At 36.2% G+C, this 125,136-nt stretch overlaps 3 protein-coding genes across 5 annotated transcripts; 1 reads left to right on the top strand and 2 right to left on the bottom strand.

Moving 5' to 3' along the window:
- Nucleotides 1–7,167: 7,167 nt before the first annotated feature.
- Nucleotides 7,168–26,893, bottom strand: HAT1 (histone acetyltransferase 1). Of its 2 annotated transcripts, XM_084288798.1 has the most exons (12): nt 26,805–26,846; nt 25,436–25,473; nt 24,396–24,467; nt 22,388–22,463; nt 20,567–20,687; nt 14,997–15,176; nt 14,650–14,771; nt 14,045–14,149; nt 13,590–13,696; nt 11,799–11,950; nt 10,409–10,525; nt 7,168–7,476 (listed from the first exon to the last, which is right to left on the bottom strand). In XM_084288798.1, exons 3-12 carry the CDS (start codon nt 24,454–24,456, stop codon nt 7,309–7,311), a joined length of 1,209 nt encoding a protein of 402 aa, XP_084144924.1. In that variant the 5' UTR covers nt 24,457–24,467; nt 25,436–25,473; nt 26,805–26,846; the 3' UTR covers nt 7,168–7,308. The 2 variants fall into 2 exon arrangements, with proteins under 2 accessions (XP_084144924.1, XP_084144923.1); XM_084288797.1 differs by lacking the exon at nt 25,436–25,473 and having other exon boundaries at nt 26,805–26,893.
- Nucleotides 26,894–27,131: 238 nt separating this feature from the next.
- On the top strand, nt 27,132–77,637 carry SLC25A12 (solute carrier family 25 member 12). Its single transcript, XM_084289026.1, has 18 exons — nt 27,132–27,265; nt 27,681–27,734; nt 33,365–33,507; nt 38,164–38,279; nt 47,689–47,828; nt 50,129–50,275; nt 51,506–51,644; nt 53,044–53,137; nt 53,801–53,885; nt 59,435–59,519; nt 59,998–60,156; nt 63,373–63,425; nt 63,618–63,698; nt 71,510–71,650; nt 73,664–73,802; nt 76,096–76,254; nt 76,450–76,540; nt 77,016–77,637. Exons 1-18 carry the CDS (start codon nt 27,254–27,256, stop codon nt 77,206–77,208), a joined length of 2,031 nt encoding a protein of 676 aa, XP_084145152.1. The 5' UTR covers nt 27,132–27,253; the 3' UTR covers nt 77,209–77,637.
- A 3,168-nt stretch (nt 77,638–80,805) lies between these two features.
- DYNC1I2 (dynein cytoplasmic 1 intermediate chain 2) lies at nt 80,806–108,722 on the bottom strand. 2 transcript variants are annotated; one of them, XM_084289161.1, is made up of 16 exons: nt 108,588–108,722; nt 106,850–106,967; nt 105,268–105,382; nt 101,794–101,884; nt 96,025–96,140; nt 89,013–89,102; nt 88,596–88,758; nt 88,405–88,504; nt 87,752–87,877; nt 86,643–86,789; nt 86,205–86,318; nt 85,740–85,873; nt 84,560–84,704; nt 83,783–83,923; nt 82,653–82,778; nt 80,806–81,562 (listed from the first exon to the last, which is right to left on the bottom strand). In XM_084289161.1, exons 2-16 carry the CDS (start codon nt 106,955–106,957, stop codon nt 81,449–81,451), a joined length of 1,830 nt encoding a protein of 609 aa, XP_084145287.1. In that variant the 5' UTR covers nt 106,958–106,967; nt 108,588–108,722; the 3' UTR covers nt 80,806–81,448. The 2 variants fall into 2 exon arrangements, with proteins under 2 accessions (XP_084145287.1, XP_084145286.1); XM_084289160.1 differs by lacking the exon at nt 108,588–108,722 and adding an exon at nt 108,456–108,582.
- Between the last annotated feature and the right edge of the window lie 16,414 nt (nt 108,723–125,136).

Consider the following 125,136-nt stretch of genomic DNA (forward strand, 5'->3'; position numbering starts at 1 on the left):
ACGCAGTCCAGAATGCTGAAGTAAGTTTTTGCTGTTAAGTTTGCTGTAGAGGCATATGCAGAATATGAAAACTTGAACCATAAAAGTAGAAACGGCAATTAACAAGAATAGACTCAAAGCCCAAGGCAGATAGGAATGGTGATGTTATTTACCCCTGTTATTTACTCCGAAAAAAAAGCTTGAAAAATATATGAACTTAAAAGTTACACTATAAGAATTTTTGCCTTTAAGGAGCAAATTCCAAGAGTTCTCTGATCACAAAAAAAAAGGTGCTGCAGTCATCTCAGTGGTCCTGCATGGACATCACTAGCACAAGTGCATCGGCTGATTAGCTGCCACGGCACGATAGGCGGCCTATCATGTAGCTTATATCCAGACCACATAGCAGTTTAAAGATCAATACAATATCTTGCACTGCCTCCAAAAATGAAACAACTCGCTTTGTACAGCCACATTCCGCACCAACTGACACGTTTCATGATAGTTACTCAGTGAGGGCACTATGATAGGATTTTAACAGAAGAAAAATAGAGCTAGAAATAAGTCAAGAAACAGCATTCCTAAGCTGCCTAGTTACACCTTATGAGCATCATTACCAGCTACTCCCTGGTGAGAGGTATGTACACATCTAATTCGCAGAGCAAGTCTTTTCCTTGTTGCTAGTTCAACAACACAGTATGGTGTTTCAGGAGTTTGAATTTCATCAGGCACCACCTTACCTTATTTTTCCTCCTGGCAAGGCTTTAGGAATGCAGATACCCAACCACTGGTTCTATGACAATGATGTACAGCGTAAAGCAGTCACACGTTATGGCTGCTTCGCATACGTAACTACATGTCTGCTGGAGTGGGAGTGCTTATATGTGCCTGTAGAGAACAGCGTACTTCAGATAAAAGTAGCCATGGATGATGAGTAATTCACTATCATCTTTTCCTGAACTGTCACTGAAGGAGAGAAACAAAATGCCCCAAGTTAACCTAGTCTCACCTATCTTACGTGAGTCATATATTTCCTACTTGGGGGAATCAAAGGCCACTGTGAGAGAAAATAATGCAAACATTTGGCTTTTGTCTGTTGCTATAAGGCTGTAATTCCATATTGTAACAGCCTGAAAATGGGTTGATGGCATAAGAAAATGCAAGAATTGGATACAATGCTAGAATCGTGGTGCTGCCACCCTTGTAATTACCATGTCCTTTAGCATTATGTTGTTTCACAAATACTTGCAGATATCTGTTAGTGGTTAGGCTGGACCAGTTCCTTTTGTAGATCAGACAACAGTCATTATTTGGTAGTCTTTAATTTGTACTTAGATTTGGATTTTCTCCTTTTACTAAGGAATACAAATAACAGATTTAGGTTTGTTAGGAAGTTTATACAAATAAAACAAGAATGAATATCTCAGAAAAAGGAGAGACACTCTATATCCTAACACAGTAAACCCAAAGAATCATACTCTGCTGTTTTCAAGTCCTGTTACCAAAATAAAATGTCACTTTTTCCTCATGTATATAACTATCTTTTGTTCACATTTGGAAAATCCTCTGAAATGTTTGAGGTGACCAGTGGTGCCTTGACTTGTCCTGAGCTTTATGTTGGAAAGCAACTTCAGAGAAATCACTTTTCAGCTGGGCTCCAAAACAAAGCAAAAGACACGCTAAGGAAGCCATAACATTCATTATGCTTTTAATCGGAAGGGTGAAAGCAGCCTGTAACAGTCTATAAAACATCAGAGGTATGGTTCATTAATACATGAAACCTTATCTAGAGCAATATAGAAATATGCTTCTAGTTAAAGTATAGCAACTGGATACTTTGGGTTTAGGCTCAAACTCCTTAGACTTCCCTATTTGAGATTTTCTTAAGAGATGATTTTGTTTACAGCATTTTTTGCTGGTCAGGCTGGTACTGTTTGGGTCCTGGTCTAGTCACAAGTAGGCGTCCTTTTTTCAGCACTTGTGTTTATCTGGTCCATGGTGAGATAACTTGAAGACACAACAATAAAAAAAAAACACAAATCACTAGCTCTACAGGGGGAAAATAGTAATAATAGTTTTGTGCTAGTTTAATTCAGTGGAACAGTTTATGGTGAGACCAAATGAATGCCAATGCTGATGCCCAAGAAAGTGGAAGCGCACTTATGTGTGGCTGGGAGACTGCAGTGTGGCCACTCTGATTTAGGGTGGCTTTATGTGCTGTAGAGAACTGAATTCTTAATCATTACCACTTGCTCACTAATCCAGCAAATTCAGTGATTCTTATTTCCCTTTATGATCCTGGATCCTGGCTTATTGATCCCGTGTACTTGTGTGCTGGTCCTGGAATGCATCTGGTATCTCAGTGAGACAGCCCAGCATCCTAAAGCCAGTTAGTTTTTTTGTTTGTTTTAATCAAAGACAAAGGAAGTGGAGGAGCATGTAACTAGGAGTAGGGGCCACTTCTTGCAACAGGAGCTAAGTTATGAGGTTGCCTCAGGTAGTCTTGCTGAAACATGTCCTTAGACAAAAACAGGAGAGTGTGTAGCTTAGGTCCCATCTGTATGATTATGCCTTCTAGTGATACCTGAAGTTCTGAAACTTTGATATATATTGTCATTTGTCAGTGAGCAGCACACATTTAGAAGCTGCTCCTACATCAGTGATACAAAATGTATACAATCAGGCAAAGCTACACCAAACTGTTACAGCTCTAAGGAAAGCAAAGGCATGCTCACAGTCACTATCATATTAAACTTACTCTAGGGAAAAAATGTATCATCTTTTCCATGAAACTATGAAAGTCTCAAAAATATGAAAACTCCATCCAATTTTGAGGAAGGCTTCACTGGAAGAAAAGCATCTAAAAATAGCAGATATTGAACATGGAACACCTCCCTTATTGTCACACCATTTAGAAACAACAACAACAACAAAAACCAACCTGGAAGTCAAGCTCTTCCCATTGATATAGATTTCCTTTATGGTTGATCTCTTCTGCTCAAACTGTAAAACAACCTTAAATGGAGCACATACCCCCTACCTGAGGAATGCTTACAGCATTATGTGCTCTTTATTTGCCGAAGAAAGAAGCTAGTGCTACTTTAGGAAAAAAACAAAGCGCAGTTCTGCTCTTGCTGTATAGATTTTTTGCAATGGCAAAGAGGGAATTCTGAAACACTACTCCCAAGGCCATGCCTTCATTATGTCATTACCTGAGATTCCTTCAATTTGAGTGGGAGTCTTGTATCTGCAATGAGCTTTGAAGAACGGAAGGATTTTTTTTCCCCTTTATTCTATTTGCTTCTCTACACTGGAGAAGTGAAACTATCTTGAACATGGAAATCTGGGAATTGTTATATCAATGATCCTTTTCACACTTACTTGTACCGTTATAGGTCTAAAAGGAGGCTCCTACAGCGTCTGTAGTCTCATTTCTAGCAATGCCTGTTATGGCACAACTAACAAAGAGTGGGGTAAACAATTATTTGAATGAGTAGTTCTGAGTGCTGGTATTTGTATTATTTTTCTTTTTACACTGTAGGAAGATTTGAGTGGGACCAGCCCATTCCTACAATTTTCCCTCCAGAGATACAAGCCACTATGATGGCAGCTAGTATACCCTGCATGAGTGGGGTGGGGGCTTGCATCTATTTGTATCGCTTTGGGCAATAGCCTTCTATTTTTACTAGTTGCGCTACATTTCTAGCCTCACCGTTCCAAAAACTTCCAACTGTGTGGCTAATAGCCATTTGTATATGGAACATTTTAATAGAAAGAACTCATGGTTTGATTGAAATCTTTCTGATCCTTGGAGGAAGAACTAGCAGAGTAAAATTACTGCAAATATCGATGGCATGGGGAAAAATGCTCCATGACTTTTAGTTGATTTTTTTTTTTTTTTTTTAGAAAACAAATGTCTGCAATAGATATTTGCTTATCAGATTTTAATATTTTACCATGCTGTCTTTTTGTCAAGTTCAAATTATCTTAGCAAGCAACATCTCACAAAGCAGTAGCATTAGAAAATAATGTTATTTTCAATTTCAAAGCTGAGATTCCAAGTTTCTAGGTGATAGGCTTACAAATATAACATGTATTTCTAGTTCTAACAGTTTGACACTGATGAAATCAGGTCAGAACTGACACTGTGAGAAAAAGTAAAATGGCAAAATACACAACATCAGATTTGCAAGCCTTCTGGTGTCTGACGGTCATACAGTATGATAAAGGAGAAGCATAAAGAGCAACAAAGTCTCAGTGAGAGACAAAAAGGAATTGAAAAAATGACCTATATAAGCAGACGTAAATCCTTCGTATAGACATTATGGGCTGCTTACCCTCCTGCCGACATTGCAGAGAGAGACAATAGGTCAGTTTTGAATTGCCTAAACTGCCACATAGCAGCTTTGTGTGTTTGCTCAGAGGAGGCACGGACATTTACTGCCCAAGATACTGCCTCAGTTATATAGACCTTTATTCCCACTACTGTGGTAGTTAAACTGTCCTTCAAATCCTATAACTTCAGAAGAACTTCCTCAGTTCTGAAACTATAGGTATTTTGTTGTATTTCAAGTTATTAGCTGTTGAACTAGAAGTTTCATGGTATATGAAGTTTGTAACATTTATTTTTCAAAATACATGAGAGGGAACAGTTTGACCAAGGTTGTCAAACAAACAGTTTTTCACATCTTCATTTAACTCCTAGGATAAAGCTGGAGTTGCTCAATGTTATTCTGTATTTCTGCTCTTCACATGCATTATGTTTATGTATGTTTATTTGCAGTACATCTGTTCCTTCTGTCAATAGGAATGAATTTGGCTGGCCAGTAATTTTGTGGGAGCTAAGAGAAGCAGAGTTATGAATAACTCCTGGAATCTGTGATCCCTTGATGACTACTAAGAGAAAGCTATGGAAGAGAGGCAAGTTGTCTACCTGTATAATGACATAGGAATACAAAATTAACCAGGGAAATTTAGTTCTCTGAATTCCCAAACAGAACCTAAAGGAAGACAGGTTAAAAACACAGATGGACTCAGGAAGAGCTGGGTTGCAAAATGCATATGTACTGGTGCCTTATGGAGCATGGCAAATGGTGTAGCCATTGCAGGCAGCTGGGTACAGTAAGCCCTGCAAACTTTGAGCAGAGTTTATTTCTGGCTTTAGGAAAGAAGGACAAAGCAATTGCATAAAACTTTAAAGGACTCACCCAACATCTCTGTCACTACCTGAGACACGCACAGGGGAATAGAATTGAATGCCTTTTGCTTTGGCTAGTCCCTCATAAGGCCTTGTGTATGTGGGGCTGGCAGAAAGGCAATGTTGTTCTGCAAGGCAACATTGTCTCAGAGTGAAACCTATTTAGTTGGCCACCAGAGTTATGATGTAGCTTTTGACTTGTGATAAAGGGGAGCACTGTTATATTATCAGGCATTACAATTAGAATAAAGTTTCGTCACCAGAACTATGAAGTTTTTGAGAAGTATTCCTTTCCCATTCTTAGTGAGTTATGACATCCTCCATTCTTGCAGAGGAAACCTAGAACTATGTTTGGAACTTTAGTGCTTGGTCTCCCTGTTTGAATGTTAGTTCAAGCAGACTCACCCAGAAAGCATACAGAACTAAACTGACACATGCTACCCAAGCAGAAGTGTCAGAGGAACCACTACTGTTCTTTAGCTGTTACGTAAGAGATTACCTCTATCTGTCTGCCAAGGGAAAGGACAGTCCAGACACTTCTTTGATCACTTCAGGCAAAGTCATCATCAGGGCTAGTTTAATTTGGCGATGAATGTTTTTTCAGATAATTGGCTTAACTAACTGTAATGGATTATGGAGTATCATGCAGTCTTTCCTGGCAGCAGCACTGCAGAAGCGGTAATCTGCTGCAGGATAGCAGGATTCAAAGTTTCCATATACCAAAGTAGCTGCTTATTCATTGTCTTGGTGCCAAGAGTTATAAGATAGTTCCCAAACAGTTCAGAATATTCCCAGACCATGAAGAAACCATGCTCAGGCTAAGACAGCACTTTTACCACAAAAAAAGACCTGGACTCACTATCTCACTAACTTTCAGCAGTATCAACAACAACAACAAAAAAATCCAATAGGTTATGAAAAGATGAGTTTACCCCAAGAGGTTTCACAGCATGTCTAAGAAAAACGATTTTGTGCGTCTTTCTCAGTAGCTTCTTTTGTATCTATCCTCCACCATCAATGGAATATTAGTGTTCACCATCTCTATGATTTCATTACATTGTTCAGCCTTTTTAGGATATCCATATACCCTGTGGGTTACAACAGACAAACCTTCCCCACAACAGGTGCTAAAAAGCAGAAGCAGACCTACAAGACTCTTCTGCCTTTCTATTCTCCCCCCCATAGGGATAACAATTTATAAAGAGGGAAGCAACATTCAAACAATATAAAGGGGCAAACAGCCATCAAGTGTTTTTTTCCTTGTTAGTCCTACAGTTTCATAAGTCTTAAACTTCTTCCATCTACCTCATGAATGACTTATATGAGCTTCTGTAACACGAAAGGTGAGGCGATGTTATTATAACATCTTCAGTAGACTTACTGAGAGACACAAGTTCAGAAAACTGAATTAAAACACAGTTCTTACACTCAACTTTCCTTTTTGGCTTAACATCAACACCTGAACATGCTCAATGAAAAAAAAAAATGAAAAAACTCAAACAGCATCACTCTTCCCCTTCTACATTCAGGGATTACTACTAAACTCAGGAGAGACCTTTCATTATCATCATTAATGATTATACTAGTTTCTGATACTGCTGTAGGTGAACTACATCCTACAGACAAGATATCTTGGTAAGTAGCTTGTACTCAGGAAGTATGCTGGACAGACCAAAGAACCAGCCTTGTTACCTGTTCATGTAGCATTCAACTAAAGAGTGCGCAGGCCTACATGGATTGTAAGACCCAAGCAAAACAGCCTGAGGAAGATAAAGTTAGGAGAAATAAGACAATTACAATGTAAGTATCACATATCTTGCTATTCAGATATCTGTTAACCCTTGAGGCAAAACAGAAGGGTAAAAGAAAATTCAAACAATTGAAGTGTTACTGTATCTGAGAATCTACATTGTTTATTTCAGCAATAAGTGCTCCCAAACCTAAAGTACATTTTAAAATCTACAACACAAAAATAGAAAATATTCAAAATGCACAGAAACACAAATCACCTTTAATGTGATTAAAACGTCACATGAGTTTTTTTTTTTTTTTTTTTCCAGTTAAGTGGCAATTAAAGATGTGCTTCACAACACTGTATAGAAATTTGCAAGTTTCCTGTACAGGTAGGATCCTCATGCTTGTGCAAGTCGTTCCAGAACTCTTCGATAATCTGAAACAAGTTGTTGGAAGCTCTCTTCTAACTGTTCATGTTGCATGTTTAGGTCTATTTGGTTCAACTGATTTGTCAGCTCCTCTGGTCTTAGGCACCTTCTCATCTTGGCAAGTTCTCTCTGCTTTTTCTGAACAAAGAAACAAACAGTAGTTTGAACATAACCAGCAATTAAAAATACAGTATTTCATTGTAACTATTCCATTTCATTATTTAGTTAAGATGTCCCTAATAATAAAGAACATGCCTACTGATTAGGTCTAATGTTACATTACTAGAATTTATGGCATGAAAAACTAGATTGTAGAAAACATGACCACAATATTCAGTTCTGTGTTGTCATTAATCAAGCAATTAAAAAAATATATGCATTATGTATGCCTGGTATCTCATCAGTAAGTATTTCCCATGCTCACGGAATCATCAAGTTTGTTAAAAGAAAATTCCCTCAATTTTGGTTTTCCCATCAGTCTCAAGATCAAAGCCCCTCTATACTCTATTTAACTTCACACTTCTCTCTCAAAGGAAAATTTGTTCGATTTTGATGACTGATGCTGAGGGTCAGGAAGTGGGAGCTGAAACCATGGTAAATTATAAGTGGGTAAGATCTGAGAAACTTTGGTATTCTCCCACAGATCCCATAGATATATAAACTTCAGTTCAGAAAAGGAGAAGGTTCTGTACGGGAGTCCTGATGAGGCCTCCAAGTACATCTTTGGCCAACATTCAAGAAACATTTCCTTGTAGAAAGGATGACAAAAGCAACATAATTGCTTGAGTTTTAGATTTATATTTGCTCTATCCAGTCAACATCTAGTTATATTTGAAAGCAATTATGGCTAACAATGAGTAAGATACTCAAAATGTGAGAGTCACCCAAGTAAAATTAGACATGAGAACCCTTCTGAGCAACAAGTTTGTCAGTAGAAAAACTAAAACCTCTCTATTCTAGAACTAACTGCAAGTCTGCTTAATTAACAGAAATATCTAGGTATATTATAATCTAATTTAAATTTGAGACATCTAGAAGTTTCATATCCCAGTAGTTGGTACATGGAGTATAGCAAGAACAATTCTGCTAATAATGTATAAGAAAAAGCAGAACTTCTACTTGCTATTTATTGAATGCTCTGCATTGGCTTTGTAGGACAAATAGAGAACTCTAACCCCAGGTAAGCACATTTTGTTTTTGAATAAAGATACTCTTCACTAAATAGATTTTACACTGTCACATACAGCAATGGCTTTACAGAGCAGAAGAAAAAGTCCCCTGTTCTACAGAAACTAGCTCCCTACTACTTGACTAATCAAAGCTTAAAAAACATTTGTCGAAGCATAAAATATTTAGGCTGTAGCCTTTTCTGTGTAGAATATTTGATAACACCAAATTTCACAAGCTGTTCACTCTCTTGATTACCAGGAAGAAGGTGTAAAATACAAGTACCACTACTACTAAATTAAGGTAGTGGAAACTTATTCTACATTTGGACAGCACCATCCAAATGAAGTTATCAAGGGCTTTATACAAAAAAGTAGCATTAAGAATGCTGTAATATTGCCAATTATTTACGAAAAGCTACTTTCCTCCTCCAAATTACCACATATTGACAGTTTAGTTGCAGTTCTGGAAAGGCTTTTTAATTTTTTTTTTTTTTTAAACAAGAACATGATTAAACAGTGCTTCCAAAAAAGTTTAAAGTCAGTGTACTAACCTAAGAGTCAGCCAACACCCCTTCCTTGATTACATTCTTTTGAAAAGAACTACTGGTGAAAAATTAAATGGAATACTCTTAAATTAAAAAAGAATATTCTAAAATTTTAGAGGACCAATACTATGTATCTTGCAATACAAAAATCTGTATAACTTTTTGTTCTTCATGTATTTATTACATGCAAAGATTCAAGTTGAAATGATTGTTAGAAGCAATAGAACTGAAGATGCCTACGGAATTTTGGATTTACCCCACAGGACTTCAGTGCTGAATGAATGAATTGGAACCAGTCCTGTTAGATGGAAAATCATGGCCTTCTCTGTAGTGGACACTGAGTGAAATTTAGCAAATGAGACAAGACACTCATGAAAGAATAGAAAGTGTTTTGATTAAGATCCTGTCACTCAGCATGACATGGCGTTATCTCCAGATCAGCGAAGTGTTTAATGCAGTGCTGGGTTCTCATTTCTGCTAACAGCCTCCCTAAGTCCAACATGAGTACAATCAGAGTTCTGCTATTTTGATATAACAGGGCAAGTGCTGCTTTAGGAAGGCTTGCAAGCTAATCAAGATAATTCTGATACTTCGCCAAACTTTTCCAACCAGGTTTTGGTTTGCTCAGTGAGTATGTAATTGCAGAGAAGCTAACAAGCTAGTCACAGCAATAAACCTAGGTTCATCTGTGGTCTTTTATCTCTTAATACAGATACTGATGTGATTAGCAATGACAATATATACATATATGTGTCTCAGATGGTTAGTTAATGCAACACAGGCCACCTATATTGAAGGTCCTTAGAAGCATATTTAGTAGGAGCTATGAAAGTTACTTCACACTAAGCTCAATAGTTGCTTGAACTTAACTTCTGAGATTACTTTATATTCATCTGCATGGAGTCTTATGTTGACATGGACATTTTACTTATAACTAGGTGCTTTGTTAGACCTTGTTAACAAGTAAAACAAGCATCTAAACTATATCTCATCTTCTGTGTAAATGTGCTATGACATTTACCTCCAACTTCGTGGTTTAAGATGTTCTTAACCTTTTCAAGAAATTCACTTTTTTTTTCACCCTTAAGTCTATCTGAACGTAATGTCACCTTTAGAGCTAGATACCATAAGCTCAACAACAACTTAATGCTGGAATTGAGCAAGAAGCAGGAGACAAACAAGACCTTTAGCAGAGTCATGAACAAATGTTCTCTGCATCTGTGTACATGTCAGTTGATCACTGCATAACTAATAGTAGTTGATTGGCAACATAATTAGCATCAGCCACATTTATGGAAATTAAAGTAAAATCAAGTATAATTAGCCTTGAAATTATGATACTTAAGTCATATGCACCTTATAGGGGCCAATCAGTCTTCTTTTAACGTCCAACCGATAGCTTCTGGACTGTTCTGCATCACCCATATCTGTTGCACGCAACCGTAGAATTTCATAAACTCGTCTTGTGTGTTGCTAATGAACAGAAAGAATAGAGATGTCCAAATAAAAAGGTCAGTTAACAGAACTCTAATATGACAGTATTTATCCACTTTGAGTAACTCCTCAGCTTATCGGACACCAGTCAGAGGCACTGATGAAGCCTATCAGCCTGATCCTCCTCACCAGTGGGTTAGATGAATAAATATTAGTTATTTCCCTGTTTCTTCCACACAGCCAGTGTCTGATCTCTCAAAATGCTGTACCAGCCACCGAGATGCTTCACTGACCTGCAGCAAATGAGCAGCAAAAAGTCCAGAGGCCATAGTCCAAAATGGCTTCAAAGAACTGAGAACTAGATTGCCATTAAGCAATTTATTACTACACAGTATCTCCTGTACTGATCTTAATAATCTTGACATACCTACTACTCTTCACAAAGCTATCTGGAAGTTCTAAACATGAGAAAGAAACAATATTTAAGTTTCCTGTTTCCTAGGAAGAGAATGGAAGACTAATTGTTTCTAATAGAAATTTGAAGTGATTCTGGAACACTGATCAGCTAAGGTCACATTTGGGAAGGAAACAAGATTTGTGTTGCTACTATATTACTACTAACTGCTGCAATATTAAAACTGAATTCAAGATCAAGCATTCCTTTGCTGAGCAACAGAATAAGACAGTTTTCTACATGTGTAGAGATACCATTAAAAAAATAAAAAATTATTTATTCTCTAAGGTTTAAGATCTCATACACAGAAGGCTGCAGATGTACTTCCCTTACCCAGGACATACGATTTTTCTGAATGTGAATACAGCTTGTCCCCGTTGCATGCTGTAACACTCATTCAATGTTTTCACAAAACTATACTCAAATATTTGAGTTAAGCAACTCTGCCTCTTCACTAGTATACTCAGCAATCACTCACTGTGAAGATTACCAGTGAATTTAATTGTTAAATTTAACTATTTAGATCTCTAAATGTTTAGAGCTGCCTTAGGAGTTGCTTGCTACTTTAGTGTTCCGCATTCCCAAAACAATGGCTCTTTGTATAGATATACTTGCAAAAAAATGGAAGCTGATACCTGAAAAATCGGCAACTTTCTAATTCTATTACATCAACAACGTCAGTAGGAAAAAAAAAGGCATTTCAAACCATGAGCTATGTACCTCTCTTTGAGATAGATCCTAGAAATCTGTTAAAATATGCTGGAATATGCAAATTCCAAGTCTCCACATCTATGTTTAAATTGCCCTTCTACTAGCTTCATAAGAATAAGTCCAACTACAACAGTTCTTATTTAATACCTTATTTATTTTCAACTTCTGTTGAGCTTCCATCACCATTTCTTGACTGAAGCCTTGCATTAAGTTTCCTGGTGAAAAGCAAAGCAAGTCTTGACAGAGTTTTACAAGAACAAAGTCCCTTAGCTTTATGTAGTTTTCAGATGGATCTTCAGCTAGAAAGAATGCACATAAGAGCACATCATTAATATAGACATTATTTGTTGCTACACCTCCGGTATGTAGTTACAAGGACTGTGAAAGACAAAACCAGATACAGTATTCATCACTATATAAACAACCGTGCTTAATTGTAAGAACTGCTATTAAAGTTATAGGTGTATGACGTTTATTCTGCAAAAGAAATTGGAGAAGCTGTACTGAAATTAATTTATTCCATTCCTTTTCACCCAAATTAGTTAAAAGTTGAGATCATTTCTATACAGAAATAGAAATTATATAGATAATTTCTAGCAATATATATTTCACTTGTCAGCTAGGATGACATGTTATAACCAGGACAAAATATTCATTGCAAAAGTGAAACTCTGAAATATTTTAAAGCATTATTTCCTCCAGGAAATTTAAATTTTAACTTTTCTGAAAAGAGGAAAAGGCTTTACTTAATTTTACTAAGTATTCTGGCCACATATCACAGTTGTGGAGCCAGACTTTCTCATAAAAATGACAATATATAATTTTGTAAAATATTCCATAATTTGAGTGCCAAAGAGAATATTTCTTTATGGAAAAAAGCAGGACAAAGCCTACAATTAAAAGTTACTTTAGAACAAATTTATACTGTTTGCTACAACTCCGCATTTAAGGCACTGAGCCATGAAACATGTCAAATGATTTATTCAGTGTTAAGAATTTGTTTATCCTCAGTTATAAAAGCTACGTACAGCTTTATAGTATTAGCAGGAAAAGAGATAATAAAAATACCACTCTATGAACAAGACTTTGTGTTGCACAGAGGAAGTTGTGCTACCCTAGGTTCCTATTAACTGGATTCAAATTACCAGGTGGATTACTTTGTGTTAGGATTATCCTGCAGTGGTACATGAAGAAAGCAAATATTCTGTTGCGTTTTAATTATTTTTTTGGGGAGGTGGAGGACTATTTTTTAAACTAAGACCTAAAATGAGTTCTGAGATGCACCTACAGTTGGATAGCCGATTCGAGTTTGAACTGTGTTTCTTCCTACACTGGTCTTGAAACCACAAGACAGATATCATATTTGTAGCCAATTTTCATGCTATATTTTTTCAGGTGTATATACCCATTATATTTATCTTCCATAAAAATTTTATTTTTATGTATGATGCACACACCTCTGACACGATGGATGCATTCAGCTACCAATACATGCTTCTGAAGCACAAGTCCTGTACAAATTTTTAGTCTGTTAAACTTTTACCTGCACAAATATTAATATGCTATTTTAGATTTTTGTCAGTTTTGAGTTTTGGCTAATAGGAGTAAATTGAACAAGAAATTTGACAAAGCTTGATCTCCTGGCAAATTCAGCTGCGTATCTCACAATAAAATGGCTAATTAGCTGGTAATCCGTGCATGCTAGGGATTGAATTTTCCTGGTGTGCTGTTCTCTAAGTAAAGGATTTAGGGAGCTACATTATATACAGTTCTATAAAACAGGGTACTATTAATCCTGAACTGAGCTAAAGCTAAATCTTCAAAAGGCCATTTAATTCTGACAAGTGAACATGAAAGTTGGTTTGTGGGCTAGCAATCTGTGAATGCTACAAGTTGTGTTATTGAACAGGTGAACTTAGTTAAAAATTTAACACAGACCTGTTATATCAAGTACTGTAGGAGAAGACATATAGTATCTATGAACTGTTTCAAGAAGCTGAGCACCATGGCCTTCTCCTTGGAATGGTGGCAAGATCAGCATCTGGCTATAGACAAAGGAATGCATTGATATTTCAGTTCAAATGCATGCATTTGCAAACATTATATTATAAAGACTTAAAAACTAAGTGGTATTTCATTTTTCATTGAAGTACATGTAGCAATCTTAATTTTAAACCATAATTCTTATGGAGTCTTAGAATTGCTAAATATTCAAGAACTTGTTTGAGATTCCCTCTGCTTCAAGAAGGGAACAATGAAATAAATCAGTGCATAGCCAGCTAATAATGGGGATTTTTTTAAACAAATCAACACCATTATAAACAAGTATTGGGAACTTCAGCAGTTCCCTCTTCTGAAATAAAAGGCAAGGCACGAGTTACGCCGCCAATTACCTTACACGTGGCCGGGTTTTGTCTGGGTACACATAGTAATTATAGACTGTCATGTAGCCTACGGTCGCAAAGAGCGTAGCTCCATCCTTATTATACTTCTCAAATCTGCAGATAAAACAGAAAGCCAAGCAGGTCAATTACAGTCGCGCTCCCATGCAGTGTCCATTTTCTTTTCCATTCTCCAACTGAATTTTCAGTGTCAGCAAGCTACTCTGTGAGGGCCCAATGGGTACACCTGCTATGTTCTGAATGTACAATTCACTTAATTGGTGTGCAGCAACTTGGATAAATCAGACCTCTTTGCAGCACTTCAGTGCACTTGCCTATTATAAAGATGAATAGGTGGCAAGTAAAAGAAAACACAGGCAAAGCTCATTTTACTGTTTAAGCCTACATTCAGGGCTCTAACGGACAACAGCATTTAATTCAGCTCTATTCTCAAGGTTTCCCAAAGCATAATGGAGCAAAACTCAAGCCTGATAAACAATGGTTTTTCTTTCCTGGGAAAAATATCATTATACTGCTCCAATAATTGGCCAGCCACAATTAAAATGCAGGCTTTGTGGAGGTAATAAGGTCCACTGTTGCTTTAGAACTGTACTTACACTAGAAAGTAGTTCCATCTTTCATCATCTACATCAATAAAGCTAGCAGTTTCAATAAACCACATCAAGAACGTCTGAAGCCTTTCATGATATTCTCGAAAGCCTGGACATGTCATGTCAGCCTAGGGAAAAAGCCAGGAGAAGTCAGGTGAAGCCTATCACAGATGTAAGAGGAAAGAAAATCTGCAAAACCTAATTAAATTCTCCAGTACAAAAAGAACATGATCGTAATTAATAAACTGGTCAAATGATAGCATTTATATACTACAGTTGAAACATTACACAAAGTTCCTCACTTCAAAATAAACTAAGCTGTCAGCCTGAGATGTTTCACTTATTTTTCATACCTTATATATCTGATAAGTTATGTCTTCACCAGCTTCCTCGTTATGAACAGAATACGTGTGTAGCAGCATTCCAAAGGGCTTGAAGTTGACCTCCTTTTCCAGCAGAGAGACAAAGTCATCTGTGTTTGTACAAAAACCAGGAGGAATGATTTCTCTAATTTTACTTTCAACATCATCTGCCTGGGGAATACAAAAGGGGTCAGGATCAGAGGAAGATTAAAAAAAGACCAAGTTATCACTGTGCTAATAGAGATGAATATAAAAAGAGGTGCTATGGCCTATCAGCAATTTCAAAGAAAAAAAAGGCAAGGAAGCGCTCCTGTTGTTCAACAGTGACCTCCCAGCAGACAAAGGACTGAAGAGATACAGGAAGGTCACAGTCCAGCCCCCATCAGTATCCAAAAACTAGTAGTTACATCATAAGTTTCTGAACATTTTTATGGACAGTTAAGGGACTGTTACATTTATCCAAGAAAAATCCAAGAGCATTGATAGCTATTCTAATAAAAGCATTGTGTGAAGGAATACCACAAATGGCAAGACAAGGAAGGAGGCTATAAATTCAGTCACATGGAAAGAACACTTCTCTTGTTTTTCCTACTTTGTTGGATGCAACACATTTATTTCTGAAAGAGCAGTAAAATCAGAAGCCAAGACTTTTCATCCCACAAGTCTCTAAGTCCGCGGCACATAGCCTTATGGAGCTGGGGCTCCCAAACAAGCAGCTTAAGAGGTATTAGGTGGTGCTGAACTGAGTGGAGAAAAAAGGAACAAAGACTAAAACCAGTAGCCCCCAAACAAGAAAGTGACAGCTAGCACACACTTGCATTCTTATGTCTCGCTGCTTGAAATGCCTGTCTATAGTCAGCTGCAAACTACATTACAAACTCAGAAGACAAACATCCTGCATCCTAGTCAAAGAACACTTTGAAAACAAAGTTGATAAAATAATAAAATATTATTTAGGGATCCTGACAGCATATCCAACCTGTAAAATCTAACACCGGGGAGGAAAGAAATATTCTAACACCAAAACTAAATTCAGAGATTAAAATTACGCTTTTCAGTTAACCAAACTGAAAGTTAGAGACTATCAGCTGAGCAGACTTCATAATCCTTTTCAGATCCCAAAAAGACCACTTGATTGAATACATTTACTACTTCTTTTTAACCATGAATATTTGATGAAGTTTCACAATAACGTATTACTGCTTCTCACCAGGCAATAAAACTTAATGAATTGGTCTCAACTTAACAAAACCGTACTCCTCAATACAACCCCTAAAAGCCTGACATTACATTCAACAAAATGAGCTTACATTCAATTCAAACTTTGCTCTGGACAATGAATCCAGGTTTTTACTTAATGGAGTTTGCCGTGAGTTCAGCTGTAATGTTTGTATTGTATCTATTTCCACAAGGACTTACACAAGAACACTTTGTGTTAACTTACTAAGCAGCTCTTTCACACCGTTTACATGCATGATGGGTATTAGTTCAAAACCAAGACCCTTGCTACTTAGCATTCAAAACAGGGAAATTAAGATGCTTAGAACAAAATACACTACAAAAGGCTAATACAACATGCTACTAATTCCTGTCCTTTCAACCATCCTCCCTTAAGTAGAAGCAATGCACCTGCAAATGAATAGCACTTTATCATTCAGTTACATTTTTAGTGTAGAGAAAGATGGATGTGGTTCAGCACAAACAAGTTTTATTCTTAATGGTTTGGTACTACCAACATTTATATTTATATTTGTAGAGAGCTCTATTAAGCAATTAAGATATAGCGCTACAGTACTCGGTGTAACAACCCAGTTAAAACATCTACAGTCTTTACATCTATTTCATTCTCAAAACAAAAGACCTTTTCTGTTCATCCTAAAGTAATACTGGTTTAACATATTTTCTTTACATTTGCTAATGTAAATGCATAACACAGAATTAACTGTGTTTTGCAGAATCATGGAATTATAGGCATTAACAAGAATGAGTATTTGTATGAGCACAATATTTCAGAAACACTCATTTCTTGTCAAACTGTGTAAGTGCATTATTTACACAGATCTTAAGTATACACTGGTGATAAACTTGTAGGAATCCTCACCTAAGAATCTCTACTGGCTTTCATTTTGCACATCTGCAAAAAACATGTAAAAACCCTCTAGAATTAAAACAGGAATTCCAAGTGTTAGATCAATAACAGACCATGTGGATGATACATAAAAAGGGACAAACATGCAGTAAGAAGTTTGATATGTCACGTTTAAAAAAAACTGCTCCCCTCACTTTCATAAGATTCATCTATCATTGACAGAAGAGAAACCTTCACCTGCTGAAAGCACATAAGATAACGCATCTTAAATCTACATGACCACAATATATTTTTACCTATTGCTTCCCTAAGGTTCTCTCCACTTGAAACGAAGCCTGACTATCTGAGAAATGAAAGAAACTATATCATCTGTTACTTTTAGGGTTAATATCATCTCCATTTCTTACAGAAGGAAATCCCAGTATCCTCAGTTTGAGTGGTGACATACATGTAAGTTTAAGTGTTCCAATTTTCAGTTAGTGAGTCCTGAGTTATTGGAGTCTGGAAATACCAATAGCATACAAAAAATTTGATTTATTAATACCTGTAGCTGTTTAGAGATGTACCCATTACATAATAGGCACTTTAAAAAAAACTTCTCAGAAGTTTTATCAAGTAGTTACTGAGGTTTGTTTACTGCCTTTCCCTTGTGTATTTATTTGACATTGGTGAGAGGCTTCTTTTATCGAAGCAAGGCACTTTTATCTTACCAATTTGCAAGGATTTACACAGAACAATTTCTGTAAGGAAAAACAATCCTGTTGGCTACTGTAGCAATGTTAAGCACAGACAAATCATTTCAGAGTGCAAAAACCCTTGCTGACTTACAAGACTCGTTGAGCTTATGGTTCACGCAAGTGCTACCTGTAATGTATTGCCTTCATATGCAAACCCTGTGAGATGATGGGGAATACAGTATGGACTTTGTAACTAGACTTGATTTGTAGTAGGACTACTTAAGTGGGCAATGTAGTTAAGCGTACATTATATTCAACTCTGAATACTTCTTAAAAAAGAAATTACAGTTGTACTAATAGACAATTATAACGTTTGTGTATCACTTTGATGTTATTTCGAAGTGTCTTCACTTAAAATAATTACAGAAATGTATTTGAAAGCCAAATTTTTCTATCAGTTATAAATATTAATTCTAGCAGGGAGCAATAGAGTGATCTGTTGTATTAACTAAAAAAGTATGTCTAATATTAAAATTGCACTCATTAACTTGTGTTAAAGCAAATATATTAGACTAGCTGCAAAGCTAGATAATATATTGATAGTAAGACTGTTTTACAAGTTAGTGAAATACTTTCCTTCACTCCATCATGAAATCCAAAAGAAAAGGAGGTTCCTTCAACAGCTACAAATCTGAAAGCTACTAGCAATTCAGAAGTCAATGCTATTCATATTTACCCTAGAAGAAAGCAGCCTCTGTTCAAGTATTTAAAAGAATCAACTCCACCCAAGGAATAAATTTTGTTCATTATCATTAAATGAAGCGCTAACCAAGAACATACTTCTATTCAAAATATGATTATACTTTGCTGAGCCTTCCTCACTAACATTGGATATATAGGTCCATCTTCAGGGAAACAATATTAAGATGCATAAATATACTTGAAGTTCTGGCTACTGGCATTTCAGGATCTTTTACCTAATGTTTAAAGATGTTGGAGAAACAGCAAACTGTATTCAGGCAAATATTTCAGTCAGTCCCTAGCAGGCAGAGATAGTAGCAGCTGCTGAAGCAATAACAGTAACAAACTTCCTATCAGAGAATAAAGTCACCTGCTGTTGAAAGGGCTTGTGTGTGGATAACATGTAAATAACTTGACACCGCATTAAAGCTCACTTTTAACCAGTTTGTTCAAGGCACAGACTGCTGTCCTTTCCAGAAGGCTATTTGCAGCAGAAAGATTAGCAATCATGCATAGTATATGGTTCATATCTTAATATTAGTATCCCAAATGAGCTAAGCAACTAGTTTACTTAAATACACGGTAATATGCATGTAAATTAACAACCTCCTTATTTTCAAATATGAACATGTTTTCAGAGATTAATGTAGTGTTACTAATGCTAAATAAATGGCAGAACGAGACTGTTGACCACCACGTCTTTTTTCCTTACTAAGGTTTAGATATAGCCATATGAGCAGTTTATTAGGACACAATGTGTTAATACCAAAGGAAGCACAGCGAAAATGCTTCAGTCAAAGTCTGTAAGCATTCTAGGAAAAGAGTATATGGAAGTCTAGCTCAAACAGATAGTATTTTGTCCCCACCTCAGTCCCTTAAACAACTGGAAGAATAATTCAGTAGAGGCAATGCTGGGCTTGAAAAAAGCCAGGATTCTGAGTGATCAGAAAAGCTGCAGTGTTAGCCTAAGGCATGAGATACATGTACCTTTTTTACTTTGCTTGTACTTCTAGAAAAGTAAAGCAGCTTTGTTACTTGCACAGAAAACAGCATGTGAGTAAAAGAGGTATTGTGGTTGGGATTCCCACTGTGACACGATTGTGAAATTATATTAGTGAAAGGCTGGACAGAGAGGTGGTCTGTTTGATTTTAATATGGCTATTACTTAGCCAACAGGCTTTCCTTTTTTTATTTATTTCTAAAAACTTATGAAGATTGAAGGATATGACCTTTCACTTCTAAGATATATTGCCCTAGCCTCAGAAATATTTCAAAATACAAAAGTATATTTCCAGGGACTTAGCCTGCTGAACTTCGTATATTTAACACAAGTGCAGAGCAAGGAAGGACATATCTATAGAACTTGCATTCCACTATCTTTTTCTTTAGAAAAACAGGCTTTCCCTTGAAAGCACTGAAATAAGTTCTGATGAATTTGAAAATTTAAAATACATTTTATAAAATAATTTAAATACAGCTTCAAATCAGAAAGATGCTTACTCTTAGAAAAGAGAACAGCTTTTCTCAGGCAGAGTAATTTGAAGTCAGTGCAAATGTATAACCACACCACAGAATATTATGAAGATTCACCTATAACCTCATCAGTAGCTCTTCTCAAAAGAGAATTTTTTCTTCCCTATAACTAAGCAAAACTCAGATGATATGAAGTTTTCTTGATGCATTAAAATCCACTCTGAAAAAAATCAGTTCTTCTTACTGGATTCTCTTCAATATGAAGAAAACCACTAGTCCTCCTGGAGGCGTCTAACATAAAAATTGACTTGCCTTTTTTTTTTTTTGTGGAATTAGGCTTGGCATTAGTACCTCATGTTTGACTAATGTTTGGCACATTTTTGATGGCAGTACTGAAGTCAAAGGAAGAGCAATAAGAAAACGTACAGCAAACATTAGTTTTTTTTATTTTAGGTTAGTATAATAGGAAGCTTTTTTTTTTTTAATGTAACTCATGTTTGGGTGGGTAATTACTAAACCTTGAATTTTGTCCATATCCCATTAAACCTTCCCAATAAATACAGGTTTGGCTCTGTCTTTACCTCCACACAGTCAAACTTCTCATTAACTTTAGATGTATATTCGATGCGGAAGAGTGTTGATAGGTTACCAGCAATATAGTACAAGAGGATCTTCAGTCCCTTGTAGCCAAAGGCAACTTCACTGAGGAAGGAAAAAAAACACATTCAGGAGATCTAAATTAATTTCATAGCAGAATAATCACAATACAGCACTTTCACTTATCACATTAAATTCACATCCTCTTTCCCAGCGAGGTATTCTGAAGACTCCTTATAGGAAAATAGGAATCAAACTGCATGTATCTCTCTCTAGAGAAAGAATGCCTTACACTACTTTTATTAGTTATTTTGCTCCTCTAGTGCAGAAATAGAACATGTCCTTGGACTCAGTAAGACAGTGCCTATACATTTACTGGGATAGCTCACAAAAGAATACCTGAGATAACTAATATTGTATCTATGTTTCTAAATGTTAACGTCATTAGCATTTATTTATTAATACCAACTAATATCATTTACTAAAACTTAAGCTTGCAGTGTAGCAGTCTAACATTTTGGAACACTACTGCAAGTTACTGTATAAAACACAAATAGATAATGGATCATAACAATAAGTGTTTCCGGTTGAAAGTTGCTATATACTGATCTGACTTAATTAGAATCAAGTAAATACAAAAAGGTATGAACTAGAGATGCTTTTTTTTAATACACTTTAAAACAATGTGAGTTGTCTGAATATAAATACTACATTGTTTTAAATCTAGAGAATTTATTTTCAGACAAAAAAAAAAAAAGGAATGCAGAAAATTGTTATGTTCACAGAGAAACATTAGCATCTTTCCTTGGTTATTTTAACTGAGCTTTTTCCTTTATGGTAGTACATTTCTAATTTAAAGTTTGAATTGCCAGAACAATAATTTGTATGTTAGCTATACTGACAGGTCGGAGAGTTCTCCCATTACTAAAAGCACAATTATTTACAGTGATCGCTGCAGTAGATGTGCAATAGTGCAACTAATTTTACTACAATTACTATAGGTAGCACGTAGTACTTAGAACGCTCTTTAAAGGAACTGAAAGTTAAAACAAATTGTTTTAAGTAGACAACAGATATGTGCATATATTTTCCTTTAACATTTTTTTTTTTAGAAGCTTTAACTTTTTTTTTTTTTTTTTTTTTAAAGCTACAGCCAGACTGTTCACTATTGCTCTTCTGATATTAAATGACATTCTAGCACTAGGGACATAGTGGCTAGCTTCCCTACTCAAGTTAGAATACTTGAAAAACAATTAAATGCCATTTTAAAACAGTTTCTGTATCTCCTGAATATTTAACTGCTTAGATGTATACATATTATGGAAAACAAACACCTGAGTTCAACAGTTATCAATGATCTATAACAGCCAAGAATGTGAGTTTAAGTTAATACTTGGGTCTTTTTCACTAAAAATTGCTACATTGTAGTAAAAAATAAACTGGTACACTGTTGACAGATACCTTTTTGGCATTCATTACTGTGAAAGTTTTAACGAAGAATTATTAATTCTTGCAAATTCTACAGATTACCTGAATGCAATAACCACTGAAACAAGAAATTCTGTCTGCACAGTCAGGCATTTTGTCCCCTGCTAGTATCTTAGGAGTAGCACATAAAATGACTACAAGGCCCTAACTCCACATGCTAAACACGAAGGCCATTATTTAACTATACAGTCATAAAACTGAAGTACTGTGTGTCATTTTAAATAGTTTGGTATAGTAGTATTTCCTGTTCTCTAGCAATTAGGAAACAACCTCCCCCTTACAGACCTACTAATTTTACTCTGAATACTTCAACTTACTCATCTCCAAATACTTGATGGCTATACTCTGGATTAAATGTTGTGTTGTCATCTTCCAAATCCTCAGGAAAGCGAACTGAGAAGAAAAAATGCGCATGACCAAGTCATCAGTTTGTTCATACAGAGATGCCGTGCTAGATGTTTATGTATTCTTTCACTATAAACAGCTTTATTTATGAGCCTATGTTAAGCTGACATACAAATGAAATAAATACATCTTGTGAAAATTAGATGCACATTATTTCCTCAAATCAGTAAGCACAATAAAATGGAGAAATTACTGCAGATATATGCACATTCAGACATATATACATACAGTTTCATACACATATATATCCTGACTGTTACTGCCTTTTACCCCCTCTTGAACACTGAGTACACTAGCCAGATGGATATTCCTACACTAAACAAGACCAATCATGTAATCAAAGCTGCCTTCTCATTTTGCTGTTCTTCTCTCATATGTAGTTCAGAACATTGTAAGGAGGTCTTCAGAGAGTGGTGAATGGAAGAAAATGTTCACGTGCATTAACGTTGATGTTAAAATTTTTAAGAATCAACACGGATACATTCAAAACAATTGCACTAATACAATAGTGGTATTTGCATCAAAATTACAAAAATAACTAGTGATCATCTCCCCATGACTTTTTTCCAGAGAGCTAAACAGTTGAGATAAAGTAGCAAAACAAAATAAAAAGCAAAAATAGAGCAATTCTGAAATATCACCATGGATCAAATGAAGACCTAAAAGATGACAGTGTGCTTTTATTTGCACATGAGAAACGCATGATTTTTTTCCTCTTCCCAAATGGTATTAGCTTGTAAAGTCTCATCTTTTCTCTTAATATAGTTTGCATATGGGACATCTACACTCACCAACACAAAAAAGGCAACTGAATATATTAGGAGAGATAAGGCTATGAGTAACAATTAAAAAGCCTCTAGCAGTCTCCCTGAAAACTCATAAGTAACTCCTCAGATTTCTAGACCAAATTCACTCAGATAGTTCTTGTTATTTCTCATCCTTTCCTTGGGTTTTAGAAAGACAGAAGAGGAAATGTAAAACATTATATACAGTCCCAAAATGATTATTTCAAATACTGTTTAAGTGCAAGAGAAACGTTTTAAAATTATAGTGGCCTAAAGAATTAAGTACGTGGGTTAGAATGACATTGTGGCTCACAAGGCTAAACTTATTATGCATTAAAAATAATATTAAACTTTATGGAACAGACTGTTAGTGGTAGCTCTAAAGAGTGCTTAACAGGTTCAATATTTTTATTTTCTTAATAAGTGATGCTATTTATTCTGTTCAATGAAACAAAATGACCTATTCTCTTCTTAAGAAATTACTGCTACAAGTAAGACAGTTTCAGATATAAGTGAATCTATCAAGATTTCAGTAATTCTGCTTCTATTATGGATGTCCTAGTATAGTAAGTTAGATATATAAAGCTACTAGCAGTCCACTTCATTAAAAATGGCTTGTGTAATCTAGATGAGGGGGCAACAAAAAACACAACAACACAGCACTTTTTAGCTTTCTTTCCTTTGTTTACAATTTCCTCCAAAAAAATACGAAGGGGAAAGATGTAAAATAAAAATACTTAATTAGAAATTTGTAACTCTTAACAAGATGAGCTCTGCTGCTAAGGTCACCATTAAAACAACAGACACTGAGGACTACATCATAGCATATGGATTGGAGAAGAAGAAACTGAAAGAACATACTGAATACTTAAAGAAAAATAAGGTAGGAAAACTCCAACGCACTCTAGTAATACGTTAAGAAATTGCAGATAACATTATGATGCAGGGACAGGCCTGAGTTTCTATAGCTGTACTTAACTGCACTAGACTCAGCAAAATTAGGCTAGTATTAGACCGTGTTCCTATTCTTGTGTTTGTATATTTACATTAACAGGTACATATATAAAAACTGTGTGGATTTCATTATAAGAAAGTTTCTTAATTCAAATGCACAGGACTTAAAAACAGACATTACCTAGTTTTAGCTGAATCGCTTCATTTGTGTTACATTTGTATTCAGCCAGCTTCTTCTCCATAGCAGTAAGTCCTGAAGAAAAAGATTTTAAAAATGGTTTAGATGTGCACAATCTGCATCACTATTATTCAACAAATATGTTTAGAGAAAGGTTCTCAAGCACGGAAAGAACCACAATACAAAAACACCAAAGATACTGAACAAGTAGAAAAATCCCCAAACAGTACGCACTCCAAATGTAAAAGGAATGTCGAGGTTTCTAAAACACTTTTCTGGAACTACAAACAAGAACTAGAAAACAGACCAGAAGTATCTTTCTCTTTAGTTTCTGAGAACGAAGGGGACAATATAACATAAATATGTTGAATATAAAGTATTTAAAAGTCACCACTAATAGAACACATTACAAAGCAACAGGTAAAAAGCTTAAGAATTCAGTCTGACAAATGTTTCTTTTCAAGAACACATGCATGCGCACATCAGTATTTCAAGACACCTAGTTCATCCCAATTCTAATTTCTTATTACAGCTCTGGAGAGCAGGTGTGCGCTGAAGCCTCATACCAGAGTAAAGCTCTATTGGACATGCATTGCTAAGCTCATCATTGCAGCTCTCTAAGAGATAGCGCCTCTTGTCATCTATCTATGTGAGTTGTAGTCAAATGTAATGCCCTGCCAGAGGACTTAAAGTGTACTTTTATGGGAGAACACCTTATTTCCTGTAAACATTGCCACTTCCTTTAAGAGGCAAAACAAATCTGTTCTCATAATAATCACACCTTTCAAAAAAATTCATGTCACCTCCTATAAGCATGCTTTGGTTTACAGATATTTAACTATTCAAAAACTACACAAAACACAGTGAGTAAGTGCAGAGTATGGTTGACTGTTACAAGTTTCACATCCCCATCAACCTCTACCCCAAGCAGTAGAACCATATTGGAACACACAAATGTCAAACACATAAACAAGAAACACTGCAGAGACTGTTGGCTCAACCACTGAAACAGAAGCAAGAAACATTCACCATTCACACCCTACCTGCCAGTTTTCTTATTGGGACTTAAGGAAACATTCTTCTGCAAATGGATAAAGAGGAGCCAAGTTCTGTGCCTGAGATCTTAAAAGAGTATTTTCCCCCCTAAACATCAGAGCTCCCAGCTGGCTAAAGAGTCTTTGCTAACACAGGATTTTGATGCAAATCCATTTACTGAAAGCTTCAAATGGCACTAACAAAGATTCCTGCATTTCATCCAGTAAAAGATCACTTAAAAAGTGATTATGGAAAGAACATTTTTGGTAAGCTCTTTTCCCCCAAAAAAACAGAATTTGAACAAACAAGTACTATCATGTAGAGATGTGCAGACGTGCCTCTAAATGTTACATTACAGACCTGTCTTGATATCTGTATAAAACCAGAAAAATGAATTTCCTTCTTACAGGCTGAGGACTCAACAAGGATTTCAAAATAAGTAAGTCACATGGAAGGAATACTTTTTCACCCAACAACGTAATTAGAGACAGGTGGTCTCAAAATAAAAGAACAGACCTAAAGCTGAAAAGCACACATTGGCTGCTTTGGAAAAGTAAAGTTTGTAACATTAAGACTTCATTTCAGAACACAACACCCCTCTCGTACATGTTAGTTTTTTATTGTTCCTACTTTTTAAAGGCTTTGTTGTTTTTTGCCTTAAGACTAGCAAACCTGTTCTCTTTTCCGCACTAAGAAGTGTTTTCCAAATGACAGGCAGACACTGTATTTGAACAGCAGTAAACAGACTGAAAAACAAAGCTGGTGACAGACTGTCAGCCAGGAAGAACAAAGTTACAATACACTCCTTTCAGCTTCTCAGTTTTTTTCAGAAGTGTTTGCATACACGGGTGTAGAACATACCACCCCCAAGCCCCACGCGTTATGTCACGCGGCCAGTTGTTTACCCAGCAGCTATAGGTGCTACAGGGGAAGATGACACCCCAAAACCTCCAGCACACCCACGACGCACCTCTCTCAGCTACCCTTCTGTACCTCAGCACACCTTCTGGCTCCTATTCTCTACCTCACTTCTGCGCCTTTTCATTATCCCCCAAACAGCTGCTCTTGGGCTGGGGCAGCTACACCCAGCAACGCCCCAGCCGCCCCCTGTCCCAGCGGGGCCGAGGACGGCGAGGCGAGGGCAGCCGCAGCCCCCGGCAGCGCGCAGAGCGCCGCGTCCCCTGCTGCCGCCAGCGCCATCACGGCGCTCCCCTGCAGCCCCGAGCTCCCCGCGGGCGGCTTACAGCGCAACGGCGGCTCCGCGACGAGCCGCCCGCCCTCCCACCCTCCCTAACGGCCGGCCCGTACCGGCCATCCCTAACGGCCATCCCTACCGGCCAGCCGCTGTCCCCCCCGCTGCCCCCCGCCGCGCCTCACCCGCCATTTCGGAGCGGGACAGGACGAACCAGCCCGCGCGCCCACCCGCCGGAAGTGAGAACACGCGCCCCCGCTCCTTCTTCCGCTTCCGGCCGCAAGCACAGCTGGTGCAGGCAGAGGCGCGGGGCTCGCGCGCATGCCCGCTGGCCACACCCCGCGGCGGCAGCCTTTGGGAAGGGCGTGCGCGCCGCGTCTCATTTGCATAGACCCGCCCCCTGCCGGCCCGGCGCGGGCTGCACGGGCCGGGCGGGCGCACGCTCAGTGCTGCTGGGCTCGCGCCTGCCCCGTCAGCGTCCGCGGCGCCCTGAAGGCGCTGAGAATAGGGCGGGGCGGGGCGGGGCGCCCGGTAGCACAGCACAGCGCTGCGCTGGGGCGGGGCGCGGCGGCCCCCCTTGCTCTCGCCCCTCCTCCTCTCGCCGCTGTCGCTGCTGCAGGCGGCCGGGCGCAGCATGGCGGTCAAGGTGACTCTCTGACTCTGCCCCCCCGCCGCTCGGCTCCTGAGGAGGCGCGGGGCGGCTGGGGGGCGCCGGGCGGGGAGGGGAGGGGGCGGCCGCCGCCATGACGGGGCAGCCCCGCGGGGGCCGGGGGAAGGGGCGAGCGCAGCCCGGGCAGCCTCCGCCTCCTGAGGGGAGCCGCGGGGTGGCGGCTGGGCACCCTCCGGGGCGGTCGTGGCACCGGGGAGCCGCCGGGCTTCGGCAGCGGCACTGGGGATGCGGGAGCGCGCGGCGGTGACCGCGGGGGGTTCACCTCGGAGAGTGTCCTTATCGCCTGGATAAGGGAGCTGATAGCGCAGCCCTTATCGGTGTCAATTGCAGGGGTTTTCGCGGCTGTGTCGGTAGCTCAGCTGGTGAAGCATTAACTTGCTTTTGTTTGCAGGTGCCCTCCACCAAGAGAGCAGATCCTGCCGAGCTGCGAAGTATTTTTTTGCAGGTAAACGGGCCTGTCAGACGCTGTGCGATGGGCAGAGCTGTGTTTGGGCCTTCCCAGCTGTGTGCCACAGCGTCGTGTGTGTGGCTGGGTCACGGAGCGCTCAGAAGCGCGTTTCTGGTGCACTGTGCGGTGAGGGGTCCTCATGCGTTGAGGTGAAACTGCTCCTGGCACAAGTGGTGGTCAACCACCCCAAAGTCTGATCTTAAATAATTCTCTGAAGCATTTTTTAACTTTCTATAACAAATAATTTCATCCAGAGCTGTTATTTTTAAATACACCTTTGCATGATTCTAAAAAAATATCTTATAGCTTTCATGCGATCCTCTTATAAATGGATAGATTTCTGGTGATATTTTTAGAATTTAAACTTATTTTTTTTAAGATTAATGTATTTCATAATATTATCTCTTGCAGGGCGTTAAAATTACCATGCTTAAATAATAATGTGAAACTATCCATTCCGCTTAGTTACAGTGAAGCATGATCTGAAAGAAAAATCCAGTCTTAAAACTTTGATGATGAGGTTTGAAGGTCCTATGTTTTAGGTCCACAATTAGTCCATGGACATTTCCAAAATCACTATAATATCTTTTTTCTTTCCTGATGAGTATTACACAGTATATTCAAGAAGCTTAACTCTATGAGGAAGGGAAAAATGTAAATATTAGGGCTAATACTGTAAATGATGTGCTCTATTATGACATCTCTGATGTGCAGCTTTTGGACCTACCTTGTTATCTAACATGTTAGAATTAGATGAAGAAAGCTTTTTGCCCAAGAGAGAGACATGATACCTCAACTATTATTTGGGGGGGATTTTTGATTTTGTATAACAGATTACTCTGATAATGTCACCTGAGTGTTAAAATTTAGAACTTTAGAATCAAATCATGGAAGCCCAGCTGTAAATTTCTAGTGAAAATTATATTATCACAAATTCATTTATTGTTGACGTGACATTCAGCTTTGGTACGTAAGGGATACAATAGAGTATATTAATCAAACAGGAATCATGAAAATACGAATTTTCACTTGTAGTGCAAAATTGTGTGGTTTTAGAATATCGCACAACTCTTTTCCAACTCTTGCAAGACACTTCTACGTGCTTCCAAAAAAAACCCAAGCCTGATGTGAAAATATTCAGTTTGTAAATGGGAACTTTGCATGATTCTTGACTTCTAGTCACTAGAAGTACTTGCTTCTGCAATAAGTAAATTGTTTGAAGTCCTTGATTTTGGTGATACAGGGGAAAGTGGAGAGGAAGGACATTGGCCTACAGACAATTTAGAGATTAAGTTGTACAATATATCCTTTATTCACCTAAAAAGCAAACAAACTACAGGCTTAAAAGAGTTTTTTGTTTTTCTCCATACAACTTAATGTACATGTTTCTTTGAAAGTTACAGAATATTTCATGCCCTCAGAAATCAAAAATACGAAAGCTCTCGTGTATCCCCTTGGGTACGTGAGATTTGTCATAAAAAAGACATAACACAGGCACTGCTTCAAATAGGAAGAGTTTATATATTTGGGGAGGGTTATTTGATTCTGATCGAAGGTGAAATTATCTTCTTTCTTTGATAGGTAGTAAGCAAACTTATTTGCAAATATTAAAAACAAAAATCTAAAGAGAACACAGTCTTTCTAAGACTAAGTTATATGTAGAGTCTTGTTATGAAATAGTGTTGCACACATCACGGGTCAGATATGTTGTGCTCTTTGCTGAGGGTGCAGGCCTGTTGTGTGAGCTTCAGTTAAAGGGCGTGCATTCCTTCCTAAATTTGGCTTCACTTGGAAATGGATGCAAGGGAAGATGTGAACTCTAGGCCTCCTTGTCAGCCACCGTATTCATAGAGAGTGTGCTTAAGTTTCCTTCTATTCGTACGTATTCTCTAATGGGATAACACTGACTCCTCTGCCAGTCTAAGTTGTATCTTAACCGATAAAACATTTGCCTTTCTTTTAGAATTTCTAAAGCTTGCTAAATTTTAAATTTATTTTAAACCATTAAAAATTAATGGTTTAATTAATTCACTTTAATACTACACTTGCATAAAGTAGATATTGTGCTATTATTTCCAGGTAATCCTTTAACTGTGGAATGCAGGCATTAAAACCTTGCATGTGTACACCATCAAATAAGTTACCTCTCAGATGTTTGTTAGCCTCTGACTTCAGTGACAACCTTAAAAGAATAAAACAGAAATCCACAGAAGGATTAAATACATGCATAGAACAACAATTATCAGTTTTCTTAGTGAGACTTCATTATTTTTTCTTAGGCAAGATACAGTAAACCCTGGGGAAAGATAACTGAATTATTCCCCATCTGCTAAATGCAAATGAAGCCTATTTAGCAAGGTGGAGAAAGAAGCCCAAAGACTTTCAAATATTTGTATGTGAAACTTCCCCCTACCCCCTTTAAAAATGTCTAGGGTCTCCTGCTCATATCTGAGACTTTAAAACAAATAGATAATGTAAAATGTTGAGAGTATCCATAGGTCTCTTGTTTTGGAAATTCTTATCTGCCCAGATAAAATCATTGTGATAGAAAGCCCCACTTTAAACTGAAAACTAAGCAATTTTTCAAACAGTGCGTCACTTCTAAAAGCACGGTGCTACCTAACACGACATTGTACAAATAGCATAGATTTTTTGTGTGCTCATATTTTGTGATGAAGCTTAAAAAAGTCATATGCAAATTCATGAAGTGCCTTTCTGGGAGAGGCTATACATGTATTCTAAGTTTTAAAATATATCGTACCATAATTCAAGACAGGGAAATACATATTTGATTGTTATATTTTATCTGCAAAGTAAAGCATAATTAACAATTGGTTGTCTTGTTGCAAAAGATACTTAGGTTGTATGGTGAAAAGATCACTTAAGGACAGAAGCTGTAAATACATGCCAGAAGGGAATAGCCTAGCTACTTTGTCAGACATTAATTTATTGGCTCATGGCCAAGCTCATGACCTTCTCATATGGAGCTGAATGTATCTGTCCTTTAATTATTTTAGTCTCAAAATTTTTTTTTAACAAAACTTCCTCTATGCAGTTTTTATTGTAAAAGAATTCACTATTTGTAATAAACTCAGGTAAGTTGGTGTGGTGTCTGAATTAAAAAAAAAAAAAAAAAAGACATTTAGATTTTTGATTCTTTCATAGCCCTTCCATTGTCATGGAGTTGAATTCTGTTGTTCTTAAGGATATGCTCAATGCTCGTCATGTTTGATGGTCCTTTGTATAGAAAACCTCATTTAGATTACATGCATTGCAACAGAGCTGTGCTTCACAGTGCATTTTTTTAAGTTACATCTATAGATGGCTGAGAAGAGAACCTTTATGAGTTGATTCAGCAAAGCCACAGTTTCATCGTATCTCATGTCAGCAGCACTGCTGAATTGAAGGATTCCCATCCGTTGCTTTGTGTTCCTGTTTTTGTGGAAATCCTCCATTAATTATGGATAAGTTCAGTAGTCTGGTGTACAGTCAGTCTTGCAAACAGCTGTCATCACAACTATAAGGTGGTAGAGGGAGATGTGATGTGAGGAGCTGGTGTTGTGGAAGAGAGGTGGGATGCTAAGGGAGATGCTTAAGGAGACAATAATGCTGATGCAAGCTCTTTTATGGTGAAACTGGGTTTCATAACAGCTGAAAAAACCACGAGACCTGTAAATGTTCTCCTTTATCATAGTGGAGTGTTACATCTTAACAGGTTTGTTGTGTAGGTGGTGGTGTTAGCATTCTAATTCCTGTGGAGCCCTGGCTGTGTGAGGACCTGTTTTGTTCCTCTTTCACAAAAAAAGCTGTCAACTGCAGTGTATAGTGGAACAGCTGAAAAATTACATGTAAGGTTACTAATTGAAGTTTGGATTTCCAAACATAGATGTTGCATAGATAGTTCTTGGAGATGTGGGGGGCATTGCCTTTTCTTTTTCTGCAGAGAACACTTACATTGATGACTTTCAATGACTAGAATCTAGGAAGGTGAATTGCCTTTTCAAAAATGAATTAAAAGTCCCTACTTTAATTGCACATCAACATTCTCATGAAACAGATGTGGAATTTTGCGACTTCCATATCTCAGAAGGAAGACAGTTATACATGTATGTATATGTGAAGATTTGCATCAAAATCTTTGTATCTACAAGTGGAGAAAGTGAACAGAAGAGATGGATTTAAAGCTATTTAGTAAGTTTCTTACAGGTTTTCTGAACAAAAATGCAGAGAAAAACTCAGACATCAAAGTGGACTGGATCACAGTAGGTTAGTGAACTAGAAATCTTTTGTGAGCTTTTATCCTCTGTTACAGGATGCAAACATAATTTAATCTTCCAATCTGAAAATTTAGGTTTTATTTCTAAGATTACTGTCATGTCATAAATGAGAAAAAAATTCTGCAACAGTGCTGCCATCTTGAAACAAGGCCTGAGGGGTAGGAACTTTCATAATACAATTCCCCTTTATTAATTTTCCTACATGATGATGACTTCAAATATTATAAGCTACTTAATGTTCAGTGATGGCTATGGATAGCAAGGAAGTAATTCATCCAGTGTAGATAGCAAGAAAGTAAGTCTTGTGCTTCTGTATCAAGGCACATAAAAAGAGGGCTGATAGTATTGGTTATTGACAGGAATGACCGATAACCATCTAGTTCCGGTAACTCAGAAGTAGACTTGATTTGTAAGATGAACTTGTGATGCTTTCTACTCCTTCATCCTCACATTCTAAGTCCTAAATTGGTATTATCCAGCCTACCTGGACAGTTAAGGGTACGGAATTAATGTTAGATTGAAAAGTACACTTTAAATTAAAAGTTAATAACAGTCAGAGATTAATGATCTGACAAAGAAAAGTAACAGAATACTTGTACAAACACATGGCAGTTGTCTTGGTGTACAAATAAGAAAGATGTACTTGATAATTTTATTCTTAATTAGTTTTGTTAATATTTATTACTTACACAATTGTAAAATTTGTATGTGCTTTTTTTATTTGAAAATGTGTTAATAAAATCAAATCTCAAACCCAAAACATTTCAGTTGACCTTGTTGGGAGTACATGTGAGTGAGAGAGTGTGTGTGTGAATTTTTACTTAAAAGAGAAATGTGAAAGCCATTAGTTTCACGAAAAACAAATCTAAGAAGTTACTTCTCACAAAAAGAAAAAACTAATACGCGTTTTTCAAAATGTTATTATGAGAGATTAGGAACAATTAATTAGAAGGTATCTACCACTTGAAATTCAAAGGAAGAATTTGTGCTGTGTTTTCGCAGTGTAGCTGCAAATGAAAAGCTATAGCATGGTTGTAATTTCTGCAAATTTATGCAATTACCTGACAGTTTCTGAAAGTGTTTAACCATCTTTTTATTAGAAGATATTGGTTAGTTTGTGTACACATCTATTCCACAGGGATAGATGTTGTTCTGGTTGGTGGTGGTATGCTACTGGTTGGTGGTATGCTATTAGTTGAACCGTACACTTCAGTTTCAGAGCAGTTGCATACAGTTGTGTGCTGTTTTGAGCGATACTTGGTAAAGATAATAGTTTGGTAATCACTAACAATTAACGTCTAAATCGATTCACTTTTGTTTGTGTGGTTTTGTTTTTTGTTTCTATTCTAGTATGCCAGTGTTGAGAAAGATGGAGAGCATTACATGACCCCAGAAGACTTTGTGCAGAAATACCTAGGACTTTATACAGATCCACGTTACAATCCTAAAACAGTGCAGCTGTTGGCTGGAGTGGCAGATCAAACTAAAGATGGGTGAGAATTTTGCTTTCCATTAGAAGCCTGTAATTTATTGGTAAATGAGTGAGTTTCTTTGGTAATTTCATCTTCTAAAATGCATTATTGATTTTATTATACTTCAAGCTTAATTGGACAATAAGCTTTTTCTCAAGTACAATAGACTATACATTTGTGGAACTTGGGGAAAAATACAATGTTTAACAGTGCAGAGTTCAAGGCATTTTTAAAAAGAATCTTTGTTTTGAAGGCATTTTGACAATTAGTACAAATGCAGAGGGAGTTAGTTAAACTACAAATAAGCTTAATACAGTATGATTGCCAGATAAAGTTATTTTCTGTGTACTCACATCTGTGACACAACATTTCATAAATGTCCATTCCACTGAGGTACTATCCTCTAACTTGCTCTTCAGAAGAGCCTTCTTTCTTGTATGTAGGCCTCTAGCTTTGGCCTTGAATTCGGCCTCTAGCTTTGGCCTTGAATTTGGGTAGGAAACATGGGCATGTTAAAGTGAAGAGGTTAAGATAGACCACAGTAGAGGTCAAGCATGCAGAGAGGAGTGGGTGTGTTGTAGAGAAGAGATAGAAAGTTGCTGTTAAAATAGGATATGTAAACAGATAGATGTAACTTACTTTAAATGGAAAGTCCCTTAACTTACTTGGTTTTGTGAGTCTGAATCTGACCATTGACATCACTTCAATGTTTTTGTTTTCCTATATCTTGTTTTAGACTATTTTACTAGTTTGCACAGTATTCTGAGCAACTTGCAGTGTCTGTGCTTTACAAATAAAATTGTATATGCTGCCTACATTTTATACTAAATGACAAATACAGATCTCCCATTTGACATAATATTATATGATGCCTTTTAAAAAATAAATCTGCAGCATTTCGATAATACATTTGGTATATACATACGTTTTGATAAATCCAAATAACCTGTCTCACTGCTCGCAATACATGCTGTACTTTTTTGTGTTGTTACAGATTGAAATAAGTCTAACTGATGACTACTAAACCAACATGTTGAGTGTCTTGTTTCTCTGAAAGCTGTTGGTTATCTTTTAGGGTGTTCGTTTCTTCAGAATTTTTTTTTATAAAAGGACCTTTTTTACAGTAAGAAGTCAATCTATTTTATTGCTACAACAGAACTCGACAATGAGGCATCGCTTTTTTGTTGTTTACTCTGTGAATATAAGTATTTTTGTTTTGTTTTTTAATCTGAGTAATGTTGGAAGTGAGGTAAACAAATATGGGTAAGTGTACTTTATCTAATTTTGTATGGAAACATTGAAATAAAGAGAAGTATTATTGTATAGTCTGCAATACAAAATGTTTATGTCTGAATACCCGTTTTCTAATCAGTAATTCATTTGAAGATTGTTATACCTGTATCATCATAATTGCTTTACTTCTGCATTTGTAATATTCCTTTTATAGTGAGCCGTAATATACCAAAATCCAGACTCTTATATCATCTCTACAGAGAGTTTAATATGTAGCATGAATAAATATTGTAATCTTCTACTGATTTCCATTAATTACATCTTTCCAAGGACTTAAATTTGCTTTACAAAGTCCAAGGAAGTATCACCAGTCCTATTCCGTACAGGCCTTTGTAAATTAAATGACAGGCCAAGGTCACAGAGCAAGTCACTGAGAAGCTTTGGTTCTGTTATGAAATTAAATTCCTGTATCTGTTGTCATAATCCATTAGTCTTGCTTGCCCTTCAAATAAGTACTCAAAATGTTCTTTGTAACTTTTCTTTGTTAATATCTGTTGACTTCATTTAGGCTTAACTTTGTTGCTTTAAGAAAAAAAAAAAAAAGCACACTTTGGAACTGTCTTTATGCAAATATATTTAGATTTATTTTTATTTTTTATCTTTTACTTCTGCTTGTAATTTAATACTTACTTAACTGTTCCAACTGTTGCCTTCTCCAATTACTACAGTGTACGACTAGTTTGCTTTAGTAGAATTCCCTACGGCAGTTCTTATAACAAGAGATTCTTCATTTTCGAAGCATTTCTTCCACACTGCTACAAATGCATGTTCTGATAAATTAATACGATGAGGTCTAAATTAGTGTTTGGCCTTAAATGACTGCTTACTCTGGCATCTATTTAATACTGTAGGATTTCATTGATGCTGCACTTAAGCATTCCTATGCCATCAGACTACTGGCACTGCTTTTAAAATTAAGATTTAGGGTACATGTCCTTTCTCATACATAGAGTGTGCCAGAACCAGCTTCTTCGTTACATAAGTCTAATCTGATGTTAGCTGGTATTCAAGTTGTAAAATCAAAGATTTTCTTCTCCCTCCAAACTTGCAAAATTTGACAGTACTCATTCTAGATTCTTCATTTTAATTGCTTATTTCTGGCTATTCTGCTTATCAGTATATTGTTCTTTAAATTTGCAAGTGTGTTCCTAAGTGAATTCCTGAAGAGAGAGCTGATGGTTCACATAATGGACAGTCACAATAGGGTTATACATTATATCTAAAAGCTATATTGTATGTGTAAAGAGCAAAAAGTTGTATATGAAACAAAGAGTAGAATTTAACCATGTGGCTTACTTTGAAGAATAACAGTACAGAAGAAATAAGTTAGTTTTTTTAAAAAATGTTACCAGTAAAATGAGAGGTAAGTGATTTGATGTTGTTATGGACTCTACAATACAGCAGCTTCACTGAACGATACTTGAATAGTGATTGGATGGGAAACTTCATTGTTTCATGTAATCCACCTCCTGTTACCTCCACCCTGATAATGGAGGGTTAAAGGATCCTTGCTCTTAGGCATTGCAAGTTGAACGTATGGAAAGGAAATTGAATGTGTCTATCTCCTTTTGCTGTAGGCCCTGTTAAAGGGAGACCTCTGAAGAATGGCTTCTTTCAGGTTCAGGCTTCTACGAATGCATTCTACAGAGATCATCACTTGATTCTGTCTGTTATAAAGCTTCCTGGTTAGGAATTAATGCCAGGTGTACGCCTTTGTGAGATATGTTTGGAAATTATAGTATTTACAGTTATTTTAAGGGATATTCTGTTTCTTTGATACTAAGCCCTTATCTATCAAAATAGTAATTTGGATGAAGTTGACTTCACATCTGAAGAACCATTTTCTCATCTTTGATTTGATGGCTAAAGTGTGACAAATTAGTATCATAATTCTATAGTTGTTATATCTTAATTCCTTTCAAAATCACTATGTTTTCTGTATTTTTCTGTGTGATACATTTATGCAAGAATGTTAAAATATGTGATCTTGTTTAAAGTATCTTGATTCTGCATATACTTTGTCAGAGAAAGACTAGATAAACTAATGAAGTGTGGTTTGATTTTTTTTTTTTAGAGGAACAGAATTTATATGTATATCTTCAACAATAAGTGGCATATGTGTGAAGTAATCACTATGAGCTAATGATCTTCTATGAAGAGTACATTTAGTACTCATACTAAGATATGTTCTAAAGAGTACATTTATAAATTCAGATCAATTGTGTACACTTGGAACTGGATGGAATATTCTAAGTTGTCAGTCTAAGTCCCCTGTTTTTACACGGGTGAAATCACACAGTAGTTTTAAGAAACCATATTTGCTGTTAAAACCTAGGGATTTTGTTTGCAGCATTTTGGAAGGGCCACTGTATATGCCCACTCTGAATATCTTTACAGATAACGCAATGCAATTTTGTTCTTGTGCCAGTTATCCTTCATCTTCCAGCTTGAGGCTCATCTTTCTGTAGCTTTTCTTATATAGAGCATTTCTATATATAGAAGAATATAGTGCCCTTATATAAAGCCCTTGTAGATGTTTTTTTTGTTGTTGTTGTTTTTTTTCCTGCTTGTCAGAATAAGCTGAGTTCCTCTAGAGAAATTCTTTATGATTTTCATAATAAGCTACTTGTGCATCCATTCAAGTCTGAGTTTATATGTGTTGAACACAAGGACTTTGATTTGTATGCAGCGTTCCAGAGATGTCGTGAGAGCCCTATCTGGTGATACTGCTGCTTCCTCATCTCGCACAGAAAAGCACCCCTGATGCATCCTGAGTTGCATTTTTCTGTATGGTGAATGTCTTACATGCACAACTCGTAGTCTTGTGATCAATTGTTACACTTCAATCCTTAGCTTCCTTGGTCATGTCCAACTGTCCAAATGTTCTTATAGTTTCTTTCTTTCTTGTCTTTTCTTTCTTGTACACGACTTTGCAGTTCATGTTATATTTGAAGTGTAATATTTTTTTCTATATGCATACTAAAGTATAACTTTTTTTTTTGACTTTTTAAATGAACGTTATGCACTGTTTTAAGAATATGTTTATTGTATAGTGTTGTATTTACATTAAACTTCCTTTTCTTTCTCAGTAGAAATACTGAGAAGTAGTAAAATTAGTAATGTAATGACAGGTCTGTAAATTTCATGCTGATAGAATTTGTCTCAGTTTTTAAGTTCTGTCTGCCTAAATATATAATTGCAAGTTAATAAATAATAGATACTCACTGAGAATTAGTTATATTTTGTTGTTGATGGATAGGAATAATTCAGTCCTTTTCTATAATAATTGGGTTGTAACACTTTCTAGAGCATCAAACACAAAATACCAGAGATATTCTGAACAATCTTTTGACATTTTTATAACTTCTATATTTTCCTTTGTAGGTTGATTTCCTATCAAGAATTTTTGGCATTTGAATCTGTTTTGTGTACTCCAGATGCAATATTCATTGTTGCTTTTCAGTTATTTGACAAGACTGGCAATGGAGAAGTAACATTTGGTAAGAATATCTAAAGAAAAACAGTTTAAGAAAGCAATAATAATAGTATAGATTATAAGAACAGCTCATCACAACTAGAAATGCATATTGTGTAGTACTATACTGACTTTCTAAAAGAGTTTGCATGAGTATTTTTTTTTTCTTCCAAGTGATAAGAAATAAACGAAACATTTTGCTCTGTCTTTTTGAATCAAGATTTTTCATGTTCTTTAAAGTAGTTAATACAATGCTACTTTGTTCAGCATCATCCTAAGTAAAATTTTCCTGTCACGGACTTTGAGCTCCTTCATTGTTGAGGGATTTTTAAAACTTGATTTGGATCTCCTGATATCTTTGGAGAATTGTCATTTCATATAGTAAGAGTTCAAAATAGAAATGAAGGAGGTCTGATCTTTTGAGTTCCTAGAGCTTTTACTATTGAGGAACAAGTCTTACTTCAATATGATGAGTCTAACTTCTAGCTAGATCATGTATTTTCAAAAAAAAATTAGGAAGAAACTATGGCCTTTTGAGTGTTTTTTTTTTTTTTTTTTTTCTTCTAACACATATTAGCAATTGGGCAAGTTTCTTTAGGCTAACCATATTGCTTTCTGATGATGCAAAATAACTGTTATTAACATTGCAGTTTAGGGAGTACTAGATTATATTTAAAAAAAATTGTACTTTTATTAAAATTAGATAAATCATTGCTAAGAATTTTAATAAAATGGAATGAGAAATAAATGTTATTTCTATACAAAAGAATAAACTTCTTAATAAAGAAAATACAAACTATGCTTGGATTTGTAACCACTTACTGCTTGTACTACTTTGTTTTTTATGAAAACTGTTGCAGCTTTGGAAAAAAAAATGAAATAATGCATGGGTCTTTGTATGAAACAAACTGCTTGAATTATGACATCTATTAAGTTATGTGATTAACTGAATGGTCAAATACTCAACAATTTAGACACAACATCTTGAAAAGAAAATCTCTTAGAACTTAAGTAAAGGTGAAGTCAGTAAATGTAGTCATTAGAATGTAGACAAACTATCGCAAGCAGTGTAACCTTATTAATCGTGGTATGTTTAATTTCACAAAAGGGGGTATGCATTTTGTAGCTCATATGAACACACTTGAAATAGCTGGTTCTGTAAAACAACAAAAAGCAATTTAGGTTATATACAGATTCCTCAATCAGACTGAGAATCATTATTTGTATGAGCACATCATTACGCTGAAAACACAACACAAGCAAGAGAAACAGCAAAACAAATATTTTTTCAATATCTTTCTCATTTTTTTCAAAAAGCTGATAAAAATTAGATAGCAAACTTTAGGGAATTTAAAACTTACTATTGGTCTCATGTTTTTGAAAAATACATTTTATTGCAGTTATGACTATATGTAATTGTAAGCTGTAACCAATGCTACTGCTGCTTTGATTTTTTTTTTTTCATTTTTATGTAGTTTGTAAAATGGGCTACTTACTTTTAGTTGGTTTTTATGCAAATAAATGTATGTGGGGAAAAATGCGAATGATGATATATGATATTTTCAGAATTTGGTAACTGCAGTCAGTTTTCAAGTCAGTCTTGTTGCCTGTGAAGGCTGTCTTGTAAATGAGACCTGTATTCTTTCATTTTCATACCACATGAACAGAAAGGCACAGAGTTCAGTTTCATGTAAAGACAAGAGAATATATAAAACTAGGATTTTCCAAGGTCTTTAGAGGAAGGTGTTCATGGTGCAACATGACACTTTCTCTGCTGCTTTTTCTTCAAAGAATCCTTCCAAATAGCTATTGAGAAGAAAGGAAAGACAAGGTCTCTTCAGTTAGTAGAGAGAATTTTCTTCTTTGACTGAAGTAGAAAAAGTAAATGGTGTTATATTGTGAAACATAACATGTACAATATATACATTTCTGTAAACTAAATGCTCTACATACTAACAGCTGAAAGTTGTAGTAAATTATTAGAAATACATAGAATATATATATAGAATATAGAATAATGGAATAAGCTTAACCAATTAGTGTGAGAATTGCTATTAAACAAGTCAGCTCTCTTTTATTAGCGGGTAATTTATCCAGTCAGCAGATAAACCATATGGACATACTGATTATGGAAGCAAACGTGTCAAGCTTTTCTAGCTCAGATGCAACACTGTGAATGTGATTGTACTGATTCCAAAGCTACCTCAAGCCAGTAAGTCTTGCTAGAATTGAAAGTAATTTATTGAGATTTTCCTGCACTGTGTTTTTGGAGCAAGGGATGGAGGTGCTGGAGAGTGGAACACAGGATCAAATTGTGTCTGTTAGGCCAGTAACTTGAACCAACACTGCTCTTGCTGGATGTGAGATAATGTTGGTATGTATTCAAGCTGGGCTTAAACCATAAAAGTAGAGGAAAGCTGTGCTGGCTCTGAATTTGATATTAAGAAGTACATCCGCACCATATTAAGAACTACACCTGCACCCAAGTTAGCCATATCCTCAGATCATCTGGGTATGACTGTATGGCATTTTCAAAAATTATCCTGATATAGTCAAATATTTCACTTATATGGAGAGAATTTGCTGATTCTTTAGACCCATCACTGTGCTTGAAAGCAAGTTTTTCCAGGTGTTTTCACATCATCTGCTTTTTAGGATTTATTTACTGACATAGACCATACATGAACACTTAAGCTTCTTGCAGTTCTCTTTACCTTCCATATGACACTTGACTCTGCGAAAGTTTAGCTTCCAACTTTTCAGTTAGGAAACTATTAATTAAATTGCATTACAGAACAAACTCTTTCTTTTGAATTGACAAACAGAAAAGGGCAAGCAATTTTTGATCCTTTAGAAACTATTTGGTAGAAGCGTTGGCTATGCTGCACTAATCAATGTCTTTGTCTATGCAATATGTGTTAATTCAAACTGTTGAAGCAGGAAGCCTTCTGTATGCTGACTTTGTCACTTTAATGTCATCTACTTTCTTATTGCTTTGGGATATTTTTCCAGGAGTTCTGGACATCCTGAAATCCCGTATGAATGACTGCTATAGATATGCAGAGAGTATGCTGCAATATGTGTATAGCAGCTCTATTGCAAGAAAAATGAATTGGACCTACTTTGTTTGAGCAAACTGGTTGCACAACATGTTTGTATTCTTTACATGTGTCAGCTGCACTGGACTACTTGTCAGCTTGCTGAATAAAAAGCAGTAATATGACTAACCCATTAATGCAAGCAGTGGTGTAATTTAAATTACCTTTTTAATCATGAAGAAATAGAAAAAAATCTTTCATACTTAAATGTTTGTATGTCTTCATAAAAGATTGCTAGGTTACTATTTTCTGAGAAATGTGTTGCTGATGATCCCTTACAATATTGCTTTAACCATGAAATATTTAAATGGTAACAGCCAAGGCAGATAAGGAAAGGCTATTTTTTTTTTCCATGCTTTATCTTTCTTGTTCTGGGTTGCTATCTGTAGCCAGAAAAGATAAGAACCATTCTGCTCTTTTGATCACAGGATGTAACTGACCAAGCTACTTAACATGAGTGAATATTTAAAGACAGACCATGAATTTAATGCTGTTGCACAAAGGAAATTTATTTTTATTGGTATTCTGCAAAGGACTTTTGACCTGAATTCAGGTTAAAGCAAACTTATATATAAAATCTGCTCAAGCTACTTGGTGTGCTCTATTCTAAAACAGGTGGTCCTTACTGTGGTTAAAAGGTGAAGTCTGTGACCATCACTGAAACTTCTCTCAAAAAATAGGTTGTCTAACTGGAAGTAAAAGGATTCTTTATAATTCTTCCCTTCAACAAAACATACATCTGGACTGTATCAATTTTAATTGGAATGTACAATTGCAAGGCTTTTCCAGCTGTTCTTCCTTGCAGAGTTACCACAAAGAAAGCTATTCTTTTGTAAACTAGCATTTCAGAGATTTCTTTTAGTCAAATACCCGTGCTAATGTGTATAGAAATACAGATCTAAAACAATGAGATTTTGAAACAATTTTACTGCCTTTGTGATTCTTCTGAGTTCTTGAATTATTTTTGAGATTATGGGAAAACATAAATGAAACTAAACATAAGGTTTTCAAAACATCCTTCAGCTCGACATCTCACTAAAAATATTATGCAGAGTATAGTGGCCTCTTCTTTCAAGACATTCTGGGTTGTAAAGGGATTGGATACCTATTAATGCAACTATATTAAACGTTACAATGATATTGGTGAATTGAAATAATAAATATCAATCTAACAAAATAGTTCCAGAAATGGAGTGTACTGTGATCTTGTCCCGTCTATTTTCTTAAACAAAATAATTATTTTGTAATATGTTTTAATGTGAGAAAGAATGTTCAGATTTCCCTTAAACATGGTAGACTTTGAAAATACTTGAAGAAGGCGAGTGACAAGAATAAGAGAAAGGAGTTGAATATATGTTGTTATAATTCTTTGCTTTTGAGTATTATTTTTCAGGAAATGCAGATCATTGCTAGTACTCACTCCTCCGCCATTTCTAAAAGAGTAATAGGATTGAAAATGCAAGGATTTGGAGATAAGAGTTATGATTTATGAAATATTATTTGTAAGCTTTAAAAGAAAACAGAAAAATCTCATAATTGCACAACTGTGGATCTGAGGATGTAAGAAAAACACTATGTTCATACCAAGTGTGCAGTAAACTAAACCTACCATTTTTCTTGGCTTTCTGTTTGCCATATGTTAGTTGCCTGTTTTCAAGGTGTCTGTTGCCTAATGCATGCAGATAATATAGAAAATGACTATAACTTTCTTTTGTTGTCATGTTGTTTGGTTATTGTTTTTACTTCTTTTCCGGTGTAAGATTCTGGTTTAAGCCACAGATTTAAATATTTGTGAGCAGCGTAAGATGGGAGCCCATTCTTATTTATTATAATAGCTTAAGAACATAAAGAGATCTCAAATGTTCTCTATAGTATTAAGTTCAAAATCATAGTTCAGCAGGAGGGAACAGAAAGGAGAACTCCACATTAAAGTTATATATATTGACAGTTCATTATTATGCCTATTATGTCGCTAATCTTGATCTTAATCAGAATCACTGATTAAATCTTTTAAAATAAGAGAAATACAAGGCAATTATTTCTAGTTTAGCTTTCTCACTTTTCCTGCTACTTGTCTTTTTGCTCTCACCTCAAAGTAATTATTGTATTTATATTTGGATCACTGTTAGTATACTTCTGTTGCAACAGACATTGTGATTTTTCATTTTGTGCTGAAAGTGAAAATACATGAAATTTTCTTTTAGCAGAAATAGTTAAAAAAAAAAAAAGCATAGAAAACATTAAATGCCTTATGTGCATTGAGGCTGAAATATATACGAATGAGGCCTTAAATGACTGAGTAGACACATTAAAACACCCTCTTAAACAACAAACCTCTGGTATACTTATGCTAGTACTTCAAACTATTGCATTTCTTTTTTTTTTTTTTGTCACTAAGAAGCATGATTGATGTTGCGTCACTTGTGAGAGGGAATGGCAAACTCTCTTTACAGTCTGATTGCACTGGAAATTTGTGAGGTTTTCACTCTGCATTTTGGGGAGCTTTTAGTAAAAATAAATGATAGATATCGCATCAAAGCCCACATGGTTTCGTGAGCTCATCTCCACCATGAGGGGGGCCAAAAATGTTTGTTCAAAGATACAAACTCTAGCAGTATCCTCTGTGGATTTAGATGTGTAATGCTCTGTTCAGTTGTGTTGGTGTTCTGTTACATCTCATCCTCATCAACAAAATATCTTGGTGTTTATAACTTGAAGTTGTCTTCCCCTTTCTCTGAAATTCAGTATTTTCCAGAAAAAAAACCCTTGTTTTTCTTGTATCATTTTTCTGAGCCTGCTAGGTAATGGTGTTGATGGAGGTTGAGCCAGTCATGTGTATGCTGCTTGCAGATAGCTGCTCCAGGCATCTGTAATTTGTTTAAAATGATTGGGTGGGGAAATTCTGAAGCAATCTTGAGAGAATGCATGTCGCCTTGGAGGTAATGTACTAGTGCACTAGAGTAGTAGGTTTATTGTTCCTGGGGCTGATGGTAAGTTGAGTGTGTCATCAGGATGCTGACTTGTATGCCTATCTGAGAAGAAAATGCTTTGCTATAAGCTCAGAAAGAAAGTTATCACTCAGTAGGAAGAATTCCACAGCAGAAAGGTGAGCAAAGAGTAAGAGAAGACATTAGTAAATGAGCAACGTGTATTGACAGGGACAATGAATGCATTCTGTAAAATGTCATACTAAAATGAAAGGGTTTAAAAATAATTTGCTGTTTGCCCCCTGCAGAATAGCTCTGTTGGAAATTCCTGTAGTTTATTTTAATTCAGAAGCATTACTGGGTTTTGACTGAGAGAGAATAAAAAATAAAATAAAAAAGAAATACCTTTACTGTAACACTTAAGTTTTCTTTGTTATCATTGCTTTGCTTATGCTGTGAAAAAAAATAAATTGAAAGTCAAACGTGGTCACAATTCAAAGTGGTCAAAGTGCAGATCATGACCACACTGCATTTCTGAAATCTGATTGTCCATTTGCATCTTTTCTCATCATGGAGTTGTTTGTAGTAGTGGTGGTTATTTCCTTTGAAATAAGAGAAAAGCCAACAAAATTGGATTAAAGAAGCTATTCTTGTTATATTGGAGAAAGCATTGCTAATCTTGGGTAGAGAAGTAGTACATTTTAGTGCTTACTGGAGATGTTTGAGAATCCCAGACCACTTTGGAAAAGTAGAGTTTCAGTGGTCTTAACTATGTCAGTTATTTACAACTGTTTTTATTTACAACTCATACACAGTTTTGGTCCTGCACCCCAAATGTTTCATAAACAAAGCCAACATGGCATTAAGCTTTAGATACAATAGTACATCTTAAAACACAGACTGTAACAAATGCAGTATATGTTGGTGATTGTCAGATACTGCTGATTGAAGAAAAATGAATAAGGAGTCTGAATTTTCAGAGAAGCAACAGTCTAATTTGGATACTATTTTTTAAAGCTAGCTAGCCAGTATTGGGATTCTTCAAGTACCAATACACTCAACTATTGAATGTAAATTTATTATTTCATTTACCAGTATTATTTTTATGTGCTGAAAAATATCAACCTATCATGTTTTGATGACTAGTTATAAGTTTCTTTAGGAAGGAAAATCAATACTGTGGGAAAATAATCCTCAGTGGTTTAAGTCATACACATTTAAATGCTTGAGTGAGAGTAAGGAAAATTCCAGTGGCTTCAGTCTCCTTAAAACTTATTGGAAGATTTGTCTATATGAACATGTATGAATAATTTCATATAAGAAAAAGGTGAAACTTTTTTTAAACCTTCCTCTGCCATTGTGAAATAATTGTTGGAAACAATTGAAATACAATTTAAAGTTTTTGGCTGCTTCAGTGAGTTTTTTCCTAAGTTTGCGTTAGAAGAATTCAGGATTTTAAAAGCAGTCAGTGTTACAGATGTTTAATCACTAGCTGATGCCCTGGTTGTACCTAGTAGCCAAGCCAATAGATGCAATTAAGCAGGCCGGTTTTCTGTTCCATTCACAGTTCAGTGCCATTTTGCAAGTTCAACAGAGGGCTGCATTGATCTGTTTGTAGTACATGCAGACTCAAGGTAGTTTGGTCAGAATCCACAGTGAATCAGTAGGAGGTGGGGAATTTAAATTTACCTCTCCTGGCTCCTTGATCTCTAGCAGTGGTGAATAAACCTATTACAGACAAAACTTTCAGAGGAAGTGTAGCAAAATAAAGCAGTTTAGTGCCATGTATTTGACGTTCCGTCTCATTTTCCTAGCTCTCACTTTGTGTATTAGTGAGTAGATATGAATGAACAGTTGCAAGTGGTCAAGGTTTTTAAGGTTCCTGCTTATCTGAACACCTCATTTAGCCTACCTTGCATTGGAAACTATGGTTTAAGTAGCAGTTCTTTGTTGTCTGTGTTCAACCTGTAAGGGCTAAAATACAGTTAAGTCACTCACTAGTCATAGTCTTTAAATATGCATAGCTCTTTAAATATGCAATCTCAAACTATCTGTGGAGCAAGTGATCTAGCCAAAGATCCTACTGTGTGTGTTCCTGTTCTGAAACATACTTGTTCTGAATATTTCCCTTACTTTCTTCACTGAAAATATAAAACCATATAGTGATTTACCCACTGCTAGAATAGCTATAGAATTGAAAGGATGAATTGAGTAGTCTCTTAGCATAGAGATTCACTTGAAATAAACACATGCATTTGAAATAAATAGTTCTTAATGGCAAATAATATCAAAGTTCTTCTGATTACATTCTGTCGTCTTTTAAAAGAACTGTTTAATAGTTCCGTGGCATGCCTTTAATGCAGCTGATACTCATGCCACTCCAGTGTTGAGCAAATTATCTAAACATATTACAAAAGAGGTGTGTTTTCAGCTAAATTAATATTTATTTTGTTTTAAATTTGAGCTGTATGCCATATTTTATTTTGGTTGTTAACAGGTTCAAGATTAGCTGATGAATGCTAAAATCAGTTCAGGTACTTTTGAGGTAGATTTCAAAAAGGGTTCACAATGCATTCATAGATGTCCAGTTAAACTATTTATTTGGTCAGATAATCTGCACAAAAAACAGGCTTGTATTGCAGAGTGGTAATGCTATATATGATAAAGCAAGCCTTTTTTCTCAGATGAGGCTTTTGATTGAATTCAGATACGGTAGGCGCTGGTATTGCAGTTGTACAGTATGCATATGGAGAATTCCATATTCTGAAATGACAGGATTTTTTTCTTCATTTAAAAGAGGACATCTCTGTCTTCACTTACCTTACAACATTTTAATAACTGAGACTACAAATTATGTTTTATAGGATTCGATTTTTGTGCTAAGGCCTTATCAAAAGCTTTTAATAAGGTGCTTTCTGCTGAGTTAATGATATGTTTTAGATGGCATTTCTTATACCTATCTTCAATAGACATATTCAGACAGTGTGATTGTAATAATCAAGTTTCAATCAAACCATACTTACTATGACAAATATTGCATGAGATTGTAATGCAGGTATTTGTGCTCTTGATAAAGGGCTTAATTTGACTCCTGGCAGAGATGGAGAACCACTATTGATTTTTGTATCAGAATGCAAAATAGCTCTTATTTGTCATGTACAAGGGAAATTGCTTCTTAATTAAAACTAAATAAAACACTCCAAGGTTTTATGGAGTAATACAGAAAGTATCACATTGCGTAGCAAATGTGTTCTTTCAAAAGTCTGTAAAGGCTCTGTTAGCGATTCTTAACAAACTAAAGCATTTCTTAAACAGCTGCTTAAAACTTAATTTGTTTGTATCCTTCCTAGAATGTTTGTAGATTTACTATACCCCAAAGCTTACTTCTTGTTTTTTCCCTCCCACAAAGCAAATGTCAAAGAAATATTTGAACAAAGTACTATACATCTTCAAATCCCCTTCAACTGGGACTGTGAATTCATTCGACTGCATTTTGGACATAACAGGAAGAAGCATCTTAACTATTCAGAGTTCACTCAGTTCTTGCAGGTCAGTTATTAACCTTCTTTTAAAGCACAATTGAAATTCATTTTCATCTCTAATAATACATTTATACCATTATAAATTTTTAGCTTATTCTGGTAATGATTGTCATTATCTGATACTAATCCTAACAGTTACAATGAACTATTATTTCTCTATACCAGTTCTGTAAGCAGTATTTACTCATTGTACTTTAACTTGAATATCATCCTATAAATACATGGAATTAAATATACTTTTTAGGAAATTGACCGTTTCATTGATTGTTAAACTGGATTGAGCAGTCTACTTTTTCTGTCATAGGAATATAATAGCAAAACTAACTTCAACCAGAGAAAGATTACATTCTTGTTATAATTGTTCTGTTAACCATGTAGTCTTCCAGGTAAAGTTATTAGATTGTTGAACATTTCTTTTAGTTCTGTAAATATCATCCTAATACTTACCCTTTTTTTTCCCTCTCACTATCCTGCATGCTACTACACGTATATTGGGAGTTTAGTCTTAAATGCAGCCAACTTTGCAGGAGGCAAATCTGATTTTCTGAGATGTTGCTGAAGCACCATCTATGGATAAGGCATTAAAAGATCTCACTCTTAGAACTGGACTTTGTTCTAAGCCGCAAAGTTACAGGAAAAACACATTATGAATTAATCATTATACTAGAAGGAAGTAAAGGAAGACATCAATTATAGAGGAAGGTGGAAGAGTAAAGTAGGAGAAATGTACGTTATAATTCAAGAGAAGGAAGTTCACAAAATTGTAGGTAATCACACTGAATTCTGTAAGTTAAGATGCAGTGATCGCCTGATGATGTTACTTCTAGTTTTCTCTCTGGTAGACCTGAGGAAAAATAGATGATGTACTTCCAGAGCTGACCCTTTACAAAATAACTTCAACATACTGTCTTAAAAGTAGGGAGTGATAGATGTGCTCTGGTTTACACTGCAATTATTGTCCAGAATTAAAGTAGATCTAGAGTTGATTCTAGAGAATTGTGACTTGATAGAATCTGAAATCTATATTGTAAATTGAGATGCTGGAGTTAGGCATAGTCTTCTAAGGGCGTAGCGTAAGTTGGTGTTACTTTAAAGGAATAAACTGTGTCCTGCCTTTGATGCTACATATTTTAAGTGATCCCAGACACAAACGGGACACAAGTGCACAAACAACAACAAAACCAAAACCAAACAGATTTCTAGTAAGAAGCATCTTTTTGCTGTTGAACCCAGATCAAAATGATAAATATCTGATTTTATGTTTGTTTTACCAAAAAGATGTCTTGTAAGATACAATAACCTTGCTCTCACCGTATAGTAAAAAAAAAAAAAAAAAAAAAAGACTCTTAGTACATACACATAGTATGGACTGCAGTATTTAAAAGATGTACATGCGTTTGATATTCCTGTCCCTCCCTTTAGATTCCTCTTCATAGTCTTGTCTTATGGGGCTTGGGGTTTAGGGTGCAGAAAGCCTGCTGTGATCTGATTGAGAAAACCTTAATCTTGAGGTTACAAGACTTGAGAAATTACTGTAAAGGTGATATAGGCTCAGTAGTTTGCCCTCTTACTGGCTGTCACAACATGGTTATTATTTTAGCTGCTTCTAAAGGTCTAAATGACAGCTGAATGTGCTTTATTGTTTGCTTGAATAGACGGAAACAAGTTTTTCTGGACATAGAATTTACAACCATCATTATTATATTAAGGTTAGGTTACTGCATTGTGCTTTATATGAAGATTTTTTTACAGATTGTATAGGAGTGTTAAATTGCCTGAAATGAGTGACCATTTCTGACAATGTGGGAGGTATCTGTTGGGCAATCTGAAACTATATTATATATCTTCACTGTCCTCCTGTTCATTTTCAAATACTTTTTGGTTATTTAATTTGTAATACCCCAATCATATTTAATATTGGACATGAAAGAGATCAGTTCCCTTTGAGTCTTTAAGATCAGTATTAGAAGTTTCTCTACCAGGTACGTATTTAATAAAGGAATATGTAGCAGCCAGGACATGGGTATGTGAAAGTTACTTCTCAAATCATTTAGTGTTAAGTGCAAATTTCTTTACAGTTGAATAGGGGCTTTTCTATGACAGAGGAAAGAATCTGTGCATGGAATGAATCATTGTGCAGACTTCTTATTTTATTTGGGCTGGATTGTAAGTTTAAACTGCAGTCTTTTTGTGGTATATATGCACAAATATATTCAGGCATGCTGTAAGAATACAAAACGAGCAACAGTTGTGTGAACAGTGAGTTACAGAATTTGCTAATATGCTATTTCTAAATACTGATTCTAGGAGCTGCAGTCAGAACATGCAAGACAAGCCTTTGCAATGAAGGACAAAAATAAAAGTGGTATGATTACTGGGCTGGACTTCAATGAAATCATGGTTACCCTTCGCTCACATATGCTAACTCCATTTGTGGAAGAAAATTTAGTTTCAGTAAGTCTGAAGAAAAGTGCCTTGAGTTCAGGGTTTAATAGCTGAAATGTCTTAAAATGTTACTGATTCTCTCCCACTTTGTCTCTTCCTACTTGCTTATTGCTTCCTCAGTGCTAGAGATTATTCCCTTCATAACAGAGCGGGCAGAGCATGGAAGTACTCCTTGGATGCAGTATCGGAAAAGTTTGGCAGTGTAGTTCACACGCTTAAAGTGCTATTGGAAGCAGTTTGAGTTAGTCTACTATGCTTTCCCCTAAAGCAGGGCGAACTATACTTTGCACGGAAAGAATATTAATTTGGGGCAAAAGCCTGACTGATATGACATACCATCTCTCTGTAGGATTTATATTATGTACTAACTGTAGGCTTTGAAATAAATGGTTGTTGCTGTACCTGATACGAGAAGCCAGTCACTGCCTTTATCTAAAGCAGTGGTTACATGCATATCTCTATTAGAAAAATAGTCAGTTACCCATTTAGAGTGTGTATCAGATGTATTGAATAATAGTACAAGGAAGATGTGGACCTTATAGAACAAGTTCAGAGAAGGGACACAAAAATGATCAGAGGACTGGAACACTTCTGTGTAAAGATGCTGGGAGAGTTTCTTGCCTATAGAAGGGAAGTCTGAGGAGACCTCTTTGTGACCTTTCAATATATAAAGAGTGCTTATAAGGAATACAGTGAAAAACTTTTTACCAGGGCCTGTATTAACAGGACGAAAAGAAATGTTTTTAAACTGAATTTTTTAAACCATGAGGGTGGTCAAACCGTGAAACAGGTTGCCCAGGGAAGCTGTGGATGCCACATCACTGAAATTGTTCAAAGTCAGATTGGACAGGGCTTTGAGCAACCTGATTTAGTAGAAGATATCCCTGATCGTGCTAGGGGAGTTGACCTTTGAAGGCCATCTAGTCCCTTTCTAACCCAAACCATTCTATAATTCTATATGAGTATTTCCTGATCATTTCATAATATTCAGTTTGTACAAAGAAAAAAAAAAAGCATCCTGTCTAATAATTTCCCCCTTATATTTCTATTAAAAATAGCTTAAAATTACTTTTGTCCATAGGTTCATGCCCGGTGCACCCTGCCAATACATGGAATTACAGGAATAGAAAGATATCTTTAATACTGTCCTTATTTGCCCAAATGGATGTTTCTGTAATTTGTAATAAGATGTTGTTAAAAGCCTTAAGGTACTTAACCACATTCATTTAACTTTTAAAGGTAGCTGGTGGAACTGTTTCACATCAGGTCAGCTTCTCCTACTTCAATGCATTTAATGCCCTTTTGAATAACATGGATCTCGTTAGGAAGATATACAGCAATATAGCAGGTATAAGAAAAGATGTTGAAGTCACAAAAGGTAAAGTATATTTCCTGCACTTTATTAATTTCTTAGTTGTCTCCGATCTGTAATCCAGTAGTGCATATATGGTAAGGCAAGTCAGGGACTGCGTAGACTTAGCACTTAGCACAAGGTTAGCACTATTGTATAGGTGTTTAAAGGGTGATTTTCATCCTGCCAGGTTAGGAAGGATTTTCAACCAGATCATTAAGGGAGAAGAACTGGGACTCTGGCAGAAACCTTGTTGGCCTTACTAGTTTGAATGGATATCTGCAAGACAATATATTATTGAGGATTTTACCACCCCATGAAAGATATGCATGGTTTCTTAGAGATGAGGTACCTAGGAAATAAGATAGAATGGATTAAGATTGAAAATCCATTATCAGTAATCTCCATATTGTTTAGCTCTAGTTACTTTATCTGTGATTAAATCTTTTTTAGAAAAATGGTTATAGTAAATAATTCCTTAGTGTTTATGGACCTGAGTGGTTTTACATGAAGTTTATGTCTATATTTAGGACATAGTTAATACCTGTACATACAAAAGGTGGCCATGTGTCAGTCTTGATGCAGGCATGAGTGGATTGATTTTGTAGTGATTTTATGACAGATTTTGTCATTGATTTTATTACATGTATGGATGGGACCAACCAAATCTGAGTGTGATAAAAAGCATGCCAAGTTCCTTCTTTGCTTGGCTTAAGTTCATATGGTCTGCATACCTTTCATCCCTAAAGAAAAGCATAAAATCCCTGTCCTCATACTCCAAATTTTGCTAACAAATTACCTAGCTTATTTATTTATTTATTTTTGATTCAGATGCATAAATATATCTTGGCTGGATTTGTGTTTTTGAAAATTGCTACTGTGTTTCCAGTGCTAAAACTTGTTTATTGTAGCTTGGCAATTATGTCATGAACATGTCATGTAATTTGGCTAGATAAACATCTAAATTTGGTATCATTGAGAGCTAGCAGTTAAAAGAAACGTGGATGTGATGGCAATAAATGAGTCAGTTGCCCTTAAAGCTGTGAATATCACTATTCTGTTCTGTTTTGCAGAACTTCAGAAAAAAGAATCACAAATAGTGTGTGTGGTGTTATTAACCTTACTAGAATGAGGATTTTTGTTGACTTTGATGATGAATTCTTGCCATGAATCAGAGTTGTGCAGTCAGATTTCCTCTATGTCTCTAGAGGCCTGATTCAAGATAGATATCCTCCTGAAAATATTTTTTCCATTTGCATTATGGATTTTGCTCCTTGGTGATAGGTCTCTCCCTTTCTCTCTCTCTTTTTTTTTTTTTCTTTTTTTTTTTTTTTTTAAATGTTAATGAAGTTATTTGTGAAAGTTGTGTATAAAGAAGAAATTTGACAAATAACACAATTGCTTTGTCTTTCCCTTTTAAATCCAGAGGAATTTACCCACTCTGCAATCCGATTTGGACAAGTTACACCACTGGAAATAGATATTCTCTACCAACTTACAGATTTATACAGTGTTACTGGGTAACTTATAATAATTAATTTTACCATTTAATAATCATATTGCTGTTCTCTATGCAAAAAAACCCTACTCATTTTCATCTTAATTTAAAAAAATTGAGTGTTTTGTTGTATTTCTTTACAATAATTTATTTAATGTAAAATGAGTTTGGTGTATGCATGGATTTTCTAATTGAATTGTGTACATCAAGCATAGTTATTAATTTTCATATTATAGGTATACATTTAAAATAGCAAAACAAATTACTGTAATCCCCAAAGGCTATAATACACTGGTATTTTTAACTTTATTGATGTTTCAGGAAGGTGTTTGCATGTGGACTCTTGGATAGGAATACCTACCTATTGTTTAATTGTGATTGGCAAAATTGTTTAATTTGTGAATTATATCCTTTATTACCCTTTATTACTAGTAATCAAGGACTCCTGAATAATCCGAGGTCCCTTTATGTCCACTTAACAGCTCTAAGAAGAGAATGCCCTTCAAACTCCCAAGAATTCTTTATGGCAGTGTAGCAGAATTCTTAGATATGTGTTCAAATATGACAAGTGTTTTTTTTTTTTTAAACTCAGGATGTATTCTGTGAGGTGTGGCCAGGAATACTGTATTGAATATGTTTGTTATTTTATCTAACAGTAATTTACTTTCCTCTGTCTTGTGTTAAGGCGCTTAACTTTGGCAGATATTGAGAGAATAGCACCGCTGGCTGAAGGTGCGTTACCTTACAACTTGGCAGAACTACAGAAGCAGGTAGGTAGAAGTGACATATATATACAAATAAAATTGCTGAAAATAAGTGCATGTTTATGTACATGCATATGAAAAGTTTAAAAAAACAATACCAAAAACAATGTACTTGAACAGGTACCAAAGATGTGGAATGTGCTATGTGTATTGCTATAGGGATAGAATTAGGACACAATATTGAGTGTGTTTCTAAACAAGATACTAGGTGTCATATTGAATGGTGGCCTGTTCAGATAAAAGAATGTATAGAAACTTGGATTCACTTCACTTCACAATCTAACATTGTAATTATACAATTAATTAAAAATAGTAAAATATATGAGTATTAAATGCAAAGCTTATAAATGTCGTCTTTTTTTGAAAAATGTGATGAAACAATTGGCTTAACCATTTATTTAAACAGATCATTGAATTTTACTCTACTTCCTGGCTCTCTGAGCTAGACAGTGGAAGGGGAATTCAGCTTTATTGAGATTGATGAAAAGGGTAGAATTAGAAGATGGAAAATAACAGTAGTAGAAAGTTAACCCGCTGTTTTACCAGACCTTTACAGTTATCGCTCTATTTTAATACACGCATGTATAGTACAGCATAAGAGTCCTAGACTGTCCATTAGGATTTTTAATATAAATTGTTTCACACTTCTATGGTTATTTGTACAACTGTAAAAACTAAAGAATTAGGACCAAACATTGTGCAGGTCTTTAGCTTATTGTTTAGACTTTCCATTATAGTTACTGGGTACCATACTGCCCACTATCAGGAGTATTGTTAGCAAGTTTACATGATAAGGATGTCTAGATTTGGAGGCTGTATCTTCTGTATGTTTTTGGTTCAATATGTAATTGAGAAGTTGTCTTTTGCAAGCAGGTATGTCTAATGCTAGTTAAGCTGTGATTTAAATTTTACCTTAACCTTCTTCTAAGGTTGAATCCAAGTACTACTGATACCAAAACTAGCAACTTGATGGGAAGTCTCTTATGCTGTGCATAGAAATACTCCGTTCTGTTCTTTTTTATTTTGGGTATATGCTAGGGGATTCCTTCTTCCGAAGCATTTTGTAGGTGATTGTTCTCAGTAGGGTTACTCAGAGGGGGAATTAACTCAAGTGTTAATAATATAAAGCTAATTATGCAGTCAAGAAGATCCTTGAAACAGGTACACAGCAGATTCAGAAAGGAAGACATACGTACATGTTGAGTTACATGGTTACATAATTATTCAATACAAAGATCATTTACACATTGGTATTTATTATGCAAAACAACAAAAAAGGTAGGATATGATCTTAGAAGTTTCTGATGCACTATCATTTGTTTATTTTTACTGTTAGAACTTCATAAGGAAGTACAATTCCACATAGAGCTGTACATTCCCAAGTAAGCTTTACAAGAGAATACAATAATGTCCAGTGTTCATCTGAACCAGGGCATTTTGCTCCAAGGATGTCTCCATATCCTTTTTCTCTCCGTAATATATGAAGAAGGGTAGGATATCTAATTCTTAACATCTTGTATGAGTGAATGTCATAATTCTGACTAAACACATATTTGTGTACTCAGGAGAGAAATATAGTTTTTCATTGTGAAGGTTTTTCCTACAGTGTCTGAACAACTCCAGTTCTCTCAGTCAGTGTTAGAAGTTTGTGGTGCCCATGAAGACACCCAAGGGCTCTGATTCCCAAGTAGGCGAAGCCTGGTGGAGGCTGAATTCTGCTCACAGCTTCCTTGATTGATACACGGACAGTTGAGCTTCTAATGAATCAACTGCTGTACTGCCACATCCAGCAGCTCAGCCTGTATGGTGAACTGAAGCTGGTGATGACGTGCATTATAATACTGCTCCTAAATTGCAGTGATTCAGCAACTGATTCCCAAGTAGCTCAGTCATCTGGGTTGTTGGGGCAGGAGGGCAGACAGCTGCCAGTAGTGACCTGGCAAATCCAAGCTACACCATCTCCCAAAAGGTGAAATTCAGATCCCCTACCCTGTACAGATAGTACTGCAGTAAGGTGTTCTGAGTTAAAGCAGGCAGCACAGTGCGGTGACAAAACCACCTATGCCTTGTTCACCATGTGAGAGTCCTGTATTTGCCAGCGGATGAGGGTCCCAGGACTCCATCTGAGAATAAAAGCTTGTATATACAAAGCCTGTCCTTTTTCAGCTCACTTTGTGTACATACTACAACAAGGTTCCTCTAAGTAGGAACCTTTCTATCCACTAGAAAATCTAGGATACATCTCAATGACAGGAAAATCTTGAATTAATTCAACTGCTATGGTGAAAACATTCTTCTACATAAAGTATAGGTAGTATGTGGGACTTGGGATTTATTCTGTTTACTCTTGTGACAGCTTGGTCATCCAGTTGTCTTTCAAACAAACTGATCTGAAACACAGTGTCTGATCTGTTCTTAATGTTACCGTTCTGTTGTCCTTAAGGAATTAGACATATCTGAGGCAATGAAATACATGTATGTGTCCCAACCCTACTTAGCGGTAATGGTCTTCCTATGGATTCCTAAAGACAAGAATGATGGAATTAATTGATGCAGAGATGTGTATACAATGTTTGTCCAGACTAAGGAGAAGTATTTTTGATGAAGTTTCATAACTGCATTCTTAACTGGCAGCTTTAGTTTTAATCGGTGCTTTTGTGGCATTCACCTTCCTGAGTAGATTATTAGGAAATAAAATACTTGTCTCGTTGTATTTTACACATCAGAATTACCTGTGTAGCTCGACAGTGTTATGAAATAAGCTCGCTGAAAAAAGTGTCACTCCTCACTAGAACATATTCTTCTTATGCTCTTGGAGTAATACATTATGCTTTCATCCTGCTCTATGTTCTGTGTTAACAGCGCACAGCAAAAGGAAAGTTCTTTCATTTTCTTCATTTTATAAGGAGCTGTGTTTTACTGGGCCTTATCCTAAGTTAATCTTTTATTACCTGATGTTGTGGTTTAACCTGGCAGGCAACTAAGCACCATGAAGCCATTCGCTCACTCCTCTTCCCCATAGTGGGATACGGGAGAGAATCAGGGGGAAAAAAAAAAAAAAAAAAAAAAAAAGGTAAAACTTGTGTGTTGAGATAAAGACAATTTAATAGGACAGAAAATGTGTCCAGCCAGGGCTCAAGCAGGGCACCACAAGAAGCTGAAAAGTCCTTGGCTCTGTGTGAGCACTGCTCTGCAACAACTAAAACATTGGTGTGTTATCAACATTGTTCTCATACAAAATCCAAAACACAGCACCATACCAGCTACCAGGAAGGAAGTTAACTCTATCCCAGCCGAAACCAGGGTATTTAATTTAACTGTATTGATACAATGAAAGATACCCATTTGTGAAAGAGAGAATATCATTCCAGTGAGGTTCAGCTGTCACTAGAAAATGAAAACAAGTCTCTAATCACTTCTATATGGTTTTAAGATCCCTTCTAAAAGGAAAATTAGATTTTTACATGAACTCACTCCATCTTTGTAGATTTGGTGGAAATGGAAATTAGTTTGCTTTCAACCATGTTTACTTTATTGTCAGTTTTTTTCATTGTGTAAGATTTTCTTAAAGCCTGGCAGCTGAATATCCTATGGGGATGACAGCTACAGTAATTTTCTGTTTATAAATATTCATGATTTGAAAGCTATAGCATTAATTACATTCATTTGCATATCCATCTGAACACACAAGTAAACTGCAAACTTTGTGAACGCTTATCTAATAATATAAAAGTGACATTTCCTTCACAAAGAATTTGATTTTTAACATCCAGTGATGTATTCATTAAGATTTATGTCTGAATGTAGTGACTGGATTTTGATGAGAACTCTGGAGCTTCGTAGAAAAAGAATAACCTTAAAACAGCTAAAAGGAAGCAGGTGTGCTAATGTACCAGAAGATTTTTGTGGAATGAAGAACCAGTCCTGTTTCATTTCTAAGTCTTTTAGGGGTATTATTATTGCACGAATCTTTCAATTACATGAATCAAAAGATACCCCTGTATTTTGGAATTTATTTTTGTGACTATTTTGTTGTGATTTTTTTTTTAAATCAGGAAAATTTAGTGTTTTGGATAGTAAATTTTTCAGATCTGTTGTTTTTCTTTGCATTTCATTTGATTCATGCTTTTTATTTTTTTAATAAACTGTTCCACATGTACAATTTATAATTTTGGTGCTATCCAGATTTTTTCTGTTTTCTCTGTTAATCTATATTGTTGGGGAGGAAAATGTCTTGTCGAAGAAAATGGTAAACGCTGTATCTTTTTCTTCTGTGGAAAAACTATATATTTTTCACTAGTAAGGAATGCATCTTAATCTTACAGGCCTTTGTCCTACATTGTGTACACACAGTGTAACATTATACAATAAAGGCACATTTTCGCACATCCAGTGTAATACCAGCACAAACAGGGTTGCTGACACTGCAGTACGTGCTGTCTTTCTGTGGATGTTCCACTTTTCAGAGCCTCAGTAAGCTGAACATAAATGAGTTAAGAAGCCTTGGTGAATTAGCTGTGAAATATTTGTGTGAAATAATCTTTGTGGAGAATTCAAAACATGCATCGGGGCAAAGCTCTCTGTAGCTTCTGAGGTCCATATCAATCCCAGCTGTGCTGTCTGAAATGCATCTGCAAATGATACAGGTTGCTATTAAGGACAAAAAGGTGGTTGTGTTTGGGAGGTGGACTTTTTGTTTGCTTTAATATGGGTTTTAACTTTTAGTATTTTGGCTAGTTATATAACTGAGAGAAGTTGTACTACATAGTATAAATTCTTCTCTAATGCCCTTATGTATGCTCAGAAGAAAACTTGGCTCATTTTGTGTACTTTACTGTGCAAGTTACATCTTGTTTATCAGCTATTATATCTAATAAACATCTAATAATATGATTGTGAATCTCTATAAATATTTTCTGTAGAGATTTGTATTTATTTTAAACCCTAACATATTTATAATAGTGTATGTGATTGAAGTGAGTGAGGTCATCATTATGTCTGTAAGTCATCAACTGTTTGAAAAAGTCTTGCGGACAATGCTTTGGGGAATAATTGACTTTTTTTTTTTTTTTTGCTTGTTTTGAAGGTATTAAATGTCATGTTTATGTTATGTGGCAATGTATATGTGATCTTAAAATATTTTACCATGATGATGGATGGCGCCTGTGAGATACTGCATTCTTTTTGAGATACTGAGTTTTATTTGAGACAAAGGGGGTTTCCAGGCCTTGCAAATTAAAAAGCAACAGAATAAAAAGTAGCAAACTTGATTTCTATATCTATCTACTTTGTCTTGACCACAGTTTGTTGTTGTTGTTGTTATTTTACCAGGAATGTGTAAGGAAGAACATGTTATGAAAGGCGTGTTTGAAAAATATGCTTTACTCATTAGGGATCATGGAAGTTAGATGAGAATGACTTTTTGTCTCCTTAACATAAAGCTACGAATTTTTATCACATTCTTTCCTTAACTTCACAAAAGCCAATTCATAGGCATCTTTATTTTCCCATGCAGGTTTTGAAGCATAATTTTTTCTTTTCTTTTCTTTACATAGCAATCTTATGGAGAGTTAGGCAGGCCTATCTGGCTCCAGGTAGCTGAGTCAGCTTACAGGTTCACTTTGGGCTCAATTGCTGGAGGTGAGTAATTTGTCTGGTTCCTATTTTCAAACCTGGGTTAGTAGTCTGTCATGCCAGACTACATGGGATCATCTCAAGTGCATTTCTTGGTTATATACATGAAGAATTGGAGGGCGGAACTACTTCTGGTTATGCCATTCCTTTATTGCTTCTGTTCTAGTATTCCTCCACAAACAGCTGAAACCCTTCAGTAACAAATTTCTTTACTGATAGTTCTCATTGCTTCTTTTCCTGATTTAGTTGTCTTTGTTCTGGACACATGGTTTTATACAATATATAATAAATCCATATATAATAAATCTATTCTCATTGAGACTGTTTTCTGGATTTTCAGTATTGGCCTTTCTTACTTCCAAGATACCAGAGACCTTACCACCTTATATGTTCTTTGTGTTTAAATAAATGTAGAAAATAATCATAATTATATACAAACCAACAATGATGTTGCAGAAATAATACTTCAAATACTTTCTCATAGCTGTTGGTGCTACGGCAGTATACCCCATAGACCTGGTGAAGACTCGTATGCAGAATCAGCGTTCCACCGGTTCAGTTGTAGGAGAGTTGATGTATAAAAACAGCTTTGACTGCTTTAAAAAGGTTTTGCGTTTTGAAGGCTTTTTTGGTCTTTACAGAGGTAAGTGAATAAAATACATGTATCAAGTTAGGGATTTTCTACTTTTTTTTTTTTTTTTTTTTTTTTAATACTTCAGGAACTAGTCTTACGGGAAAACTAGGAAACTTGATACCATATGCAATTTTGCTTCTGTTTCATAGAGCTGAATATGTAACTTCCCTTGAGCACTGTTCATCATAATTGCTGGGAAAAAACGTGCCTTTCTTGTTGTTACTGATTTGCTCCTTGGTGCTTAGATTGTTTAAAGTCCTAATCTCTGTGGTGTGAGTGTTGTGGACATGATTGTCTCACAAACTGAGGATTGTGGCTTTTCGCTGGAGGCGAACATCAGGAGTAGATTAGCCTGTGAGGAATAAAGATCAATTTTATGGCAAATATTTCTTTATTAAAAGAGAAGAAATACAGTCATTTTGAAAGGTACTTGTTAAATCAGATGTCAGTCTACTTATGCCTCATACCTTTGCAGGTAGCGGGACTACTGTGAGCTAGAAATCGCAGCCTGCAATTCATGTTGCAGTTTATGTATCATATTGTTCTAATTTACTTTAAAAAGTAAATAACTTATATTAAAAAAAACGCTCTTCTAAAGTACAGATGAAGAATTCAAAGCAACTACTTATCAGATCAGTTAGAAAAGGTATCTTAGTTATCTTGTTTTAGTTTAGGAGAAGGTTTTGAAGTAATTTTTATTGCACCAATAAGGTGACTTATGTGAAGGCACATACTAGTCAGTCTTATATTGTTATTTAGTTGAATTCTCTTATTAATTGCCATTTCATACAGAAAGCACAATTTTCGTAAGGATCTGTACATCTTTAGTTTATTTATTAATTGGAGAAAAGTAACTTCTGTGATGGTCACAGCCTTTTTTTCTGCATTGCAATGTGCTCTGTCCATGAAGACACTGGTCAGTGCTAGTGTCCTTTAAGGACAGTATCTGAGAAGTCTTTGCATGTCTATGAACGCTGAGGAGTTTTTGGTGATCTTACAGGATTTTGCAATGCAAGCAAGTAGAGGGAGGAATAGGTCAGTGAATATGTTAATGAAATAGCTGCGATCTCTGTAAATTATGATTTACTAGTAAATTTCTTTCCGTTTTTGTTGCCAAATTTTTCATTAAATACTCCTTGAAGTTGCATTTATGACTCTATTTCGCACTTTGATTTCTACAGTGCTTTTCTGTAGTACTGATTGCTTTCTCCCTCCTGCACCCCGACATGGTTTTGCATAGCAGCTCCTAAAGCTGCTTACATGTTATTTTTATTTTGGTTTTCTAACCTTTGGCAAATGCTTTTCATTGATAAGTTAAAAACAATGCCTCTCACTTGAGGAAAAATGTGCTTGTTTTATGGAATGTCAGCTTGTTTAATTTTTTAATAATATGTTTAATAACTGTCTTTAAGATTGTTTAGCATAAAAGGTTTGTGTGGTTCTTTTGAAAATATTACGTGTAATGGTCAGCGTGTTTCTAAGGTCTTTGATTCAGTATTGGAGAGTACTAAGCTGAAGCAGCAGAAATGTTTATAGAGTTGACTCTCTGTAACTGTGTTCTTATATTCCTACACTGAATTATCCTAATAGTATTCCTATATAATGGCACAATATACTTATTTACTGCAGTTTAAAAGATAGATTTGAATGGATATTGCAAAGTTTGTATTTTTAAATACGAACTTTAAATTTTTGGTCAAGAAAATCATGACACTTGAATCCTGGCATCCAACTTCAGAACTAATTACAAAATATTTTCTAAGCTCCCTTGCTAGTCTATGGTAGAATACAGAGTGCATGTGTCTGGGATGTTCAGCTGCATGTAAAGGGAGGAGGCAGGCTGGAGGGGAAGTTGTCTTGTGGTGGTTTGTCTGGTAGTTTTTTGTTTTTTGTTTTTTTTTTAAAGAGTAGGCACTGCAGAACTGGATTTTCTTTTCATGGTAGATCAGAGATTCAGGCTGGGAGGGCAGCATTTCTTTTTGTTATTGTCAACCTTTCTTTGTATTTAATAACTACCTTTCCTCAGCATAGTAAGTCTGTAAATCGCACGGAAAGTACTGTGTTGGAAGAAAACACTACAGTGCATATATTAACTGCTGCTCTTTCAGCTTCAGCTCTGAGCTTCCTTTTAAGGAAGTACTAAAAAAAAATCTACAGGCTAAGAACTTCTGGGAATTTTGAATACTTTTCATGAATTTTTAGCTGTTACTCTTTTCACTTAATGGATAGTGGAAAGCTGCATCATTATAGTTTTGTTGATGTTGTTTGATATTCGATATAATTAGCCTGGGATTTTTTGTTTGTTAATTGGCAGACATTTCTGACAAATTGATATTCCCAAAGCACGGAATAACACTAAGAAATGAACACTTTTAATAAAGATAAGCTCTTTAAGTTTTATAATCTTATACATATGCCAAGATGAGTATGGAGAAAATGGATTTTAAAATAACAGATGCTGCTATAATATTGTATGTTAGGAAGTTAAGACTGCCATCTACTGATTTTTTTCTTAAACCTATTAGTTCCTAGAAAGGTGTATGTGCTTTTGTCAAAAGGCAGTTCATTTTGATAGCAGCTATTTTCCAGGAGCAAGAGCCTTTCAAAATTGGTATCTGCCAACTAATGCTTCCCCTTGGCAAGATAAAAAAAAATATGTAATAGTAAGTGAGTTTAAAGAATTCCATTTTGGACTGAACTAATGAAAATCCTTCATTTTCTTTGTTGACAGAAGCCTTCAGAAATCTCAGGTTTAGTGAGCCAAATAGACAATAGTTGATAATGTGTATATATATCATAATTAATCTCCTGTTTTGAAAAGTAATTCAGAGCTTTATGGGAAAATTACATCAAGGGGCTAAAAAACTCTAACTAAAACTTAGATTAACTCTTATGTGAGTAGACATGTATAAGGTGTTTGTTCAGTCCTTTACCTTTTTACCTCTACAGCAACAGCATCAGGCTCGACTTGGTTGTAGAAAGTGGCTCTGCTCACCCTTTTCATTACAAATTTCAAAAAAAAATCTTAGCATAAAATCATATAGGTATGAATATGCAGTGCTCTAGCATCCTCGCTTGCATAAATGACATCTACCTCAAAGGGTAACTGCCATATACTTAAAAGGGTATCCCATGTGCAGGAAGGCATTTCTGTAGAGCTCTTGTAAAATACTAGTTTCTTTATTAGGAAGATAATGTTGCCTTATGATGTCTTTGTTTCTATAGGCTTGTTACCACAGCTGATAGGTGTTGCTCCAGAAAAGGCTATTAAGCTAACTGTACGTATCTTTTTTATTTTATTTTCTGGCATCTTTTCGTTTGTTAACATGCACAGGATTTATTTCCTAAAATATGTGAAAGATGCCCACTTAAAAGCACTCTAATAAATATGGTTACACATGTACTTGATAGAGGTTAATAATGAGGAGGAATAACTTTAAACTGTGTGTAATTTATTGTATCTTCATTAGGTTAATGACTTTGTCAGAGACAAATTCACGAAGAAAGATGGTTCCATTCCACTCCCCGCAGAGATCCTTGCTGGAGGCTGTGTAAGTATCCATCCTGTACTGTTTGTTCCTAGGAAAAATTGATTCTCAGTCATGTGCAGTACAGTTGGAGTGGCAGTTAATGCATGTGCTTTGGTGATTTGAACAGAACTTTTTTTTCCCATTCACAAGAACTGAGGAAGTACTTTAAGTTACTTCATGAAAATGTGTTCAGTGAAAACTGAACAATATAGTCTTATCTTTCAGATAACAGGTCTGAATGAAAATTCAGTTTAAATTACTTTATATAAAATGTACCTACATTACTCCAGACCCTAACTACATCCCTCATCTAAATAGTTCAAAAACAAATTGTGATTTCATTGAGATGGAGAACTCTATTTCAGCGGATCTCTAAGCAAGATCTAAGTGGTTGGAATTGATATTGATGATAGATTTTTTTTTTTGTTTTTTGCACATTGGATAATTTTGTTTGTGGGATTCCCCAACAGTTGTTAACCCTATAAAATGTTTAAGGCTTGAGTTAGTTTTCTTTTGTAGCAGAGAACACTAATAACTTCCAGTTGAGTAGGCTGACAGACTGGTATAAAACCTCCTCAGCTTACAACAAAACCTGGGGCAGAAAGGTTGTTGACCTCTGCAAACTTTTAATTCAAAGAAGCAGCCCTGAAGGGAGGCTGCTTATAGTTCTGCCTGATTGAATTTGGCAGCCTGGTACATGCTTGAGTCTTCACCTGTCAGTGTACAAAGTTTATTTTCTGAGAAATGTGAGAAAGCAGCTGTGATGTATAGCTAGCAAAAGACTAACCTTTCTTTTTGGAAAGCTCAATAACACAGAAAGCACATACAAATCATTTGTAACAGAAGTGAATATAATTCATTAGTGTTTTTCTCTGTGTTGCAGTTAAATTCACAGTTTAAATTGAACAACTGATAATTATATTATTTTTACGTTCTTTTGTACTGAAATGTGTAATATTAAGTACAAACTACATTAAGGGTGTTTTCTCTTCCTGATAGGTACTCCTTTTTGAAAATAACTTCTTATTGTCGTACTGTAGTGAACATACAAAAATCAGGGAGAAATTTTAGTTTCAGATAAGCTTTTGGAAATTCATATGCTTTTGTGAATCTAAGCAGATCTATAATCTGTCCAAACACAACCCTTTCTTCTAGCTGATTCTATTAGCTGATATTATCCTCAAAAAGGAGAAACATTTTTCACTCCATTTGGGAGAATTTTAGATTAAGTTAGCCTTTGTAGGAGAGGTGTTGGTCACAGTTTAGCAACTTCAGGGATGCTTTTAATTTCTTTGCTGCCTTCTCTGAATCAGCTGGTAATCTTACCAGTTTTTGACTTTTCTGTCTGCACTGATGCTTAATTCCTTTTTAGCTATTTCATTTTTTCCTAGGTACCAAATTTTTTATTAGTAAGCCTACAGAGTTTATTCAAAAGGTTTGAAAGGAACAATTGACTAAGGCAGTATCAAGTTAATATGTTTGTCTCTCATGTCCTTTTCATCCATTGTGATAGCTCTCTTATTTGTTGATTTGCTTGGAATTAGTGTTGTTCATTGTATGCTTCTTGTTTGTTTGACAAAATACTATATGAGACATAACCAGCAGTTATACTCAAGGATGTAACTCGTGTTACAGGGGCTTTGTGTATGCAGGGGCAGAAAAGATTTTCTGTTTGGGAAATACTACCTTTCTTCTCCATCTTTCCTTAATTCCGTTCCTCCTCTATTTGTTAGTATAAATTATGGGTTACTGTGGCACTGTTTGGCTTTTGTCTGTGCCAAAATCACTTTCAGTATCTGCATTTGGGTAGCTTTTTATTTGTATTTGTGTGGCATTTTATAAATTATTTAATACTTAAATGTTTTGCAAATAGTAGATTATAAATAGACTGAATTCAAAACATGCTTTTCACCACATTATAGCATCAGAAGAAACTGCATTATATCTGTATGTAGTTCTGAGAGGTGTGCTTCCTAATATCTCTGCCCCTCACTTACCTGTGCTTAGCATTGAGCCTTCTCTTGATTAACAGCAATAATACAGTTCATCATATGAAAAACATAGTGGGACTGGTAGTGGATGAGCTAGCCATATTTTTAGCAGTTTTATAGAGAGGCCTTCCTCGCCTTTGAAAGTCTGCCTCCTTTCAAGCAGTACACATTGTATACACCACTGTCCTCAACCTGGAATCAACAAAATTCTTGTGAGGAAGTGGTGGCAGTTTGGGAAATACTGCAGCAGACCTAGCAAATTCTCCTCTCTGGATGGCAGTGCTGTATCAAAGGCTGTGTAGGGTGTTACAGCCCTCTAAGATTCACAAACAGGTAAAACCTTTGACATTAAAACAGTAGTGATTCAGGACAACCTGCACACAGCTCTGGATATCCTCAGCTCTGGAGCGTTCGCAAGAAGTGCCGTAGCAGCCAGCAAAGGGACGACTCACAGAAATGTGCTTCCTCCAGAAACAGCAACTCCAAGAAGACTGCATTAAGAAGATGCTATTTCTGTCTCAGTTGCTGTAAGATTTTGGAAAAACCTTGTGTCCCCAGTAAAAGCACAAGTCTCCGTTCTCATAGCTGTTAACAGAGACATCCACCCAGGCACTGGCCTGTTTGTACGGTCAGCTGCCTGTCAGTTGTCTTCCTTCCTTACTGCAGGGCAGGGACCTCCCGCAGTCAGCCAGTGCTCTGTGTTTCTTGAAACTTACCTGCTAGCCGCTGGGCAATGTAAATGTCATTGGGAAGTGTAGGGTCCGCTCTGTCAAAGCCCAAATATTCCCAGCTGCTCCCAAGTTGTGGCTGTATTTGAAATACGCAAAACAGCTTGTGGGGCGGCTCAGTTACATCGGTCAGGTCATACCTGTCAAGGAAAGGGTTTCTGGTCACTGATGGAGGAAACTGATATCCTATCTTCCTACCTTCCTGTGAGTTTACTGGTTTGTTAATCATCAACAGCACTACCCATGCTTAGACATGTTCTGAGAAAATGATTTCTTTCCCTACTGTTACTGTAATTAATTAAATTACATTTCATTGTAATTCAGTGATTAGCCTGCATTTCTGCATTCGAAATTTTCAGCTACCATTAGCTTTGAGTTGCAGGGAGACTGAGTGAGGCTTTGGCAATGCTTTCCCGTATCCTGACAGCAGCTGGGGAAGCAGAGAGCTCATAGCTGATATGGACAGTGCTGCCCAAAGGAACTTACACACATGACGCATGTGAGTACGTCATGAAGGGCAGGGTGCTGTGGGGTAGCTGTTCCTCCTCAGCTGGGCAGGGAGGCTGAAGTCAACATCTAATGCTGTATAAATGATACATAAGTACTGTTACAGCAGACAAAGATGCTGTGAAGTTACACTGTAGTTCCTATGAGTTACGTAGGAAAAAATGTATTCTTCCCATCAATGCGCCTGGTATTTCGAATGGATGAATGGATCCCTTTTCATCTGAAAGACTTTTCTGGTTTGTGCTGCAGAAGGTGGGTGCCAGAAGGAAAGGGTCTAAGAACCCTTCCTGAAGGTGTAGGCAGTGCATCTGTTGACAATTAGGAGTGGGAGGTGTGTGTCTCTGTGTTTGCATATATATACACAGAGGTCTACTAAAATGTACCATTGATTAGAACCTGTTATGTATTTAAACATTAAATCTAACATCTAGTCTAACTAATTTGGTATATTTGTAGATAAATAAAAATTGTCTATTTGTATATACATGCATACAGACAGACGTGTACATGATTTATTTACAAGGCAAATAGAATGTCATAATTTAAAATATTAGTTTTTTATTTAACATGCACAAATGCAGAATTTTAGCTGCCATACTACTACTCTTTAAAATCTTGAGGATAATCTACCCCTTTTGATATACTTTAAACAGATAAAGTTAGAAGCAAAATTCAACTTTACTGCTTTATCTTGATCTCAGTGGCAGGCATTTAAAGTCAGGGAGAAATTTCTTGTTCAGTAAAAGAGGCATAAGCTTGCTGCAGGTACGTGAACAATGAAAGCTTTGCCTTGAGAAAGAACTGCAAGTCCTTTTGATGTTTTTAGAATAGACTGCTTCAAGTAACATCTTATTTTAGCTGCTTGTATGGGACGTAGTTGTGGTCCAGGATGTGGTAGTTTCAAAAAGGAAGGAAGGAAGGGCTCGAAATAGGCCTCTCCCCCTTTGTAGCATATGCCTCTCGGGTGGAATTGGAAAGGGCAAGAGGTCTCATGTTGCGGGGTCATTTGTGTATTTCCTTCAGCCTTTGGCATGTCATGAGGCGTTTGCTGTGGGATCTCAAACTACATCTTTTCTCTTATAACCTTTGCTGTCAGATTTAGTTCCTTTATTTGCTCCTTGTAGAGTTATTTTACATGACATTAAGGTTAAGTAGAAGCTTTTATTACTGGTATTTTTGATGTGTATGAATAACCTCCATTCAGAAACAAATTTGTCAACCTTTTTTAAAGTGTCTGTTGTAATTTATGTGTGAAGGGAGGTTTTCTGGGGGGGAAATCTAGGTTTAGTGCACCTTCTCCAAAAGAAATTGAAGGACTGCAGCATATACCTCAGTGAGTATATACTCACGTGCACGTGTATTTAAAAAACATAGCTGACAGCTGAAGTAAGGTATTTTGAAAAAGAATGATGATGATTGCCCGTGATTTGCACAGAAGCATAGAGATTTGTACTGTGACCCTGCACACTGCCAATTCATTTTTATTTGGAGATGCTTTGTGTCCTTCTCTTCTGCATCCTCTTCTGGAGCACTTCCTCTGCTGCTGGAGAGCCCAGGCAGAACATGCCCTCCACTTCATTTATCTTCAGATAGGCAAAGATCTTCTTAAAAACAAAACAAAACGAACCAACCAAATAAAACAGAGCTCTTGCTCATTTGTTAAAGAGCACTCAATGAAAAAGCAAGTTTTCTTGTTACATGTTCTGTGTTAAAGTTCATGCTTGTCTTGCCTGTCCTTGTACTATGGCTAAGGACCTAACTCATTCAAGCAGCTCCACTGAATTCAGGGCAACTCTTCATGTGAATCAAATTACTCCTGTGCAAAACGTTTGCTGAGCTCCAGACATAACTGTATCAAAAATCAAGACTTGGACCGGAGCATTTGTTTGTAATATGGATTGTTTAATTGGGTATCTTAACAGTTACAGCTCTTTTAAGAAAGCTGCTTATTAAGAAGTTTGTCAACAAATGGGCATATGGGAAGAGTTATTTTGGCTGCTCTTCAGGATGTGCAGATTAAAAATAAAACAACTATTAAATAAAAAATTAAAATATATCACATTAAAAAATAAAAATGGATTTTCACATACATATGTAAAGAAATAATGTATATTAAATAGGTAGGTAGCAGATTATTGTCTGGAAGGAGTGAATTCCTAGCTTAGTGTCTAGATTTTAAGTTATTTGAATTTGTTTTATTTTTTGTAGTGCATCATATAATGTAGTAAGAGCATTGTGCTTAATGTTTTATTTACCAGGATTTTAAAAAATATTAATGTGGGAAAATTGTAAACATCTGAAATTGTTATTTTCTGGTTAATGCAAGATCACAGAATCACAGAATTTCTAGGTTGGAAGAGACTTCAAGATCATCAAGTCCAACCTCTGACCTAACACTAACGGTCCCCACTAAACCATATCCCTAAGCTCTACATCTAAACGTCTTTTAAAGACTTCAAGGGATGGTGACTCCACCACTTCCCTGGGCAGCCTGTTCCAATGCCTAACAACCCTCTCAGTAAAGAAGTTCTTCCTAAGATCCAACCTAAAACTCCCCTGGCGCAACTTAAGGCCGTTCCCCCTTGTCCTGTCACCAGGCACGTGGGAGAAATAGGGTTATTGCTTAACAGAACTTGCCAGATAAGATTTTTAAAATTTTTTTTTTTAGATTGAAACTTGTCCAAGCAGGACAGTCATTTCATCTTGCATGCATAGGTGTGTATAAATGATAGGAAAGGGTAAGTTGAGAAGTAAATAGTGTCTGAAGAACAGCTTTGGACATGAGTGCTGTCAGGGAACCCAGAATACTCAGAGCATTAAGTCCAAGAAACAGAAGAGGGGATCATTTTGCCTGTTCTGGGAATCCCAGTGATCCCAGTTGCAATAACGTCCACAAAAATGTAGGCTTTGATTTTTTTTTTCAGAGGGGTGAAGAAGTGAGAGAATAAAATCAAGACTAACAACATAGATTGGTTATTTGAGCAGAACTGCCAGAGATATTAATCCCCACTGCAGTAATCACTCAAAAGCAGGGGTTGATCTGCCACTGTTTGGATCAAGGTGTGTTAGTAAGTCCATAACAAAGATTTTTTAAAATGTCAATAGCGAGTGAAGTAATAAACAGGGTTTGCAGGATGCCAGTACACTCAGCAGAGGTTCAGTGAAATGTCTGATGCTTGGTCAATGAAAATTTTTAGATTTCATGCTCCTACATTCCGTAGACACTACCTGAGTGCTTAATCGTTCTTGGTAAGAGCTGTTGAAGTCCTGTTCTCAAGTCTAAAATAAACTTTTAAGGCATGTTCCAGGGCTAGTCTCAGTTTATTGTGCCTGTTGCTGGAGGGAGGAAGATTGTGCTATAGCCAGAGACATAACAGAAAGGATTAGTGTTCATTAGTCCTGAATCAATTAGCAGAGAATGCCAGGAGGTGTTAGTGCAGACTAGTGATATTTTTTTGCATACACACACACACAGCATCACAAAGAGAGTTTATTTCCTGGGCAATCTAGAAGTGAGGAAAAAAAAAAGCATTAATTGCAGATGTTCTGCATCTTTTTTCTTCGTTAGTGTTTGATGGGTTAGAGGAAAAGATCAGGCATTCATATGGAAGAAATGCTGCTTAAAGTTGGTTGTATTCAAGTGGCTGTATACCATACATTTTAAGGAAATGGTCTCAATTTTTAAATCAACAGAGATGGCCTAGAAAAAAGGGAAAAAAGCAAGTTAGTAACATTTATTTGTTTTGTGATGAACCACACACTTCTCCAGAGGTGAATGATAGGTACCTACAGCATGCCAAAGAGAAATCTCTGTCATTTTAAATAGGTGTACGCATGTACCTATCATATGGAAACTGAAACATAGCTCTTTGGTTAGTTAAAGTGTAGAATCTGAAGCTGCTGTGCAGCACTATTGCTAGGAACAAATAAGTAAGGCAGTCCGTCAGCACTGTGTAAAATATCATGCTCAGAGAAAGACATGACTCCCATTTTTATTCAGTATCATATTTTGAAATGTTACTCTCCCTATTTAAATTTTATATTTTGTTTCCAATTAGAACAATTAGTCTGCTAAACAAAACTCCAAACACCTTTTCTAATAGTTTAAAATTAGACCATTAAATGCAAATTTACCTTTTAAACAGCATCACCACTAAATGCTAATAGCATGTCTACACATTGGTGATGGATTATTATTGAATAAACATAAGGTCTTCTTTGTAAGTGTTTGATGCTTTAGTAGCATGAGTGTAATGACAATTTTAGTCTAGTATTTAGTATTTAGTCTAGTATTTAGTATTTATCTGATAGACTTTTACACAGTTTCAGGACTTGTAGAAAGGAGAATAGCAGAGACAAACCACATTAATCACCTTAGTGGAACGTAAACATATAAACGTACATGAATCAGGATTTTGTACAAAACCATGATTTCTGATTTGGGCCTTTAACTTCCAGACAAGTGCTTTATTAACTGTCATAGATTTTTATATGAGAATATGAGCCAATGCAGCAAGAAGTGAAGGCACTCAGCACCTTGAAGAAACCAGCGTGTTGCCACATGCTCTAGTAACGCAATTTACTTTCTTTTTCTTTGGGTTTGCAGGCAGGAGCTTCTCAGGTCATCTTCACTAATCCACTGGAGATTGTAAAGATTCGGTTGCAGGTAGCAGGAGAAATTACTACAGGACCCAGAGTCAGTGCCCTCTCTGTTATTAAAGATTTAGGTCTTCTTGGTCTTTATAAGGTACGTGTTTCTGCTTTGAGTGACTTCATTATAGCTCTGTTAACCTGTTTTATGCTAAACCTTTACAGTGTTGAAACAAAAACTGCGTTAAAAACAAAGAAACCTTTTGAATTTAAAACCGATTTCTTCCTGCAGGGCAGCCCCACAGTGGAAAACTGAAGAAAACCCACTTCTATATTAATGGCAGTGGGATACATAAAAGTACTCCCCCATTCTATCCTCTAGGCTTTTATACCAAGCTACGGGGAGTCCTGTATTGCAGACCTGCTGGCTTCTGGCACTGATAATTTCATTTGGTGGGGTTTTGTGAAAAGTTTCTTGAGCTTTCCCTGTGTGTTTTTCTCACATGTATTTTGAATCTGTTATCTCTATTGTTATCTTTGCAGCAGGATATTCTCTTTGTCTTAATAATTTGATGGTAGTGAAACAGTAGTAGAGTTTAGTAGGATTCAGATTTTTAAGAAGTTAAATGGTGGGATTTGTCAATAACGAATTCCACTTAAAAAAGCCTGCACTGTACTGTACTTCAGCAGAATGCCAGTCAACAGATTCCTTCCCTGCAGGTATACTTACTACCATCATTACAGATCAGGTGTAATGGAGCAGAAGCTATTAGTTTTCTTAAACAAGGAAGAGTTCTTCCTTTATCTTCTGTCAGTGCAAGGGGTAATACGTAAATTCAGCAGTTCTGTTAGCTGTGCACTTACAAAGCATTGTTTTACCTGATTTGTCCATAGACCTGTAATAATACTATAAAAACATAAAATTTACTTCTAGAGCTGAAGCTTTTGTTTAGAGTTCAATAAAGCTGATTCATGACCATCTCATTTCCTAAAGATCACAGGTGTTTCGGTACATGGGGCAAAATTGCTATTTCTATTTGCAGTAATTAAATAACTGAGCTCACTAAAAAATGTGCTGTTCTTCAGAATTGCATTATCACTTGTGAATAACTGCACAAACTCATTTTAGAGCATGAAAAATCTGCATGAGAAGGCATAAATTTTGTTTTACCAATGTCTCCTAATTAAGCCACCAAGCTTTGTAACATGTGCTGTCTGTTCCACTTAATCTAACCACAAAGGGTGACTGGCCTCAGGTGGGTGCCCTGTGTGGAGGCTGCTGTCTTGGAGCATTGTTCTACCTGTATGCTAGTTTGGAGTTCAGGCAAAGACTGCTGGTTTTGTAACGTGCGCTTGCAAGGTACGCATATAAGATCTTCAGATACCTAAGTGATCATTTAAGCCATGTACGGAAGGAGTTATTTTAGTTGGTAAAAGACTGATGATTGAAGTTACTAAAGGAAGAATACTAAGTATGTTTGATTAGGAGCATTCCACTGTTTTTATAGCATATGTAGTTCTTTTAAGGAACTCTTTCATATCAGCTTTTGGCTGGGAGCTCCTACTCAGTGTTGTCACAGGCCTAAAGGCTTGTCTTCCTGTATCTTCCCTTTATTGAAAAACTTCCATTTTGTAACTGCTTACCTCTTTTTGCTAGCCTTTTGGCACAGCATCTTCAGTCAACTAGATGATGATCAGTCGAGATTAGTATGAGGTCTTAACAAACCTAACTGATACTTCAGTAATGCTTTCAGGGTTGGTGGAAAAAAAGGCATGCAAGGGCTTGTCTTGCTGCTCCCATGGTTGTGGGCTGTTGTCAGAAAGACATCAGGACAGACCTTTGTCACTTTCTTTATTGCGTTTGGACTCATCGCACCTAAAAGGTATTTATCCTTGGTACTGATGTCAAAATTGATGTTGCTTATTGCTTAATGAACTTAGATATGAACCTTGAGGCTTCCTTATTCTAGAAACTTGCATGAGGATATACTTTAGACTTTTCTTTTCCAAGTTCAATTCTGCATCTTCTGTTTCCTGAAACGTTTTATTTTCTGTTATTTAACCAGTGGATCAAGAGAGCTGATACTTCCTGGGCTCAGGCTGCTTGCTGGATATCAATTTTAACCATATTTACAAAATTTACTTGTATTATATCTCTTCTCTGTGACAGGGTGCCAAAGCGTGTTTCCTCAGAGACATTCCCTTTTCTGCAATCTACTTTCCTGTTTATGCTCATAGTAAACTGATGCTTGCTGATGAAAACGGCCATGTGGGAGGGCTTAATCTCCTTGCAGCTGGAGCCATTGCAGGTAATTCTGTGAATGTTTTCTAGAAGCAATTTTTTTCTTTTAGTAAGTAATATTTAATATTCATTCGGTAGCCCCGTATAAAGGAAGGGTATGGTACTATTGTATCTGATTTAATCTAAATTTGATCACTGTTATCCTTAGTGGGAGGCAATGTAATTTTGATGAGAACTAATTACATTTGCATAATGTGGATAAACAGCGTAATGCAGCTCAGCAACTTGTAGTCAAATTTGATCTGTCTGTCTCAATGGGGTTTTACTTGTTACAGTGCTCTCTGAGTTGAAGGCTAATTTGAATCTTTGATGAACATAAAATGAGATATCATAAGAGCTAAGAAAAAAAATGACTTATCTAGTTTTGGATTCTTGAGTAACTTAGTCCAAAGGCAATTGCCAAAAATAGGGCATTACTTTGTAAAGAAGCTGAGGTGAAAATATTGCAATGGGAAATTTAAAATACTTTAAAGACTTCCCAAAAACGTTCAGTATGAACAGAGTAAGCAGCCGTGATAAAAAGTTATTTTTACTAAATGGCAAGTGGTATAAAAACTGAATGTAGGAAGTGTAGTGATGGGTATTTAATATCGTGGATATAGAGATGGCCAGATTCTGCTCTGTTAGGTATAAGTTTTCTAGGGTGAAAAACAGGTAACTGCAGCATCTTGATCACGAACCATTTGGTTTTGACTTCTGCATGGTTTAGAAACACCCTTGGGCTAAACAGACCTTTTGTTACTGGTTACAGTCATGAGGAATAGCTATATATATATGTGTGTGTGTGTGTATATACATATAATCATACCAATCATGGGCAGTCTGGGTGTAAGCAGCTTCCCATACTGGACTTGATGCAGAGCTTGACTATACCTGCTTTGCCAGTTGTCTATGTTGCTTGTGTCAGGGTGGAGAGAGAGAGAGACCAGCTAGGAAATCAGTAAAAGCAGTTAAAGCACTGTTTACTCTCAAGTAACACAGAGCTGTAAGATAGGCGGAAAGTTCTGAGTACACGTTAGTATTATTAACATATATCTTAAAATACAGACTCGCTTTTTATTTTTAGATTCCAAACTTCACAGTTTCTCTTTGCTTGATTAGTGTTTCTGGGTCATTCAGATACTAAGTGATGAACCGTATTATAGAGGTGTTTAAATCTTGTAGGCCAGTTTTTTATATCCTGTACAAGAATCTGCGTTCCTGAACTGCAAATTTCAAATTCCTGATTGCTTGATCTATTCATGTTTTGCATGCACAGCAGGGAGGAGTACAGTCTGAACATATCTGCCTGCGAGGGAAGATCTGCATATGGCTGCTCTTAGCATGTGCTTTGCAGGCTTAACTAACTTGCTCCTGTTCTCTGAACTGATCAGCAAAGCTTGTGAGAATTCATGATCACCTGTGAAAATCAGGGACTTGTTAAACTTTTAATTCATTATTAACTGATAGTAAAAGTTCAACAAAAAGCAAAAATGAGTTTGAAATTCTAAGTCAGTTAGAGTATGTTCTTTTAAGAGATAGATAATTCTGAATACTGTAAAGTTTCACAGATATCACAGTTAAATACTGTGGAGTACACTTCTGAAAACTTTTTCCTTTCCTTTAACTAGAAAGCTGAGAGTGGTGCCTTTGAAGTGGAGATACGTTCTTTCATCACTGTTGGCTAATATCACACTGCTGGTACTAAGCAGACTTGTCTAAAATCTTCATTGTCCTCAGTCTTTTTATTGCTTGCCTAATTGAATTAAGCAGCATCTATTCTCCTGCAGAACAGCCCAAACAGCAGTACAGAAATAATTATGTAGAATACTCCTGGAGAATAGCTAGTTTCCTTACTAACACTTCTAACAAATGGATGTGTAAGATTCAAGTTCCCCTATCATCCTTATATAATTCACAGAGTATTTTGTACACTGCACAAATACAGCAAGATTGCAAAACTAATGATTTGTCATGGATCTCTGATTGCATGTAGGGCATGTGGGGGGGTGGTTAAAAATGCTTTATTTAATAATATATCAAATTACCAATGAGATGGTGAGAAAATACCAATGAGATGGTGAGAGAATTGCTGTTAATTTTTTTTTTCTTTACTCTTATCTATAGCCTTTAAATTTAGAAGAAATGCAAAGGATCATACCAAGAACAAGTTTATATTAGCATCAAGTAAAAAAACTTGTATTTTAGTAATCACCTGTTCTTGCAAAAAAAAGTGAAGTTTGCAGTTTTATTTTTCAGTTAGAAGTGTTTCATCTTTACAAGAGTCTTTGTGCAAATTAAATGTGGTTTTCTTCTAAAAGGTGTGCCTGCTGCTTCTTTGGTAACCCCTGCTGATGTCATCAAGACAAGACTGCAAGTGGCAGCTCGCGCTGGTCAGACAACATACAGTGGAGTTATTGACTGTTTTGGAAAGATTCTAAGGGAAGAAGGCCCTTCAGCTTTTTGGAAGGGTGCTGGAGGTGAGAAGTGCACACTGAGTTTTGAATTACAACTGACCCCAGTTCTCTAAATTAGCACGTGTGTTATTAAGGACTCTAGAACAGTATTTACAAGGTCTGATTTTGAGAAATGTAACTTACCATTTATTTAAAAAGATATTTAGCTTCCCCCAAGAAACTCCCTTGTTTGATTCTATGATTTGTAATATTTAACAGCTCGTGTGTTCAGATCGTCGCCCCAGTTCGGTGTTACTTTGGTCACATACGAGCTTCTGCAGAGATGGTTTTATGTCGATTTTGGAGGCCTGTAAGTCATTAGTTTGCTTTTTAACTTGCACAAAAATATCTGCAAGGTTCAAAAATCTTACTTTTTTTCATGCATGGGACCACTTAAACTTGGGGACTTTGAGCAGCTAGTCTTAAGAGTTGTAGTACACAGAAAACAGATTAAGAGATTAAGAACAATTTCATGTGTATTTTAATACACTACATAAAATTTGTTTCTTCGCTGTAACAAGACACTTTGTCCTTACCTGTGTCACAGGAAGTTATAAGGATTTACAAAAGCTATCAGTAAAAATGTAACTTCAGTTTTGGCCTCAGTTGCCCATTAAGTAGTGCTCTGAAACCACCCTCAGTTGACTATAGAAGTGAATTAAGGTCATCTTTAACAATCCTGCATGCTTAGGCAAAATCTTTAAGTACTTACTCTGTATTTTGTAAAATTATTTAGGCTTACCTTTAAATAACAAAAAGGCTTTCTTTCTTCTGTCTTCAAACAGCAAACCTTCTGGATCAGAACCTACACCAAAAACTCGAATTTCAGATCTTCCCCCTGTTAACCCTGAGCACATAGGTGGATACAGACTTGCTACAGCTACATTTGCTGGTATAGAAAATAAATTTGGTTTATATCTTCCAAAGTTTCGGTCTCCTAGCACTGCCTCAATCAAAAAGCCAGCAGCTGAATCCTGAAGACATCTTTCAGCCTAACAAAGTGATGCAGTGCTAAAAATTCCCAGGAGTAGTACTGTATTTTTTCCAGTCAGCTGCATGTTGTTCTAGTTGAACTGAGCTTGCGCATTAAATTACTCCTTTCTAATATTAATATATACACATACATTTATTTGTTCATGTACTAGTCATTGGCACACAAACTGATTGAAGCAGTGGTTCTATGCCTTATTTTTAAGTGGTGGCATGAATCGTTAAGATGACTTTGCCTTGCACAGCTTGCATTTAATGTTACTGTACATATTGTACATCTTTGTACAGAGACATCATGGCATCTATACACATACATTTATATAAGGGGTAGTGCAGTTCAAAATAGTTTGAAATGTACAGAATGTTTTGAAAGCTTTTTGTTAAGACTCATGTGACAATAAAACATTTAAAAACATATTAAGTTGGCTCATTTTTTTGTTTGTAGAAAAGTAGACCGATTTTTTTTTTCCCCTCCACAGATTAGGGTTAGGTATTTAGATACAACTATGTAATGAAGTTAATATAGCCTCTGAAGAAATGCATTTTACTCTGACCTAGTTACAACAGAATTATTACAATGATGGCTTCTAAGTATAAAAGAACACAGTAATTAGATGAGCACGTGCAGTATTTTATTTTGCAGCACTACTTTGTTACAAAGAATTCCCTCAAAATACATAATGCTAACTCTGTAATAGATCTTAACTCTGTGGTAGCATGCTTAAGATGCATTTGCCAGTTATTAAGACTCCTGAATCTTTACAGAATTTATTATTTGGAGTGCTCATATTTAAGTATGAAATTACACTAAGCCAGTACAGTAAGCTCTAGTACTACCACATTCAAAAGTAAAACTACTAGGGGTTAGTACATGGAACTTTTAAGAACAGCTGTGGCCAAGTCTCACTATTCATAGTGAGAGAATGATGTAGCTTTCCTGTGTCATGTAGGAAATCAACTTCGTAAGTATCTGACAAATTAATATTAAAGATTTCTTCATTCTGAGGTCCTTCTTAAGCAAAGTGACATTTTACCAGCTGTACTTTTTACTTGAGAAAAAGTGTTGCACGAAAAAAAAAAAGGAAAGATCAACCCACCTCTTCAGGAGTTACTATTTGATTTTAACCACCATGTGAAAAAAATAAATGCACAACTATTAATAAAATTTATCCATCTTCTGTCCAGGAAACATCTATAACTGTAGTAAAATGGAAGTGTAGTCCACCTAGAACTAAGTCACATAGAAGACAATGCATAGAGATTCACATAGGGAAAATAAATAAATCCAGAATTTAACGTTTCCTTAAGAAAAATGGAAGGCATCTTTTCTATTCCAAGATCATTTTTACACTGGAGAGACTTTGTAACTAATAATAAATTCTTTGTATTTTGTTAGATGAATGCAAAAAAAAAAAATACCTGAATTATGCAAAACTGGACAAACTGCAAAAACTAGACAGAATGAATTCCAGTTGAGTAGAATGCTAAGTAAAAGGAAAGGAGAAAGGAAAAGCTCCAACTTCTTCTGGTTTATTTTTAGACTTCCGGCAAACATTTCCTCTGACAGTTTTAAAATCCAAAATGTCAGTAGAAACTGTAAATATCTCCAGTCCTAAAGGAAAAGAATTTATGCTACCCATACAAGTAGAGAGGAGATAGCTGGGTTTCTAGCCCTGCTTATTGAAGTATGTCAGTCTTCAATCTTTAGTTCTACGTGTTTCTTTCAGGGTTAAAGATCCTGGAGAACAGTGTACCCCTGCAGTATAAACTGACTTAAGGTCATGTTACCTTCTTGCTCAGTTGATAGTAGACCACTATGACGAATTTTAGCCAGCTTATGAGGAAACTACTTAAAAACTGAACACTAGGAACATACTTCTTCAGTTCTAACCTGGTGACAAGATACAGCGTGCCGAATAAAATATATTCATACCAAATAACACGTAGTAAGCTAGAGGTAACAATACCCTTAAATCAGGAGCTTGATCACTATGCTGTAAAATGCATATAACCATATTAAGAGTTTTCCTCTTTTCTTCCTGTTAAAAAAAATTACCTGTTCTGTGCAGTTTTCTAGACACAGGCTTCCCAGGAACACTCTCTCCCATATCTGTGTATTTTGTTGAGATACAAACATGCCAGGTACCCACTGGTATTAATCTTAGTCACAGCTTGTTGACTGACTTTATCAGCCTTGGAAGACTTTCCAGCGTGAGAACTCTCACAGCTCTAAGACCGGACTGCATGGCACCCAGGATGATCATTTACAGTAACTAGCATCACTATTCATCTCTTGACATTGCAAATAGGCTTTTAAAGCTTTCTTTTATTTGTACTTAACTGTTCTGTGAGGGAAGAACACAAGCAGGAATGAATACAGAACAATATTGTTAAGTCAGAAAAAGGTTAAAATTATTTAAAACTAAGCCCATTTGACACGTATTTTTATGCCACAGTCCATCACAATAAAGTCTTATCTACTGGATTTCTGAAAATGGAAGTCTGAAGGAAATGTATTATCAAATGAGAAGCGATGGGGAGGCGGGGAAAGGACCTTCAGTTTGTTAAGAAATCTTGTGCCTAAAGGGTAGAAATCATCACATGATGTGCCTGTTCTTTATATAGTTCACGTGTTTCTCAACCAAACAGCTGCTGTCATAAGGTTGAGGAAAACGTACAAGGCAAATGTCAAACTGAACAGCATGACTTCGCATTGAAAATAGAGTGTGGACTTCTGACAAGCCAACACCAACAGAAGCAGACATTTCACTTTCAGACCCACAGAGAAAGTGAACCTCCTTAAGACAGAACTGCTGCCACTACTGCCAGTGTCTCTGAGCCTCATAATTGAGGCAAACCAGGTGAAACAGGAAAAGCATGCCCCCATACCAAGAATAAACAGTGTGAATGCTTCTGATTAAGCTGGAATATAAACCTGTATTCCACTTTTAAGCATATAAACCAGCTCTTCTGGCAAAATGACAGTTTGCAGCAGAATAAGAGAAAATAAATTTGATAGTTCTGACCTATAATCCTATGCTGTCAAAGGGATCAGTGCCACTTTAATGCCTAGTTGGTACAAGTCCAAATATTTACTTAAAGTTACATAAAAAACTCATCTACTTACCCAAAGCTGACCAAAAAAAAAAAAAAAAACAAAAAACAACTTGATGGGAGCCTTCGTAGTGCCCTAAGAGAAGTATACTAAAAAAATATTAACAATATAATAATATTACCATTAACAAAAATTGTAACCATCCTGTTTCCAAGCCACTGAGAAGTTTGTTTCAATGAAAACGTTAAAAAACGGTAAGAAAATCTTTCTTAAACTGGATATGGAAAATCAGGAGCAAGTCTGATGCTACAGAAATTAACGCTTGAATCTTAACGCTTCATAATTTGGAAAAGCTACTGTTGTTAAAATTTTCTTTTCACCTTTTTGCTGATTGCTGTGGTAGAGTGGATGTTGGGGGTGCAAAACTCCTCTGATGTGTGTAGTAAGATGAAAGCACCAGCTCTCAGTAGCTTTCTACTCTGAAACTACTGAAGAGAGACAGATTAGAGGTCAGGGCAGCTGACAAGTGCTCATATAATATTTATTTATTAATCAGTCTCACCCTTTAATGCACCAGTTTGAACAAAAGAACTTAGTATTAAATATGTATTTCATTAATTCAGGTCCAATTATCAAATAGATTTGTAACTACAGACAAATTTTTATTCACTTCTATTACTAGCTACCAGAGTCTGAGGGTTATCTATAAGCAATGAAATTTACTTGGAATATATGCATGCATATCCATAGGCAGTTTGAATTAAAGAACCCTTCACAAATTTAATACCTCATGAAGGCTAGTCTGTGTAATATAGAAAGTTTAGTTTAGAAACAGAATTTCTAATTTTCAGAAATATACCGTTACAAAGTGGAAATTTAATTAGCCTAACAGCAAATTTACACCAGGTTAGTGTTTCAGCAAAAGAAGTTCCTTGCAAAGTCAAAAGTTAACTGTATTAAAAGTTACACAAATTCAAGAATGTGCTTGTAATTTATATATAAAAAGTGACAACGTAAGATCTGAATTTCAGTGATCTTAACACATTTTCAAAGTCCATAGTTGAATCCACCTGTTCCTGCCTTAAACTATTACTTGAATTGACACGTGCTTACACTTTTAAGATTTGCATCAAATAATTCACAAGTCTACCACTGCTGCCCATCTTTAACGGTCTACGCTGGTATGCGGGTTGCAGCTTCCTCTTCTGCATCAGCTCTGTTGGCATTTATTTCTGCCAGCGTTCGACCAAATCGAGTCCACTCATCGCTGCGAGGAACGGCAATTTGCTGTTGACAAAGATAACATTATTTAAACCTACCAGTACATACAAACTGAGCTCATTATGAACAGCAGTATTTGTAAGAGGTTCTGATAGAACAGCTTACCTTTATTTAGTGTAACTTTTAAAGTAGTCTAAACATCAGAAGCTCTAACTAATAAAAGCAGCAGAATTTGCAAGTCCAGTATTTATGCAGTGATACTATTACACGCTTGCATAATATGCTTCTGAGAGACTACCTCCAAAGAACAGTAATGCAATGTCTGCATCCAATCAGTCACATACTACTGCAATACACATACTTCAATAGCGACAGCTTCCCTACAGAACCAAGTCAAGACTTCCTCATTTCATTTTTTTTTTTTTTGTTCAATACTTCTCAAGCCATGGTCAGAATTCACAAAAAATGGATAGGAAGAACATAAGATTCCTGCAAAATTTAAAGCTTTCTGTTAATGGCTTCATCTTATTTTGCCAGCCGTACTATAATGTTTTTTACTTTTTGACTGCGTAGCTGACAGATGGCATGCTAAGAAAGGCAATGAAGCTGGTGAAGGGTTGAGAAAATCAGTCTTATAAGGAGCAGCTGAGGGAACTGGGGTTGTTGAAAAGGAAGCTCAGGGGAGACCTTATCACACTGTACTATTACTTCTAAGGAGACTATAGCGAGGTGGGCACCAAGTGATAAGGGGAAATAGCCTGAAGTTGCGCCAGGGAGTTAGGCTGGATATTAGGAGAAACTTCCTTACTGAAAGAGTTACGCAGCATTGGAATAGGCTGCCCAGGGAAGCAGGAAACTTGTGTATTTAGAACTTGGTAGCATGGTTTCGTGCTAGTACATTAGTACTAGGTTAAAGGTTGAACTAGATAATCTTAGAGGTCTTTTCCAACCTAAATCATTCTGTGATTTTAAATCATGCTAGAATACTTGAAATAGACATCTAAAAGAAAAATAATTTGATAATAAAAATTAAGCCTTATTCCTCTAAACCAGAGGAGGGGGGAACTTACAAGGAAATTGCAAAACACAAGTCAAAAAAGCTTGAGTAACAACAAAAAAGCTGTAACATACTTTGCACAACACATGGTATACATACCTCTCCCACATCGTATATAACTATTTGTCCCTCTGAATCACCTACAGCAATCTCTCTCCCAGAGTGTGTCCATCTCACACGGTTCAGAGCAGGATTGCCCTCCACAGTAATGCTCGCAGTTGGCACCTGTATCCATTTAAAACACATTGCTAAAAATGCACAAGGATTTCTTAAGTTACAGATTACAGAACATACCTTATCCCTCAGTGATTTATCAAAGTACCCAATATCTCAATTTAGGCAGTTTGTAGGTCTCAATTTACTCTCAGCGGCCATAAGCTATCACTAGTGATATAACCAAAACAACACATCTTCTGCCTCTTGGCACTATCAAAAGGCACATCTGCACTCCTGCCATGACACAGGAGGCACATGCCTTTTACCCCCCTGATAGACATGCGTTAATCAGACAGCAAGGAGGAGCCCTGGGAACTCAGGAAAGACTTATAGATAGAGGGCTGGCAGGTCAAATCCAGCCCAGATGCTAGAAATGGGCAACTCCAGTTAAAAAATATAGGCTGGCATGTGCTGCTTCTTCTACAGGACTACTCTTTCTTCTGCGTGCAGCTTTAAGACAGTAAAATTTCAGAGAGCTGAGTATCTGTACGATTTTTCCTCTCAACTACCGCCAACAAGTTTAAGTCTCAGAAAAGGTTTATGCAATAGTTAAGTATACAGCTTACACCAGCAATCCTGAATGTTCAATCCTTTAAGTTTAGAAACAAATTACAATTTCACTGCAGTATTACTATGGCAATAACAATATGGCAATAAGAACAATGGTGGTGTATGGGTAGCAGGTTTGTTCATACTGTTAAACTGCAGGCTGCCACGGCTGTATTGGGGGAGGTCTAAAAATTTACTGTCACAACATGGATTGGTATTAAGCTAACATGTTTTATGTTCATGTTACTGTTAAAACAATTTAATTACTGTTGCTATTAATTATGAGCAGTCATTTAAGTTACTAGCCTGTAATCAAAGAATATTTATTAAGCAGCAACTACTGGAATTACAGAATATTTAAGAACAAACAACAAAAATCCTATGGTGAACTCTTTACACTTTTTTCTAAAGTGTACAAAAAACCTTTCCTGCTATATTTGACTGTTAACCTCACTCTCCCTCACCTCAGTGTCATTGTTGAGATTCCACAGGTCAAGCCTGCCCATCCCATCCACACAGGCAAACAAGGCAGGGTGAGTTGGAGACCACATAACATCATAAACATAGTCTGAGTTGTCTTCAAATGAGTAGAGAGGTTTGTTATTCTGAAAAAAAGCAGATGTAATGCAATACCTAAAGTCAGCATTTCAAATTCAAAAGCTAACAAGTAAGATAAAAATACAGAACTTCTCAACAACATTATGAGAAATAACTAAAAAATGATTCACATTTTAAACTTACTTAAAAAAGAAAAATACTACAATATAACAGCAAAAAAAAGTAATTCTGGCAATAGGAATGCCAATTCTGAGCCTCTACATGCAGTTTAATTGACATGAGTTTTGGTGCTGTCCTCTAGTCCTCCACAAAATTGTAAGAAAACATTTGCAGTACACATAATATGAAGAAACTGAATTTACATGATTTGCATTTGATTATATTGTAATCATTGATATGAAAGGGCAAAAGGTTAAGCAGAATGGATCAAAAGTACACAAATGATACACAATCTGAAAGCAATGACATCTTCATGTCATTAACTAGTTTTGTTTATCAGCTGTCTTCTCTTTGTAAGAAACTGAAAAACAAGCACTAGGAATCAACTAGACTACTGCTATGGACCTTGAGGGCTTCACACAATTTGCCTTCAGTTCACTGAAGTTTCTGAAGTAGCTTACACTATAGCACCACCTTGTGTCAAGGATTATGAAGAGAACCACCGAACTATCTATTTCAGTTACCTTAGTTGTCCAAAGCTTTACCGTCCAGTCAAAAGAAGAAGTGACAAAGAGATGCGAGAAGTCTACAGGTCCAACTGCTGCATGGCAGTGAATACCTGTGATTGGTCCCTGATGTCCTTCAAACATCTCACTGATTCCAGCTTTGCTGTTTTAGAATATATATATATATATCAAAAAAAAAAAAGGTTAATATCTCTGGAAACCATCCATCTGCAGACAAAGATAGCACTGAAATACAGTTTAAATTTAGCACCAAGAAGATTTTGCCACTTTGTATGGATGTTACCCAATTGCAAAGGCTTCATCTGAACAGGCTCGAATATGGACCTTAATTCCAGTATCTCTTTTCTACACTCTTTAAATGCTAAAATTTACCACAGGGAGCAGAGACTCATTCAGCAGGTACCAATCCACTCATTTAACTACACTGTTCTCCAAGCAATAGCTAAAATTTTGAATCATACGAAAGAACAAAATCCAGTCTCAGGAACAAGTGGAAAACTCCCACTTACTTAAAACAGAAGATGCATGTACCTTGTGGACACACACTAGGATTCAGACATAAAAACTTACAACATATTCCTAATAGTCTCCTATCAGAAGCAATGAAAAAGGAGGGAGGAAGGGAGAGAGGAGAGCTGGGAAGAACGTTACAGAGAAGTGATACAATTTCGGCTATTCTGGAACCAAAAAGCTGTGCAGCAAGGGTGATGTGTATTTCAGATGAAACCTGGACACTCAATTATATTTAAGAAAGCAATTGATAAGATACAGTCAGACAATTTCAAAATAGATTGAACAGCAGGAGAAGAGCTAGCCAATTTAAGATTTGTGCGTGATGTTACTGTACAATTATCTGCAGAACTGATATAAAGTTTGGAATGTTCTGCTACAATTCAAATGAATAAAACCTCAGTGACCTGTGCTGCCCCCATCACCACAAACAACTCGCAGCCAATGAAGAGAGCATAGTACCAATTCAATATTCAAACTCCTTCTGTTTTTAATGAAGCTCCTACTCGGAAAATAGCATGCACTGGAATTCATACACAGCTACTTTGAACCCCATCAAGACTGAGGACTAAGCGCGTGCTATGAATATATTAGCAGTGTAGAACATACAGGGATTCATCCTTTCGCTGTTTTTAAGTCCTTTGAATAACTAAAAACTTTTATTCACCTGCCATGGCGGCATGCAGTGTAGACTGAGCCTTCTTCACTTCCAACAACAAAGTTGTTGACATCTCCAATGGGGAAGGACATGCAAGTAACAGCCACAGCCTTGGACTGTTTATGAACCAGCTCCATGCTATCCTGTAGTGAAAATATCAGTAAAATACTTTTAAAAATAACAAACTGAATATTATCACTTACAAGGTTAGATTTCTCAATAGTTAAGTAATTTTTGTGTTTGGCTTATACAGAATTGGGCAGAAATGAGCAAATTTTTTCTTGTGTTAGTGGCAAAAACAATTTTAACAACATCCCACGGGGCAGAAGAGGTCTTTTATCAAATGTCTACTAAGCTACCTTAAGAATACTTCCGTATTGTGAAAATGTTTTTAATACTTTATTAGAGACATTGTGTTTTTTTTACAAAATAACTATCCAGAATAGATACTATACATATCAAAAGTTATCTTACCTGTGGCTGGGAAAGCATGTCTAAACTCCAAGAGCATATCTTCCCATCGGTTGAGATACTGATCAAGTTATGAGCATTCTGGGTCCCAACAACATTTACACAGTACACTGGGTGCTAAGAATGTAAAATACCATCAGAAATAGGAATTCCCAAGTCTCAACCAATTCTGTTACAGTTAATATACTGTAAAATATACAGTTTCATTTAGTGAAAGAGAAACAGTTGATCACAGTATGGTACAGAGAATGCTTCCCTATAAAACAAATAGCAGTTTTTCTGACACTTTCATTTTTATGAATAGCCCTGTTCTTCAGTGATAGCACTGGAAAAACATGGACATAAACATTTAAGCATTATAAATCAAGTGCACTGGACAGTTTCCTAGAGGTTAAATACATCTCAACAGGAAACAGTCCTTGTAGATATTTCACCCCCTACCGTGTGAGCAGCAGCTGAAAGCGGAGTTCTCTGCACTGGGGTTCTCTTATTGCTGCGATTATCCCATAGCACTATTTGGCCTGAGTATGTGCCACCAACCACCAAATTGGGATGAAATTTTGCAAATGTAGCTGACATCACTGCTGACTGAAAGGAAAAAACAACCAAAATACACAAATAACTATCATTCGCTGACATGACATCTAAAACCAAAAGAAAATGTGACCAAGTATCAGAGTAAGTTCTATGTCTAGATTTAATACACTATTTCAGTGTCCCATCACATAGGGGTTCAAAACTCTTTGTGAATCCCAATAAGCTTTTAGTTTTAACTTGCATTCCAAAAATGAAGTCTTCCTCCTCTGTTTTTCCCATACGTATGCATTTGTATTTCCTCCTAGCACAGTTTGTTAGAAAAGGAGGGTCAAGCGGTGCACAAGACTTTAATAATATTTACCACATTCTGTGGTCATTTTCTTTGAGAACATCGAAATTGGTCTCAATACAATATAGCTACTTCTGCAATCTGGGTTTTGACAGTAATCTGACAACATAGGATTACGTTTTCATTCAACTATGTAATTTTTCAGAATTATGACATTTTGAAAATTATGTGGCTATTCCAGACTTAGCACAATGAAACAGACTTGCATATTTTTATTTTTTTAATCTTTCGTAAAAACTACTAGGAAACTTCCATCTGCCTTTTTTACTTGCAGCATATGTTTCTTGTTTTCATCGTTGCTCCACCTCCTCAGGCCATCTTCATTTTATTCAGTAAACTACACTCTAGCAGTACACAACTCTGCTCAGTCTCCTTACATACAAACCTTCTTTGTGGTTCAACCATTACACAAGAAGGTTTTTGGTTTTTCAAATAAAATAAGAAAATGAGTTCTTAAGCAAGACTGAACTCTGAACGATGTCAGAAATTCTGGAACAGAAGAATGTTTCTAAACTAAGGTCTCTAGCTATCAACATCTGTTTGCAAATACATGTGGTTAAAGTGAATGCCAGCCCAATGAAATCATTACACTGACAAGCACAAGGAAGATACTTGTCCAGGCTCATCAACATAAAATCTTTAGCCTCCTGAGACAGAATCATACCTGGCAGTGAAAGACATACTCTGGGGTAGTTTTCTTGTACTTCATATTCCACACAAGGGCCACTCCATCAGGCTCATGAGGTGCATCCTCATTGTTGTTGTAAGAGGCTACAAGTAATTCTGGGTACTGAAAAATATGTGAGAAAGATTCAAAATAGCAAGATGATTAACTAATGGTCCAGACAATCCTAGAATCTTTGTTTTGTGATGCCAAAACACAGTAAAAAGAAAAACAACAAGACTGAAAATCATTTACATCATCCCCGTGAGAAACAGCGTCAGTCAAAACAGCATTTGTTACAGATTTAACTTATAATTAGTATGTTAATACTGTTTTAAGTTCTTGGGTTTTTAAAATTATATCTTGCTTTTAAATGTAAAACCCAATACTTTTAAGTGAGCTTTGTTTTATGCACCTAACACCTCTACATAGCTCATAAAACAGAAGCAATTATGAAGATTTTTTTCTTTATAATACAAAGATTTTGCTACTTTTTACAAAACATTGATGTTTGCAAGCTACGGAGGATGTAAGAACTGTTCTAAGGAACACACTTAGAAATACAGCCTATATTAATTATACTTAGAGAAGGGTCAAGTGGACAGAGCTAGAAGAACTCACAAAGATGACTGCTTAATATAAGCATTTTTTACCTGAGACGACCAGTCCAAACAACTGACAACACGATGCTTTGACCAACGTTCATCAAAAAACTGCCTGTTTAAGGATAGCTTTGCTCCTGCTTGAATCTCTCTACAAAGGCAATTAGAAGGTATTAATCTCTGACCATTTTTAGAGTTAAAATATTGCACATTCACACTAAAGCATTCAACGTTCATGTTACCCTTCTTTGTCTTCTAAGTCTCTTCCACTGTAGTCAAAGAAAATATTGATTTGCTCGGAAAGGGCTCTTTCAACAATCCTTGTAGAGTGGTCAAAGAAACTTAAAAATTCTTCAGAATGCAAAATTTGTTGTTTTTCTTCCTCTGTAAGTTCATGAGGGGCAGCTGGAAAAGGGTTATACACAAAGTTTCTGTAATGCATACTTCCAAAAATTCCTTTTTTTTTTTTTTTTTTTGGGGGGGGGGGGGGGGGGGGGGGGAAGGGGGACAGTATTCATCATGATTCTGGAAAAATTTTTTCCAAACATCCATACAATAACTAAGTGTTAAAATGTAACTCAAATTATTTTCAACTTAATGGAAAGAAAAGTTAAAATGTATTAATGTTTTTCTTTGTAGCACAAATAACTATGAGGTACCTTCCTCCTCCTCCTCCTTTTTTAACGTTTTTTCTTCCTCAGGTTCAACTAATGGCTTTGGTGCAACCACATCATCTTCATCTTCCTCATCTAAAAAGAAAAAGTACGGTGAGACTGTCATTGTTTTTAAAGAGGAACAGTAACATTCTGTAGGAATCTCAAATATATAAAATGGTGTAATTTAGCTTAAAATGGTTGTATTTATAAAGTGTAGTTCCCAGAATAATGTTATCTCAAACCAAAGATCATTGCAATGCTGTCTACACCTGGATTTTAGTTGCGGTAAATTATGTATTTGTATAAACTGAAAAAGAGGGATTCTTTACAATTTCTTACGCAAAGTAGAAAACTCTCTTATAAGCATTTATGATTCCACACAAAACCATGTGGTAGATGTATGTTCCGTGTAACATCCTGACACATTAATGTTGCAGAATAAAGAAAAATCAAACGTCTAAAATAGTCTACAGAACAGATGCTTACTTGTGATCTGAAACCATCAGAGTCTAATGGGTCTTCATATGGCATGAAGATGGCTTACATTAGCTTTCAGGTTGCTATTCTGAGAGGCAAATTTTGCTAAAGATAATAGCAGGGAGATTACATTTTTTCTGTCATTCTAAATGCAAGTCTCATTATCTGTATCATGTTTGGCAATGAGAACTTTAGAGCAAAATGTGTTTTCCCTAATTGCAATGAGTAACATAAAATGTTAATGTTCGGGAATGCTGACAAGGTTTACAGCACTTTCTGCATTTGTACACTTTATTCTTTGAATACTGTAAACCAGAAAATGACTTTAAATTATTTGGTGTTGTTGAATAAGCATTTCCTGGCCTTTCTTCATCCACTTGCTCATACAGGCTTCTGAAAAGCTATTTTTATTGGTTAAACAGCTATGTCATTTGTCTATAAGGGAATGGCAGCAGGAGTCTACTACACGCCTCATCACAAGTAACGAGACAGTTTTCAGCAGGGACTAGGCTTGTTTGTTGCAGCCATCTCTCTGACCCGTGTTCAGCTACCTAACGACAACAAAAAATCCACATGCACATAGACACAAAAAGAGGGGGGGGAAAAAAAGCGTGGTCAGGGGATGGGAACCAGCTGCCAAGCCATGGTCCCAGCAGCCAGGCCAGCTGACTAGATAGCAACAACCAGATGGTACTGCTAGGATTGTCTCTCAGCTATGAGGTGGCAATGGGATGGCACAACATTTTTCTGCCTGACTGCCTCCAATCATGTCTTTCCCCAATGGCAAGCCTGTGCAATTACCAGCACTCCAGGAGGTCTACAGACAAGCCTTTACCCTGCAAACAAAATACAGCTTGTAGGCCATACCAGCTGCCAAACCACACACATAGTGATAGGTTTAAAGAGGTCTGAAAATCTTTCTAACTCCATAGTATAGGCAATAAAAATATAACTGTACCTGCAGGAAAGAAAGCTTTAAATGACACTGTATAATGCACACAATAATACAAACTCCAACTTAATCAAAATGATAATGACGTATGCCAATCCTACATTACTTGAAATTGAGCGATTTTTACGTTCTGACAAGTTTACAGAACTAGGATAAATGGCATGAATGATTTCAATATATGCTCATACTTTTGAACCAAATGGTGAAGGTTAAAATCTTTCCTTTCAAGGGCCTCAATCAGCCACAAAGGAAAACAGTAATCACTGTCTTTTCAGCCAGCCCAACCGCATTTGTCAGCCCTTTCTCCGTCAATGCAGCCAGAGCAATCAACCTGCCAAACATTCAGAATGGAAAAACAATCTGAAAATACAGGGTATAATGCACCTGCCAGTGAAAATGGCCATTTCAAGAAAAGCTAGTGATCTCAGTGACCCTGCTGAGGAGGCGGTGGTGCAAAGGGGAAAGAACGCGTAAAAGAATTCTTAGTGATCTCCACTCTCTTGCACATTGACACTTCCTTACAAAGCATGCCAATTACAGCTTTTGTGCTACTTAAAAAAAAATGAAAGCTTTTTTGGGCAAAATAATCACGCAGAGAAACAGAAAGACACTGCTCCTTTTTAGATGGATTCACATGTACAGTGGACTAGTAATCTGAAAACTGTATAACTTCTAGCAATTCTAAAGCACAGATTTCTTAATGTCAAATCACTATAGGTGTGAACGCTAATTAATTAAAAAAATGTAATATGAGTTAACAGACATGATTTTGAGAACAACAAATACAGGACCACATGTTCACATTATAGTCACTTGGACAAAAATCCCCCTCTCGCTATCCCTGCCAATCAATAATGCAGATTTAAATGACACCTTAAATTCAGATATTTGGTTTGGGGTCACCGGGGATACATTAGTCTAGCTTTGAAAGTCCCAAATTAGAAATTTCAACCCAACCCCCCTGCTAGCCATACTACACTGATTCTAAGTACCATTTTCAGTGACAGGAGTCAAATTCTTGTCAAATGCAGATGGTCAACCCCTTAGTGCTAAGTGACCTTCTAATCTACATATTTTATTCAAAAGATCATATAGTTGATTGCTCATGCCTTTTAATGTTTGAAACATAAATGGCATATATTATACAGAGATCTAAATTCCTTCATAGTACTTTCACTGCATACAGCCAGCTGATATTACTGCATTTAAATGCAGGATACAACACTTATTTTAATATTCTCGAAGTATCAGACTTGAAATTGAACATGTCATCTCACTGTGATTTATCTGTAACTACACAAATCTAAAACCTTCTCTTTAAAGAAGTCACATGCAAACTTTATTATTAAGGGATTGGGGGGATGGGGAAGGGGGAGAAGCAGCAAGTTCTTGATCTCATTATCCAATACCAGGATGCTTTCTCACAGACATTTACAAAAGGCAGCATGAAGCTGTTGGACAATAAATGAGATATTTTTGTTTTAATTACTTCTCACATATCTTGAATTTATAAAATTATAGTTCAGGTACAGGTATTTGCAGAGAATTGGTAAAAACAGTAATTATTACCCAGCAAACACTGGAAGACTACATAATTCCTGAAAAAGCTGCACAACTAAGTCAAAGATCCACTTGTTTCATTGGCGTACTGTATTTGATGTCAGTTATGTAAGTGTGGAAATTTTGAAGGCACTGACTAACCTCATCCTTGTTATTCATTAATAACTACCTACTGATGCTTTATGCTACTTCAGTTGTCAGTATACCACATACAATTCCTCAATTAAAAAAAAGCACGGTTGTTAAGACCTAGAGAAGTCATAGGGTTCTAAAGACCAGAAATGGGACTCTGTCACATCAACATATTGATGAATATTCATCATAAGATGCTAAACAATTAACTCCATGTTTTTTTCTGACAGGGGAACAGGGAATCTTGGTTTATAAACAGCCATCTTCACAATGACAAATTTCTTGTCAATGGATGTTAAAAACAGGTTTAATGAACCACAGAATTTTGATTTTGAATTAACATCAGAATCATGATGTATTTTGGCAAGATGGAAAGAAAAGCAGTACTATATACTAGGCTGCACCCAGCAATAACACTACAGAGTGAAAGTTCCAGTTGTCTGAGTAATCTGTTGCTGCAGAGTAGGTTAATCAAAGTGAAATCATCTGTGAAATGGGTGGCTTTTGTTAAGTAGAACGTGTCTTCATATCAAGTTTTCCCATCTGTATTTCGCTGTACATTTAAGGCATGTATGGGGGTAATACATGAATATAAGGCTCCATTATTTCTTGTTACAATATTAAAATGTAAAAGTGCTACATTCACCATTAACAAGCATCCAAGAGGCCAATCTTACACCCTAAATTGCTATTAGTCTGCTTAAGTCAGGACAAAAGGACAAAATTAAAAGGACAAAGTGCTTAATATTCTCATTCTATGTCTTGGAGACCTTACCAGACAATAACTCCTCAAAGAGGGGAGCTAATGCAGCAATACTGTCTGCAGTTACTTGTGATTGCATATGTGCTGTGTTGTACAAAGGCACTAAATAACAAATAGCTTGTTAGCCCAAGAAAAGCCTTAACTGAGACAGTTGGGCAGAGCTGTATTCACTTACATGCCTATCTTTCTTTGGATTAATCACTTTCAGGACCTATAATATTACATCTGGCTGTTATTGGATGTACTGATGACTATTTTCTTTCTATGCAAATTTCAACATTATGTCAGCAAATCACAATGGAAGATATCAAACAGTACATTACAGAGCAGCGTAGCTAGAACTATAGGTAAGACAAAACGCAGCACTGGTGATTACAGTACTGTACATGGGGGCCAACATAGAGCCTGCAGAACAAGAAGAAGTAATCCAGAGTTCACACATAAATTGCATCTCTGCTGCTGAAACTGCTTCTATCACTGCCTGCTAAAAAGAAACAGCTATATGAAGGGAACACAATTTCAAGTGTATTTTCTAAGAGTAGATCTAGAAGTCTGCTGCCTGATACAGCACGCTGAATGGAGGCCAAACAATAATCCTAATAACCAGTTGACCGCACTAACTAAAAACAATGTCCACCAAAATTGGACAATGAGGGAAGTGGGCAGCAGTGCTGTACACAGCACCATGAGAAGTGGGAAATTGATTTAGACAGCAGAAATGGGGATAATAGAATGAAGACGCTGGGGAATGAAGCTGCCTAAAACCAGGATGTTCATGTTATCATGTTGACAAAGATTATTGAAGTGGTAGTAATGGCACAGAGGCATAGATATTTAGGCTTATCAGTTACAAAATAAGCACTAAGCATGGCACAACACTTAGAAAAATTAATCTCCTTGGTCCCTAAACCAAAAAAAAGGTCATTGTTACTGTGTCACAGCAAAAACAGGAACGTGCCAGGAAGATGAGAAAAAATGAGCATCTCTGCTATATTCCTAGGAACAATGAACCATTCCATGATTACATTTCAGTTCCTTTACATAACAAATACAGCTGTTACAGAACGAGTAGGATTAGAGGATTGAGACTGTTGAAAATTTTGGAGAAAAAAATCCAAAATGTGAAAAAAATGAAAGACTGAAGTGACACATTTAGGTTTTCATCGAAGCAAGAAGCTCAAGAGCACTGAAGTCTCCACCCCGACACCATTTCTTACTGTGTTTCTCCTCTATGTCCTTAGTGACTTATTTGTATACATTGAACCCAGAAGAAAAAGCACAATGGGTGCAACCCGTAGCTATGAGAAAACCATAAAACAAATACTGCAGATTTACCATCTAAGTCTACTTGGGATATGTTCTTACAAGAACTATGAAACATGCTTAACAACTTCAATTTGGGGAAATTTATTATTCTGTACTGTACAGAATACAGTGAATAACTTCCTGTGACACAATACTTCCTACTCTAAAGGCAACTAAATCTCTAATCACAGACTGAAACTGATTTTTAGGAGATATATTGACTTTATTCTTTTACGATGCTATAGGAAGAATCAATCTTCCCAAGACAAACACTGAGGTCACAATACGTCAGCCTGTTAGTACTTCAATTCTTTGCATAGAGAGGCAACGCTGCCACTAGCACTGAGGTGACATTCTAGCTCCAGCATCAAGGGCTACATGCAAACTGGTCATGCTTTCATGCCAAGCAGAGAGGAATGATCACTGGCTCGAACCAGCTGCAGCTGAGAAGCCTATTGAGAAGATAGAGGGGAGAGCCACTTCATGTTTAATATTGCCTACGACAGCACAACATGTCTGCACTACAGGGAAGCACGATCATGTAAACTTAGTCTACCTCCTTTCTCTAACTAGAAGAAGCATTTTCCTGCTTAGATTTTTGAACAACTGAATGCTGTCCTTTCTGTCAACTTCTGAGAGGTCTGACTTCCACCTTTTTAAGCCAGAACCATTAGGGTGAAAGGTATTCATAACTTGAATTTAACTTCATTATGCTGAACCTAAAATGGACATCTTCAAAGGCCAACTTTAAGTTGTGGGCATGAAGTCTCCTCTGTGTAACAGTTGCTTTAATTGTGTTGCCACAAATATTTCCATGGCAATTAGCAACTCTTTCAGTTTAAAGCTAGTTTTCCCCAACTTCCTATCTGTCCCAACAGACAATAGTTTTAGCTTGAATGTTTCTCAGTTCAGGTCACAATATAACACAAAACCAAGATACTGTCATTAAAGTAGGTTCTCTTCAGTTCATTTTATAAAAAGGAGTGAACAATGGATCTAAACTAGCTGAGATGTCAACTTAAATTGTGAACATAGATCTTTTACAATGCAATGATGAGCAAGCATCTTCAAGTGACTTCTGTGAAGCACATATATATAAAACTAAAGAGTGTACAGAAAACAGTATTGTTTTTAAGGTAGAATGGATCGTGAGATACTATCTCTACTAAGACAGCTTTCGGATAAACACAGAAGTACAGGTGACCCAACTTTCCAACTCCCCTATAGTAAACGTCAACTACAGCCTATCCACTTAGGGTGAAACTAAGATCATACAATGCCAGGCAATTTCCACTGACAGCAAGCAGCACAAGTAAAACACTTTGAGCACACAAACTACGAACTAAGTCTTCAGATACCATGGTGAACCTGACAGAGGGAAGGAAAAAAACCTCAAGGATTAGAGAATGGAAAAAGTGAAAATTGGGGAGAAAAAAAAATAAGGATACAAAGCCTTCAAGTAAGTTGTGTGTGGGTTCTTAGGTGTCATAAATGCAACATACATCCCACTTTCATCCCACTTTTTGACCAGTTGTCAGCTACTTAAGCAACTTGGTGTCTACGTGTCATGTTTACTAGGAGTACAAAACCGCCATGTTTTATTAGCAGAGCAATGTTACCATTAAACAAGATGCAGAATGACAACAACCCTCTAAGCAAGACATGTATGTGTTTAATAGAACTTGTATTAATTATCTCACAAATCAATCTTCATTCTACCACATTAAGTTTCAAGATCACAAGTGTTAGCTCTAATACATTCAGTAATCATTACTGCAATAAAATAAAAGGAAAATAACTTAGGTTGAAATAACTTAATCATTCACCTTCCTTTGGCTGCGTCATAACCGGTGTTTGTGTCTCCTTTGTATATGTAACAATTTCTCGAGGAGGAAAGTCAACTTGTGTAATTTTGGCCATTCCAAGTTTAACAGGTCCACGTCTACATGAAATGAATAGAAACATTAGAAAAAATAGTTAGCTTTATGAATTACTTCACATTTTGACTAGAATAATACTCGTGTCATCACGTCACAGCTTTGTCAAACTTAAGCCAGGTGGAAATTTAATCCTGAAGAAGTCACAAAATTATGATTATTATTTTCACTATTATTTAAAATCAATAGCTATTTCTACATGTAAGACAAAAATAAAGACGTGCAAATATATACAGATATCTGATTATTTGATGTCATTTTAAAGCTTTGTTTTTGCAGTTGCCTAGGGTACTGCTACATATATGAAATACCCATATTTTCATTGTACTGATCTGCTCACATGACTATTTGTATTTATTTTAGGACTTTAAAACTTAAAAGAAACAGCTTAGTTACCCTGAATGTAAAAGTATTTCCTAGTCCACTTAACTGTGCTGCATTTTTTAAATTTTATTTTTATTTTTTTAAAATCTATCTGTAGGCTGCTATTTAGAACTCAGAACTGCAAGTCTGGTCTGAAACTCACACGCTGATAAGTGATTTATCCATAATACATTACTCCAGTATGTAATACTGGAAGCCTCTGAGCTTTCTGACTTTAGCTTATGAAAGATGCTACAAACACAGATACACCCAGTATCAAATTACAATGCAAAAATATATTTCCAAAAACTACACAATATTAATTCAGTCTTTGTAACATCCTGCAAAAGCATATGTACTGTAGTAATTATGTGAAGATCTACACTCCATATAGCTAAATTGCTGTTAATTTCTTATTAATGACCCCTCTCCTAAAATGAAAGAAAAAAAAAGAATCTCCTTTTGAAGTTTTCAATGGACGGAATCATAATTCATATAGACTGATATGGGTTTTATTAAGTAATTATAATGAGCTACAGCTCTATATAAACATTTGTCATTCATGTATATTATAAGATGGGAGTCATTCTGTCTGTTTTTACATGTCTAAGTTTTTTATTTTAAAGAAATTACTTTAAAGTTTGTCTTGCCAAAGAAAGACTCAAAGAAAACATTAATAAAGTAAGCTCTGTTACTAGAAATAAGCACATTATTTATATTAAATGACATCAAAACTTCTCATTACCAGCCAACTGCACAGTATCTTGGGACACTGAACTTCTGTAACTCACAGAACAGTCTCTTAACAGTAACTTGATGTCTTAAAGAAAAAGAATAGCTCTTATACTTATTATCCAGAAGTATATGAAAAGGGAATATAAGAAATCTATGCAATACCCCAGATCGGAATCAGAGTGGAGCTGAAGAACTGATGGATCAGTATCCCAATGCAGCGTCCTGATACCACAGGTTGAACAATCATGCAGCATTAGCAAAAAAGGCCAGAGATTAGTGAAGCAAATACACACTATGAAATGCTAGAGTTAAAGTAAGCTTAAAGTTATTTCATTGTTCACAAGAAACGAGGCAACATAACATCAGTTAAGGGAAATTCAGCAAATATTCAGTGCAATAAATACTATATGCGGTAAATACAAAAGTTAAAAAAGCAAACATAGAATTCAGAGCTATTAGAAAAGAATTAAAATCTTTTAAAGACTGAAAGTTAAAGATCTGCAAACAAATGCGGCCTTTGTGAGAGGCCAATTAAAAATATTTTAAATAGTGACAAGAACCACTAAAAACTTTCCTTTTTAAATCTGTTCAGATTTGTTCATGTCATATGAAGACAGATTTGTTAATGTAATGCAATATTGCCCAGAGCAGTAAATATGTGGAGGAAATTGTCATATTGGTAAAGGAAATGAGTCAACACATAAACCTTTTGGTAGAGGGGGAAAAATGCATTTCCACTGGGAAAGAAAACTGCTAGAGTTTCCAAGATGTGACATTGCAGTAATTATGGGTTAAGCACTGCCTTGGGCTTCTAAGTGTCATCTGATTTAGAGCCAACTCTATTTAGGATACTTAAATCTCGTAGAACTAGTGGACTTTATATTAATAACACATTTCAAAGTCATATGGAATAATGAACAGAACACATCAAGTCACTTTCATATCTGAAGAAATATGAAGTGGGAACTAGATCTTCCCTCTCCTATCATCTTAAACCTTCATACCTTTTCCACAAATTTCCATTTAGTCTACTGCCTGCTATCAGGCTTAGGCAAAGTTTTAAAACAAGCATACAAGAGAGATTAATAGATGAACATGCATCTGAAGTTTTCAGAAATTATTTTTTTAAATCTTGTTTTGTAGCAAATGGAAAATTGTTTTATTGACTTATCATATTTAAATAATAAATTCTTTATTTTTTCAAATTTCATGCATGGCATGGCAATGTTCTTATAAAGCAAGCACAGAATTCCAAAACAAAGATGATCACCAAAATTTACAGGCAACATGATGAAAACTCACAGCTTCAAGTGTGCCATTCATTACTTTGTTCTTGTAGAAACCATACATTATAAGAATACTGAATTTTAATTAAAAATTACAAATCCACTGTTATTATTTAGCAAATAATTCTGCGTAGCTGATAATGCACCCATAGCCATAGCTTAATACCTGAATATCTAAAACCTTGACATATCTTCTGTGCATCAAAAAATACCCAATTTTACGATTATTTTGAGTGTGCCTATTCTTTATGTCTCTGCTATTTTGTTCGGCTAAGTAGATTTAAGCCTGAAGTTTAATTCGGTGCCTGAGATTTCAGGCTGGATATTGTTCATACAGAGATTCAATCTTGCCATGCATATGAAAAAGAAAACAAAGCAAAACCAAACCACCACCTCCTCAACATTCATGTTGCTTCAGCAAAGGAAAACTTATCTATAGATTCAAATGCTCCATCACCACAAACACTTTGCCAACAATTTCTGTCCCACTTAAGAGGAACTTAGGGAAAGCAATATAAATTTAAAAGGCTCCAACCTCTGTACTTACTTAAGACCTAGTCATTACTGAGGTTGCCCTCCTGTTTTCAAAGGTGTTTTTTTTAAATTTTTTATATTAAAACAACAATACTCTGCCTTTTAAAATAGTTAAAATCAACACACACTATAGTACTTACAGTTAAATTCTTCTCAGAGAGATTCTTTAAAGAAGTAACATTCTGAGATAAAACTCACCTATTACATAAGTATCACAAGCATACAAAATACTGTTCCTTTTGTTTTCCAGAAATTTGTTATGCCTTAAGTTAAATGAATTTATATATAAGCTTCAGTGAACTTACACTTCTATTTATCCACATGCTTGAACTTGTTTAAATCTAGGTAAATTCCTAATACACATATATCTAAGAAGTACTTTCTGCTCTTATAAACTAATTCTTTAAAAAAAACACAAAACTTAAAAGTAAACTAACAATGCTAATTTCCAGTCTTAAATTTTTACTCTTAACTTAGAAAGAGAAAGAATGCTGAGGTGAGAAGGAACAAATGGTAACAAATGCAGAACCAAAACTCTTTACTGAAGTAAGTAAAGACAGATGGAAGTAACAGGAGGAACACAGTCTGAACAGTGCTTTACTAATTACTAAATAAATGAAGTTACTGGCAACGTTCTGTATCAGAGACAGTAAATGACTAAACTCATAAAGGAGATAATCATCATAAAGTATGGTTGTGGCATGAACAGAGAACTGTAGAATGGCTATATACCAAAAAAGAACTGAAATAACACACTGATGTGAACAGAAATACATATGTTGAAAACAATACTCTCAATTTAAGATTATCAAGAACAGTAGAACTTGCTAGCATACCACACATAGATATGAAAGCCACCTACGAAATGCCAGCTATAATGCTAGGGCACATCACACAGTCCAACTTTTAGGTTGAAGTGTATGCATATAATAGGAATGCCGTACAAATTTAGAATATAGACATTGTTTACTGAAGGAGGGGAAGAATGTTACCTGGTGGTCAGAGACTAAGTAAGCAAACTCAGATCTCTTACAATGACATATATAGCCTTAAATTTAGCTATCAATTTCCTATCTCCATGCCTTGAAGTCCACAGTCTTTCTATGCTTCCATGTCTTGAAAATTGTTCAGACCCAAATTTAAAGTTTACAAATGGATGAAGCTATAGAGACTTAGGATGTAAGTTTTCTCAAGTCTTCATAAAAAAAAAAAAAAGCACGCATACAACAACACTATGTTGCTATATATCTGGAACATACAATCAGAGGACACAGTACACCTACGAGGCAGAAATAAATTCAGTACACAACATGGAGTTCAATTACAGATGTGGTGAAAATACTGTTTCATACTAACTTTAAATTATATACGAATGAAAATAAAAGCCTTTTTACCCCCACATCAAGTAACTCTTTTTGTGTTTGTTTGTTTGTTTTTTTTTCCCTTCTATACACTGAATTTAAATATAAAATGACAGTTTAATAACCAGTAATCACAGATTTCAAATAATTTAAAATTTGCTTGTTACTCAGTTAAGGAACGATGCTATTGGTTCTTTAGTTACATGACAAGTGGACTTGAACTGCATAGTGAATAAGCTATGAGTGCTTATTCACTGCACCTGAGTGTTTAAAAAAAAAAAAAAAAAGTATGGATTCATATCTGCTGCCTCTAGTATTCCTTGTTTCAATTTAGTGGTCGCTACTTTGAAATAAAGACCTTATCACCTTTCTTCAGGTCATTAAAAACTTGACTATTTTCAGGCTAAGACTGTGTACACATAACCCACAAGTGTACAGTGTACTCCAGTCTTCCAAAAAGACGTGTAAAGGTGGTATAAGTATTCAGTCTTTCTCCAAAACAAAGATTCATTCACAAAGGATGAACAAAAGGAACTGAGGATGCTGTGCTTTAATGAAACTTCATCCACAATGTATATTCAGAAGCTACAGTACATGAGCAATGATTGTACAGGGGAGGGAAAACGTTATCAGTGTTAATAGGCGAATGCTGCTCTTGTTCAGAGAGCGCATGGAAAACATCAGAAATACCCTTCGGAAGTAGATTCCTATCTTATCACCCATAAAGCTCCATTCTTAGTTCCTAGTTTAATGGAAGTATTTAATTGACTCTCTTTACAGTGGCATTTCTCAAACTGTTATGAACAAAACATTGCTCAAAAGGATGTAGCAAGTAGCAAAACTGAAAAAAAAGTGGCTATTCTAACATGCTTGTAGCTTGTGAGTCGTACAGTTAAGTTCTGAGGACAGCTGCAAGGTGAAATAATTTGGGAATACAGTTTTAAGTGAAAAAAAAAGAAGAAATAAGGCAAGGTTTGTAGATAGCATTTTCTGTTAGATCCAGCAACATGGAGGGAAAAATAGCCAATATCCATACACACTCTCCTTCAAAGAGCTGGGAAGTTTGATTTTTTCTAGTTGTTCTTTTGTTCAGAGACATTCATGTTCACAAGAATATTATCACAAGACTTTCAGACTCTTTAAAGATGAAACTTTAAACCTGCAAGCTCAAAAACCTCAAAGTTTCTGCTGGCAATCTAAAATCAGTTAAGCATAGTTGCATTTCAAATGTAAAAGTAAAGCACTTCTGTAAAGTAGTCACTGTTCACAGATTCAATATTGGTGTAAATTGATATTCAAGTAATTAAATTTGATTTCTTCTAAAGTTTCATTATTCATAATGCAAGTGTTAAGCAAAGGAATATAACAAGGTGACATACCTAGATCCAACAGCGCCATCACCAGAGTCCTGGCTTCCAGCCTCACTTGGCGTACTCACAGATTTGGAAGACGGAGAGGTAGGAGGAGGGACTAAATAGTGAAACAGACAGGTATCCGCTGTTACTACTCGCAGAGGTTGCACAGCTTAGGATGTTTTAAAATTAATTTAACATGAATCATTAAAAAAAAAGTGATGGCAAACAAAAAATACATGGATGAAATGAACAGTAGAAAAAGAGGGGAAAAGACAATGTTAACATTTCATGCTGGTCTTTCATGCAATTGTTTGGCATTTACGCATCTGGAGCATACAAGACGATATGGAGGGAAAAACATTACGAAAAAATGACTTGAAAACAGATTTTTTAAAACAGAATTTTTAAAAAAAGGTAGCATCTATTTTTGCAGGACATTTCCCACTAAATCATGTTGATAAAACATAAAAGGAAGATACTTATTAACATAGCTTTTCTCAAAAATTACACACTGAAGGTATTTAACTGGTAATTTTATTTTGAAGCATATAATCACAGAAATGCAGACAAAAAAAGTGGCTTTGTCATGGAGCATACTAGTATTTTTGCTTTAGTTCTAGACAAATCAACACAAATTCTGCATATTACACTCAAGTTTGTTAGTGTTAGCTTTTGGGAGATTTTTGTGGTTTTCTGTTTGTTTTTTTGTTTTACCTGACAAGCAGGCTAGTACTGATACATTGAAACTTTTTCTTAAAGTCAGTTCATTTCCAGCATTTAGATGAAGATTGTAATTAAAATCACCATGTTTTTTTGGAACTGATACATAACAATGAATCTTATACAATCTAAAGAATGTAAAGCTATGTCAAAACTTTTTAACTTTTCCTTCTAGAAATAGTTATTTTTTTTGTTTGTTTTAGAAATAGTGAAACTCATTATTTAACAAAGCTTAAATTTATGTTTAAGAATCAGAATGCGCATTGAAGGTTCTTTTATGCTTCACTTTTCAGTAACATGTAGAGCATTCATAGCATGGATTTACTCCTTAGCAACACCAAAGAATAAACTTTAACCTACTGAAGACCAATTAGTTATACAAGTTGGCATCTATCCTGTCAGAGGTCAGCCAAGGGAGAATTCTGAATTTAGATCTGCAGCATTTCAGGAGAATTTCCTGAAATCACAAGTATATTGGAAATTCTGAAGAACGTTTCCATCTTATCCCAAAACAGAGACATCATTCTGGTTGACAGAAATTCTATCCTGAACATGCAAAACAGTCAATATTTTGACCGTTTTTAATAAATTTACTCAATTCAATAAATTGAGTCTCTCTACAAGAGAGATTTTCATATAGGTTTAAAAATCATACAGTTATACTTCACAAATACATACACATACCTATATTTTATACACATGTATGGGTGTGTATGCACACAGATAAGCTTTGAAACGTTCTCCAACCCAGCATCACCATCTACTGAATAGTTTATACTAAAGGAAACATCTATAGGCCTTCATATTGTTACGTGTCTGTGCATTACTGAAAATGACAGCATTTTAATGTCACCCATTCTTAAACAAACAGGTGAAATGACAAACTTATCTTGTCACCATTTAAAAAAAAAAAACAACAAACACACAACAAGAACTATATATACTGCTCTATCAGTATGGCCAAAAAATTCAGTAGCTTAGTTTAATGATACAGTGCCCTCTTGTGGAGCAAGCTGTTTTTAGGAAAGTCTTCCCATTGGTAAGGCAGTATCTCTCCGATAAGTGTGAAGAACATGCCAAGTAAAAGTCCACCTACCCCAACAAAGGATGCCTTCTTGAAAGTTATTTGTTATTTTCATTCATATATATATATATATATATATATATATATATATAACACACACAAATATACATGTATAATACATAAATAAATATATGCATTATATATAGAGAGAGAATGATAGATATCAAAAACATACTTACACTAAGGTCCCTTCTCCTGTAAGGAAGCCACCTCTCCTTGGCAGTTACCAGGACAATAATTACCTTACAAATTCTTAATACAACTTCCTAGGAAGGAATCTAATCTCAAGTAATCCACCCACACTGACAGCATGAGCTGAAGCCATCTGCACACCATGCTGGTCAGCTGTGTTGGCTTCAGTTCAGGTGCTTCAGCACTGTACTGTCATGCTTTCCCAGTACTCAGTCAGCAGACTCAGCTTGTGCCTCAGGCATGCTACTGAGAGGTAGCAAGTAGAACATTTTAGCTTGATCTAGCACTCATATTAGAACAATCTATCTTGAAAGGGAACAAAATGAATTATCTGTGTAACTGTGTACTTACAAGGCAGTGACTAAATAGGGGGTCAACAGGATTAAATACAACACATGCAGGGTTGTGACCTGTTATCAGACGCCAGCACATCAAAAAACTTTTTAAGGACTGGTCATCCTGTGTTTTTTAGGTTCTCTCTTACAGATTAAAAAAACAACCAAACAAACAAAAAAACCCACACCTATTTCTTTAAGAGTCTCATGTTAGCTGCCTTAGCAAAGCCATGTGCAAGGAGGTTTTCAAGTATTTGCTGAAGAAAATCCCTAGTAGCTAAGAATTGATTACTTATATGCTAGTGCTAGCATAGCCCAAATGCAGTCTACCTACAACTGAACTGTGAGAACAACTCAAGCTATTAACATTACTGCTGTGGCTGTTGGAATGGGAGCAGTGTTAATGTTGTTTATTTCCCATTCATTTTCAAATGTTTGAGGACAGTCCAAAAACAATTATGAAGTTGTATTCACACACAGACTATACCTAATTATTATTACTTTTTATTTGCAAACCCAGTTGAAATAGACCCTCATCATCATTGAGCCAAATTGAAAATTAAGTTTTAACCCCTCTTTGATTTCAGAGAGAGAGTTGAAAATTGGAGTTGAAGTACCACCCTCTTCACTTTCATTTACCAGAGAGAAGTGGCTAAGTAAAGGCAAAAAGCAACAACCAATATACTAATCCATTGAAGAGCAGCACAGATACGAATCATCATCCTTGACAGTTAAATTTTATACTTAGCCTTGCTATTACTCCATCAAAGTCAGTCAGGTATTTGAGATAAGGAAAATTAGGACATAAAAGGCACAGAAAGAAAACAAGCCAACCCCACATGAAAATATTAGGATTAAGATTTAGCATTATGAGAAAGGGGAAAAAAATGTGCAGGGAGAACTGAAAGAGAAAACAACAAATTTGTGATACTTATAACTAAAAAACTCCAAATAATCTTAGTAGAAAGCATATATTTTATGAATATTACTAGCAATGTGTACTGAAGCACATAAACATAGCACTAGACATTTGTAACAAAGTAGTACCAGAAACAAGACATGCATACCCAAAAAACAGTGGCCATAGAAATTTCATGCTAGTTATATATGTATCACAATACCACCACCAACAAAACACTTCTTATAAACTAATATAAATATTCCTACCAACAGGAGATTCAGGTGTCAGCCCCATGCTCTGAAGTAATGCTTCAGCTTCTCTTCTCTTCTTTTCAAGATCAGATTCTTCTTGTACAGGAAGAACATCTTTCTTCTGATCAGTCTAAAAATAATTCAATATCTAAATTCTGGCATTTAATAGGTATTAGGAATGGTTTCACTTTATTTCTCACTGCATTTTCTGTGCTACTGAAACCTATAATCATATGGGTTAGTTACTTGACTCTATCTACAGAAAGCATCTTGGGAATTACGAAAGCAAAAACAGAGGAAATCACAAGTTTTGCAGCTTTAATACTATCTTTAAGTAGTTTTCTTTAACAGTAGTTTTGTAATCTACTAGATTTCACACACAAGAAAGTATTAATATCACACCCTTATCCTTATATAATTTAGAAATAATGGAAGCTCTACTGTGAAAGATTCTGAACACTCCATATTTTTCCACAATTCATTTAACTGCTTACTCAATTACAGAATTTAAATTCATAGTTTAAGGTGTTCAAAACTCAGTCACTGTCAAGTATTTCTGTAAAAATAAATTAATTATACAAATACTAGCCTTTAGCAGATGCAGCAAAATCTAGACCAAGTTACAATAACCCTACAACATGATTAAAGACTAACTGCTTCTCACGTTACTACACATCATACTTCTGATCTACTCTACGTCTTTTAAAAAAGCTATTTCCAAACTTTAGAGGAAGATTAAAACTGATAAGCTGGGAATCATATGGGGAATCTCATGTACAGACAATACGTAATTGCAACATCATCAGAACATAACTTGAGATATTTCCCTCTCCAGTTTGTCTGAATCATTTTGCTGGCAGCTGCCCAGACTTCAGCCATAAGCTAATTTAGAACTTGTATAAGATCATAACCAAAAGAGAGGATGTCATGAAAAGGGACACAACACACCAAAGCATTCCAACAGAAGTTTTGTTTATGATCTGCTTTCTGGAGAAATGTAGCAATACACCAGATTGTCATTTACACTAACAGAGAGAAATCCAGGAGACTGTTAACAAATCAAGTCTAACACACAAGTAGCATGCATTCCCTGAGCATTGCTCTGACTTTAAAATTCAGGTTAAAGATGAATCAGAGCAGAATAGAGCACACGGTTCAATAACAATACTGACAGTCAAACAACTCATACGGACATCCTTGAAACTGCATTTCAGAAAGGAATTCTTCAAGTTATATCATCACAAATCATTAATAGAGCTTTTGTGCAATATTTCAGTTAATTCTCACAGTAATTGCCTAATTCATTATTTATGATACACACAAGCATACAGTTTGTATTTCTAAAACTACATGTGAGATTGGTTTTTTTGTTTTTTTAAATGTACCTTACCACATGGATAGTTCTAAAATAAAAGAAAAAGTAGGTGTTTACTCTCACAAAATGAAAGCACTACATTTGCATGGACCATTAAACAGACGTTACTTAAATAACTGTGGAGTGATACATGCAGTCTTTTTGGACAGGCTACATACATGTATATTTGGGGCAAGTTACAGAGGCAAACAGTCAAGGTTCAAAGGGAAAGTTATTTCTTACTTCTTTCTTCTTTCTTTCTTCCTCCTTTCTTTTCTTTTCCTCTCTGATCTGAGCTAATCGTTGCTTCTTGCGCTCCAACTCCGCCTTCAGTTCACTTTTGTCAGACATGGCTGAAACACTGATCAACACAGAAATCATACCACTGCTTGTTTTTGTTCGCTTGAGATTGCTTATTTATAGGAAAACAGCTATCATTAAAGTAACTATACTAAAGATAGAACAGTGAGAAGTCTTTCAATCCTAATTAAAAAAAAAAACAAAACACATTCCTATTTCCATGTTTCCTTCACTCTGTACATTCTCACTACTAAAATTGATTTAAAACAGGACGATGATATGGTGACAGCACCCACTGCTAAGATAGTACTGAAGCTGTTTGGAGGAGCTGCTCTGAATCATACATCAGGCACTGAAAACAGGGTTATCTGATCTTGCCATAGGATTCTGCACAGCTACAGAGCCGCACTGAAAACAGGGTTATCTGATCTTGCCATAGGATTCTGCACAGCTACAGAGCCAACTATGGCACATACGTACAGAAAACTGCATGGACAATGCACCTGGAATATTTTTACTTTCTCTTTCATCCTCTGACTGTTGACACATGACAACTTAGCAGTATGGAAGTGATATATCCTGCTACATCCAGTTGCAGAACGTAAAACACAGATTTAACAAAAGATTTAGAAAGTCTACCATAAACTGCAAGGCAAAGTAGGTATCAGCGTGACGACAAAAAAAAAAACCACCTGTCAAACATGCAATACCAATCTTTTTGTGTTTTATCCATAGACCTTTTGCATGCTGCTAAGAAATTGTTGGATCTTTTAAAGACAACAATTCTACAAAAGCTTTGTTACATAACTCATCCAATTAAAAACAGACAAGAAATCCAATAACAAACAAAAGCAGAAAAAAAAAAAACAACACTTCAGAACTTAAAAGATTTGGGACATGGACACGAAAACCTGTGTGAACAGGCTGGGTGAACAAACACTTAGTTTTACTGTAAGGCAAATCTGAGTGAGTAAAGAAAGTGCAGAAGTGGTTCTACCACAGCCAAGGGATCTATAAGGGCCTTTGCACCAAGCGTGATAATACTGACATCAGATTACACATCAGTAATACGGCTATTTACGTATTTAAAATTAAAAATATGCGCAAGCGTTTGCATAGTCCATCTAAGGGCAGGAAAAGCTGTAAAACGCTGCAAGGCTGACACATTTACCCCCCTGTACACATCGGTAGCTCTTCCTCCATATTGCCTGCAAACACTTCAGTGACAACAAACGATAATAATAACAACAAAAAAAATGGCATTTCAGGCTTCAACGCAGCCCGGGGAAGGCGTGCTGTCACCGCACCGCGGCCCCTCGCCCCAGCCACCCCCCCGCGCCCCGCAGGAGGGGCAGGCCCCACAGCGGCAGCAGCGCCCGGCCAGCCCCGCCCGAGGGCGGCAGGGCCGAGCCCCGGCCCCACGGCCCGCAGCCGGCACAGGCAGGGCCCCACCCCGCCGCCGCGCCGGAGGGTCCCCGCTGACAGCCGGGCCGGGTGAGAGCAGCGGCCGTTAGAGCCGTTGGAGCCGTTACCGCGGGACCCCGCGCACCTGACGGCGGAGCCCGGCTCCGCGCCCCGCTCGCTTCCGCCCCGCCGCACAAAGGCGCCGGCAGCTGACAGGCGGGCACCTACGGCGGGCGCGGCGGGTCAAACCAGCCGCCAAGGCGCTGCGGAGACTTACGGCAGAGCTCCGGCAGCAGCACCGCGCTCCTTGGCGCCACCCGAGGAGCGGCCCTGAGGGGAGGGGGGCTCAGGCGTGAAGCGACGCGAGGAGGCGGAGGGCGCTACCGCGAGCCTCGGCACCGCGCCCCTTCTGTGGGGAGGTGGCTCAGAACAACGACGCCCAGCATGCAACGGGCGGGCCTCGCCCATGGCGCCCTACGGCGGGAGTGCGGCGGAGCCGCGCGTGGCACGATGGGAGTTGTAGTCTGTGGGGCCCTCGCGGCCCTGAGGGGAGCGGCGTGGTGGCCGCGTGCCCGGCCCGGTGGGCGGGAGCGGAGCTGTGGCAGCGCACATCGAGGGCTTGTGCCTCTCCCTGGCTGCCGAGGCGGTGCTGTGGGCCGCTGACATCTCGGGAAGTGCTCGGTGCCTCGGGCTGCTGATCTTCCACGCACAGCCCCGTACCAAAGCCAAATTAATGCGGACAGCTCGTGCGGCTCAGGCGGGGCGTGTGTGCACAGCATTCACTGACAGGAAATTCTCAATCGCAACGAGCCAGCCGCAGAGATGGTTCAGTTCTCTGCTGCTGCCAGTTCCAGTAGAATCCCAGAGCCACAGAATATCACCACAGAATATCCCCTGGAGGGGACCCACAAGGATCATGGAGTCCAGCCCCTGGCACCACACAGCTCTGCCCAGCAATTCAGACCGTATGGCTGAGAGCAGCCCAAACGCTTCTAAAACTCTGACAGGCTCGGTGCCGTGACCACGGCCCTGGGGAGCCTGCTCCAGTGCGCGACCACCCTCTCGGTGAAGAACCTCTTCCTGACAGCCAGCCTGAACCTCCCCTGTCGCAGCCTGACACCATTCCCTCAGGTCCCATCGCTGGTCACACTGGTTTATTTACAATCACTGGGTTTATGTTTATGTCTGGTGAGGGTATCTTTGGAATTCCTGCTGACTTGCACTGGATAAAGACTGTTGGCGCTCCAGCTCTGTCAGCTGCGATCCTGTTACGTGTCACAAACTCAGCAGGTTAGTTGGTGCTTGGCTGGGATAACCCTCAGCACTGAGGCTGCTGCAGGAGTCGCTGGTGGTTATCCACTCCTCTGCAGTCTTCTATGCAAGTTGAGATTTGTACTACACCTTACAAAAAATTATAAAAGCTGTTGTCTGGACAGCTTCTGATCGTTAAATAACCCCCATACATTTCACAAGAGTTTGGGTGTTACCATTCAGGGAAACTAAGTGCATATCAGTGAAACTGTCACAGAAAATTGTATGATGCACAAGAAAAGGGGTTCCATCTTTCTACAGAGATGGAAATATGATAGTAATAAACTTCCACAAGCAGCTGTCATCTTTTGAATCTTTTTACTGGGTTTTCTAATATCACTTACAATAATGCTTGCACCTTAGAACAGGATTTTTTTTTTAATGTTTTAGATATGATTTTTGTTTGTTTGGCCATGTAATAGTAATTTTATATTTGAAGTTTTCTAATAATATTTTTCAAATTTATGCTTAACATTATGAACATGGGAATCAGATGTTTCACATTTGTGATGAATTTAGCCAATTGATTTCTGATAATTGATTTTCAATATTGCAGCATATTTATTTATCCTGAACCTACATATACCTGCTGAATGTCATGTTATTATTTCTTTATGTTAGTCTTTCATTTTAGAAAATACGATAAGTACAGCAGCTACTTTTTGCAGCTCTGACATCCCCTTTTTTCTTTGTAAATGATAGTTCTAGTTTTCAAACAGCTCTATTTGGGTCAATACAGCAGTGACACTGTAATACACAATAAATGTTTGTTCATTGTCTTTTGTATTATAAAACAAGGAGTTCCGTTTGAGGAGCAGGAGTTGCAAAAGCTCCCTGCTGAAGTAAGATGTATAATACTTGGCTAGACACTATGAAAATTCTTTTGCTTAATGTAACAAAAAAGAGAACCCCCTCCCCTTCTCTCCTTCTGCATCTCAGTTGCCTCTTTTGTTCAAAGACACTGCTGCAAAGTTCATGTAACCATCTCCTGATAAGTTGCTAAACTACTGTATCAACATCCTGCATTCCTGTCTCACGCTGGGCCAACATGACCAAATAAAAAAAAGAAGTTGAACCACAACGCGGAGGAAGACTACGGCCTTCATCTTCACGACCACCAGAGGGACAGGGACAACCCCCTAGCAACAGTGCGCGCAGTCACAGAATATACCAGGATGTGCTGCGTAATCCCAGAATTACCAAGATATAAAAAGGGACCCTGGCGGGGGTGAGGTGCGCGCCGTTGGCGGAGCCGAGACTCCCCGGCCGCCCAGCGCTGTTTTGCTTGCTGTTGCTTACTCAATAAATTCCTTTCTATTATTAATGCAATGCTCTCTGAAAATTAATTAAGGGGGCAACTTATAACAACACGAGCATTGGCAGAATGCTAACTCTGCAAATGCACATTATTTATTTATTTGTTTATTTGTTTGTTTGTTTATTAGCAGTCATTGATCTCACAAGTGACAGCAGTTTAAAATTAAATAATCTGATAAAATTGTCTTCATCTGTGAGTCTCATGAGGTATGTGGTGGAAGGACAGAGCTGAGAAAGTGTACTGTTGGTAGATGCTTATTGGTGAGTGTTTCCTCTTAGCCTCAGCTTGTTGGTGACCACATCATTTGGCATGGTGATCCCCAGTTGCGCAATGATCTCTAAGAATGTGAAGTTACAGCACAAGGTGGTACCTTTCTGTCTGTAGGACTAGGAAAATGGTAGCTTTTAGGGGTTTTATGCATTGGGTTTAGGATGAATGTAGTATGATTAAGACCTGAATGCTTGCTTTAACAGTTTCTGTGTACCCACCTAAACTGAATTAGTGTGCTACTGAGAAGCTACTTTGATACGTGTAAAGAAATAAGAAAGATAAATTCAGTCCCTGCTGCAGACAGGCAGGAATCCAGGCTAAATGTGAGTAGACATCAGTCAGTTCAGAAGAGCCTCTGCTCTTATCTTCTTGAGAACGTTAGACTTCTGTGCTGCCTGCATTAGCAAAAGGGTAGAGAGAAAAGGCAAGCGGGCCCTTGGCTTGCTTTGTCACCTTGTTGGGCTGCTGGAGAACAGCACTGATCTGCTGTGGGGCATGAGCTTCAGAGCTATGGTGGAGAGGATAGTTCCTTCCTCAAGCATCTGCCACAGCTGCTGCGTCCTCTCCAAGTGAGAGCGACTGGGAGAAGGCAGCTGGCCTACCTTTTTCCATTGAGTAAGCCAGACTCAATTTTAATTTTTGTTTGTTTGTTTGTTTTCCTTGTATTTCAACAAAAATAAAAGTCTATCATGTGGACTTACTGGAGTTGAAATAATCAGGAAGATCTCATCCCATAACATTAAAATGTAACTTTTCTAGTATCATTATAATAGTCTGTGCTTTTCCCTTAGAAAATTTGCAGCATTGTTAATATAGGTTTCTCTCTGCCCTTCTCCTCCCTTTCCTCTTCCTTCTAGAGGGACACATTTTTTTCCTGTTGTGTCAAAATAAGGTGATGGTGAATGATGGGTTCTTTCTGAGATGAGAACGCTTTTGCAATCTGATAACCTTTGGCACAAAACACATACACTAGTGAATGGTCCAGCACTTAAGAGTGATTCACTACTAAGCATTATAGAAAATAGGTTTACCAGTTGAAAAATTTCAAGGCAAGTTCTCCTTCCTCAGTGTGGTCTGTGTGCGGCGCTCTCATTTTCTTCTATTATGTGGTTAAGAAGAGAGGAGATAATGAGAGCTTCTTAAGGGATCCTGTAATGCACCAAAATCCACACTACTTCTAATGGTTTTAAGAGGGAGTATGAAAACTGCCAAGAGATCAGCCAAAAGGAGCTATTTTCAGATGTGTTTTATGCCAGGCTATATTCTACCCTCAGTTTGTATACCTCACTCCTGTTAACCTTTACAGAAATTTTGTGTATTCATCAAAGGGGAAACATGTTTTAATATTTGTTAAGGTGATAACAGAATCACTTTTGTATACATTATTATTGGTGTTATTAACCAAAAAGATAACAGGATAAATAAGGAGAAAGAAAATGCTCACTTTTAAAAACTTTTCTTCAGGAATTTTTCTTCATGTAGGCAGAAGGGGTATCTTATATAATCTTCTAAAATATATTTTAGGCTAGAATAAAGATAAATAAAGGCACAGTAAATATTAAAATTAACTAAAAATTAATATACTTTTCATCCAGTAATATGAAAATATCCCATTCTAGAAATGTTAATAATTACCTATATGAACTACACCATCATTGTTTACAAATGAAGTAGGAGAGTTAAAAATACTATGTAATAAGATCCTATGAAATAGAATTTAGGATTCCTAGCTTCCAGGCTTCTACTTCTATTACATAGTAATATTTATTCTTCTGTGGCTAGTGTTGAAAAAAGATGATTTACAATTAACTTTTCACCGTTTCATCATTCTTTTGGGAATTAATTGAATCATTCACTTGCAGCATCACAGAGTTGTGTTCTGGTAACCTGGAGTTATTTTACTGCTAACAACAATGTAAATAAAGATGCAAGCAGCATTTTCTAATATATTTCTCAGAATACCACCTACTTTTTAACTTAAATGAATCTTTACTTTTAGTAAAATTGCAAGTCAATGGATAGTTGGCAATCTATTTATTACTAGCGGATCCCAAACTACCCTACCTTAATTCTAAAAGTAACATGAGCAGAAAGGGACTTGGTGATCTTGGAGGAATCTTCCAACCTAGATGACTCTGTGAGATGACATAGTAAATCTCCTACAATGGTTAGTGCAGCCGTTTAGTGCAGGTTTTTTGTAAGGACCCTGCTGGAACATAACACAAACAGCAGGGCAAGTACAATGAGAAGGGACCAGATAACAAGGATGTGTTCTGTGTCCCAAACAACTCTGCAAAGGCTTGGTCCAAATGAAAAGTAGCCCTTATCTAGCTGGCTATTTACCAGAGTATTATGGAACTTCAGCCTCCTTGTTCACGGAGATAGCATGCTAACAGTGAGCTGTCAATGAAGAATGTTGGAGTTAAACTGCATTTGCATTTGATTCTGATTTTTGTTGCATTTCAAAGATGCTGACATTGGACTCCGAGAATCTGCAAAATCAGTGTGCATTCCTATGAAAAAAATCTTAGAAAAAAAGTTCTAAAATCAAACCACATGCAGTGTCAGAATAGAAGTGTTTTGCTAGTGTGTATGCATGCAAGTGGATACTCTTCTGCTGGCAAATTTATATCCAATAAACACTTTTAACAACAGGTGTCATCACTGCAGGTCTCAATGGCACTGTTTTCAGTTTCCTGTGGAGTCAAATCTGTCCTTACTGCCACAAAAAAAAAAAAAGTTTTGCAAGATATGAGCCTGTTTGTGCCAGAGAAGCAGGTTGTTGTTGTTTTGGTTAATTTGGTAATGCAATCTTATCTGTCAGGATTTTTAACAGGAAATTGGATGGAGGTTGTATGTTGAATTACACTGATTCTGCTAAAACAGGTTGTACTAGATGATCTCTGAATGTCCTTTACAAGTCTGTGTTCCTATGGTACTATGAGTAGAGGAGGAAAAAAACCTTGCTGTAATTCTTTGAATGAAACACCTTCCATGAAACAGCAATTTGGGATCTTACACAGCTGTAGCGGTTTATAATCAACCCCTGCTTCTCTGCAAAAAATAATCACAATAAAAAAAAACAGACACACAAAAATAATTCATCACCTATATTATGCTTGCAGAAAAAAATATTTTTATCAGATTTTAAATTCATTTAATTTTAATAAAATAAACATATATGTTTATAGCTGTGGGAAGTCCATTAAGTTTACAGGAAATGGAATATGTTCACGTATTTAAAAATTCCTACGTGATAGTGCAGCTTTTATTCTGCATTACGTATCCAAAGCACAGTATAACCTCTAAAATCTAATTGTTTATGGCCCTGTGACAAAAATTAAACATTATTTTTGTTAGCATTGCATATTAATACTAGCAAGCTCCAACATATATTTACAGATACTTATGTAGGATCAAAGCCTATTTACTGATGTTTTTATAATCAGTGGAAGTATGTGATATTTAAGCAATGCTCTGGTCAGGAGGCTTATTTTTTTGTGTAATTTAAATATAGTCATAACTGGAAGAAATATATAATTATTTAGTACTTGATAAGTGGCTGCAATTCAGAAGTAAGGAGAAAAATCCCTTATAGATGCTGACTCTCTCCATTGTGTATGTCTGCAGACAGTTACTGTCCAACCATTATGATATATTTACAGCCATTTATAGTTCAAGATTAAATAAAAATGCAAATCCATTAGATTTTATCATTTTATCTTTTACTTACCATTTTATGTTTACTGATAAGTCAATCATTTTGCATAGTTTCTTCCTCAGAGAAAGCATCTTGTTCCTACTATGTAGGAAAATTGATCTTAAAATATAATATTTTTCCGTCTCTTGTCCTTCCTACAGAATCTTGGGGTCAAGTGTCTTAAGTTATGTCTTTTTCCTCCTTGAAATCAAGGAAGAAGTATGTTGTAGCCAGTTGCTTTTGCCACTGATTCCTGTTACAGACATGTCTTCAGTTTCTCTTAGTTTCAGTTTCTTAATAGTAGTGTAAAACTAACTATAATTATTTCAGTAACAATGTTTCTTACAGCTAAAGCTATGTGAATTGATATTTGAAAGGTAGCTTTTTGAATGACAGGCATGATGTGTAATTTTGAGTATTATAAAAATTGTATCTCCATGATCATAACTTCTTGACTAACAAAGAAATCAACAACTGAATAATATCTGTATGATTTCTGAGCTTTTCTTCCTCCCACCTTTCACAAGGTGACTGAGGTACCCTCATGACACAGGTATGAGGTAAGGATGACACATGTTATCCACAGTTTTACAGGCGTTAACACCAAATCAGGGTCGCGGAGATATTCAAGTAAAAAAATGCACTTTCGACTCCTGGTTCTATGATCAACTCAGAAAAACATACTAGTTTTCTTAAATATATATAAAAAAAAAATAAAAAATTAAAGTAAACATTTTAAATGACTGAAAATCCTTATATTTTATGGTTAAAGGTGACCTTCCACCTTATAGGGTGTAGAAATAAGTATGGATCAGTGTTTGAACTCATGAAATGTACTAAAGCAAATTTTGTTCCTATTTCCATTGAGAAGGCAAATTACTTTTCATAGAAAAGGATCAAAAGCATCAGAGTGGATATGCAATGTTAATAATAGGAGGTGGGACAGTGAGGGTAGAAGAATTGATGGGACACTTACGGTTCAAGGAATTCAGCACTTTTCATTTATGCTGGAAAAAATGTAAATGATGTCACCCTTACCTCCTAGTGCAAAGTTATCAGACAGACATCACTAAGTGCATCATGTATCTGACACTAAAATGGTTGAAATGTTATTTTCTTCTATTTCTTTTCTTTTGGAAATCTTAAAATATCTTATTGCAAATGAAAAAAAAAATCCAGATATAATCGTGCAAGAGACAAAGATCTGGTGGTAGTCTCAATTCTGGATTATTGCTGTTATATCTCAAAGCTAATTGAAATCCAAGATGTAATGAGACACTGACAAATACCTTTCTGCCCCACTGAAAATGTAATCTTTTTGTTGAACGTTTTGTCCTAGTAAATTCCATCTGCAGCAGGAATAGGCATTTTGCATTTGAATCAAGAAGGTCAGTACTCTGGATCAGATGATACAGTATTCACTCCAGTTGCCTTTAGATGAAATTGATCCTTTACTGTGTTGAACATAAGACTGAATTTTTACACCTAATTATTTATTGTTTCATCTAGGTGAATTTGTAATGCTGACACTACTGTCACTTTTTTGATATATCAGTGTGACAGCTCACTTAAAAGCCAGTTATTCCCTAGATAGCAATATATTTTAAATATTCAGTTGCATTTCTTTGGTAAATAAAAGAGTAAAATCACAGTGTTTTATTGATAATATATTTGATCATTTGATAGAATGAAACATTTGATAATGTTTTCCATGCTTTTGCAACAGTAAAGCAATAATTCTATGAAACATGATTCAAACTTGTTTGAATAAACTTACTTCTATATATCTAGAAACTAACTGTAAAGTGTGTACTTAACATTTTGCTTATTTTACTTATGAATAATTTGAGAGGTGCCATGAAGCTGAATGGCAATTGCAGTGTGGTAACTGTTATTTGGTGTTAAAACTTTCATTACCTCCCTTTGTGAATGTGGCTTGTTATTTTTTCTAATGTAAGGTAAATATATTGCATTATTATATTGCATGCATGTATAAAAATAGATTTTTTTCCCCCTCTTTTGTTTTGACATGAGAATATGTGCTTAACATTTTCATTTCATATCAAGTATGTGTCATATTTCTTAAGAAATATGGGAAGAGATCTCTGGCTGTGGAAAGGATAATGTGAAAGGCATAAATAGCAGCTAGTCTCTGCAGATATGAACCTGTTCCTATTTAAATCGATGGATGTTTCATTGCCGACTGAAGAGAAAGCAGGATGAAGTCCTCAACTCTTTCTGAAAATCAATTAGATGAGTTCCTAATAGCCTTTCATGCCTTTGAAAATCTCTCTAAATAACTGTTGGAAATCAATCAAATAGTAGAGTTCAATTTATTTAAATAAATTCCACAATATTGTGTAAAACGAAAGGAAATATCTTTAATTTACTAGCTTTTTTATTTATCTAAAATATTAAGTCATATCCAGGGCTGTCAAATCCTCTTGTTTTATTTGCTGAAACATGCAGGACTCAGAATGTTCATGTGGGTCTGTGTGTATGTGAATTGTCTCAGCACTGTGAAGAATAGGGCTAGTACTAGGAAGCTGAGAAATTGCTATATTGGGCATTGGACTGAAACACATTTAAAATAGAGGTTTTATATGGTACGGTAACAATTGAAAATTCTGTGCGTCTTTTAAGAAAATGTTGGAGGTGCTTTTAGAAGTTTTATAACCAATACTGAATTTGTCTGTTCAGTAATAGTGAATAACATAAAATATTATCATTAAGGAAGACTAAACAAAAAGTAAAAACTGTGGCTCATTCTGATTTGAATTTATCTTGACTTTTCCATTTTTCCCAGGAGATTCAGCGACGGCCAAAAACTTCACAACAGAAGCTGGCAAATGTTGCAGCATAAGGTTTGCATAAAGTTAATTTTTCTATTTCTTCCCTATTGGCCTACTGTATTCCAGGGTCAATAATCTGTTTCCTTAAACTGCATTGCTGTTAGGTGTTATATTGACCTTGAGATCATATAATGCTGTGTTATATATTATGCTACTCTGTGCTATGTTTACATAGAGAACAGCATAGTATTTTGAAATCTTAGCTGGTTTTATGCCTGTATAGATTTAAAATTACAACATCAACATCTATTTTATGTGGTTAAGATACATTTACATAAATGAGATATATTAATGATTATATAAATTAAAATCCTATAATGTATGGAGTATATCAATGCATGCATGTAATACATATATAAATTATTAATAATTAATATAACACAGATACTGCGGTTATTACTTTTACATTTTAAGAAACTCAGATAGTGAGTCAAGTCCGAAGATGCTTTAAATACCTTATGACTTTAATACAAACAAAGAAGAAAGAAGCTCCATGAAGAATTTCAAAACAGTTTTCTGAAGTGGTATTTCAGGAGTTATCATATATTACTTAATTATTAGGAGGAGAAGAATAATAAATGTGAATGGAAATAAGGAACTCGTAATTGGTAACTATTTAATAAAAACAACTATGTGGGTATGTATTAGCCAAACATATGCAGTTTGTGGAAACTACTGAATACATTCTCTTCAAACTGAAAGTGGTAAAATTGGACCTTTATTCTGAGAACAAGCATGAAACACTAGCCTTGAGATAATTGTTTCGGAAAGTTATTTTAAGCTAATGAAAACAAGGTCGTACAATAAAGGTGCCATTTCAACCATATAATAGTAATAAAATCAGCTAATGCAGAAGTGCATTCTGGCAAGAATAAATAAGAATTGCAAAGACTGATATGGCCAGTATGGAATACAGAAATGTATCCAAGTGAGTAAACATCAAATGAAGGATTATTCCCACTTGTGAAGAATCCATTCCAGCAGGAAATTGAACCATGGACTATTGCATCTGAAATTAGTAGGACTCCCTAGAGTGCTAAGAGGGAATCTGCAGGTTCTGTCATTGGTAGGCCAAAGATCTCTGTGCTGTACTGTAGTGCACAAAAGTATATGTCCCTCGGATTTCCTGTTTAGTCAAAGGTCTCATCTTAGAATGCTAATCAGAGCTCTGTGTTCTGGGTTTTCAAATGTGTAGGCTAAGTTCTCTATCCTGTTGTTTAGTGTTTGAACACAAGAAAGAAGACCTGATTATCTGAATGTTGTAAGATCAAAAATAATGTCATATTCTGAAACGACTTAAAAGGAAAATAGAAGTTTCTAAAATGCTATAAAATGTACAAGCTTGCAACAGTAACAGCATCAGAAAAAGAGAAAGGATAAGCACTGAAGGAAAAGTATTTTGTTTCATGTTTTGTTTGAAGTGGAAAGAGGCTATCCAAAGCAAATAACCAGACCTGTGAAACTAAGTGTCAGAAAACTGGCAAGGTGTGGAGGAGGGATATTTTGAACCTTAGAATAAAGACATTAGGTATACATCAAAATTGATTTTGTACTGAAGGACCTGCCAAAATGATGGTGCTAGAATATATTGATGCAGTAATATCCTAAATATATTGCGTATGTCTCGAACAATTTCCAGAACACTACTCTAGTCCACTACAGAGCAAATAAATTATTCATGGATAATGAGTTGAAAAGAGAAAAGATTTTCATATACCTTTGTTAATATGGTATAAAACCCAGAAAGAACTGCTGAACAAGGTATTGAAAAATTGGATACTTTTAACAAGACTGTGCGAGTCAGAAACAATGTTAATAATGTATGTATAATATCTGCCATAAAAATAAAAGCTTTTGTACTTGAAGACCTGAGCCTAATAATTCAAAATATATGTATTTTAACTGTTGTCATAGAGACAGGAGATAAGTAAGTGCGGATAAAATCATGAAATCATTATTTCTCTCAAACTGACACTGAGTTTGGGTTACCAAGGGAAATTACTTTGGAGGTTGATTTTGTAGCTAAAATGAACTCCAAGAACTATGATAACTTCAACAGTAAATTATGTATATTCAGCCATGCAAAGAAAAAAAAAAAAAAAGAGTCCTAGCACATCTCAAATGGATATAAATGAAGACATGCAAAGTCAACAGTCCCTTTGGAAACTGCAGTCAAACAACACAACCGTGTTGTACTTGGATAGCATTTTTGCTTGGAAAAGGATTGCATTTGAGCAACCTGGTTTAGTGGTAGGTGTTCCTGCCCATGGCAGGGGGTTTGGAATTAGATGATCTTTAAGATCCCTTCCAACCCAAACCATTCTATGATTCTTTAATTATGAGATTCTAAGTCTCTGGACTTAAGAGGTAATGTGGTATATAGTAATGATGCTACAAAGGACTCTACAATTTTTATTGGATTTTCTTGTTGACTTTGTATTAGCGGTGGGCGCACTGTTGTATATTATAATTTCCAGGAATGTGTCTGGCTAGTGTCCTAGCTAAACTAGTTCTCACTATGCACACCCATTCTCAGCTGTATTCCCTTCTTTAATTGGACTGCATGTTTGTATGCTCACGTGAAGCACTGGATCAATCTTTTAGTACAGTTTACCATGTAACCCTGCATCCAATCATATTAGCTTGATGAATGAGGAAGATTTTAGTCAGAGAGGTCCCAGAAGTTCTTCTGTCCATGTGCTTATTCTTAGCTTATTCTTACTGCATGATAGGATATGTTAATTTCATCCACTTTCACGAAGTTTTCACTGGATGGACCTAGAGAGAACATGTATGTACAGCATTAGGACTATTCTGTTAATTTTGCAAGCCTTCATAACTTCATTATTTTCAATGCTGTGTCCAGATGTGTAATACTAGTGGATTAGGGCTTGTCATATACAAACCTGTCCTACCATTTTTGAAGAATCTGACTTCTTAGCAGAATATCCCAGCAACCAGAACTGTTTAGAAGGGTCCAGTTAAGGTATGGTTAAGTATTTTTGCCAGCCTTTAATGAAAAAACATTGTTATAAAACTTGCAGTAACAGCTAGGAAACATAAAAACATGTTCAAGCTGATGAAAACGAAATTGGTATGTCCTCTGACATCAGATGATATGTGATTTGATTATATATCCAGAAAGGAAGCTTCATATTTATAACAGCTACATTTTCAGTAATGTAGTAATGAATTGGAGCATATCTTTCCAGTGCTTTTTGACCCAATGAAACATAAGGGATTTTTCATTTTGTTTATTCTGTAACAAATGGCTGCGTGTGTGTGATAACACTGTAATAAACAACATTGGTTTGTGCAATGTTAATGAAAAATCTCATCCGGAAAGTATGTTTATTTCAAGCAGATCAGATGTATTCATGATTTCATCTTTGGAGTGATGTGCAGACACTTGTACTGTAGAAATGTAGGCCTGATCCCTTCAGACCTTCAGTCATAGTTGAAGTCAATATTGACAGTTGAAGTCAGTATTTGGTAACTTATTTACAATACTGAGTTAAAAAGCCTTATTCTTATTATTTTGTATGTATTGCACACATAAATAGGGGCCCTAGTCAGGAACAAGGGCTGTCCTATACAATGGATTATACAAATAGAAAGTGAAAAGATGCTGAAAGAAACTGAAGGTTTGTAAAATTCAGGTAAAAAACTGGTTGGACTAAGGTGTATACAGGTTAGTACAGAAAAAGAAAAAGAGTATTGGCTAGTATGATAGATAGTGATTTCATGATATCAGTGATTGAAAGCATTGCAAACTTTTGGGGAAGTGTCATGGAACTGGACAGTTTTAATGGAAGTGCTCCAGAGAGGTTGAAAAATTGGATCCTAACAGCGTAGGCAACTACTTACATTGTCATGATAAGTAAGCAACACTATAATGATGGCAAATAACTGTATCTTTTGTATAGTTTTTTAAAAACTTCTTTACAAGTAGAATACAAGGATGAGTACTCAAAAACTGGCAGAAGCTAAGCCATGCTTAAATGCATGCTAAAAACACATAAGGGGCAGTTGTGCAGAGTAACGGTTGTGTATTTAACTCCTACCATATCTCATTAAGCAGATACGTCCTTAAAAGAATTAACTGAAGTCCTTAACTGAATTTTATAGTTTTAAAACAACAGAAATTAATTACTGTCTTCCATTTAGAAGAACAGTCAGTTCCATCAGTGCAAACAAATGATTGCACTTAAAGCTGCCTTGATAGTTACCTCTACCAACCTTTATTATAGGTGGTACATAAAGGAAAAAAAACAAAACAAAACAAAAAAACTTTCACTTTCAAAGTCAATCTTGAGGTGAAGGGTTAAGAGAAAATCTTTCTTATGTAAACAGTAGATGTACTGGGTTTATGTCCTTGAAATATGGACAGTAGTTATAAAACCCCTCTATGTCCTTATTTCAGAGGAAGAATGCAGCTGCACAATAATGTATTAAAAAAAACATTTCAGAGTAAAATGCATGCTGAAATCCAAGTGATGTCATTTGTCTTATAATTTTGACACTAAGCAAAAAAAAAAAAGCTTCAATAATAATTTTGGTTTTGAACCAATGATCTTAATATATCCCTTCTCTCAATGTGTTTGACAAAAACAAACAAACAAACAAACAAAAAAAAACAAACACAAAAACAACCAAATGTACCATCAGACAAAAAGTCCTTAATTGGTTTGTAACCCAGCACATCATGAAAGCTCTAACAGTTATGTTCTGTGGCTGCAGTTTGACTTTGAATGTAAATGCTCAAGCTTTTGGTAGTCCATTGCTTACACAGTGCTGCAGGTGTGTAAAATTACTTACAATGCCAGCAGGAACTGCGGATGTACATGGGATGTTGGGGTGGACATGGATCTCAGTGACCTGTGGAAGAGGGTGAACAGTAGCATCTTCAGGTCAGTTTCTGGAGTTTTTATGATTGTAAACGTGTTCATGGAGCATAGTATTTTGAACTAAGACCCTTCTGTAGTCATTTCATCTCGAAGTCTAAAAAGACAGTTGGCCAAAACATTGCTTGAAATCCTGTGTCCACTGAAGTCAGTGGAAGAACAACTATAGCAAAGTATGAATTCTACAGCTTATGTAGCCCATATTCATTTGTCTTTATCTGCATACACTCGCACATACACACTCAGTAGTCAAGGCATGTCCTTTTTATAAAAACCTTTATGTTGCACAATTATGCCATTTCTAAACTATTTAGGTAGTATCTATCAACCGGGAAGATACACATTAAAGAGAAATCTTCATGCTTCCAGAAGGAGGAACAGAACTCTTCTGTTGTGAAAGCCAGCTGCATGTGTGTTTCTACAGTTGTTTATACAGTAGGCGGTGATTTATTAGGCCATTATTATGTGTGTAATAGTCCAAAATAAAAGGTGATTTGACACTTGGCAAAAATAATAGATTTAGCGCATTCTATGTTTGCTGATAACTTTAAAACCTTAAAAAGTGTTCATCCATAGATTTTGGATCATGACAAACTGATGGCTCGAATGATTGCAGGGATAGAACCTCCAATTTTATATACATGTGTATGATGCACAGACTATTGCAATATTTTTATTTACACAAAATCAGAAAAAAATGGTCTACAGAATGCATGCCTATCTCCCACAAATCAGCTAGTGCCAGCCATACACACCTGCACAGCTGTGTGTTATTTTTTTTGTTCTAAGAGATGTCTAAACTCAAAGTAGATAGGCAGAGTTCCTATAGCTACTCTTCACTTAGCTACTCCTTTTATACATAGATACAGATAGGAATTGTAATTGTATGTGTTTAAACATGGCTGTTCTAAGGAAGTAATCAAAATGTCTGTACAAAATAAGAGAGAAAAAGGGCAAGCATAATGTGGAGTCACATTTTGCTTTTCAAATGTTAATAAAGAAGGGGAAAAGCAGAAAATCTTTATTTTTAAATGATTTTTCAGACTTAATTGGTTAAAAAACCTTCAGGTATGAAAACGTATTCAATTCAAAGCAGTCCAATTTTCCATTTCAAATAACTATATTATTGCAGCATCCTTAGATCAACAAAAAGGTGGAAAAACTTGACTGCCAAAAAAAATTATATGAGCCAAGGGAAATATTTTGCTATATAAGGCTGTGAAAGCTAGTTGTGTAAAAAAAATTCCACCAGAAAGAACAAAAAACAGTACAGCAAACAACTAGATAGGTACTGAGATGTGTAAAAGGAAAATAAAGTGTAATGTTTCCCCTGTTGGCAGGGGAAGAGAAAAATGAGACAGAGATTGACAGTCCAGGGCATTTGATGAGCTGTTGGAAGAACGAATCTCTGTTAAAAGAAGGCATGTCCTGCCAGAGACAAGATACTTTGGTCATACAAAGCAAAACCAAATGCTCTAAAACTAATATAGATTGATCTGGTTAACCAGTGATATTTACATAATTAATTGATACAGCACCATTTCATCTCTTTAAATTTCCAGTTGTATAGATGACTGATATCGATGATAATGATAGAGGAAGAAGGCATTATATACTGTTATAAACTCATGTTTACCTCCAAGGTATTTTTCCCCTGAATGAAACAGCACACAATAATTTCATGAAGATATCCTTTCAGTATATGTTTGTTTATTTATTCTTTATTATGAAGTATAGGAGCAATGTCCTCTTCATTTTGCAAAATATAGCTCAATAGGACTCAGTTACTCAGTTAATAAATCAGTAGCAGTCTGGAATGCTGGTAAGATGCCAGTGAGGCTTACGGTTTTCCACTTGAAATCCAGTTTGCACATACATTTAAGGGTTTTGGCATTTTTTTTTTTTTAATATTTTATAGGAAAGCATTATATTTCTAGCTAGTTTCCACCAATGTGCTATATATATAGTTACATATACTGTCCTTCCCTCTCCTCCCCTCCCCTGGCTGTACTGCTAAATGTAATCATGGCTTGCATAGTTACTTTAAAAAATAATAATAATAAAAAAAAAATCTCATTTTTACAGGTTTCTGGGTTGGGTTGAAATAGGATCTAATGTTCTGATGAATTGGCTTTCATCTTCATCACCTCCCTGACTTTTGCTGCAAGTGTAGAAAAGAAATGCTGGCAGGTTCATACTAGTCCTGCACTGAAACACATGAATGAATGAAAATGGCCAAAGGAAGTACTGGAAAGAAAGTGACCTGTTATCCTGTTACAAAGTCAGTTTTATTCCAAATCTTTACAAAACAGGAAAAAAAAAAAAAAGTTTTATTTTTTTCAGATGAAAACAAGTCCTACAGCCACCTTTATCATAAATAGTATACTTTTATATTGTACTTTGCAAGGAAAATGACAACTTGTTTTGCCTCTGCACTGAGCATGCTGGGCTCTATGGAGACAGTTTGAGCT

This window comes from Netta rufina (assembly GCF_964035555.1).
Source record: "Netta rufina genome assembly, chromosome: 6".
NCBI classification, from domain to species: Eukaryota; Metazoa; Chordata; class Aves; order Anseriformes; family Anatidae; genus Netta; species Netta rufina.

Excerpts from the sequence above, each read along its gene's own strand:
- HAT1 (XM_084288797.1), bottom strand. Across the intron at positions 22,464-24,395 it reads AGCGATTCAGCTAAAACTAG|TTCGCTTTCCTGAGGATTTG; the intron begins GTAATGTCTGTT and ends TTTTCTTCTCAG. Across the intron at positions 7,477-10,408 it reads GACTGATTGGCCCCTATAAG|AAAAAGCAGAGAGAACTTGC; the intron begins GTGCATATGACT and ends TTCTTTGTTCAG.
- SLC25A12 (XM_084289026.1), top strand. Across the intron at positions 38,280-47,688 it reads CAATGGAGAAGTAACATTTG|CAAATGTCAAAGAAATATTT; the intron begins GTAAGAATATCT and ends CCTCCCACAAAG. Across the intron at positions 73,803-76,095 it reads TGCAGCTGGAGCCATTGCAG|GTGTGCCTGCTGCTTCTTTG; the intron begins GTAATTCTGTGA and ends TTCTTCTAAAAG.
- DYNC1I2 (XM_084289161.1), bottom strand. The coding sequence starts at position 106,957 with ATGTCTGACAAAAGTGAACTGAAGGCGGAGTTGGAGCGCAAGAAGCAA. Across the intron at positions 96,141-101,793 it reads GATGGCGCTGTTGGATCTAG|ACGTGGACCTGTTAAACTTG; the intron begins GTATGTCACCTT and ends CATTTCATGTAG. Across the intron at positions 81,563-82,652 it reads TTATATACGATGTGGGAGAG|CAAATTGCCGTTCCTCGCAG; the intron begins GTATGTATACCA and ends CTTTGTCAACAG.